This window comes from Seriola dumerili, unplaced genomic scaffold (genome assembly GCF_002260705.1).
Source record: "Seriola dumerili isolate Sdu_G_001 unplaced genomic scaffold, Sdu_1.0 BDQW01000230.1, whole genome shotgun sequence".
Lineage (NCBI taxonomy): Eukaryota > Metazoa > Chordata > Actinopteri > Carangiformes > Carangidae > Seriola > Seriola dumerili.
The window spans coordinates 3,644,256-3,787,211 of record NW_019174485.1 but is presented as its reverse complement, the minus strand read 5'-3'; the positions used below and the strand labels follow the sequence as shown (position 1 = coordinate 3,787,211).

At 39.4% G+C, this 142,956-nt stretch overlaps 10 protein-coding genes across 26 annotated transcripts in view; 9 read left to right on the top strand and 1 right to left on the bottom strand.

The window, feature by feature from the left end:
• Positions 1 to 9,547, top strand: part of micu3 (mitochondrial calcium uptake family member 3) — a 30,922-nt gene extending 21,375 nt beyond the window's left edge. For 4 of the 7 annotated variants that reach the window (XM_022755494.1, XM_022755496.1, XM_022755495.1 and 1 more), the window contains 6 exons: positions 4,226 to 4,320; positions 4,450 to 4,621; positions 5,105 to 5,113; positions 5,937 to 6,045; positions 6,193 to 6,350; positions 7,953 to 9,547. In XM_022755494.1, the coding sequence (XP_022611215.1) occupies positions 4,226 to 4,320; positions 4,450 to 4,621; positions 5,105 to 5,113; positions 5,937 to 6,045; positions 6,193 to 6,350; positions 7,953 to 8,051 (642 nt within the window). In that variant the 3' untranslated portion in view covers positions 8,052 to 9,547. Of the gene's footprint in view, positions 1 to 4,225; positions 4,321 to 4,449; positions 4,622 to 5,104; positions 5,114 to 5,936; positions 6,046 to 6,192; positions 6,351 to 6,985; positions 7,051 to 7,949 lie in introns of all 7 variants that reach the window. The other 3 variants (XM_022755493.1, XM_022755491.1, XM_022755492.1) reach the window with 3 other exon arrangements.
• Positions 9,548 to 13,021: 3,474 nt separating this feature from the next.
• Positions 13,022 to 20,485, top strand: vps37a (VPS37A, ESCRT-I subunit). 2 transcript variants are annotated; one of them, XM_022755522.1, is made up of 12 exons: positions 13,022 to 13,149; positions 14,327 to 14,401; positions 15,177 to 15,294; positions 16,381 to 16,484; positions 16,804 to 16,954; positions 17,420 to 17,490; positions 17,642 to 17,769; positions 17,868 to 17,926; positions 18,054 to 18,122; positions 18,414 to 18,557; positions 18,661 to 18,749; positions 18,989 to 20,485. In XM_022755522.1, exons 1-11 carry the CDS (start codon positions 13,043 to 13,045, stop codon positions 18,739 to 18,741), a joined length of 1,107 nt encoding a protein of 368 aa, XP_022611243.1. In that variant the 5' UTR covers positions 13,022 to 13,042; the 3' UTR covers positions 18,742 to 18,749; positions 18,989 to 20,485. The 2 variants fall into 2 exon arrangements, with proteins under 2 accessions (XP_022611243.1, XP_022611242.1); XM_022755521.1 differs by having other exon boundaries at positions 16,729 to 16,954.
• A 1,050-nt stretch (positions 20,486 to 21,535) lies between these two features.
• Positions 21,536 to 26,261, top strand: nsmce1 (NSE1 homolog, SMC5-SMC6 complex component). 8 transcript variants are annotated; one of them, XM_022755663.1, is made up of 8 exons: positions 21,536 to 21,562; positions 22,109 to 22,235; positions 22,707 to 22,823; positions 23,156 to 23,233; positions 24,059 to 24,205; positions 24,849 to 24,965; positions 25,537 to 25,663; positions 26,042 to 26,261. In XM_022755663.1, the coding sequence occupies exons 2-8, from the start codon at positions 22,173 to 22,175 to the stop codon at positions 26,074 to 26,076; spliced, it is 684 nt and encodes a 227-aa protein (XP_022611384.1). In that variant the 5' UTR covers positions 21,536 to 21,562; positions 22,109 to 22,172; the 3' UTR covers positions 26,077 to 26,261. The 8 variants fall into 8 exon arrangements, with proteins under 8 accessions (XP_022611384.1, XP_022611383.1, XP_022611381.1 ...); XM_022755662.1 differs by having other exon boundaries at positions 22,104 to 22,235; XM_022755660.1 differs by having other exon boundaries at positions 22,702 to 22,823; positions 26,042 to 26,259.
• A 736-nt stretch (positions 26,262 to 26,997) lies between these two features.
• Positions 26,998 to 27,993, bottom strand: LOC111229395 (trace amine-associated receptor 13c-like). The gene has a single exon (XM_022755711.1). It carries the CDS (start codon positions 27,991 to 27,993, stop codon positions 26,998 to 27,000), a length of 996 nt encoding a protein of 331 aa, XP_022611432.1.
• Positions 27,994 to 36,298: 8,305 nt separating this feature from the next.
• LOC111229318 (neuron-specific protein family member 1-like) lies at positions 36,299 to 44,124 on the top strand. The gene is made up of 5 exons (XM_022755600.1): positions 36,299 to 36,435; positions 39,545 to 39,707; positions 40,312 to 40,428; positions 41,048 to 41,161; positions 43,563 to 44,124. Exons 2-5 carry the CDS (start codon positions 39,579 to 39,581, stop codon positions 43,809 to 43,811), a joined length of 609 nt encoding a protein of 202 aa, XP_022611321.1. The 5' UTR covers positions 36,299 to 36,435; positions 39,545 to 39,578; the 3' UTR covers positions 43,812 to 44,124.
• A 36,866-nt stretch (positions 44,125 to 80,990) lies between these two features.
• Positions 80,991 to 82,466, top strand: LOC111229468 (homeobox protein MSH-C-like). The gene is made up of 2 exons (XM_022755800.1): positions 80,991 to 81,387; positions 82,054 to 82,466. The coding sequence occupies exons 1-2, from the start codon at positions 80,991 to 80,993 to the stop codon at positions 82,464 to 82,466; spliced, it is 810 nt and encodes a 269-aa protein (XP_022611521.1).
• A 2,250-nt stretch (positions 82,467 to 84,716) lies between these two features.
• On the top strand, positions 84,717 to 88,326 carry LOC111229260 (ATP synthase subunit d, mitochondrial-like). 2 transcript variants are annotated; one of them, XM_022755512.1, is made up of 6 exons: positions 84,717 to 84,803; positions 86,139 to 86,289; positions 86,993 to 87,089; positions 87,544 to 87,615; positions 87,886 to 87,948; positions 88,066 to 88,326. In XM_022755512.1, exons 2-6 carry the CDS (start codon positions 86,168 to 86,170, stop codon positions 88,195 to 88,197), a joined length of 486 nt encoding a protein of 161 aa, XP_022611233.1. In that variant the 5' UTR covers positions 84,717 to 84,803; positions 86,139 to 86,167; the 3' UTR covers positions 88,198 to 88,326. The 2 variants fall into 2 exon arrangements, with proteins under 2 accessions (XP_022611233.1, XP_022611234.1); XM_022755513.1 differs by having other exon boundaries at positions 84,753 to 84,803; positions 86,151 to 86,289.
• Positions 88,327 to 88,985: 659 nt separating this feature from the next.
• On the top strand, positions 88,986 to 119,134 carry pnpla6 (patatin like phospholipase domain containing 6). Of its 2 annotated transcripts, none has more exons than XM_022755571.1 (36): positions 88,986 to 89,014; positions 93,286 to 93,374; positions 96,014 to 96,067; positions 96,396 to 96,483; positions 96,579 to 96,661; positions 96,826 to 96,917; positions 97,037 to 97,177; positions 97,425 to 97,584; positions 98,359 to 98,439; positions 98,879 to 99,007; positions 99,163 to 99,243; positions 99,522 to 99,657; positions 99,777 to 99,851; positions 100,715 to 100,815; positions 101,222 to 101,401; positions 102,508 to 102,585; positions 103,035 to 103,240; positions 103,541 to 103,672; positions 103,813 to 103,936; positions 104,381 to 104,494; positions 104,583 to 104,658; positions 104,774 to 104,923; positions 105,150 to 105,213; positions 105,448 to 105,616; positions 105,762 to 105,944; positions 106,136 to 106,254; positions 106,678 to 106,834; positions 107,004 to 107,120; positions 107,250 to 107,319; positions 112,046 to 112,162; positions 114,149 to 114,297; positions 114,522 to 114,674; positions 115,543 to 115,659; positions 115,778 to 115,865; positions 116,547 to 116,689; positions 117,074 to 119,134. In XM_022755571.1, the coding sequence occupies exons 2-36, from the start codon at positions 93,327 to 93,329 to the stop codon at positions 117,146 to 117,148; spliced, it is 4,050 nt and encodes a 1,349-aa protein (XP_022611292.1). In that variant the 5' UTR covers positions 88,986 to 89,014; positions 93,286 to 93,326; the 3' UTR covers positions 117,149 to 119,134. The 2 variants fall into 2 exon arrangements, with proteins under 2 accessions (XP_022611292.1, XP_022611291.1); XM_022755570.1 differs by having other exon boundaries at positions 116,544 to 116,689.
• Positions 119,135 to 122,569: 3,435 nt separating this feature from the next.
• LOC111229365 (ependymin-like) lies at positions 122,570 to 126,514 on the top strand. The gene is made up of 6 exons (XM_022755669.1): positions 122,570 to 122,679; positions 122,961 to 122,995; positions 123,115 to 123,249; positions 124,568 to 124,751; positions 125,202 to 125,289; positions 125,802 to 126,514. The coding sequence occupies exons 1-6, from the start codon at positions 122,604 to 122,606 to the stop codon at positions 125,950 to 125,952; spliced, it is 669 nt and encodes a 222-aa protein (XP_022611390.1). The 5' UTR covers positions 122,570 to 122,603; the 3' UTR covers positions 125,953 to 126,514.
• Positions 126,515 to 127,410: 896 nt separating this feature from the next.
• Positions 127,411 to 131,325, top strand: LOC111229396 (ependymin-like). Its single transcript, XM_022755713.1, has 6 exons — positions 127,411 to 127,518; positions 128,100 to 128,134; positions 128,254 to 128,388; positions 129,498 to 129,681; positions 130,170 to 130,257; positions 130,876 to 131,325. The coding sequence occupies exons 1-6, from the start codon at positions 127,443 to 127,445 to the stop codon at positions 131,024 to 131,026; spliced, it is 669 nt and encodes a 222-aa protein (XP_022611434.1). The 5' UTR covers positions 127,411 to 127,442; the 3' UTR covers positions 131,027 to 131,325.
• Positions 131,326 to 142,956: the final 11,631 nt, after the last annotated feature.

Genomic DNA, 142,956 nt, shown 5'->3' with positions numbered 1-142,956 from the left:
GTTTACTCAACAGATTAGTCACCATTATACCTCTTTGCTTTTGTCTGGAGAGGGAGGGACTGACTGACAGGCAGAGCAGGAGGGAGGGAGGGAGGGAATGAAAGAGCAAATCACCTCTATGTTTGTCAAGTGAAGAGGGTACTGACGTGTTGTATGAGGAGAAAGGAAATCAGAGTAATCAGATCAGGGGCAGGGTGAGAGGGGAAAGAAGTGATAAGAGAGGGGGAAAAAAAGAAACAGAGAGAGAGAAGGTGGGAGATAAAGATAGGAGGGAGGTGCAGGGAGAAAGAAGACCATGGGAAGGGAAAGGAAGGTGAGCTGTTTTTACCCTGGAAGGTGGGACTGACTGAAAAACTGACTGACTAGACTAAAGATCAGCAATGAGCTCTTCCTCCGAGGTATTACTCACAGATACAGAGGATGAGGAAGACTGTTCAGTGTTTACATCAGTAATGACTGTTTTTATCTTTGACTTTGTGATCAAAGTCTGTTGAAGCTCTCACACACACACACACACACACACACACACACACATACACGTAGATGGACAAATGCGTACACCAGCTGTTGGCTCGTGCCTTGTGGGCGTGGTAACCATCACGTCTTCATGGGGGTGATGAGCTCACACCTGTGCTACCACACTTCCAGGAACGATAAGCTTGTTATGATCAGTTTGGCATCACGTCTAACCACGGTAACACTGATGTGGGCTCTTGAAAGGCCAATATTAATACCAATATTTTTTACTGAACCTGCTTAAACTCTGAGAGCTTCACTATCAGTTAGCTTAGGGAGCTAAAGTAGAAAAAAGTTAAATTTGCACCGGCATTTTAAAGTGTGCAGCAGCACCACCAGAGCTTTCCTCTGGTTAGACATCCTAATGAAAATAACTAACTGATGTTTTGATAACAATGTCTAGCTCTAATAAGTCTAACATCATGTTAGAGTGCTGTACAACAACCAATGTCAAGCAGTTGTCAGATGCCAGTCTAATAAGGATATAATAGATACAGTATCTTATTACTTGCATTCATTATGAAATGATTAATCATTAAAGCTTCACTAATCAATATTTTTTATATTAACAATGGATTTCCCTCAGGTCAACAAAGTATTTTAGCATCATTCAGCTCATTGTTTTGTTTTTTTTTACAATTCTCATCTTTACTGTTTTGATCTCATCAACCATTTTTCCAGCAGCTGTAGCTGGAGAACATGAAGCATTTAGCAGCTAAAGAGCCAAATATACACCCCAGGTGTTGATGGAGACCAAAGCAGAGCTAAAACATTTTTTAATATTGTGACTGAATATTGTGAATATTGGACTTAGATTTGCCTGGAGGCCAGAAACATACAGTAACTCCAGATGTGCAGTATGTTAACACATTCACTAGAACAACTTTATAAGGTAAAAATATGTCATTGTCAGATTTACAGCTTGTTCTGCTACTGACAAAAAAGTAAAAAGTCAATTAATGCATCACCTCTACCAAGTGTTTTTTCATTCAGTATATATATATATATATATATTTTTTTTTTACATGTGGACCAATCCCATAGTAATTCCAATAGGAATTATAATTAGCAGAAAGCATTAAACTTCCTGGAACAACCGATAAGTCAAGCGATCAGATTCATTGAGAATCTCTTAATTGCATGTACACATTTTATCAAAGATAAACAAAAATGATTTTCTTGTTTGAAGATAAACAGTTTTAGACAGACTGGGAAAACCAGAGGGAAATCCAAATAGGAGGCAAGAGAGGCAAAGACACACCACCTGGCTGCTGTCTACAACAGCTCATGTGTCATAAAGGCATAAGTTATGAGTCATTTAAAGGACAAAGAAATAAAAACCGTTTTGTCCTGTTTGGCCATAATCAGAGACTTAATTAAAAGACCCTCAAATAAGTGAGACAAAGAAAAACAAGACACTGAAATGATAAGTGTGTAATTGTTTCAGTTTGTCTGTGTTTGTATGAAGGAAATCTTCCTTCCATCCCTAATCAAAGACTGAAAGACCAGACCGCAAAGTGAATCAGAAACAGACAGAACGTTGGGAGTCATACTGATGTTGATCGTCAGACAACAGGGTTTACTTTTAATATAATATAAATATTTTTATCTTGTGAGTTACCAAACCGCATCCATTACAGCAAGGTCTACTAGAGGGAATTTTATTCGGCATTTGGTTAGTGCCATAATCTCCTACATCTCACTGTAGAGAATATTACTAATGCTCATGCAAGTACCCAAAACTGAGATCCATAATCTGATTTGGCTAACTGCCTTGAATGCTTACACAGGGACTTTTGCCAGTGGAGTTTTTAGTTGACTGATCATCTGTCCCAGTGGTTCCCAACTGGGGAAAGTATGTTCAACAAGTTCTATCTAAAAAATATTCAAATTCAATAATCTGTGAAGATAAATATCACCACTGATTGATCAGGTTTTGACATCTTAATGTAGCCATTATCTTTTGATATCTTTTCCTCCATTATAATAAAGAAAGTCCCACAAGATTGTAACTTACAGTATCTTTGTAACGTAACTTGAACCTTACACAATGCTTACATCTCATTCAGATCAACATACAAAGTTTTCTCTCAATTATTATCCCTGCAGCTCTTTCATATTCATTTGCTCATTTCTGATAGAAATGACAGTGTGTTACACCAAACAAGTATAACAAAAACTGCAACGTCTTGACTTGAACACACTTTTTCTTTTTTTTTCCTTTTGTAAAACTTGTTATCTTGTTTGACATTTTCTTCTTGTCCCACATCGGATTTTAGGATTTTACTCTTGAGGTAGAACCACGAATGGCATCGTGGCAATGATGAAAATTATGATGATGCTGATGGAAATGGCATAAACGCTCTTCCCCCTTAGAAAGACATGAGATTTCTCCCAATCTGATGTCTGCATATTCCTCAGCATGGCCAAGGATTTGACGGGGTGGGAGGGTGTGGGGTGGGTGGGGCATGGCAGGGAGAGAGAAAAATGATGACCTTTAAACGTCCTCTCTTTCTGCCCTGGTGCTGGCTGACACCTTTTTTCTGAGATAGACATGTTAGCGAGCATGAACACAGGCAAATAGTGAAATACACACTTAAACTCAAAGGCTCATAAAAAGTACCCATGTCACCCTGTGTCAACAGATTATAGCGTGAGCAACTAGTATAAACAGGACAAAGCCTGTTGAATGGGTTTCAAATGACCAGGATAATTGAGTGAACACGTAATCGGAAAGACTGCAGGGAAGATAAAAGGATATGTAAGCACATAGTAAAGAATAAAGAAACAAACAGCACAAAAGTCTTAGAGTTGCACCCATGATTGTCATCGATTGACGGAAAAAGGTGGAATCGGCTCACATTATCTGCATTTGTGCTTAAGTGGGGTTTTTTTTTTTTTTTTTATTACTGCTGTTTGTGATTTGAGGCTCTGTTCAGGTGTGTCAATGTGGCATTGCCAGAGAAATGCATGGGATGTGGTGGCTTTAATGTGTCTGTGTATGTTTGCCAGCTTAGCGTTATGTATTTGTCTGTTTGGGCCTTAGTTGTTCTTCCAAACATCTTCTTTTCTTCGTTTCTCTTTCTTCCTGTTAAACACTTTGTCCTTCTTTCTACATTCCTGCTGATCTCCATCCCTGGCTCAGTGACTATAGGCATGACTCTGTTTTCCACTGTGTCTCCGTATCTTTATGTGCTGCTACCTGAGCACTTCTCGTGTATTCACCAGTCTAATGGTTTGTGTTTCATGCTGCTGCAGCAACACTCCTCGCCAGTCTAGGCCGCATGGAGAAAATTTCGCTCGATACCTTTCACTTGATTTCATTCAGAAGCCTTTGTCCACTTAACCTCGTTACCCCATTTCTGTTTTGCACATACTTCATTTCACTGAAATTGATACTTATCCAATTCAAGAGGTTGAACTTAAAGGTTGCTGCTGCCTAGACTGGTATGTTGATGTCGCAATGGCCGCTGACTGTTTGTCTGAGCTGATTCATTTGATTGATAGTTTGTTGTTGCTCATCCGGTGCACGTTCTGCACACGTGCCGCAGAAACCTGCTTCCTGCTAGCCTGGCACCACAGTCGCCATGTTGGATTGATGATGGACTTATCCCGCCCACTGCTTCTCCTCCAATCACAATGCTTTAAGAGTATTGATTAATCACTCATTGATCCTCTCTGTGATTCCTCCCTCTCTGATGATTCATAGCGAGCAGATGAGAGTGTTACGATCGACACCACCCTTCTGGTCCATTTCTTTGGGAAGAAAGGGAAGGCAGAGCTTACCTTTGATGACTTCTACAGGTACTGAAAATACTCACATAACACAAAATGAGTGCTGTGAACAGTCATAACCAAATCACAAAACAGAAACATGCTGAATCTTTGATTACAATCTAATTCTTCTCCATTCCCTTCTCATCTGTTCTTCAGGTTTATGGATAACCTGCAGACAGAAGTGTTGGAAATTGAGTTTCTGACCTACTCTAAAGGAATGACTACAATCAGTGAAGAAGACTTTGCCAAAATCCTGCTGCGCTTCACCAATGTGGAGAACATCAGCGCCTACCTGGAGAATGTCCGCCAGTGTATACCTGATGAGAAGGTACAGTACATGCACGCAGTTCTTTACAGAAGGAAGAGCACACTGATGTGATAAATGAAAATCAATTAACAGTAAGATTCATTGTTTTTTTTTCTTTAGATAACACAGGATACATTTCCTAGCCCTTTATCTATCTGTTCAATTACTTCTTCCTCCTCCTCTATGGGTTACCTCCACCTTCCAGCCATCTAGAGTGTCCGTAATTTCCCACCACAGTCTCTGCCTGAGGCTGTTGTGGCTCTCCACACTTCAGCGCTCCACTGCTTCACTTGACTACACACAAACACTCACACACACTTGACAGCACTTCCAGCCACATGTGAATTTGAATATCTATCTATCTATCTATCTATCTATCTATCTATCTATCTATCTATCTATCTATCTATCTATCTATCTTTCTATCTACACATTGACCTGTAGTCCTTATGCAACCCAACTCTATTTCTGTCCCTCCCTTCTTTCCTTTTCATGCTGTGGAAGAAGCAGGAGGTTGGTCTCTGCCTCGTACAACACAAAACCTGCCGTTACAATCTGTCAGTCTTTCTTTCTGTTTCTTAGGTCACCACCTCTTTTTGTTTCTCCACATAAAGGATGGCTAGGTTAAGATACACGGCTGGCTAGTTACTTTTTATTTATATGTGTATTTTACCTTAATCTGCATCCGTTCATGTATACCTTATTTGTTTTATTAATGGATTTTTTTTTTTTTTATTAATCTAGCCGTCAATATAATTGGTTTAGAATAATCTTGATTCATAGCAAAGAGCATGTGGCACTTTTGCACAGTCATTTTGTTGAAAGCACAATATCTTTATATGAAATCATTCACAGCTACACTGTCACATCTACAATATACAATCACATGTTGTCTGAACAGCCAGCTACATGTTGAATGGCTTCAGCTTATTGCTGTATGCAGCTACTTCCGGGTCATGACACACTGCAAGAAGACTGCTGTTTGGTAAATTTTCCATATCATGCACTCACACAGTCCTGTCATTAATGACTTCTTGTGTCATTAATAGGTCTATTTCATGGAATTTCTTGGTTCTGAGTGTGTTTGTTTTTTTAATTTAATTTTGTTTTTTTATTTTGGTTAGTTTGGTTAGTAATTTCTGATCTTAGAGCTGATGTGCCTCAAGGAATGTAATAATGCACGTGTGTCAAGGTGACTTTGGATGGCAGTCTGCTCTGAAACAGTCATTATCATATTCAAGAGAACAACATTTTTGTCAGCACGTCTCTCTTTAGTCAGTTTCTGGGCTGGTTAGAGTTTTATTGCTTCACATGTGTTTTTTTTCTGTTGTTTCAGGGAATCACCTTTGATGAGTTCAGATCCTTCTTCCAGTTTCTCAACAATCTTGAGGACTTTGCGATTGCCATGCAGATGTATAATTTTGCATCTCGCTCCATTGGACAAGGTAGGAAGAGAGCGGAGGGAGCAAGTACTACAGACACTGAGGGTCTCTACTTACACTGACATACACAGATGTAGTGTTTTTTCCTTTCAGCTTGGTGTGCAGTAAGTGGCCAGACCTGCAAAATGACTTTACTTTCTCTCCTACCAGATGAGTTTGCAAGAGCAGTGTATGTAGCCACTGGGCTGAAGCTGACACGTCACCTTGTACACACCATCTTCAAGATTTTTGATGTAGATCACGACGATCAGCTGTCCTATAAGGAGTTCATCGGCATCATGAAGGACCGGCTGCACAGGGGAGCCAGGGTGAGGAACTGTGTGTGACAGATACAGAGATTAATGCTAGGGGATGCAGGGATGTAAAATGTCTTCAATGGCACAATATTGAAAAGGTATGGAGCATTTCATCGGGTCAAATCTATGTATGTGCCATGTAGAGGGACAGATTTTAGGAAGAACCTGGTAACAACTTCAGTGACTTACATGAAGTGATGTCATGGTGTTGTTCCAAAGGAGGGACACTGCCCTCTAGTGGTGTATTTTCATGCACCACTACAAATTAGAGGCTTATTTTCTACAGAGGTGAAACATGACATGACATGTCAGGTAGTTACAAGCTTATAATTTGCCTGAAATGCTGGAAAAATCAGTAATATTGCAAAATAGTAAAGCTACAAGCTGTTGTATGGTCTTCTCTGGATGTTGTCTTGGCGTCACAGTCTTGGCTTCGTAACAATGTTTTCTTTTTCCATCTCTCTCTGTCTCTCCCTTTCTCCTTGTTATACTTGCATCCTCAATCTCCTCTCTTTTTGCCACACTCATCTGTGCTGCCAACACCCATACCTTTCTCTCCACTCCCACCCCCCACCCCCCTTCCTTTCTCTCTCCTGCACCTTCCCTGTGTTTTCCTCTGTCGTGACGTTTATCTACTGACCTCTCAGGGCTATAAAGCTGTGGCGCGTGCTACCTCTTTTAGGTCCTGTCTGAAGAGGGAGCTGGCAAGCAGATAAGTATCACTGCCAACCAAGAATGACAACAGAAAAAAGATTAGATTAAGTTCATGGAGTTAATTCTTTTCTATTTTATTCTTGTACTTAATCTCTACAGTTTGATTATGTGAAAGTAATAACAGCAGTAGCCACATTAATACGCCTCACCTTTCCTCCCTCATTTCTCTTTTTTAACTATTTGACTTTGATTAAATGATCTTTAAATTCCCATCATTAAATGTAACATATGATTTTTTACCTTATATTAGGAAAGTACGACAACGCCACTAATCTCAAACCTAATAAAACTGCAGTGTCTTCTGGAAATATTAAAATACAAGGGGCAATATGACTTCAAACTTCTCTGGCATCTCTCACTTAGCTGTCCTAATTTAATCATACTAGTCTAGACTCGAGTGCAGTGCATCAACAGCATGGGTAAATGTGAATTAGGTCATGTGGTAACCACATTATTACAGCGGAAGTACTTTTCCACTTACCTGAGTGTCTCTTTCAGAATATACACTCCCTTAAGAGAAACATGCCACAAACATCAACATCATCATTTACAGTAACTTGTACTTGCTTGCTTGTACTTTTTTCAACATAGTGTACCAGTAGGTGTACAGAGTTTCAACAGTGGATTCCTGGATGTCTTCATTTTGGAGAAACCCAGAATGTGAGAAAGCTCAAAATTACATTAGCACTATTTTTGAGCTCTTAAAAACTTTTTTTCCCTCACTTCAACACTTTCATCCAGAAACAGGATAACATAAAGAAAAAGCACCCCTGAAATGATATTAACTAGTGACTGAAATGTTGCTTGTTATCACTGTAGCTATAATGTAAATCACAGTTAAAAGGAACTGACTTCTTGCTCCCAACATAACTTTGCATCCCTTTGCTCTGTGTTCACCAGGTGAAGGGCCAACGCTACACCTCCTTCTCCAGCTGTGTTCGCTCTGGGGCCAGAAGACAAGTGCATCAGCTCTGGAGGAGGTACAGGGAGAAGTCGTAGACAAGGACAACGACAGAAGGCAGAAAAAAAAATTTGGAAGATGATTTAAAAAAAAACAAGCCAGATGATGGAATGAATCAGATTGAGCTTTAACTTTGAAGTCAGTGGCCCGAGTTAGAAACAGTTTGTTTTCAAGGGCAGATCTCCAAAGCAGAAAATAACTCTAAAAGCATGACTGCACACAGCTGACTGATGCTCTCTATTCTGATGATAAGTGACATGACTGTTTTAGGGTTGCTGTTTTTCCAGTCATCTTGATCTGATACTAGTCATTCAAGTATGATTTACAGTGTACTATAAAACAAAACAGAATTAAACTTTATTCTCCAATTATGGCACCTTCACAACAGTTAGTGGAACTGCACCTAATAATTATTTTTTACCTTGGATAAATGTAAATCTTCTTTTCTTTGTTTTTTGCATTAAGCTGTAAAACATGTTTTAATCATCTCACTTATTCTGACCAGCCTAAAATGCAAAGTCATTTTACAACAATATTATATACATATAACAAAGCAAGTTGTACCATTTTACAACAAATTCTACAAACTGAAAGGTATTTTTACTTAATAATTGATGTGATCAGTTACTTATCAAAGCTATAATAATATATGCTTTTTTAAGGAACAATAATTTACTGAACTGCTGCACTACAAACTATAACAACTGAAAGAGCACAACAACAATTAAATAATAAAATCAATATCATTGTGATCCTGTTATCCATATAGAATTAATTACACCAATATAAAATGATATAGTAACATACTGCAGAACATTATATTGCAGAATTAAATGACCATATTTTGAAAATGTTTTGTCTTCAGCTGATTTTAATCACCTCAATCTTTCTTATTTTTTGATTTTGTTTAATCTCAAATAGCAAGTATAGTTTTGTGTTATATTGCACCAAGAGTATATGAACACTATTGCTATAGTTAGGAATGATATATTGTTCTAATATTACAACTTGGGATGTTTTTGACCTGGAAGTGACAACCTACAACATGAAAGCCAAGGAAAAAGATTTTTTTAAATGTAATTTCAATATTTTACCCGACAGAATCCTTATTGTCTTGACTTATTGTTTTGTGTCTTAGAATGTTAGTTGCATGTATGACATAGATTTCCATATAGGTGCCTTCTGTCCATCCCCTTTGTCACCTGAAAAATGTCACATAGAATTACAGATTTCCAGCAATTATTTCATCACTGTGTAGCTTTTAACAGCAAGAGAACCACAAAACGTGCAATAATTATACAATTAATAATCATTACTATGTGTGATTCAAATCAGTCTTTAATGTTGTAATATATTAATTAATTGTAGAATGATTTCTGGATGTGTTGGTGTGAAATATGAAATATAATTTGAATATGCTGAAATGAAGAAAGGGGTCTAGATGTGTTAGGGATGTTGGGCCTGTGCCAAGTTATTCAACATAATGTTAATTGTTCTCATTATGTTTGCAATAAATCGTGTATTTGTCACGTCAGTGGACCTGCTGAATGATTTTTCATGCATGAATAAACTATTTTAGAAAGACGTGCGAAATCCGTTTATTTACTGCGCATGCGCAGCGAAACCATTTACACAACCACTTGTTAATTGACGAAGTCGACTCCTGACGAAGCGTGACTCCTGAATTATTACACGAAAACTAAATATTCCTGCAAGAAAAAACAAAGGTGCTGCAGTCCCACGCCTGCTATATGGGTAAGTTGTGTATGCAAATGCTGACACGAATGTCATGTGATATAAAGTTAGTTGACACGAAGAAGACGGAGATGCATTTGGAGGACAAAATGCTAACTAGCTTTAATGTGTTAGCAGTGTTTTTCTTGTAGCATTCTTGTCGTTCAATTTATTGTCATAAGTGTTTGCGTTGTAGTTAGTTTAGTTTATATGTGTTTGTGTGCAGTGTACCAAACAACATAGGTGGAAAAGTTAGCACAATCTCACCTGGCCTCATTAGTTACCCACGCCTCGTTAGTTACCCTGTTAAACTGTCAGCTGTCGAAATGCTGCCCTCGTGTGTTGTACCAAACCAACCACCGGTAAAAACCAAATCTTGTGTTTAAAAAAAACTGGTTGGACGGCTTTCGACGTGATGTGGCGACCATAGACCACTTCGTTCATGTATATGTTATGACCAAAATATGTAGATTTTGTCAATATATATCGATTTGATTTGTATTACTAACCGCCACTGAAAGCCCTCAAAACGAGGCGGCCTGGCGTTAGTTGTAAACGGAACTACACTTCTTTGCGAAATTTCAGTCAGGAACATTATAAACGACGTACCGCTAAGTGTGTATTTTGCATGGATGTAGCGTAAAGCCTAACTTAAATACTTTCAATACTTAAAGCGTCGTACCTGTTTGTCTCGTTTTGAATTGTTCAAACAATCTGGTCAGCGATGAGGGTTTTGGCTCGTACAGTTTTTTAAAAAAAAACGATTAAAATTATTAAACTCATACACGTATGTGACGCAATTCGCAAAGTATTGTGGGTATGATGGAACAGAACTCCCTCATAAAATCAACAGCTTTAACAGCGCTTTATACTAAAGTGGTGTTAACAAGGTTTTGGAAAGGTTACACTTTTTTTTTTTCTTTTTTACGATTCATTAACTGGTAGTTTTAGTACTGGTAGGAGGAAACCCTGAGTGAGAATGGTTGTCGTGTGAATGGCTTCCTGTTTTCACCCTCATTCAAACTAAGACTATACTTTCAGGGATCATTTCTATAGTTTCTGACTTGAGAAATGTGTTTCTAAAGTGATTGGTCTCGCTAACCACGATGATGAGTTGCGATATTCCCTTCTGAGCGTGAAGCGGATAGAGAAAAATGATTCACTTCATAAGTTCTCTGTCATTGATGACCGTTCTTTGCTTCCTTGTGGAGTATTGAGGGAGGGAATATGATCAGAGTGGTAGTATATTGATGTGGAAAAATAATGATATATGATATTACATAACTGAAATATGTTTATCCACCCACATATGCATTAGCAGCATAGATTACATCAGATATGCTTGTCTAAGGGCACAATTTAAAACTTAGTAAATAGTTTACTGATATAGTTAAAAAAAAAAAAATCTACTCAGATAATTGGTATTATTTTATGTAACAATGGTAATCATTCTGTGTCCAGTTTCTGGGAAACCTGCAATGGGCATTTCTCAGTACATCATTTCATACACTAAATGATTAGGGAATATGATCAGAGTGGTTGTAGTCCATAGTGGAAAAACTAACAATTAAGATAAGCAAGAAATCATATTAAAGTGATTGTAAAAGGGTTGTACTGATCTGAAATTGGATGTAAAACAGAAACTTCTTATTTTAACTCATCATTCTCAAAGCATTTAGAAATTTGGTGGGTCAGGGGGTGGTCAACGTTATTTGAGGGGGTACGAACCACAAGAATGAGCAGTGCCATTCTTCAGACTGTAATGTTGTGTATGTTTTTCTAAAATTACAGAAAATAAGAATGAAATTAAAAAGAGAAAGAAATGCACTACACTAAATATTTAATATGGCTATATTATTAAATATTATACAGATAATAATCTGTATAGTAATTCAACACTTTAATAGTGTGTAGCAGCCTTGCAAGTTATTGAATTCTATGAATTATTTTTCATAGAATTATGATGTAGCAACACAAAGCTATGCTAACTGTCAATCTATTTCGCATCTAACATATGAATTAACCAACTACTTAGGTTATATGTGACCTAGACTGACTGTCTTGTATTGTGCTGTCCACTTACTACATGCCACACAAACAAAAAACCTTTAAATTCACAGGTACTGTGTTTTCAAACAAAATTAATCACAAATTTGAGTGATGATGACAGCAGATTTGTGTGATAATAGACTTGCAGACTCTTTGACTAGTCATAGTATAAACACAGGTGTTTGTACTAACATTAACAATGGCTCTATTCTATTCAAGTGTCACAGTAAGTCGTGACACTGTGAAAGTGAGCCAGCATTAACAATAACAGCAAGTACCTAAACTAAAGCAGCTAAATGTAAATCAGCCATCATTAGTTTGATCAATTACACTTGTACTCTTTGTAATATTACATGTTAGAATGTCTTCTGTGAAAAAAGTGTTTGAAAGCCTCTCCCTACATGTTGTTACACAGGTGTTTCACTTGACTCGTCAGACTCAGGACTGTGTGGGCATGTGCAGATGTTACTTTATTGACAATGATTTATGTGTTTTTTTTCCCCACACATTATTCAGTTGTGGTGATTGAAACAGTGGCAAAAGCAGATTCAGCCATCCTATGGTCTCTGAATGAATTCTCGAGTTGCTCCGCTGCTTTTATCAACATCATTGACTCCTGCCTTGTGCTGTCAGGTCCGCATGTTTTGCAGGGTTGAGGATCTCCCATTCAACTTAACAGTCCTCTACATTGCAATTACATTACAACATAAACATTTTTTTAAGTTGTTTTAATGTTAGTTTTAATGTTCATTTTGTTCTGAATCGATCATATACAGTGTATTTCAAATTCGATGTCTATTTAAAAATAAATCACATTTTTATATTTACAGTTTTTATCATGCTGAAAACAGGAAGTTGCGCTTGACGTAAATTGCTGTTTGACGTATTACGTAAATAAGTTGATCAAGCTTTTACCCGCAAGGTTGTTGTCTTCCTAGAGCAGTAATTATTTCTCGCTTCGTCAATGTTAATGACAGTGCTACAATTACACAAACCCGTGGAGATAAAACGGAATTGTTGTTTTATCCGACACATGCGGATATGCTATCTGACTTTGTAACGTAACTACAAAGTAAGCCTCGTGTGGACAACAAACCGTGTCGTTAGTCAGCTAACAGGGGTTAGCACCAGAAATCTCTACACCGTACGCTCTTCATGCTCACTTTCCCTTCCATTTCGTTGTCGTCTGTTGTCGGCCTTTAGCCTCTGTCACCAAGTTCAGTCCGTGGTTGGTCGCCAGGAGAGGATGAACTGGTTTTTCCCCCTGTCCAAAGGCTCCGGACCTCTCCCTCTGAACAGCCTACAACAACAAAGACAGCGGCAGATCGAGTCACTCAAAGCCGCTCATCCCAGGTAATGTGCGCGCCGACCGATAACCTAAAACCAGACCCTGGTGCTGCTCGTTAGCTTGTTAACATAAACGTTATCTTTTCAAGCTGAGAAATGGCCAACACGATGTTTCATGGCCACTAACTAACATTAATTAGTGGACCATGTTCGTACACAGCTGATGTTTACTTGTAGCTAGCCACTTTGATCACAGTGAAGTCAGAAGAAACACGTCAGGCTAACAAATAGACCACAGCCTCGTGTTCGATCACATTTGTCCCTGCTTTTCTTTTAATATATCAAAACAATACCACTGCTTTGACATCCCTCAGTGTGTGTGTGTTGAACGGGTGGTGATTACCAACCTTTCCTTATAGCTAACGAGCTAGATGTGGTTTCCCAGGGCGCCGTGCTAGCTGGCTAGCTAGTCAAGTCAAGTGACATTTACAGCTTCTATTTTTAGGGTTTGTGATACAAGCTATGACCGGCTGATCATGTTCTGTGATCATTCCGGTGTTTGTCGACTGAACTTGTCACGCATGTAGTTTTAGAAGGAGGCTTCTAATTAGACGTGGGGATTAAAGTATTAGCCTTTGTTTACTAAGGAGCCCTGTCATCTCAGTGACATATTTGTTTTTTCTTTCTACTGAGTTAGACATAAACTGGCGGCATGGACAGACTATTCTAACATCTCTTGTTAGCCAGATGCCTTAAATCATAGTCACCCTCCTGATGTAATGTATGTGTGTGACAGAAATTGGATTACACATGTTTGCGATGGTACTATTTGTTTCCTGTGGAAGTGCAGTTCATGGGATTGTAGAGACCACATGGCTAATGTGCTGTGAGGAATGCTAATCATGGCATGGCAATGATGTTAAGGAGTAAGTGGATGGGAAAAGAGAATTCAAAGACTACGTACAGGACAGGGTGTAAGGCCAGGGCTTCTTGACATGCAGCTTTCAACAGACCATATCTGACTTCTGTAGGAATAAATGACTTATTATGCCATCTCACTTTGTCATGTTGTCATGCTAAGAGATAAAAGTTCCTCAGTGATGATAGGCTTTAAAGGTCTCTTCTTTTAATGAATCTCTCTCTCTTTCCAAACGAGCAGAATTCTGATAAACATTTGTGCCAACTATGACTACAAATTCAACATTACATATCCTGGCATTCCTGTGTTTCTCTTTCTCAACAGCCTTGCAGAGATCCAGAAGGATGTGGAATATAGAATACCATTCACAGTCAACAACTCCACCATTAGTGTTAACATGTGAGTACGTCTTTGCACAAACAACCTCAGTGTGAGAGTATCAAAAGCAGGAGGTACTTCACAGTCACTTTGTACATCAGCCACTGATGTGGTTGGATTTCTGACTATGGTTGAAAAACTAATTAACATCAGGTCAGGTCATTGAATTTGTTCTCTATTTATAACTAACATACTTGTAGTGTTTTAATTATTATTAAGAAACATTAATATAAGGTCAAGCAGCTATTGTAGATGGTTTTAACTTGTTTTAATTTTGTTATTTATTTTATTTTCAAACAAAATTATAGATATCAGGGATCAATCAAAAGCAAAATGCATTAGAGCACAAGGATTTAAGTATGTTTTATCAGCAACTCACAAATTATGCCAGTGAGGAGTGTAAGAAGAGGATGTGAACCCAGTGTTTTGTTCATGAAACTAAATCCAAAGGACTACAAGCATTATACCAGAAGCTAGATTCAAATTGTCATATCTTCACTAGACCGTTTGATAGGAAGAACTACGAAAGTAAGAAAAGCCAGTTAGCAACTTCAACAGTGGCACTGGCTTTAGTCCCCACAGCATGAGCTATTCAAATTCTTTATGCTGTTAAGAGCTGTTAGTGAAAACCTTTACCAGATTTCTTCCAGTGATGCTGAGGCTTCCAATTTTATCACATGTGAAGTCTCAGACAATATAGGGCTATGCTATAGGGACAAATACATGTTACACTGCCATAATACCATATTACAATATTAATATAAATTGGCATACTTTGCTGTTTTCTTTCTTTCAGTCTGCTACCTCCTCAGTTCCCTCAGGAGAAGCCGGTGGTTAGTGTCTACCCCCCTGTTGGTCATCATTTAGTTGACAGCAATAATGGCACCATGATCACTAGTCCCCTCATCACTAATGTAAGTAGTCGTCTAGGTTTTTGATTTTGATGGGTTTGATTAAGTTGGTGGTTTCCAATTTGTTTTTTGAGGAGATTCCAGGAATGGTGAAGGGAAGGAGATCAATGGGTGTATTTATTTTAGATCTACGATATGAAACATTCAAGAAAGCCACTATTCTCACTGCCTTTTTGTTGGCTGGGTAGATGGCCATGGTGTAAGGTAATGTGCACACTAAAACAGATTTTTTACAGTTATTCTTGTGCTGATCAAAGTCAGTAGTAGTACTATGATTTTGTGATACAATTAAAACAGTGGTAGAGGTGAGCTGACATAATTTTGACTATTGTCACTCAGTAACAACTTTTCTTTCAATGTTGTTAACTATAACCTCAACTTGTGAACATGATTTTCATACTTTCACTATGTGTAAAGCATCAAGAGAAACTGAAAATAAAACTCAGCACAGGGTCATTATGGCTGACAGGGGCTGGGTTGAAAGGAAAGATCATTACTTATAGTTTTATCCCAAATAATTAAATCACATCTGACTCAAACTGAAACTGAAGTAAGGTGGTTTCCACAGCTGAACAAAGGGTCTTTACAAGACCTCGAATAGTAAAGAAAAACTGTCTTAATGCGGCCTCAGTCATAATGCTCTGACTATTTGACAAGGAGATAAAGTGTTCTGGATATTATGTTTACAAGAAACATACAGTGTAGTTTGGTTTTCCATCTCCTCTATTCATGATTACAACATCCCAGCATTATATATCATTTGTGAACCAAAGCCAAAGGGCTTACTTAGGTTTCTGAAGCTAAGATGTGTTGTTTACTTGCACAAATGAATAAACCTCATATTTCAAAACCCTGATCACAACAGAGATGACAGTGTGGAGATGAGAGGGGGTCTGATTGCTGGGTTTTACAGTAATCAAGTAAAACTGTAGTGTTACTCAGCTGTAGAAACATCAGTTGGTTTTTTCCTGGTTGTTTCTCATTTTCTGTTTTCTCCATTAAGAAAATCCACTTATTTAATTTTTGTTAGTTATTGCCTTATAGTACTTTTCTCCAAGTATTAAGTTTGTCTTGTTGTGTACATTGTAGTTTGGGATGCACTCAGATCTGGGTAAGGTCGTACAGAGTCTGCTGGACGAGTTCTGGAAAAGTCCTCCTGCCTTGATGTCTTCTGGTCCTGCTGGCTTTCCATAGTGAGTTTAAACTGCATTCATGGAGAATATTAGACACTCTTGTCTCACTATATCCTCATTAGAACAGAAAACTCATGTGTTTGGCAACCTGGGACTTATTTAGGTATTTTGGATAGTAATTAAAATAATGGTGAATGAAATGAATAAAATAATAACCCAGCTTGTTAAAAAAAGAATATTTCTTGCTCTTATTTTCTCCAAAAGATACATTTGATCTTGTTTCCGCCCCCTTGTATCGCAACAGTATGTACAAGCCATCAGGCATCGCTCCCTACCCCACTCAAGCTTACCACTATGGTTCTCGTCATGTGGGACCCAGCCAGACACCGCCTCCTGGGCAAGGCCCAGGTCCATCTCCAGCTCCCATGCCTCACCCAGGGGTCGATAGTGCCCACGGGCCTCCTCGTGCTCCAGCTCCATATGGACTGATATCTGAACTGCCGCTGCCTGTACCCACTGGAGACTCACAGGTACACTGATGATGGATAATGTACACAAGTGGGGTGGTACCATCCAGACTACGCACGCACGCACGCACGCACGCACGCACGCACGCACGCACGCACGCACGCACGCACGCACATACTGGGGACCATCAAGGTACTTTTGAAGTAGTTACATATTTATTTGTATTGTAAACATGGAACACACCCCCTAGCTGCAGTGTTTTGAAAAGTAAATGCAAAGTCAAGCTTTTGGCAGTTTCAAAGATTAAGGTTCTCCAAGACTGATAAAGAAAATATATGATAAAAACAAGCAGTAGAGCCTGAAATTATCCAGCTTTGGTTGAGCCCATTCAAGGGAAGAGGCTGGACTTTGCAGTTTAGATATCTTTTCCTGAAACTGATCTGTTGGGTTTGACAAATCTAGTGTCTACATAGAAACCAGGTTCATTAAAGAATGTGACTTGCTTACAATACTTGTGTCTCTCTCAGGCTGGATTGAACGGACATATGTACAAGATGCCTGAAATTCCTGAGTCTTTTCCTGAACTCTGTGACATGAAGTAAAGTATTCCAAAATATTGTCAACTTAAAATATCTTGATCATTGTTGAAGCAGGTTATAATGTGTGTTTGAGATAAGGGAAACATTCTTTTGTGTCCATCATTGATGTCTTTGTTCTCTTGTTCTGTTACCCACTGCATCCCACACCAGTCTGACCCAGTTGTCAGATATGTCTGAAAACGAGGATGTGCTGCTGGAGTTCTTTGTGACTTTGCCACAGCTCAAGCAGGTCACCAGCGATAAAGAAGAGCTGGTCACCAGCATAGTGGACATTGCTAGTAAGCTCCTCCCCTGCTTCATAGGCCAGTCATGAAAGAGAAGTTTTAATGAAGTTGAGCTTTACAAAGACCTGTACATTTCTTTTTGTCATTTACAGAGAGAAATCTTCAGATGGAACCACAGTTGGAAGGGAAAAGACAAGAAATGCTCTACAAGGTTCGCTCTTATATCGTCTCCTTTTAAATGCACACACACACACACACACACACACACACACAACAAACATATTCATGTCATTGTCTAGGAGCTTAATGAACAGGGGGTCTGTCTGCTGTGTTGACAGTACGAACAGCTGACTCAGATGAAGATGGCCTTTGAGACAAAGATGCAGAGACAGCATGAACTCAGTGAGGTAAGAGGCTACACTCGTCACACGTCAGATAGACATTATTGGGTGGAAGCTTCTGATCACCTCTTGAAAGAACTGCTTTCAATTTTATGTTTAACATTTATCTTTAGTTTTTGATTTTGAGAAATCGTTGTAGTATTTTTTAATTGTATTGTTACCTTGTCAAATGAAAGAAGCCTACAGAGAAAATATTAACAAGTTGAAGAGCCCAATCCAAACATGTTTGAACATGTCTTTAAACTGAAAATTTCTGTTGCTCCATTTCTTACTTTAGTGTCTTTTATTCCCTGCTAGAGTTGCAGTCTTAGTACTTTACAGGCTCGGTTAAAAGTTGCAGCCCACCAGGCAGAGGAGGAGTCGGAGGAGACGGCTGAAAACTTTCTGGAGGGGCGCACAGACATAGACGAATTCCTGACCAGCTTCATGGAGAAGAGAACGGTGAGAGGCCTGAAGTGCAGTATTTGTGAGAAGATAGTCATAATATATTGTTTTTAATGAGTCTGAATGTTATCAGATTGATGCCTCTTGTGTTATTCAACAGCTTTGCCACAGCAGAAGGGCCAAAGAGGAGAAGTTGCAACAGTCCATCAACACACATGGACAATTTCCTACCAGCCACTAGAACACAAGGTACAACACACACACACAATTAACAAGATCAACCGACAAGCAAAACACAAGATTGTAACATTCAGACAGTCAGAGGGAAACTGCTGGGTCTCAGCTGTCAGTTTCACAACAGGCAGCCCTCATGGCTTTTTTTTTACAGCTAAACATCCCCTCCATTTTTATCAAGAAAAAACAATTTGTCATCATCACATGTTCATTCTACTTCTTACTTACGTCTGCTTCTTACATAATGTCTACAGGTTTGGAGTTTTCTCAGCCAACTGCTGCCAACTAAAGGATAAAGACATTTGAGAAAACGAAAAGCACACTGAGTCAACAGAGGGCACTTTGGAGAAATATGAAGATGGTGATGGCAATGGTGGGCTTAAAAAAAGGAGCCCGTTTGGGCTCAGATTTGGGTTACAAAAAACAAAAAACAGCTGAAGTTGGATTGTGTGAGAGCAAAATGGAGAAGCTATTAAGTCACCACAGGAGGCCAAAATTGGAAGAATGACTGACACATGCCTAGCTGTTCAACCATATCACTAAGGATTGATCACATTGTGGATAATTTTTATTTCACATTCTGTTTGTTCAGTTTTGACTCGACAGTGATGACAAAGAGATTTGTTTCTGTCAAGGATTCATGCAGTGCAACTGATCAGAGTGGTTGGTGATGTGAACACATTTTACAGAAAGTACAAATTGCAAATAGGACAGTATTCCCAATCTTACATTTTTCCATGCTGTGATTGAGTTCACTATAAATGAACTGTTGAAATGCTAATGCCGGTGTCTGTATTTCCAGTTTCTGAGATCATTGCCCTGTCCTTGCTTTATTTGACCATAAAGGCCCTATTCCTACTGGACAGACAAAAGGAGCAACTTTCGCACATTAAATCTCCTGTTTACATTGGAAATGTTGCTCTGTCCATTTACATAAACTCATCACTGGGGTGTCATTGTCAATCTGTCCGAGGCAATCCTGTTTGTAATTTAACAAATTTTGGATTTACCAACGAAAGAAAAGAAGCAAGGACGCAGCAGTGTTTTTAACTCGGGCTGTGCATTTTAACTGGGAAGTGGTTGTTTCTTTATTAAGTTCTTACATTTCCAGCTTTGGCGATTTCCTGAATGCATCCTTAATATCACTGTGTTTGCACAAACATGAATAATTCGATTGAAGACGTTAAGACAGTACTCTGATACACCCTGTTGATGTATCTACTGTATGTTCTTACAAATTATTTTCAAAGTCAACATAAACCAAATTACATATAACAGTTTTATGTTTTTTTAAGCTACTGTTAGTGGTTTTGGTTCATTTTATTAGTGCAGAAAACGGACATTAACTGCCACAGATTATTTCAGACATTGATTATATAAAGTCATTTTAAGGGGAAATCAGAGTACTGTAAACGGTTTAATCACACTATTACCTTAATTCCATTCTTTTTACAATAATCGAATTATTTGTGTGTATGTAAATACACTGATGATTATTTTTTGCTGATAAGCATCATTATGATAACCTGACTATTTTATGACACCTTTTGAACTTGAAATGTTTGAAGAGCCTCCGAAGGTTTGGGTCAAAGTTGAGGAACATTAGATTAAATGCTGCAGTAAAACTCGATGACATTGGATACTGTATTTAAATAATGTTAATAATAGGCTATATTGTAATCAAAGACTCAGACACCTTGTATTATATGTTCTTATTTAATTTGTTAGAGTAATAAAGCATTTAGAATAAATCTGTGTTGTTTTGTGTGCTGTTTAACAAGTCAGAACATGAAAGAAACTATTAACACTGGGACTGAACTGAACACGAAATCCAAAATCTATCCCACAAAGTATTTCAGTAACATTTTATAATACAGCAATACAGTGTAATTTTGTTGGATGAATCATGAATTGGGTACCAATAAAATACTTACTGGTTTCTACTGGCACCTACATGGAAGTACAGTGGGGGGACTATAAGGAAACAAGGGAGTAACAACTAGACATTTTAGAGGAAAGGGGAAATAAACCTGTGACTGTCCAGACTAACTTACATTTACATAGTCTCTACAGCAAGGTTTTTGGTCTAATGCTCCAGACTTCATGTTACCACTTCTATGTTACATCCATCCAATAACATGAAGTTGAAAATAGAAAATAGCATCTCGCAAAAGGAAGGAACAAAACAAAAAGAAATGAGAATATTTTATGCTGTATTTAGCGTTCTCATTGTGTTCTCATAGACAAATACACATACTCTCTTCTTTGATTTTTCTGTGAAGTACTGCTATTGAAATGAAGGTGAAAGGTGAAACCCCTAACCCATGACGAGTGACACCACAGAGGTCACAAATCAAAAAGGATAAGAAAACGTTTTTTGTTTTTTTTTAATCTTAAGAAATGTATTTGAATGAAAATTAACTATTAAGTAGTAAAAAGTAGACTATTTACGTCTAAAATGTAATGAAGTACATAAAATTGATATACTCAAGTACAAGTAACTTAAACTTGTACTTAAATATGATACCTGAGTCACTGTACTCAGTTACTCTCTACCACTGGAGAACTATCAAGAGAGGTTACATTTCTGGGAATATGAGCATGGGTACCAAAGTGCTGTTCTGTGATTTTAAAGAAATGTAGATACCTTTACTTTGCTTGGGATATCATCCACGTGGTATATACCCTCCCCATGATACAATAAACCCTCCACGTGATTATATACCCTCCACAGCCACAGGTGGCAGTAATTCGCCGTGCATCACAAACAACCGGAAATCTGCGAGGAGCAGGAGGGGGGGATAACAGGAAGGCGCGCACTGCCAAAGGTGAGCTGGTAAACTTGTGCATGACTTCTCTTACGTTAAGAGGCTCTTTTCTGCAAAGTATTCAAAATGCAAGTCACCGTAAAATCAAACAGCAGATAACCAAAGTCAACCGACGAGGTCTCTACGCTGCCTTCAACGGTTAATAGTTAACGGTTAGCTGAATTCAGTTGTAATGTAACTTGACGTTGACAATGTGGTTGACAGTTAAAAAGCCAGTTATCAGTGTTTTAAATTTCCAGTAATTGTTATTATATTGAAGTCGGTAGTACAAGCTATGGGACATTTGCAGCGTCAGTACTTTTAGCTTTATTTAGCCACTCGGGGGTTTGTCCTTTGTCTTGAGCATTTTAGCTTGTACAAAGGAAAAATGTCCTCTCTGTCCCAAGATCCAGGAAGATTCAACTTAAAACATGCTCAACTGTGCTTAACCTAACTGATCTTCTGAAGCCTCTGTAGAGATTCATGTGCTTTACTTTAAGAAACATTTCACCATCTACTGTTAGTTTAAGACCATCCACCCACCATTGCTCTATATGTGTAGTTCAGACCTGAGCCATGTCACGACAGATGGGAGACAGCCATCGAAGGTTTCTACAGACCATGATGGTCAATGGCATTGTTGATGAACAAGGAGCAAGGACACTTTATCAGCATTGCTGTGAAACACACAACAGTGAGTGATTTTATATATAATTAATTGCAAATAACTGGATTCAAAGTGCATCAGGAGACATGATTCATAGCAGGTCAAGGCCTGTGCAGTTTGCTGAATGATAAGCGTAGAAATACCAAAAGCAAACCCTCAGCAAGCTCATATTTATTCCTGAAGTTAAACTGAATATTTCATTTGTTTTTCTACATAAACTAAATAAACTGTGAATTCTTGTACACATACATCTCATGCAGAACTTTAATGCTGAAAATATGTATGTTTTTGGCCAATAATTTGCCTTACACATGATTCTGTAAATGTTAAATCCGACATCTGATTTTTTGCCCATATAACCATAGTTATATCTGAAATTAAAGTTGCCAGGAGTTGCCAGGTTTTTGGGTTTTCTGGTTGTTGAAATCTCTTCATTTGGACAAGTAAACTGTAAATATGAGGGTTACACATAATTTCTTTTCTATGTTTGCAGCACAGTACGCTCCCGACAAACTGGATGAGTTCATTGATACGATCAACTCAAAGCTGCAGCCCATGTTCATGCAGATAAGAAAAGGGATGTCTGAAGATAATGGTCAACAATACTACGCCTTGGTTAGTTTATTTAGTTCCTGTACTGGGCCTGTTTCATGATTTAAAGTCATAAGAATTTTGATTGGCTTGTAAAGATAGTGAGCATCTCAGGACAAGAACCTGTGTGATCACGGTGTACAGATTTAGGGATGTGAAGCACAACTACAGTAGGTCACAAAAGAAACTTCTTTTTCCCTGTCTGTCCTGAACAAACGGGAGGCTAAAGTTTTGAAATTCAGTGAGTTTATAGACTGCTTTATAAAGCCATACTGTAAGAAGACAGTTGTCTGCATTAAAGTACAATGAGCCACCTGAGGCATTATTAATCACAGTTTTACTCTAATCCTGTGCAGGTGAACATGGCTGAGACTGACGTCACCAGAATGTCATCAGATTATGCCGACAATGAGCTGGAGCTGTTCAGGAAAACGGTGAGTTGACTGAAGGAGACATTCATGCATAGCAACATTTTGTGAGTGACCTGAAAGAATAGAAATTCATGCACATAGTATTGCAATCCAGTGGAATAGTCTTATAATAAAATACTACCTTTGTCTTTATATTAGATCACATATTGCACATGTCACCAATCTTCTACCACCCAAAATATCACTTAACTGCAATAAGTAGTGACCAGGCAGAGCTGAGTGGCAGCTAATGTTTGAGTAAACTCTGGTTATATATACTGTATATCAAAATACAGAAAATAATCTGAAGAGGGCAGAATTTCGCATGGCATTGGAACAGGTGTCAGCAGTAATCAGTGTTGAGCTGCTTTAAAAAACGATTTCCCCACTAGAAAGTGTGTCATGACTAGGGTTGTCACAATATCAGATTTTCATTACTCAATTCTTGTGGTCAAAAGAATTCACAGTAACGATATTAATGCGATATCAATATAAATTTGAAATAAATAAATAATAGTAAGGCTATTAATCAAATTCATCTTTAACATTGTTTATTGTGTGTTTTGTCACTTTTTTGGCAAATAAATTAGAATCAAATACAAGTGTACGGAGGTGGAGAGAGAGTCTGTCACCATAACTGTACAAAAGCGTACAAAATGAACATTTACATTTGATGAACTGATGAAGATGAACTGATAAACAAAACATCCACAAGTCCTAACATTTGCCATCACTTTATTATCATATATCTATAATTAACACAATATCAATATTTAATTTTTTAAATATCACAATTATCGTCAATACAGGTATATCATGTCATGACTAACTTGAGCTGTTCCACCTCAGATGGACCTGATTGTGGGCTCTGAGAATGGCAAGGCGTCCTCCACCGACATCCTGAATAGCGCAGACACCATGACCAGCAAAAAGCTGAAGAAAAGTGAGACAGAGCACCTCCTGAACCGACTCGTGCATGACAAATGGCTCAGTGAGGTAAAATACTGTACATTGTCTCCACCAAATTTTCCAAATCAAATTTAAGTTGTATTCCCTCCGTATTTTCTACAAACTGTTTGCATGTTTTGTGTGGACAGAATTTAAATTTTAATTTAATTAAAACTTGTTGTTTAGTTAGCCAGCCTCACTAAGATAAATATTTGCAATGCTGGTATTCAGATGGCTGTGTATATATATATATGTACATATATACAATATATACATATACAGAGGATGAAACAGCTGATTCCCTTTTAAAAAATCAGGTCACTGAAAGCGGCAAAAGTTTTAGGATTCAGTGAGGCAAAAGATAAAGATTAGATGGAAATATTAGCAATAGAAATAAACCAACCGTACAATCTGAAACTCATATCTGTAGTTTTCGCAGATTTGTTCATATTCCCAAATCCAGACTTTGCTGTTCAAATAATGAACATGCAATATGTGAAATGTGTCAACACAAATAATCATACTACATTTGCTATCTGAATTTATTTTATTTACTAATAAATCATCTAGTAATCAGGTGAAAGTTGACTGGTGTTTTTGCTGTTGTGCCTAACCACTGCTCCGCAACATGTCCAAAAACACTTCATGTTGGTTCATTTGGTGTGTAATTGATTTCTGTTTATTAATTTAGAAACGGGGTGAATACACCTTGTCCACCAGGTGTATTATAGAAATGGAGCCATACATCCGCACAATGTATCAAGACCAGGTCAAAGTGTGCCAAATCTGTCACAACATCGCTTTCCAGGTAAATGTTGATAAATACCTGAAAGAAATTATAATCTATCCTCTCATTTATAAACTTCCTGTACTAATGTCATTAAATCACTACTATAAAGTATTCCTACTATTAAGCTGTGCCTTACTGAAGAGACAGTTTTTTCCTGTTTAAGCGAAGCTAGGCTACCATAGTTGTATGATTACATCCATAACTGATACTAAGAAGACAATCCTGACTAGCAGTTTTGTCATTGATATTAGCAGTTTTTTGGTTGTGGTTATAAATGGATAAATCCAGCCTTAAGAGCACATTTCAAAAGCATAGCTTCATATTTAGTCTGGAATCATATGTATATGTACTGTATACTATTTGAAGGAAACACATCTGAAGGATAAAAATAATTATTATTACAGGTTAAAGAAGGGAATTGCTTGCCACAAAGACAATAATCAACTATTGACTAATCAACACAGAAAGCTGTGTATATCATTTTTGTTTTACTCAACCTTGTACATAAAACCTAACCATACATTATTCTTTATGGGATTTCTAACTGGATTAATTAAATCTGATTTGTATCTTTTTTTTTTTTTTTTAGTGCCAAATCTGTGAAAATCCTACATGTGGCATAAAAATACACAACCCATGTGTGGCCAGGTACTTTAAAGGAAGATCAGAGCCACGATGTCCGGCTTGTGATGACTTTTGGCCACATGAAATCCCTGGTATTTATATTTATATTTGTGAAAGTTGTTTCCACATGTATTACTCCCACAGTAATAATTTATATCCGTTTTAAGTCCCACTTTTCATTATTATACAATTACTAAACAGCTGATCCTGAACCATTCTCAGGAGATTTCACTCATTTTTTATCAAGTGATTATAAGTTTGGAGTTTTTTTCCGTAATATTCTGATCTACTGCTTGAATTTTCTGAATTATTTATAGAAGATGAATTCATAAAAAGCACTGTCTCTCATCTACATTTCCTTTTGTGTTGTCTTTTATATTCATGAATTACAATGAATGGCAAGTAACATGAACAAGAAGACACACTCCCTGCTTGTATGTTTGACACATTATTTGTTCTGGTCATTACAGAAGTCAGACGGCCCAAGTCTCAGTCCAGGAGATGAGGACTCAAGCATCAAATGTGTTTTTTTGTTTGTTGAAATTGTTTAAAGTATTTTTAAAATAAGTTTTTTAATAAACCAAATTGTTATTGTAAATATCTTTATTTCTACAAATATAAATGAGAATGTGTTTCATTGAAATGTCTTTTTTTATATGTATATGTTTTCACACAATCATTAAAAAATAAAACCAATACAGTTATCCTGGGGTAATTTTATAAATGTCATGTCTGCACTTTTTTTGTCTGTGGTAAAACTAGCAACAGTCTAGTAGAAAAAATGTTCTTTAAAACAGTCTAGTAGACTGTTGCTAGAGGGGAGACATAACACAAAAAGTAAAAATAAATAGAGTCTGCTGTTAAACATTTTTTCTCACAAACTGATAATGGTTTGGACATTAGTTTTGCATTGCAAATGGAAGCTTAGATGCAAAATTCACGTTACCTTGAGAATCCTGTGTTAAATGGAATTGCTGACATAGCAATGAAATACATTTCCCAAAATCTTAATCAAACATTTTCTGTCCCCTAACGAAACACTTGAAACAGTGTAAGGTGATACCCAGAGGCAACTCTGCTCACAATTACAGTCATGTTTAAAACGGATTTTATTTTCTTCTGAGCAAATTATTGCATTTGAAGATTTGCTGATTAATTTCTGTTGATAGACTAAACAGCTGTTACACTTATGCTGAGTACTAAATCTGACAGACTGAGGTGCTAGTCAGCAAGGGGTGCAAATGAAATAAGACAATTATATTGATCTAAAAATATATAAGATATTAATGTAAAATGTCAGTGAAGTAAAACAAACATCACATCCTGCATTTGTGTTGTTTCACATAGGACCAACATCAGTTTAATATTGTTACACTCTCTCTTGCCAGATGATATGGGTCAAGAAAAAATGTTCTTTAAAAAATCTTTAAAGTATATTTGCCTGAGAGGAGTCCTGCTCTAGTATCTTGAGGGTGACAATGAGCTTGATAGCTTTTCTAAACCACCGATAGAAAAAAGCATATATGAGTGGGTTTAAACAAGAATTAAAATACAACAGCATAGACACAATGGGCCAAAATGAAGCACTGTTTGAGGTGTCCTGTCCTGCAAGAGAAGGGTAGTAATACGGACAGAATGCCATCAAAAACACTAATATGACAACACCCAGAGTCCTGGCTGCTTTTTTCTCTGATTTCTTTGCAGTGATTCTTACTGAACCGCCTGAAACAGCTGTAATATGAGACTGCAAGGCACGGGCCTGAGCCACCGCCACAACAAACACTCTAATGTAAAGAGTGACTATGACTGAGCAGGGGCTGATGAAAGTGAGCACAAGGTCAATGGCTCCGGGGATGTAGTTAATCACCACCAAACACTCCCCGTCGCAGGAGCTGTGTCTGTCTGGCTGGCTGAGATGGTCCTTTAAGATCAAGCCGTTGTAGAGCAGTGAGCAGGCCCAGCACAGACACACACACACCTCAACTCTGCTGCGAGTGATTTTGTTGGGGTACTGCAGAGGGTAACAAATAGCTACATATCGATCAATGGAAATGAGCACCATGTTCCCCACAGAGGCAGAGATGAGAGTGAAGCCGATAATGTAAGACAGAGCGCACATGAGATCACCCAGCAGCCAGCAGCTTTCTACGAATCTCACTGTTTCCACCGGCATCACCAGCAGCCCCACAAGGAGGTCTGAGGTGGCCAGGGAGAGCAGGAGCAGGTTGGTGGGGGTGTAGAGCTGTCTGAAGTGGGAGATGGAGATGATAACCAGCAGGTTGAGAGCTACAGTGAGCACAGTGATGGAGGAGAGCAGCATGTAGAGGAGGACGGCCTCAGAGCGAGGACGCAGTAAACCCCTGCAGGAGGAGTTGAGGAGCTGAGGGTAGCAGAGCTTAGCTCCCTTCAGACCGTCCATCATCCAGTACTGAGGAGAGGTGATGACCTGAACCTGCTGAGTAGCTCTCTGATCGTACCAGACACACAGTAGCTCATTTATCTCTGACAGCACTCCCTAGTCCTTCCTCCTCAACTCCCCAGTCATCCTCTTCATCTGTCTCCTCTACACTCCTTCTTCCTTTGCTCTCTCATGTCTATCTAATTTTCTTTTTCCCTCCTACTTCTCTCTCCTCCCTCTAATGCCAGCCTATTCATTGTCACTTACCTCTCTCCTCTTCTTCTTCACCTCTCCCTTGCTTTCCCCCTCTGCCCTCCTCCCTTTTCCTGCCCCCCTCTCACCACCCCTTTCCATGATGCAACATATGGGTTTCATAACAACTGATGGAAAACTTTTCTCTGAACTTTACAGCTTTGTTGTAGTTTTAAGATAGGTACAGGTTTAAGCAGACAACCTTGATCAATCTTTGATGTTATCAGTGAGAACTCGAGAACAGACAAAGCAAAGCTAAGAGTAATTCAGCAGCAACATGCAAACAAAACTTACTTTACATTAAGAACATCAACAATCCAAATCTGTGTGGATTTGCATCTGCAATTATTTAATCAATCAATCAGTCAGGACACATTTTAATTAACAATTTAATGAGATGATTGTTTCAGTTATCCATACCAAACATTTACTGGTTCCAGCCTCTCCCTTTTGTTGTGATTTGTTGCATTTCTCTGTTGTAAATCAGTGTAACGGTTTTGGCTTTTGGACTACCAATTTGTCAGCTTGGGGCTCTGGAAAACTGAAATGGGCATTTTCTTTTTTAATTTTCTGGCATTTTATAGGTTAAACAGTTGATTATTTAATCAAAATATTGGAACTTATTATTAATTTCAGCCCCAGATTTCACAGGTTATTGTCAATCTAAAACCTGCCTCTAGACTGCCATCTGATGCTAGATTCCCCTGTAGCCACACTTCACTTTATCCACAAACTACAACAAAAAGCCAATTCACCACACTATTATGGAGGCATAGCCAATTTTTACTACCTAACATACTGGGACCTGTGAATGTTTCTGCTTACTATGGTCACATCATTATTAAGACTGATAAATGGACAGAGCTTGTGTGGAGGTTGGCAGAGTTTGACAGACAGGACGTAGGGTCAATCTAGAAAACCTGTGTATTTTTGGTTGGTTGAGGTACAGTGTATGGTGTAGGGCTTGTAGGTGTTTCACCAAGAAAGGCCCAGCCGACCCCAAAACAGACAGGAGGTGGTTTTATAGTTCTGGCAAGCTTCTATCACCACTTTGTCCACTGGTCCCAGGTCCCTAACTTTTTCTCCGTTGTGTCTCAAACAAGGCAAAGGACACAGTCCTGAGAGTTTGGGGAGTTTACTGCTCCCTGTTCACTTCTCAGCAGTGATGTGGCTGCACTATTGAAGGACAGTTAGTCGCTTTAGGAGAGAAGCCACTGGCTTCCATGTGGCCCACAGCCCAAGCATAAGAACGTCAGTGTGGAATGACTGTCTGGATAGTGATGGCACAGTGCAGTTCAATAGTAGACTTCAGCCTGGGTGGTTTTTATTGAGAGCCATAGCCTTACAAACTGGGACCTGTAAATGTGTATGGATATTTGCCCATCAGCCTTGTGTTTGTGTGCTTCTACAGCTGTGCATATTGAGTTGATTTAATAGAGTTGGGATATTAAAATACTTTGGTACTCCACATGTACTGCACATTTGACAATTTAATATCCATCACTTAAACAATTCAGTTTTTATTATTTGTACCTTAGTGCTGGCGAGAAACAATGTGAATATAAATTATAGTCGTCCATCCTCTATATAACACTGAAAACATTAATTAATATCCTGTTATGAGCTCATATGAAACTAATGAATCTAATATCAACTGTATAATTTTGGATAAAGCAGAATTCTTTGTAGCTACGTTTGTCCCATTTTCATCGTACTTTTCACACACACAACAACATTGTTGTTGTCTGAGTCTGCTGTGGTCATGGCTCACATCTGCAAAGGGAATAGTGGTTGCATCATGTGTTGATGTGTTTACTGTGTTTATTAACACCTTTGACTGGAATTCACCTGTGGTTTAATGTGCTATCAGACATTATTACAAGGCGTTAACATGCCCCACCGGTACACAACAAAGCCGTCAACCTTAATGTTTGTTTTTCTCTATGTTGAAACTAATGTATTCTCTGAGGCACTGATGAGTTTGATGGCTTTATGAGTTTCGGTGCTAAATAATATCTTGGTTGGTTGTTGATGTTGGTAACCATTTAGTTTAACTTGGTTAAGATCTAAGGTCGTCTTTCCCCAGAGGTTTTAAAGAGTTTTTGGCCACAGACACAGGTAATGGACTGTGGCATTTGGGACTCTGTGTTGATTAAAAGTTGCAAAGTGACAGATTGTATGACTAGATTTACTTCACCACTTCTCAGAGGACAGTTTTGTATGTTTTTATGACACAACATTTACCTGATTGTTGTAATTACTGCTTGTTTTGTAGAATTATGTCATGCATCAAAATCAATCACTATCTTATGAAACATGATAAATAGTTACCAAACAAACTACATTACACCACATCAGTATTAAAATGATCACTGTTTAATGAAGGTTAATTGAACAGTCTGAAGTGTGACTGACTGCTCTTCAGACATCCTGACATTTAAGTGTATTTATTGCTGTATGCTCAAGCATAATTTAAGTACAGAAGCTGTATTCTTAATTTTAATCATATTGTTAACTAAGGTTTTTTACTGTTTTGCAGCATTTTTATTTATCAAATAGTGTACTCAGTGTTCATTCTCTTTATTTACACATTGATTGTATAGTTTCAGCTTACGCCACAAAATGTTACCCTAGTTCCAGACCTCTGAACTGCTGCTCACATCTCAGATTTGTTCAGCCATTCAATTACAATAGATACAAAGGAATGAGGTGAAACTAAATGTCAGATCAGGCTAACAAAATTCAGTAAGTCATACTGTATACCTATTTTGATGAACACAAACAAAACCAGATCAGAAGCATAGGCCAAGTTTGTGACCATGGGTTGGCTTTTAAACATGTCTGCATTTACTTAATTTCCTGTTTTCAAAAGTAAGGTTTTTCGTGGTTTTAAAAGATTAAACACCTGGCCCCTTTGAATGTTTTAAAGCCAAGTGAAAAGCTGCTCCATGATTTTAAGATTCTCAAAACTAAGACTGTGCTGTGCTCAGCTAGTGATGGAAAACAGCATTTTATAAAAGTCTGGGTTGAAAAACAGTGAACTCGTCCTTTAATGAAAAATTATTAGTTAATCATTAGCAGAGTTGACCCTTTCCAACTTTCTACATCTCCATGAAAACCTGGTGAACCATTCAGTCTGATTCTATGTGATTATTGGCAGAGCCAGATTATATATCTACACTTCATAATAATAATGATGAGTGTTTGTTAATTAGTCAATTCTGTCCTTAAAATTTATAGCAGATTGGTAAATCATACTAATATCATTGTCTTTGAGAGAAGAGTAACAAAGATATATTTTATAATACACTGCCATAGCTGTCCTGTAAAAACCACGTATCTCCAAAGCTTCAGCTTTTCATGTATCTCATGTATTTATAAATGGTTTTCTAAGAAGTGGGATAGTTCAATTAAACCATTAAAGGAAACTTAAAAGAGGAAAAATTCTAAATCATTAATTTTGGAGATATGTGTTTCCACTGGACAACTATGATATGTAAAAATTACAGTACATCATGAAAACAAACATACAATAATAAATACAACATTAAATAAGCTGGTCTGGGACCAGTCAGTGACAGTTGTGGGCATGCACTTGAGACCCATGTTGGATCATTCTTGGTGATTACTAACCACCTTCCACTAAGGCATCACACCGTGGAGCTGCTCACTGGTTGAACTGAAAGCTGAACCTGACTAGAACAACAGAAACTTGATCTGCCTGTTGGGCTTAGCCGCTGCTGGAGTTGTTATTTGGATAATCAGCCACTAGATGGCCCTGTTGGTAAAGCAGTTGACACTGATCTAATTAGCTTTGACAACTTCTTGCACTTTGCTCCAAGAAATCTATACTTAAAAAACACATTTTGTGAGCATGAAGTGCATGGAAAGGCATTTCTGCTATATGAACATAATATGTGGGATTTTTACAGTCATATCTTAGCTACTATCATCTTGTTTGATTAGTTTTAAGTTTGGATGCTTAATATTATTTTATGTGTAATTTTGACTCCCCTGCCTCAAGTTTCATTTGTGTGTCACCCAAACTGTCCAAGAAATGTACTGATACAAAGTACTCAGGATAATTGACTGAGTGGCCTGTCCTGACAAAATCAATAACTGATAATCACATTATGATGTCAATAGATCCTGCTCAGCAGACAGGAAGCATTGAGCAAATCAATGAGAACCATCAGTGTTGTTAAGCACCCGACTCCAGTTTTTATTTACCATGCATCTTATATTTCAGGCATTTAGCTCATTCATAAGTGTGTGCTGACTGCTACAAAATAAAATTCACCAATCTCCAAAAATAACCTAAAGCAGCCTGAAATAGGAAAAAGCAATTGGCCTTAGTGACCTTATAACACTGGTGTGACGAGAGAACGGGGAGTGAATACTGAGAGGAAGGCAGAATGAAGCCAGAGGAGAGAGCCAGATAGGATATTTTTAGAGAGCAAGGAGAGGTTAAATCGTTCTGTGGGAAGAGGGCGATGTTGTCTAGAAGATGAGTTTTCAGTCCAGGAGGGAAGACATGGATGGTTAGTGCTTTGTTGGGCCAGAGTGGAGAAGATTGAAGGGTGGATGACAGAGGAAAGCTGAGCGGACAGCAGCAGCTACAGTGTAGGACTCCATCTTGTACGCTTTGTGCATCCTGCTGATCCTGCCCCAGTGTCTTATGTAAACTGCTAAAATAGGCATCTTTATAGCTTAGGTTACCTCCATTTGCCAGTATACTTCACCATCATTTGTGGTCTGGAAATGAGGGTCTGAGTTTAATTATATTATTTGGTTTTCTTTGTTTGTTTTTCTCTGTGCAATCTCGAAGCTTTTCCTGTTACACTGAACGGTTGCTATATTCAAAACTCCATGAACACTGGGTGTTTTGATAACACTCAATAAATCAATGCATCACCTCTCACAGAAAATCTACAGTTATTTGTATATAAAATAAAAATCATCTCTACTGGAGCTGGAGACCCCAGGGTAACTTTTAGGTGAAATAAGTAAAACCACGACCAAAACTTCACCACAACCAAAATAACTTACCCTAACATCAAACTGAAGTAAAACATTTTAAACTGCAGTTATGTTTAAAAGGGGCTTGTCACTTTTGTATTATATGGAAAATTCTTTTCATACAAAATTAGCAGCTGTCAGAAAACTCTGGAGACACAAGGAAGCACTGTGCCTATATTATTTATGGTGAACACCAACGCCTGTTCTTCTTTCTCTCTTAACCACATCATCACCACTCTGCCTCAAATAAAACGACAACGGCTTTTAATCCACAGTTCAAGTGCTGCCTCTTCAGCGTGACAAAAGCACAGTACAAACAAGTCCATTCACTTCATTAAACTTATAAATTTGACATTTAAATTGAGTAAACGTACTGTATATGACTTTGGATACATTAACATTTTATGTCAAAAGATAAAGATATTATGTCAAAAGAGTACATTTTAATATTGTGATTATGCATCATTTGAGTGATTGAGTGATAGTATTTGAAATAATTTATTCTTATGTGTTTTAGAGACATAACTGTTCCTGATTATGGACTCTTTTTTAATTGTCAATAATCACTTTGCCATTTGAAGCCAGTTTAATACAAAATGACTGTGGAGCGATGGGGAACTGCAGGAACAGAATTCTTTTCACCAGTCCTTCCTAGGAAAACTTTTTTTCCTGCTTAAACTTGCTTGTAGAGGTTGCTAAAAGGTCCTTAAATTACAATTAATGAAACTGCTTTTCTATGTAATTTTAGATTGTAGCTTAATCTGCTCATTAGCACTTTACTCTATGTTCAGTTTGGATTATAAACAAGAATAAGATTATTTTTCATATAAACATACAAAATAATATTTCAAGATAATAAATGTATATTTAGGTTACTATCACACAATTTCACAAAGTGTGGATGCCTAATGTAAAACAGAAACAGAGCCAATTGTGTTTGGTCATGATCAAAAAACTCAATTTGCAATAAATAGAAATCATGTTTTTCTAAATGAATATGTGAAAATGTCTAATATATTCAAGAAAAAATAGATCATAAAAAATGACAAATAATCAGGATGTCAGAAACACACAGACACACACAAGTAAACGCATGCATGCACACCCACATTAACACGCCCGGTTTCACCCAGTTTTTCCTCCTTCCACTGCGGCCTAATTGATTCTCATTTTAATTATGTTGACCCAGACTCCGTCTCTCTTCTTCACTGACAACAAAACCAGCGCAGGCCAGCAGTCTGCCTCTCACACTGTGAGGATGACACCTCCGTCTTCTCACAGAGGAACAAGTCGAGGATTCACTTTGATGTCTCTCCCCCGCAAAGGAAAGGTCAAAATAATAAATGTAGGCCCAATTGATGGGTTGGCAGGGGGGCACGGGGGGTTCAGTGCTGATTTTTGGACGAGTGCTCCCCTAAAGGCATAATGAATTCATACAGTCAAGCACGGCCAAAGAGGAAAACAGCATGAGTCCTCTTTCCATGAAAAGGTTGATCTAAATCTGTAGACGAGCTTGGCTCCTTCTTCCCACTCCTTTTCCAACACATCCCTCTCTCCTTTCTCTCTCAAACACAGCCTTGTCTCACACTCATACACACAAACATCTCTGTCTTTCCCTTCTCTCTCTGACACACACCTCTGCATACATCTCACCTCCTCCTCACCTTCGCTGGATGAGGTGAAGCTGCTCCACCCAACTCTCCCTCACATTGACGCACTTTTGATTCAGGAGTAAATAACCCACAGTTACACAAATGCTTCAACGTGTCTTTGAAGATTCCTCAGGTCATCCGGGTCACGTGACATCTTTTACTAGGTCAAAGGCAACACTGAGCTACACCACTTCCACTGACCTTTGACCTGCTGTCTATCATTACCAACCCAAGTCCCAGAACATTAACTTATATTCTAGTAAAATGTGTTTAAAATAATACATAGAACAATATCTAGAATATTTCCTTTGAACCTGAAGGTATCACCATTAAAAATCACTACAGCTACAGCTTGTGAGTGTGAATATTTCAGTCAACTGAAGCCAGTGGTTGAAGAGTCTTTTATTGTGTAAAATTAGCACTACCTCAGAGTAAAAATACTCAATTACAATTGATAATTCTACTTTGGAAAAAGAACAGAGGTATTAGCAGCAAAATGTACTTGTATGTAAAGTTAAGGTCCCTTTTAGAGTTATATTATATTATTGGATTAATACTACAAACACATCCATACATAAGCAGAATTTTCATATTAATGTCAACTACTTATTACTTATACTGCTGGGACGTTTTATCTATTTAGCATTTATAAGCAGCAGGACATGTAATAAATGGTCAATAGAAATCTAAAATGTAGTTGTAATAAGAAATCAGTTTTTATTCATGTATTTATCAACAAATCCCTATAAAATAAAAATTAAAAAATAGTGGCGTAGAAGTAGAAAGCAAATGGAAATATTCAAGCAGAAGAACCTCAAAGCTGCATTTAAGTCCAGGACTTGCGTAAATGTCATTTAAGTTACTCTCCAACACTTTCCAGAGGTCAGCAGAAGCACACGTGATGCTGCACTGTAGTGTGGCAATTTAAGGGAAATGTTGAAAAAGGGTTAACTCAGTCTGGACTTTACAAACACTAACTTAATTGAGAACAAGGTTTAATATCCCAAACTAATTCTACATACGGAATACGTCGTTGCATGAGTCTGGGTTTTAAAAAATTCATTTGCATATTAAGATGTGGCCAACTATCTTATTGTAGCCTGCCATTTAATTCCGCCTTTGTCTTGCATTTTGTTGATCCGCGGAAACACACTTCAGTATAAAAGCAAATAAAGCTTAAATACTTTGCAGCTATTGAATAAATCTCTGGTTTGTAATTCAGACTCTTTTGAGTGTTTTCCATTCAAAGGGAAACCACGCTGTGTCGTACCACACTGATGACAAACACTCAGATATGATTATTTTCCACCAGACAAAACGCAATTTCCTGATCAGCCACAATCCCCGTGAGCCGCGTTGAGATGCGCATTCACACTGAGCTGCCAGTTTCCTCCGGAGGACGGAGCCGCTCCAGGCTGAATTACATGCGCAGTCCTGCCGTGAATCACACATCACCACGGCAACCGGCGCTCACACCGAGTCCCCGTCAGCATCAGCGAGGTCCGATCCCATCCACAGGCGACCGGAGAGCACAGAAACCACAGTAAGTTTATATTCTCTTCTCTTCAGTAATGTTTCTGTGACTGCAGTGGTGTCTCTGTGTATTGTAGAGACGTGTTTACGGGTAAAAAAAAAAAAAGAGCCCAAACATCTGCGGAATATTTCGCTATATATGAGAGATGTTTCTTCACATGATGCGTTTAAGGGCTTTAGTACAGGTAGTTCATGGTTTTTCATCTGCTTTATGGAATGAATGGACGAGCATCCCACCTTTATCTGGATGATGAGGCTATGTCTCTGTGACAGGCTGAATTGCGTTGTAATTTGCGCTGTACCTCCACATTATATAAGAAGCTACAATTATATAAGTATGTTTTGATTTATGGCTTTGGGCTGTTTTAATTAAGTCCTCAAAAGAAGCCCCCTAATGTAGAAAATGTACAGTGTGAGATTGAAGATCATCCAAGTAGCCTATATGCAAAGACTGGCCGATATAACACTTCATTTAGAGCCATAATTACATAGAAAATAGTTTTTTATCAGCAGTTTATATCTATTTCATGTGTGGCTGCTGTATATCTCGGCTCTCTGATTCCTCTGGTTACACAGCCTGTGTATCTTGTTGCAGCAGTCTTCAATGCAGCAAGTTCGGATATGCATGGCCAGTGAACCCTGAAGAACTTGAGAAGCACAGCCTGCAAACAGCCCGCTCTTACCTATTCCTAACACCATGTGTATTCACCTTCAGAAAGCTGTGTCTTCACTGCCCCGTTTGTTGATGAGTGTATGTGAAGGTACCCTGATGAATTAAACTATAATGTCGTGCCATCATTCAGATATCAGCAGCCTTTTTACAATGGATAAAATTTAATTAAAAAGTGGTGGCTGTGCGTGTAAAAAAGAAGTCATCTGTAGCTCTTTCAGTTGCTGGACTTGTTCCCTGTCAGATTGTGGGAGCACTGGGTGTTTGACAGCAACTCCAGCAACTCTCGCCTCATTTGTTAATCACAGATTCAGCATGATTCATTGTACCCACATTTCACTCCAACTGTGGGGAGGAAAAATGGTGGTCGAGCACAGATGACCACTTAACTGCCCACTCACCACACAAACCAAGGACAATTTAATCTTGAGTAATATACCAAATTCAATATCCATTTATTCAAACTGAAATCAAAATTTGAAAGAAATACATGAACAGATTCTGCAAAGGAAGATGCATCTTTGTCTTTTCCACAGTATACAATAGAGGTGATTATTTTGCACCTGTATTCTTGATTGATTGGTTTGTAGGTCTGGTGAAAAGTCCAACATATCAAATGTTCAGAATTAACACTGGTTTTTACATTCTGTTAGTGTTTAATGAAAGAATGCCGTATAGTTTCTAAACCAACAGAAAAGCCTGAAATTAAAACATAAAATCATCAGTGTTATCATACAGGATTTCCACTTCATGACAAGCTATAAACTGTATATACTTCTTTCTTTAGCAAATCACTCAGTTGATATGTCCCGTGGCCTTTGTTAATGATCCTGCATCTCCTTTATCAAAAACACATTTCCTGTGCACCGGGGATTTCTCCTGCAGCATAAAAACTGTAGCTCTTTGCCTCCTGGTGTGTGTATCATCACTGTGAGTCATTGGCGTCAGTGGGCCCGTGGGGTCCTTGGCTGGGGGAAGGTGTTGTGTTGCACTGTGTGAATGAGATAAGTGGCTCCTCACCTCTTCCCTCCACTTTTAGATGATCATTTGATCAAGGAGAGAAAATGGAGTATTATCGGAGCAGGGAGGCGTTCAGAGTCGTGCTGGTGCTGGATTTGGATTTACATGTTGATGACAAACATTAATAAGACGCTGGTGGAGGAGATGGGGCTGAGTTATACAAGATGAATCACACACAGTAGTTATGAAACATGTTTATTCTAGACTGATGGGTTTGATAAACAGGAAGACAACAGGCTTCTCTGTGAGTAGGGCCGCAAACACAGAAGTCTGTAGTTATTTAAATACGCCTCCACTTTAAACCACATAATTAGAATTCTGCTTACCATAACTTGATTGAATTAGTAACTAGGCAATTGTTAAAGGAATAGCTCAAAATATGCTTGTGTTTGTTTGCTGTCCTGCCAGGAGTTAGATGACACTCTTTTGTCTCTATGGTCAATAGGCTATGAGGGATGAAACCAGCAGCCACTTAGCTTAGCTTGGCATAAAGACTGAAAAAAGGGGAAAACAGCTCGCCTTGCTTTGCTCGCACATAAAAAAATTCCCCTCTCAGGACCTCTGAAGATCACAAATCAGTACACTCCATCTCGGTTGTTTAATCCATGCTAAAACTAAAGTGTAAAAACAATACAATGTGGTTATACGGGATGGATACAGTAGCCTATGTGTCTGGCTTTTTCTTGTTGCCAGGCAACCAGTGCGAGACTTCTCCCCAATGATTTTTATACTTCAGTTTTAGTAACAGATACAAATTAGTTACAAATATACTCAGAGTGTTTTTCTATTATGTAGAATGTATTGTTTGATTTAACAAGCTAACAAGACTAACAGCTTTACAGCCATGATAGCAGCTCAGTGATGCTGTGCATAGGCTTGCCTTGAGCTAAATACTAACATCAGCATGCTAACATGCTCAGAATGACAATGCTAAGATGCTGATATTTAGCAGGTGTAATGTTTATCATGTTCCCATCTCACTAGTATTTGCTAATTAGCACAAAACACAAAGTACAACTGAGGCTGATGGAGATGCCTCTACTTTTGCAGATATTTGGTCACAAACTAGTCTAGTGTACTAGATACATCTGAATTTTGACTTGTTCATGGTACCAGATAAAAAGTCAGTCCATGAAAGATATTTGTTGGACCAAAGTGGTGGACTAACCAACATTGCTATTTCTAGAGCCATTCTCCTAGCATGGCTGAAAACTGAATTTTGTTTTCAGAAATACTTTTTCTTATATTCTTCTTTTGGTGTGGTCTATATTACTCCTACCGTGTCCTGTTTTTACACATCACACTGTCATTTTCTCTGCCGTCCTCCATATCCTGGCAGGACCCTCAGTTCAAGCAGTGCTGTCACATTTGGTCACAGCACACACAGTCTGAGTCAGTCTGACTTGAGCTGTCCATCCCTGCTTTCCAGATCCATCCAGGCATTTTCAGGCAGCTGAGCAGCCATGGTGAAACTGGGCAGTAATCTGTCTGAGAAAATGGAGAAGCAGCCGTCTGCGGACGACGGCTTTGATAACATCCCCCTCATCACACCCCTGGAGGTCAACCAGCTCCAGCAGCCGTTCGCAGACAAGGTAAGTACAGCCTGTTAAGTGTGTGTTAATGTGCCTGCCCACTTACGTTTGTTTTTCTCTGAAACACTGTGTTTCTAAGTTGCACACCAACCACAACAAAACCATGCATTACAGCATTACAGAAATAGCCAACAAATTGCGCCTCGCTGCAGAACATGTCTGGACACACACCATTAAAATTAATGTAGGCGTACTTACCTTTCCAGCATAAGCCCCAACACTGAGACTGCTGTATTTACCTTCCCTTACTTGCTGTCCCGGGTTAAAACCATGGCATCAGCCCATGCGATGTAAGCACTTCATCGAATGTATAATGCACAAAGAAAGCTCTCACAATCATATTTTGGCTGGATGATGTACTCAGCAACACAGGATGTTCCACAGGCTGATTAGAAGGTGTTAACACATTAACATAAAAAACACTTTGTAGCTCCCAAATATGTGTTTAAGGCACCAATTTGAACTGGTTGCTTTTGCAAATGATGCACATGTATTTTTGGACATCCACAACAGTGTTTTCAGTGGATAAACAAATTGCTAATTAGGGAATCTGAGATTTTTTTTCCAGGAGAGTCACAGTGAGAGATCATTGTTTCTTCTTCAGATCATTGTGAAGACATCGACACAGTACCAGCTGCAGCAGAAGAAGAACAAGCTGTACATTCCGAACATAAAGAAACTGAATATCAACTTCTACAGTGATGTTTCAGAGAAAGCCAAGGTACAAGAACAACTTGACGACAGGAAATCTGCACAAATTCTTATTTTAGGATAAGTCTGGCATTATTTTAAGTTTTTTCCTTGTTAATACCACAAAAAGACTGAAACCATCAATGAATTGATCCTATTAACAAGTATTGTCTGGGTATCTCCTCTGTGCCGCACAGCTCCATAGTTGTTCAAAAACTATGGAAAACACATCAGTGTGGCTCACAGCATTGCACTGGGTGACATGGAGTCAGTCCCACATATGCCATACCAGAGCCTTAAATACTCACTGAAGCACCAAAGAGGTATAAGAGGTAATTTGCAGCTGAAAATTGCCCCCAACAGAATACTGTGTTCTCTGTATATAGAAGTATCCAACTGTTTTTATGAATGACATTTTATATTCATTGCCTGTTTTTGAATATTTACATCTTCCGTAGGGAAGCCCTGGGGTTGGGGTTATGGAAATCAGAAAGTATAGGTTTTGGTCTTTTCGTGGAATTTGACAGTAACCAAAATTATATTGCCAGCGTTTAAGTACTGATGATGTTTGTTGCTGAAGTGTAGTATATATACATATAGATATATATGTGTATATTATATATGTGTGTGTTCATGTGCATGTTGTCCAGATCACAGGTCTGATCCTCATCACTTTGGCCTTCTTGACCAGCCTGCTCCTCCTGCTTATGTACAAAGCCATGTGGTACGACCAACTAACCTGCCCAGAGGGTTTTATCCTTAGGGTAAGCACACACACGCATGCACACACACTTGTACACCCACACACACACACACAAAAAAAAGATAAGCTCACATACACAGGTCATTCATGTCATTTTGCAGTTTTGGTGAGTTTTTGGATGTCATGTTCACTATACCTGCTAAAACTGAGTGTAGAGCGGGTCTAGACGTGCTCTATTTGGAAAGTGCCTTGAGATAACGTATGTTGTGAACTGACGCTATACAAATAAAAATTGACTTGACACATGCACACAGATGCATAAACTTGTGGATTCACATGATCAAAGAAAAGATAAATATATTTCTGTCACATTGTCTTCCTGTAGTAAATCAGAGACTAACAAAAGCAGCTCACATCAGTGTCGTCCTTGGACATCAGCTTCTTATTACATTATTCAGGCTGAAGTAGGCTGTGCAACACCCACTCAAAGGGCACTCACACAGTCTACAATGCAACTCATCTGATGCCCTGTTTCTCAGCACACCCTCACATCAGTCACTTCTGGAGGATTCTCAGAAAACTGGAGATAGAAAAACCCAAACTCATTATCTCCAAATGACACCTTGGAGGCATCATGTACTGAGCCAGCGCTGCCACGCATGTTAGTTAAAGAGCCTGTCTCGCAAAGGAAAATGAGAGATCGGGAGAGACAGAGAAGAGGAGGAAGAAGGAGGGAGAGGGAGCGACACAGCTCGCTTTCTGGTCAGGCAGAGATTGGGACGCCTGCCTGTGAATCGGAGGGGTCTTTAATTAGGGCTGAGCGTGACTAAACTGTGATTAAAGGCTTAACAGTGAGGGGGGAAGCAAGGAAGGGGAAGGGGGGGGGGACCTTCCGGCAAGGCTTTTGAAGTTTTTGCCGGTTACAGTTGCTTTCAGCATTTTTTTTCTGTTAATGTGTTGTTGGAGACATAAAAAGAGGAGTGAGGATGGAGGGTGGCGTAGTCACTGCTGTGCTTTTGAGAAGTTCGGCTCCTCGCTGTGAGAGAGGGTCAGGTAGTGGATCCTCCGAGGGGAAACGCCTGTGAGGTCAGCATAACTCAGTGGGCTCTTTCCAAAATACAACATAAACAGGCTGGACATTGAGTTTGCTTTATTTAATTTACCCAAGTTGTCTCATGCTGCACAGCTTTCTCATGCTGCACAGCTTTCCACACTTCAAAATATCTTGGGATATCTTGCAAAGGATGCTTTCTCCTTAAGTGAAAACAGGGCTGAGCCTGGCAACTGTGGTGTATTGGTAGGCTACTGTGAGTCTTTAACTTCATCTGTGCACTGGGATGAAGAAAAACTCCTTTGTCAGAAGGCATTTTCACTCCTTTGATCTGACTTGTAGAAACATTTGTTGTGCAGATTATTAAAGAACAACTCATTTTGTCCATCACACAAACATTTGTTCTCACTTGTTTCCCACTGGTGGAGAGTTGCAACAGATAAAAATCTGTTTTTTTCCAGTGCATCTTTGACTTTGTAGTCATCAAGACTTTATGATACAGGTTTCTGTTGATGCAGTGGTTTGAACAGCATTTGTGCAACATTTTATACTGGTGAAAGTTGTTTAGACAAAAAACACCCATTGCCAGTTTTCCATCACAGGAACTTTAAAGCCTGTGATGTGAAACTTTAAAGAACCTGAACATTTAAGAACTTTCTTACTAACAAATCAGGACTTTTCGGAGACACAAGCCAGTTGGTCGCCCATAACAGCATCCACTGCCTCACATTTACTGTTGTTTCATATTTTGTCCCTCTCTGCATTTCAGTCCGTGATGTTTGATAATCATCTTTCCTTTTCTTAATACTGTGTTTCCTTGCATTGTTATGCATTTTTCAGACCTTTTAATATGAGCTTGAAACTTCCTTCTTGCCCTTGGAGATTGTTTGACAAAATAATCTTAAATTAAACTTTACTTTGTAGTTTTGGAGTCAAAAATGAGCTAAGTCCATGACGACTGACCAAACTCCATCCGCTGATGAAGACAATGAGATACAGTTGAAAGCTCAATAGCTCTATAGAGCAGCCAAACTCATAACTATTTGACATGTCCGCAAATAAAATGTGAACAAGGAGAACCATCCTGGAATCATTTTTGATTAATTTGCCATTTTGACCCTGAGACTTTTTTAAAGTTTTGACCTTGACATAAACTAAAACACAATATACTGTGGCTTTTCTGCAGACAGAGGCCTCTATGGAAACTGTTAATTTTTACATGCATCTTCAAACGACGATGATTTCACCTCTCTGTTCGCTAGAGCTTCATTTAACTTAGACAAGCTGTCAGATTTTGTCAAACAGAGCCCGTGTTGACCCTCTGCTGGAGACTTTCTTCTGTGCTGTTAATGTCGGCGCAGTCACCTCAGTAGAAACCAATGACAATATTCTTTTCTTCCTGTTGACACAGCAGAAGCACTGCACCCCGGCAGCTCTGGAGATGTACTACACAGAGCAGCAGCAGCAACAGCAGGAGCCAGGGGTCCATGGCGGCACCGACACCGGGCTGTACGCTGCTCTCAGCCACCTCAACCAGGTCAAGAGGACTGGACCTGAGCTGCCATCGCCATGGCTACCAGTCATCAGCGCTCTGAAGGAGGCTGAGGTGGCAAAACAAGGCAGCGAGCCGCCAAAAGGAGTGCTGGAGGGAGAGGAGTGAAGGGTCTGATGGGAATGCATATATCAGAGGAGGAAATGGTGATGGGCAGTAACGTAGGTTACTTTTTGTTTGTGTGAGAGTGTGTGTGTGGGTGTGTGTTCAGGATTTTTTTTTCCTCTCCCAGACCAGTCCATTGACTCTTTTGCCTATAGTGGTGCTCCTAAACCTTAAAAGTATTTGAATATCTGCCAAATGGTTGAATCAACAACGTAAACCACAAGTTCACTCAACTTCAATCCACTATATTCTGTTAATATTTAATATAAGCTAATACCCAACTGTGGTGGTGTGTGTGTGCGGATGTGTGCGGATGTGTGTGTGTGTGTGTGTGTGTGTGTGTGTGTGTGTGTGTGTGTGTGTGTGTGTGGCGAGTTGTTGTGGTTAGAGGCAGGAATGTTATTAAAGTGTTGGAGAATGTGCCTGACTTTTACAGTGTTACTGAGTCATGAGAAAATGCCGCCAACTGCATTCTGTGTGTGCGTGTGTGTGTGTGTGTGTAGTATACAATCGTGTAAATACACTGTAAATGCAAATTTACATTCATGTGCAGTGTGTGTGTGTGTGTTTGTGTGCATATACTGTAGGATTTGTGTACTTGTCTGAGAAAGTTGGGGGTGAGAGAAGCGAAGCGAGGTGAGACCTCAGAGCAAGAAGTGAAGATAACAAGTTTTTAATGAGATTACTGCAAGTTTCTCCTCATCACTCCATCTTGTTATCTCACCGTCTATTCATTTAGTCTTAGAGGGGAATGTATGAAATCAGCAGTGAATGTGCTCACTCTTCATCCATTAAGACAAGGAACTGTAATTGTCCATTTTAATATTTGATGGAATGAGTTGATTCCTGATCTTATTATCTCAAAACTGAAAATGACATTTCTGTAAAATTAAAGTCTGCTGAAAGTGTGTTTTTAAAGTCAACTCTTACACAGCAAGTGACTTGAGTTACACAACAACAAGCATTCTGTCTGTTTAAAACAGAGTCACACAGTGGCTTTGGAAAGTATCAAATGATCAGAAGTCTGTAAAACGTGTTTTTGTCTTGGGTTATTGTGTGTGGAGTTAATCACCAAAAAGTCAATTTAATCCATTTTAAATTAAATATAAAACACAATGAAGTGTGGAACAAGTAAAGCTGCCTGAATACTTTCCCAAGCCACTGAACAAGTCTTCATTTGAAGAATCTTGTCACGTTATATTCTCTGCGTGTGACTTGCTGTAATTATGGATGAGACTTGAGAAGTTAATGCATTATTACAAAACCTCTACATTTCCATAATGCTATATGTTCATGTGCGTAAGGTGACTGTAAAAACTAGCCAATTATCCTCCATCCAAATTTTGTCATTAATTTTGTTTTTGATTTACGTTGCTGTCAGTATTCTGTAAGAGCCTTGTAAATCAACATGTACACTGTAATAATCACAGGGTTAACTTGTCATGATCTTTATATGAATGTAGCTGCGTTAATCATGCAAGAGATGTAATTAGTGCTTAGAATGTACTACCTAAACAAGTCTATAGTCTTTACATTTTTCTATTTATTTCATTAACAGACTATTTATGTGTTTATTATTTGGTGTCTTTTGAATGGAAAACCCGTGGTTGCAAATTTTGAAGGTACTGTTACATACATTTATTTTAAAGAGAGGAAAAACAATCATGTGAAGTTCATCTCTCAAAAACAAGCTATTGTTGATTTTTAACAACCAGAAATGAGAAAATTACCTGACAAGTCTTGTAATTTGTCTGACTGATCGTTTCTCTTTGTCTTGCCATTATGGCGGAAATCTTATTTTGAAACAACAGTCTGCATGTGAGTAGGAGGAATGTGAGATCACAGCACAGCTTGTCCCCCGGGTTCAAGTGCCAAACATTTACATCAGACCCATCTGCTCTGATGTCACTGACTGCACAGGAATAAATGACTTAAGTGTTGAGCTCTCTCTCTCACCGTGAGCCTTGTTGATTTGGATTCATTGCCTCTAATGAGCAGAATTAATGATTCATCGAAACTGATGAAATATTGGTGGTTGGATTTAACAAAAAACATTCATGAGCTTTCCTTTTTTGTTTTAACCAAAACGCTGCAGGAACTTTACAACTTAGAGTATTATCAGTAGTTGAATGTAACTAAGTACATGAGTTCGTCACGTGTTTTGTAGGTGAAATCATTAAAGTATAGGTATCAGATAAATGCAGGGCCTGGAAATACTCATGTAGCTATTATACATATGTACACTTTGGGGTATTTGAACTCTTTATTTTATGCTACTCTCTATGTACACTTCAGAGGCAAACTTTTAATGTACTTTTTACTCCACCACATTTATCTGAAGTTGGTGGATGTACCTTAAGTAAAAGTAGCAAAACCACAAGTTGAAAATACTTCATTAAAAGTAAAAGTCCTGTGTTCAAAATTCAAAAAGCACTAACTATGTAAGTGTGCCCATTTGCATTTTAGTGTTGCAGTAAAGTACTGTTACTATAAAGCAATTTAAACAGAAATATATTTATTTAACAGGGTTACTTTACATATTAGATACAGAGCTTATAATATAAATATGACTTGTTGTAGATTCAATTACCTAACAACATAAAGAATGGTTTTATTCTCTCCACCTCAACCAGCTGAAAAAGTAAAATGCTGCTTATACATTAATGCGTCAATAGTGACGGTCAAACACAACAACATAACAGACACAGTTAACAATAAGGTACTATATTGATGAGTAATTTGAAAACACACCAGGATATACTATCTTAGTGCAAATTAAACACTGGTATCTGCTAATCTGGCTGGTGGAGTGACCTACTAAAAACCCTCCTCATGAGTCATTCCTCATCAACTCTGAATCAGCTGCTGAGCGGCACAAACTAATAATGACTAATTAATCACTAATTACCTCAATTAGTTACTTTCTTCTGCCCCTACAAGTAAAGTGATACATCATCCTGAGGAGTTACAAGTAAACCTTCATTACTTTTTGATTGTCTTATACCCTTTTTCTGCTGCCTCAGGTAAAATAAAGAATCATCCTATTAAACTAATACATAGCATTTTTTACTTATAATCCATAATTAGTTCCTTAATGACAAACCAGAGACAGGATGATTCATAATATGATAGTTCCCGATTTGTTCCTCACACGTTCTTTTCTTTACCGTATGGTTGAGTATTATATAACAAGGACAGAGGCTGTTCTGCTTAATGATCAGTTTTATTTTTTGATACTTGAAGCACAATTTCCTGTAAGTAAAGGATGTGAGTACTTATTCCACCTCTACTGCAGCTACAGGAGAGAGCGACGTCATGTTTTTGTAGATCGTTTTCTTTTTCGAAAAGAATATCTTATCCTAAATAACCAGCAGAAGAAAAATGTACAGTTCCTCTTACACTCTGTTGCTCAGAGATGATCAGTATGCATAGAATTCAGAATATGATTCCTTCCATCTCCTCAAACTTTAGTTTAGCAATTCAAAGCCAAGCCACATCCTCTTTCTCTCTCTCTCTCTCTGCTGGGTTCACTGCTGAGAGCCTGTCTGCATCTCATTTACACTCACATATTTTCACACCATTGCTCTAAACCCAGGGATGTGTGTGTGATGTTTTTGCGCGAGTGTGTGTTACCTTGTTAGAAGTGTGTGTATGACTATGAAATCATTAACCTACAGTCATGTGTGTGTTTGCTAAAGTTTGTGCATGTGTCTTTGTGTTTCAACACGTGCATCTTTGAGCTTCTGTGTCTGTTAGAGTGTGTGTTTATGCCTTGATGTGTGTGTGTATATGTGTGTGAGCCCATGCTTGGCTTGTTAATTAAATCTACATTACGCCCTGTTTAGCCTTTAGGGTTTTTTCTTCTCTCCACTGTTACTGAGTGACATACTTAAGATGCTGTTGGCCCAGGGCATGGAACTAAATAAAGTGCTAAAAAATCTTTATTAGGGCATTTACAGATCCCATGCTTGGTCAAGACATAGCATGTTGTGCCAAAAGGCTTGGATTCAGGGCCGGGGGAAAATCACGTAAAATCACCCGAGTAGTCACGTAAAGGCCGCCAAGCCCCATTTTCCTGCTTTATAGCATCAACAGATCTGAACAGTAAAATAGCAGGTTGGCTTTTTAATTTGTCCTGACCATTCGGAGTCCCCCCCTTCCCCAGCGCTCCCCCTGAAGACTGGGAAGGAGGGCCGAGTCAAGAGGCATTTAGTTGTTAACATCCCACCGCAATCAGATTCCTCTAAACCCTGATGTCACTCAAATGTTGGGGAGAAGGCGGGAGGATTCGTGGTGATGTAAGTACTGTTTTCCTCTTTTTCTTTTCCCTTTGTATCTGAAGCTGATCAGCCAGGAGGTGTTAAGATGCAGCTCCTTCTGAGGCGGTGTCGGTGTTTCCAAAAAAAAAAGGAAATTACAAAAGATGTGGATCAAAGGTTCAGGAAGGAGTAGAAAACAGGCAGAAAGGTGTGAGAGAGAGCAGGGCCTGTATTTATCCAACTGCCAAAACTAAAGTTTTTGACTTAGGTAAAGTAAAATAGTAAAAATTTAATGTTTCTTCATATTTGTTCACAAAATCAAAGAAATAGTTTCACATTTTTGGAAATACACTTATAGAGTTAGATGAGAGGATTGACACCACTCTTATGTCTGTACGATAAACATGAAGCTACAGCCAGCAGCCAATTAGCTTAGCATAAAGATGGGAATGTGGAAAAAGCTAGCTGGGGTATTTCATGGGGGTTGGGGGCTAATGCCAGGCAACCAGTGGAGATTTTAGCATAACTTCTGATAAATGACAGTTATTTGTGTTTACACTTTGTTTTCTGACAGTTTAAACAAACTAGATACAATGAGTTAATCAGTGAGCTTTAGAGATGGTGATATCTTGGTTTTGATGCCACTGGACAGAGCCATGCCTGCTAGTTGTTTCCCCTTGTTTCCACTCTTTGTGCTAAGCTAGGCTAAGTGGCTGCTTTCTTTGCCCTTAAATTTAACAGACAGATGTGAGAGTGACATCAATCATGCAAAATATTTGTTGGTCATTTGGAGCAATAAGTTTGCAGAAGCAACGTGTGGTGTATAACAGTGAGTATAGTTTTTGTCTATTATTTGCTTTTGATTTGAATATTCAAAGGGATGTTTAAACATTTTTTTTTTTTTTTATCACGTGTGAAAGATGCACAAGAATAAAGCTTATATTAATTTTGTTTTGGAATCACTTCCCATACATATTCATTATCTGCAAGATGGTTATCATATGAATTTTCTAATGTTCCTCCAGCACCAGAAATTCTTTCGCGTTCCAAACTGGTTTTGGTTTTGTTTCCAGTCAAGCCAATTTCCAATTATTTCATCCCTTTTGATCCAGTGATATATATGTATTATGAATAGGTTGTTGTTAAATCTACATGTTAATAGCTGGTGGCGATATAAAATATTTCACACAAATAAAATTAATGTTTTAAGGATTAAAATTATATATTTTTTGCAGAATAGAAGATGAAGGGTAAATCCTTGTCTCTGATTAGCTGTTGCTGTTTAATGCATACATGTGAATAATCATGTGATTACTTGGCAGTTAGTCTGACTTAACTCTAAGTATAAATGTGCCTTATTCTTTACTCTCAGCAAAGAACTTTTTTTTAAGTTGGCTCTTTATAGAATGGAATTTAGAGAAAGCGTAATTGTTTAAAAGTTTGATAAATAGGAGGTGAATGTGAGGAATAGAAAAAGAGACAGCAGAGAGACGGAGGGAGAAACAGAAGAAAAAGGATGAACAAGAGAGAAAGAGCAGATGAGAGGCGGCCAGGCCTGGGAAGTGAAGGCGGGGGGTGAGGGTTTGGGTAGAAGAAGAGGAGGCGGTGGAGGCCAAGAGGCATGGAGGAGGTGGTGGTGGTGGTGGAGGAGGAGAAGGAGGGTGAATCCAGGCTGACCCCAGTGTCTGTGTGTGTTGTTGTGTGTCTCAGTGGGTTTCCTCTGCCCTGGCGCCAGCTGGAAATGCCTCCACTAAGCAGAGGCAGTACACACATCATCCTCCATTCAGTCCCCTTTGATGGGAGTAACACTATACATGCCCAGCGTGCCTCACAGATCCTATCAAGCTGCTGTTTAAAGGGCAGCAGCAAGAGCCAGGGCAGCTGATCATAACTTATCGAGCGCTCGGGCGCACTGTCATCCAGTTTCGTTGCTGTGCGGAGCAAATAAAAGCTCGGACAATTGAGGAGGTTTTGTAATAGGAGTGATGTTGTTGTTACAGAGGTGGAGGTTTCATGAGGTTCGCTGCCACCTAGGGGTCATCTCCCGTGGTTGCAGAGAGGAATGTGGTCTCCTCTGCTTATTTTGAACCACTTGTTTGATAAACAGAATTTAAGCGGTTTACATTTTCTTAAAAGGATTTAAAGTCACAAGTTGTCTTAATATTGTTGTTTTTTCACTTTACAAGGAACTGACCATACCTTGAGTACCTGCAGTCGGATTAGTCACAGTTGCTCTTTAAAGTTGATCCTCATGATGGTCTTTTTAAAATGACTCAAAAGCCATGAAATTAGTTATTAGTTTGTTATCCTGCCGTGATGTTGCCCTCATGCAACAAAAACCTCGCCAGTAAACAATTATCTGACAGACACAGAGATGTAAAGGCCCAAAGCTGCAGCCCAGACATGCCGTGAGGAACAAAAACAACGGGATTTGCTTAGCTTAGCTTTAGTTTGCTTTGTTCTGGCCATTACAGAGCCGAAATATTGTCATTACTCATAGACCAAATCATTTTACGACATCCTGCAATTAAACTTTAAGCTAATAGGTTAATGGAGGCAAATGGAGTTTGAACACTGGAAGTTGGTTTCTATTAGTGATGGCATTGCAGGGAGAAGTGCACTCTTGCATGCCTTGCACACACACGCACGCACATGCACACACACACATTTTTCCTTTCTCTCTCTCTCCCTCTCTCTCTCTCTCTCTCTCTCTCACACACACACACACATGCAAACACAAACACAGAGGACAGACTGGTTTGATTTAGGTTTTGCGGTCCCCTCCCGATGCAGCCTCAGACAGGCAGAGAGGACCAGAGCACAGTGAACTGCAGTTCAGCCTGAGCCCGGCTGTCTCTGCTAAGCTTCAAGTTGAAACCCTCTAAATTGGGTTTAATCTGTGTTTTGCTTTGCCAATTATCGACCCGCAGAGCTGCATGGCAAATGGGGATGAATGAGCTTTAGATGGGCCTGGTTGAGAGGAAGGTCATGGTGTGATTAATGATGATCTGCTGAATCCATGACTCGGCCGGCTAAGACGTAGCAGGGGATGAGTTATCAACAAATGAACATCTGCAGGAAAAATGCAGAGCATGATGCAGCAGAAATGCAGTTTGAGTGATGGAAACTCTGAGTATAAAACAAACTCAACATCAAACTGTTACTTAAAACCAAAGTGGGTTTACCAAACAGTACATTTGTTTTTCAATCAGCATGGTTTCTAAACGTATTCAGACAAGAGGTCTGGTTTGTGTGTCGTAATACCAGATCTGTGGTATCAGTAGTTTTATAAAGATGAATATACTGTCTATGAGCATACCACCTATTATAATCATCACTGTTAATTACGTCGTGGTCACATCATAGTGGACCGTGTCAAAAAACCTAATGATATCTAATTTCTACAACTTTGAAGTATTCATATATTTAACTTGTTGGACAGGTCACATTCTGAATTTTGTTTAGCAAATTTGATTTCACCCATCATGACGAATACTGCGTAGCCTGTGAAAACAGTTGTGTGAGGTCTTCTGTGGCTCTGAAGTGAGCTTTCCAAAGTTTGAAAAAATAACGCCGATGAAAGATGCCATTGAGCTGCATTATGGGAAATGTAGGAGCTACTATTTTTGGAGCTTGACGTAATCTACAGATGAAAAGTAGGTGTCTCTCGACTTCTGCTGCTTTGATATCTCTCTTCTCTCGACTTCATGGGAGTCCTATACCGACCCACTGTGTGTAACTGCAGAAGACATGACTTGTTTATGTAGCTTATATCACTGTAATATATCTGCAACTAATGATTGTTGTCATTATAATGTGCAGATGAATTTGGTCTATAAAATGTCAGATCAGTGACAAATTGCTTGTTTTGTTTGTTAAACAGATTAGAACCCAAAGACATTCAGTTTATAAGACAAATAAATCCTCTCATTTGATAAACTGGAACAAGTTTTATTTTGAAGAATGACTTAAACAATTATCAAAATAGTATGATAAAATAGTATTTAAATTAATACTAAATTAAAACATTTTCTGACATTCAACTATTTGATTAATTGACTACTTTTTTCACCTCTGTCCATTTTATTAACGAGTTTTGCTTGGGGTCTGTCCTGATACATTATTGCTATTTGTGATGTCACCTACGTTAATATATCGACATGAAGAACACTTATTAGCTGTGTCAGAATCCAGGGGCCGGATCCTCTGGAGGACGCAGTCTACGAAGGTGTGGCCCTTCATAGCCGTCGTAGAGCGCCAAGGCAGAACCGAAATGAATATGGTCCGGCCTACGGAGGATTTTCGCTTTGCGTCACCAGCAGTGCCCGTCGTTACAGTCGTGTTGCAAAGCGCCACTTCTGTCACCTAGCAACCTTGACAAAATGTAACTTTTTTTTGCAAAAGCTTGAGGTTTTCAGGCCCATGGTTTTAACGGTTGTACTGTTAAAGCTGTTCTACTGAGCTGAAACCCAATACTTGCATTTAAAAGTGTAATCCTCGGGCTCTCTGTCGGTGTTGTTTGCTGCCATTTTATATTCATTACTGGCGCACAATGAATCTTGGGATAGGTTGGGCCTTCTTTTCCTGGGCAACGAAGGATCCACCCATTGGAGCCTTCTTTGCCCAGGAAAAGGTCAGATTTGTCAGTCGCATTTGAAGGAGCCTTTGAAATGGGACAGCCTAGTCGCTCCATTGTGACGTAATTGGTCTTCAAATGCAGCCTTCGATAGATGCGGCCTCTGAATTGAGACACAGCTATTGATGAAGTGTCTGTATCTTTCTCTTTATTCCAGGATGTCCTCTCTGACCTGTCTCTATCTCCCTCTGTGTTTCTTCATCTGTCTCTGTGTTGATGCACAAACCATATTTCAACTTCCATCGCTTGATTAAAGAAACACAATGTCTATATTGTTTTCACTGTACCAGACTACTCAAGTGTTAATTTCTCTTTTACATTCCATAATATAGAAAATATAGATACTGAAATCTCTCCCTATATGCTACATAATTCACTATTTACCTTCTGACATTTTATTTGTGTAAACTACTTGAAAATGCTGACAATGACACAATGCAATGCTCTGACTTTGGAATCTCAATTTATCTGTCACTATAGAGTATTGAGTTTTTAATGTTCAGAGAACATTTTCTCATGCTTCATCATCATGTTTTAACAGAACTGACTTTATTTTTCCAAACGTTATACTTCTGCTAACTTTCCCCAGCTCTGTTTTCACCAAGGTGCTTGATGTTCCTCTACATCACTCATCTCTGACTGAAAATACACAACAATCATGTAACTATAGCATCCCGTGTTAAATGATAATGATATATTTGTTTCCCTCCAAATATTGGTGCATGCTTAGTTATTGAGCTGGCTGCTTGTCAGCTCTGAATGCCCTTTACAGACTCACTCTGAAACCAACTCTGAGCCTGCATTAGCCAAACATTCCTGACAAAACTGAATTAGGACTCATCAGCATAATCTTCAAAATTAATCAAATCAGATTTCCCTTGCTTTTTCTCCATGACCATATATCCAAGAGCTGTTTTGAGGGATATGACAAGTTTGCCAGTTTCCAATGAGCAGGGTGGGGTGTGCATGGCTACAAATTCTGGGACCCCTGACAACATCTCACAACCCCCAACGAGTTTCTAATCATTGACATGTTCCAGGGACCCCGTCCAGGAACTGGGCTTCTCGAAAAAGGCGTCACAATCCAAGAATCATTGAAAACCATCACATATGCACCACAACCAAATGATCATTTATTTATTTAACATTTTTGTACATCACTGATAATTCTGGAGTAGCCACTAAGTGACATCTCTGCTCTTCATTAAAACTCACAAATGGTAAAAAGTTGAAAATGTCAAAGGGAGAAAATGCAGCTTCTGTAGCAGCTGTTGTTTAACTGACGCAGTTACATCCACCATTTTGTTAAATCTGTGACCAAGAAAAGCCACCTTTTATCTACTCCCCAGATGTCCTTGTTGAAGCATCATCTGCAGGTACAGTTATTATTACAGCTGTTCTGTGATTGGTTACTCAGTAGAATTTAGCTTTCCTATCATCAGTTTATTGCTAATCAAGTTAGCTAATATGCTGTCAGAAACTGATGTATTTTATTCTTCTTATTTTACTCTTGTGGACTGTGTATGTTCATCAGATTGCTTACTGCACTGTACTTCCTTATGTTGTACAGTGTTGTATGTCAGTTTCCTTTCATTTCAAAAAAAGTAAAAAATCATGTAAAAGCTTTTACGGTTGGCTGAGGTGGAGAAGTTGGAGAAGAAGCAAAATGCAATGTGCAATGGAAACAGACTTAGCGAATAAACCGTGAGATACATGAAGCACGAGACGTAAAGGTCCACTGAAGAGACCAAAAATAGGGATGAAAACATCACGTGAGGGGAGCGATGCTGAGACTGCCACAATCCTCAGATGAATACATGAAACAAATGTAAATAACATATTTCCACCATATTTTCTACATTGTTTTAACTGTGTGATGTTTGACTAACATTCTCAGTGCACCCTCGTTTTCTGCAATGGTTTTCTGGCACCCAACTGGAACTAACACCGCCAGCTGTTTATCTCAAAAAACCAAATCCTAGTGCTCACATAATAAAAGTGGATAGACACACACGTTAATTCGTATTTTCTTTTGCAAATTGTCTCGAAATTCAGTTGAAAGTTGCGTTACATTTGGATGTGAGTCTAACTATTGTAAATAAATGTAAAATGTTGTTGTAAAATGTAAATATTTGACAGCTTTAATTTTATGAATCCAGTTGCATTGTTACTTGTATTCATTTTTATAGTACCTTTGGTGTAATTGTTCTTTATCAAATCCCATCGTTTTCTGACTTGCAACGATCACTGAACTACTGTTTTCACATTTTCACGGTAACTTCCAGTAAAGACCTCAAAGGCAAATCTGCTGTCTTCAGCCTTTATTGGAAGTGTGTTTAAATCCCACATATCCTGTATGTAATTACCACAAGCAGCCTGACATGACGGTCTCTTCCAAAGCATTTCCACAATTAGCAGGTGGGTCCACTTCACTACACCCAGTTTCAGAGGTGGTTGCACTTTGCATACCTCAACACGCTGTTGGTTGCACTTCTGTTCTATATTGTCATTATCATGTAGAACATCAGTTAACAGGCAGCTAAGACGCAGATTTTTGCAGGATTAACTCTGCTTGCAGCTGCTGACAGATTCCCCGAAATCCCTCGGTGGGGTGACTCAGGGCCGCTTACACACCGAGCCGACAGTCGGCAAACCCCACTGAGATTCAGTTAAAGCTGACACAGAGCGGCTCAGCTGCAGCACTAACTCACACTGCACGGGACAGCAGTGGTTCTCTGGTTATTAGGCGACTACAGTTTCACCACTGGATCTTCTTATTGCAGATAATATATCATTTAAGTTATTCTCCTATGTAATGGGAATGAAAATGTCACTGTCGATATAAGGTGGTATTCCATGTTTCTGGTTCTGGTTACATGGTGTAGCAGGGAAGGCAAATGTGAGACAAGAAAGAAAACAAGAAATTCTTGTTCAAATGTTATTGAAATTCATAAGAGAATCTCTTGAACAAGATTCATTCTTACTATAAGAATCACCCTTAACCTCACTATAAAAAAAGATGTCATGTCATGTGCTCATTGCCTCACAGTGGCCTAATTCTTGACATGTTTTCACCCCTCACTTCATTTGACAGTGGTCAAACCAAAGAAATACTTTCAGGAGAACACAATAAATTTGGAAACAATGATGAACAACTGTCAACAAATAATGACAGTCGCTATTAAAAACCGAAGCGACCCTCTCGCCACAAACCTCTCTCGAGGGGGACAAGGGAAGCCAAGAATAAATTGCCTGTCTGTAGTCATTTGAATGCAACATTTAGCTGTGATTTATGTGAAGGCAGAAAAGCATTATGAGAAAACATTTTCCAAGTGCAACAGCTTGCAGCAATTTACATTATATGGGGGGAAAACCGCTGAAACAAATATTTGACTGGCCTCCATAATGAAATGGGTATATTTATACACATTGAATTGAGTCAAAGGCTCTGTAACGAACGCATGGCTTCACCAAAGACCTTTCTGCCTTCTTGTTGTAAACATTTTACTGATGCTACAGGGGCCTCGAATGAAAGTTATTAGAGCCATAATTCTCTCAGCGGGGCCAAGAGATACAAAGATAATCGTCATGAAGAGAGAGAAGATACGCTAGAGGGAAATCAACGCTGTGTTTGTATCTGAGACAGAAAGAGTTTCAGAGATCTAGAAATTCAATTTCAATTAGTTCCAGTTAAGAGAAGTAAGGCTGAAATAGATTTGCCTTTGCTATTCTAATTAGCGTGCCGACTGTGTTACACTTTAATCTCTGAAAAAGTCGACGAGGAAAAGGTAAATATATCTGCAGTATATTTCCCCAGAGTGACCCCGATAATTGAATACATATAAGAAGTTTCACTTTGAAACGTCCAGTATCCAACCATTTAGAGAAGAATTAAAATGTTCAAAAAACATGGCCACATCCTATTTTTTTTTCCTTTTTCTTTTTTTCTTTATGTTGTGTGTTTTGTCAACACTTTAAAACTTACAAATGACGGGTAATTTATATGCTGATTCCAATATTTTTTGTATGTTTAAAGCTGCACTCATCAATATCTTTATGTTAACATTGGAGCAAATGAGTGTGTGCAATGTGAGAGGTGTCACTTGCAGTGATGTACCCACTGAGAATGAATACACGGCTCTGAGTGTTGAGCATCTTTCAGCTCATTGTTTTGTTTTTACAAGCCACAACTTTACAGTTTTGGTGAAGTCTCATCGCTCTCATCAGTGTAGTTGAGAGCAACGAAACAGCTCTAAACCCCACTGTAAACAACCTGTTCTGCTCCAAGCATGTACACATAGTTTACAGAAAGTGAACTTAGTAAATAAAATATTTGAAATTCTAAACAAAGAAAATGTTAGACAGTGTGTTTTTTTTCATTTCTGATCAACATTTTCTAAAGGTCTTCTGTGGATGTACCTCTGTGTTTCTAAAATCCCAACCCTGCCCTGTTTGTTATAAGAAAGTTTATTGCAGTTACAGTTAAACTTCCAGTAAGAGCCATCGTAAGACATCCGAGTCTCCTTAACAAGGAATTACAGATGGCCGACAGAGGTGTAGAGCTGTCTTGTCCCTGTTCAGTTCGTAATTTTTGATGAAGCCACACACACACATACACACACACACACAAATGAACAAACAAAGACACACATTTGTTAGCAAGCATGCAGAACTTCAGCTCTCTTCATGCCCAGGCGAGAAGACACAAACGCAACACCCTAATTAATATGTCACAGAGAAAATATTTTAATGACTTACAAATGGGGGTGACTGCACACTGCCCTGTGCCATTTATTTACAGTGAGGCTGAGACTTACTGGCATGAGGCAGCACATACAGCAAATTCTTAGACATCTAAATTAGAGGGGGCCCGGAGTGTCGTGGCTTCAGATACATGTGTGTAACCCCTGTGGTCTCCAAGCCCCCTCCTTCAAATTTGCGTCTTTCCTAATCAGTGCCAAATGGAGATTTTTTTTTTTCCTCCCTCGCTCTCCTGCTTGATAAAGGCAGTGAGAGAGAGAGGAGGGAAGTATTCAATGAGAGCCTTCCATTTTTATTTTTTACAGCCGCGTCACATTCAGTGCCCCCCCTTCCCCTCCCCACCCTCCCACCCACCACATAAACGCAGCAACTCTTACAATTACCGACGCTTTCATGTGTCCCAGTCAGCGGTCGGAGGGGAAGGAGGGCCAATTGCTTATAATTAAGAGGTATTTGTTTGGGAACTGAGGGGTGCTAAATTCTTCATACACATGGCACTTTTTTGTCATATTAGCAACACTGTAGGACAAAAGCTCCAGTGCAAATGTAGTACTAAAACTGAGCTCAAGAGTTCGTCAAGAATACTGCAAGCTCTCCTTTTCTTAGGGATATTAACGTGATAATGTATTCTAAATGTAATTTGAAATCAAATTAAAGTTGTTACCAACATTTCTGCCTATTCCAAGAAAAACAAGGTGTCAGATGTGCTGTTTAAAGTGAACATGTTGGATGGAGGGTCTGCACAACCATTACTGCACTTTTAATCTCATTTGCACCTAATGCCACAGTAAAAGAATTCCACACTTCACCCAGCATATGCTAGTGATTATTAATTAGTGTTTTGCCTGCATTTTAGGTAATAATAGAGAGAACCAGTAAAATTGTGAGCCCTCATACCCAAGGCAAATGCCTACAATTAAAGTTTACTATGTGTTTGTTTTTCAATAGATTTTTAACGTTCAACTGATGCAACAACTTGGCAGACGCAGACTCGGAGCAGCGAGAGTTCCTCCTGCAAGACAAACAGAGCTGCAGCGAGTCTGAACGAAGGAGAATGAAGCAGAAGGACGGTGGCTCCACAAACATCTTTCTCACTGGTGTCTGTGAACTGGTCAAGGTGAGCAGGAGGAGGGAAGCACTGGGGAGAAAATGTCAGTTTATTGATGAAAATATCTCACCAAGTCAAAAGTAAAAACAAGGAGCTCGAGATGTAAAAAAATATACATAAAAAATATATATATTTTGAACCAGTTCTGTACATATACAAACAAATAAACGAGTTGTCTGGGATTTTAACCAAAAGTCAAATCTTAAATAAATCTGTGAAGAAGTATCGTCTATGTTGCATCCAAAAACTATTTGAGTGCCCATGAAATGAACATGAGCAGAATAGTTTACTTTCAGTCTCTCACATATAAACAGTTGTGCTGCTGTAAATACTAACTACAGCAACAACAAATGTGTATTAATACGCTTACCAGTGTTTGAGTATCATTTGCTAAAAACTACAGTGCCCGCTTGCTTTAGAAAACTTTTTTCGCTTATTAAAAAACATGAAAGTATGTCTTCATCTTCAATGGGAATGAATGGGTTTGAGGCTGAGAAATGGACTAACATAGATAATATTCCTTATACTCTAAACAAAGAAAATTAAAACTTAATGTACCCTGTTGATTCTGCTTCTCATCCATCAAAGCTTAAGCAGCACATGTGCATGTGCCATGTGTATATGGTTTTGAGGAGTATCCTGCTGCAAACGCTGAACGAGAGTATAAACAGAGGGTCACTTCTCTGCTCATCTCAGTCACTCAGCTGATCGACAGAGAGGACGTCTGATTCTCTGCTTGGTGGTATTGCGTATTAGTGTGTGTATGTGTGTGTGTGTGTGTGTGTGTGTGTGTGTGTGTGTGTGGGAGAGAGAGAGATAGTGTTAGGGGGTATTGCTACCATAGCACTGTCAATTGGTCCTGCTGACATGGCAGAAAACCGTCTGGGTCACAGAGTCAGCTGGCACCAGAGCTAATGGGCCTGGCCTCTGTGTGTGTGCGTGTGTGTGTGTGTCTGAATGTGGACACACTAATGGTTTTGTTGCATGCATGTCTATTCAAATTAATCAGTGAGTGTGCATGCAGATACACACTAAAGGTCTATGTGTGTGTGTGTGTGTGTGTGTGCGTGTGTGTGAGTCCCTCCCCGGGCCCCCCAGCTCTGCTCTCCATCCACAATGAGGCGCGCTCTGAAACGTGGAGCCGCGTGATGACAGGCTGATCGGCGGGGGACAATGCGCTGTAATTTGTGAGGGGCCTTGCCGCGAGAGGAATGATGGGTAATTAAGAGGAAGACACTGAGAGGCACGGCGGGGGCTCGGTGACAGGCGACAGGTCATTGGCTGTGTGTACCGACAAGCCAACAAACCCTTCTCTGGTTCTCTCATAACAGCCTGCTCCCCCGCACGGTTTCACACACAGACACACACACACACACACACACACACACACACACACATACCTGACCTGCTGCCCCAACTAACTACATACCACATACTGATACTGTGTTAGTAACTAACACACTATAGATATATATATCACCACACACTGTGTGAGTGTGCGGTGTTTTCTTAAATGCGAAGTCTACGTATTTTAATGATACTTGCAGTTCTGGCCATCATTTCTCTCAGTTCTGATTGGACGACAAACATTAGTATATTTGGAAAAAAAAACACATAAAATTACTAATGACTAATAATCCCTCTTTGCTCTGAAATAAATGTTGTGCATGTTCAACTACGGCAAGCATAGAAGGTCAAAGTTGAACAAGGACAGTGGTCTGCTTTTACTTGTTGAGTGCAATGTTATTATTACCAATAGTAACGATGGCCAATTCATGAAAATAAGAACCTTGATGGAATAAATTTTAAGAACTTCAACATGCCAATTTCTATGTTGCGTTGACAAACATATCTTGCTTACTTAAATACACTCAGTTGTCACTTTATTAGGTCCACAAAGCTAACACCAGTACAGACCAATTCAACACGCTTTCAATTAACACGACTGCTGCAAAGGTTTTTGTTTCAACTGTTTGAGAGAAGTGTTCATTCAGTGATCATTTTGGAGATGCTGCAGTTTGTGGTGCTGTTGAATTGTAATTCATTCATTATACTGACAGGTGTGTCTTGTTGTGTCCCCTGTGGCTGAGTGTCATTGATGTCAGTGGTGATGTAAGAAAATCTACCATCTCCAGGTATGACAGTAATGTGTGTGTGGAAGCTGCTGTATGCTCGATGGTAATGAGTAACACCTGTGAATGTGAGGAAATCCCATCTCTGGGAAATTTGCGTGTATATATTAATGCATGTTGGGATGTGAATACACAAAACATAAAAGTGTCATGCATATATCTGATCTTAAGGGGATAAAAGTACCAGCTGACACATCATCAATCTATAAGTATCCATCCAAAATGACCATGAATAAATTTTTTTTTTTTTGGAAATGCCAGGAAAAACTGAGTTTTGTTTGGATGAGGAAAAATAGTTGGCATGTGATAAAGGGAAGACATTTTTGAATAAAAGATGAAGAAATCTGCTTTTTCATCGGTTTTATTTCCAGGAGTGTTGACATCAGCAGGTGTGCCTCCACACTGCAACCAGACAGAAAAGAGACAAAATATAAAAAAAAAAAAATTAAAAAAAAAAATGCAGTAAAGATGTTCAATATTCAGGAGGAAAACTTTGTTTATTTTTTTAATTACATAATGTTGCAGCCTCTTCAGAGTATTCACATGAAAACAGTTGTTAAACACAAAGTAATTAACATTTCCTTTTGCCAAATATTTTGGAAATTTGGACAAAATTTGTGCAACATGTATTAAAACTCATCTCCTACATTTCCCAGAATTCTCAAAAAAAAAAAACTTCTGACAATGGGCCTGAGCATGTAGCTGTTCAGTGTAGTGATATACTCTGGACGTGTAAAGTTTACCTGATTAAAAAACTTGTACCACTTCAGTAAAGTACATGTCTTGTAGCTACATTGTGTGATCAGTTATTAATATCATCTTGTCTTCAATGATAATTTCTGCCTCTAAACAACAAAGAAGAAAAAGTTGTTTGTTTGTTTTTTGTTTTTTTTATTCTCGCCAAACATAATAGTTGTTAATAATAGTTTTAAATCAGTGTTTTTCTTCTTAAACTCTTGTAGCTACACTGGAAATATTTCCCTGTGACATTACATCATCTACTTTTGGCCAGTTAAGGAAAATCACAACAAACAGACAATAAAAAAATGGTCTATCATTCTTTTTTTTTAAAAAGTGAGGGTGATTTAAGTTGCTTTTTTTTTTTCTTTGAAAGCATAATACTAAATCAATATACAGTATTTATACCTTTACCCTCTGTTTTTTATCTTCAACATTTCCATAGTATATAACAAGAATGCAGCTCTTGCACAAAAAAAAAGGCTGCGGTTGAAATCCAATACATGTGAAAAGGGGCATTTAGCCTTCCAGAAAATCTCAAACATTTTCTTTTTCCTTTGCATTTCTTTTCTTCCTCTCCGAACCTTTTCATCTTATGGAGGTTTCACCACATTACTGCAGGGACCTTAAACCGCAGGACCAAATCCTCAAGGTACACAGTACATAGGCTCCGTTCCCACAGACGTGGAAAAAAAACCATATCAGCCCATGTCTGCACATCTCTCCCTTACATCTCCCTCGCAGCCTGTAAATCACCATAGCTCACTCTCGGCCCCATTAAATAAACGTGCTGGAGTCGCTGACTAATTGATAGCGTTACAATCTGAACTGGTTCATAGTGGTGCTAAATTGAAAACACCGGGGGAGGAAGACAGGGGGATGTTAGTAGTAAAGAGAGGGAGGAAAGGCCTGTGAGGAGGGAGAGGGAGCACAGGGGGGATGTTGGGAGGAGGCAGAGGGAGGGGGAGGAAGAGGTTTTGATGATAGAGGAGAAGGAGGAGGAGAGGAAAAGACAGGGTAAAGAGGATGCTGATAGGAGAAAAGGGAGGAAAGGCTGCTGAGGAGGAATTTCATGGAGAAACACAGAGAGAGAGAGAGAGAGAGAGAGTGAAAATAAAAGGAGGAGCAGTATCTGATCATATAGAGCAAGAGGAGGTTTGGACATGTCCAATATAGGTTACATGTGAAAACAACATCACTGATAATTGCAGATAGCTTCTTTTTTTTTTTTTTTTGAGATTTCTGTGACAGAAGAATCCCAAAACAATGGGAAAACAACTACATCTCTTATTTCATACTATACACTATGTCTGTTGCTGTTATTAGACAACTGGACAGCCAATAAAACGCTGTTTAGCCATGGCTCATACATGCAACCTGTAAACTAGACGAACCAACAAATCATTCAGACCAAATGACAAAACACATTATGGCCTTTACAATAATTATTTATATGACTGTTTTCTGATCTGCCTTCGCTGTGGGTTTGGTTAAGGCACAAAAATGACTTGGTTAAGAAAAGACTGTTGTCGGGGTTAAAAGAAAACAATGTCTCTACAACATTGTCATGCTATTTCTGCCTTCGTCTCTGACAGACAGACTAAGTTATGCTCGCTTGCAGACATGTTGTAGTTTTCATTTACACTCTCCTTGGAGGACATGTTCCATATATGTGCAGTAGATCGTCGTCTACGTATCATGCGTGCGTATACACATGCGCACTATGGTACCCAGTGGAGTGCATGCGCATTTGGTATCCTTGTAGCATAGTGGCCGTGCGGATGTAACAAATTGGAGAACATTGCCACACTCTCTGATGGGAAAAAGTTACGCTACGCAAACCTTTGCATTCTCATGGATGCAATGTCATAGCCATAGTACACAAAAGTCTAGGTTATACCAGTCATTTCAATAAACAGCATATGGTCTTTTTTTTCTTGTAAGGACAGAATGGTATTTCCAGTGCTGACACTGATCAACTACTGTATGATTGCAAAGGTAGCTGACATAATTAATATAAAATACAGGCTAATGACAACACCTGTATTGTCTGATCAGTTATTTTGGTGATAGCAATTTGTCCCCTTCACTTTACTGTTACACAACCCAAGAGCATATCAAAACAAATTTACAGCATGAGTTCTAAAACTTCAGGCTTGGGTTGCATCCATGGATGGATTACTAAATTGGCCCATCAGGCACAGGCCCAGGTCCCCAAGGGGTCAGGGGAGCCCTGTGCCAGAACCTCTGAAGTGACTGTCAACATTTACTGTTGGAGAGTAAATCAAATGACTACAAAGAGATGCAAAACAGCCACACTGATACAAAATGACCAAAAATGAGACAAAATTACTAAAATAGCCTTTTTACACCAAAATTAGTGCGTATAAGCAAGTTTTTTAAACATGAGTAAACTTCCTAAATAAGGTGATCGACTCCTTTTAAGACTCAAACGTTTGCTTTTCTGTTTGGAGATGGACACGCACACAAGAGAACGTGTTTCCATTTTTTTTTTTTTAGTTAGCGTGCTCACCCGGGTATTGTGTTTACATCAATGCCGATTGGAGCCAAAGCCAATAAACACCTGCGTCTACTGCAGAGTCATTTTACCCGGGACTGAATGCTGATTGTACCCTTTTCTGTTGCCGAAAAAAGCGACAATTTTTTGTTTTTTTTGACCAGTGTAAAAGGGGCTAAAGAGGCAGAAAACTACTAACTACAAATTGCCCGTACCCCATTATCTTTCAGCATCTTGCACATGTGTAGAGGGGGTTGGGGGCTATTTGTAAATCTATTACTAAATCTTTGTGTAAAGTCCTTCCTAATGATGTTTCAAACTGCAGATTTACTGAATCAAGTGACGCCATTAAACTTAAAATATCTTGGCTTGACCTTAGCAATGTGTAACTCGTTTGCTGGGAAAAATCTGTGGGACCATCCAATCAAAAGCACTTGGCTATGTAAACAGGAAGTCACCATAGAATTGTTACATAACTTGCAATAATAACAGCTTTAGGGTCGAAACAGGCTATAGCTTATAACTACATACAGTACATGGAGAAAATGTTTCAGTCTGTCTGTCTGTTTTTCATTTAGTTTATTGTTATTTGCATAATTTCTTAAAAACCATTTTAATAAATGCTTAATCCTCAAGTTGGAAAACCAGGAGCTTTGCGGACAGAAGGCCAGAAAGGAGAGAAAAAGATACATTTTCTTGTGTACATACACTCTTAGAGGGAGGGAGAGAAAGAGAGATAGAGCTGGATGGGGAGGAGGAGAGGGTGGAGGTTTGTCTTTGATCTCACTACATGTCTGCCATGCTGTTTTCCTTCAAGGCTTCCTGGTAAGTTTCAGTAGACACCAGTGGGTCCACTCTCGGGGATTGGACGCTAATGGATCAGTTAAAGGGCCTATTCTTTATGGCCGGGCTAAGTGTTATCATCTGGGGTTAAAGACACTGACCATGGAGCAAACTCCTGCCAGATAGCAGCTCCTCTGGGGGATTACAGTAGGGCCTTTGCCAAAGTAAGGAGCCAATTGAGGGAAAGTGGTTCTCATTCTTTGTTTTGTTTTGGTTCATTTATCTCACTTGGATCTCTCTCTTCTATCTAATTTTTTTCTCTTTCTCTCTCTCTCTCTCTCTCTTTGTTTCTTTCTCTTATTCTCTCTGCAGACACACATCAGGGAATACCTTTCTAAAGCTCCCTGAATGCTGTTTGAAACCATTTGTCAGTTGTGCAAGACAGAAAGCTGACGATGGATTCCAGAGGTTGAGGTGACCCCTTTCATACAGCGGTTTATCCGTGGGACCTGTCAGGGCCAACTGCTTCAAATGGTACACAGGGCCCGTCAGATAAGAATCACAAAGACAGAGACATGCCTCCTAAAGTGATCATTCTCTGCCTGTGTTTTTGTTTAACGAGCTGGATTGACAGCTCATGGACTCCCTCTAATTGAATGTGATAGATCCAGTCATTAAGTTAATTGGCAGCTGGTTTTGATCATGACCTGTCAAACTTACTCAGAGATTTTATGGCATAATTTTTGCAGTCAACTGGGAAAGCTCACTCTCACAGTGAGTACCAGGTCTGTGAGCAAGGACCTTTCAGATGTGACTTTTCACCATGTTATTTTAGCAGCATGTGATCTGTCAATGTGTTGCTGCTCAGGTAGGCCCTACAGGTCATTTACAGCCTCTGTTAATTTAATGTGTTAGGTTTGCAAATCTAGTCTATACCGCTTGTTTTTTTTTTAAGTAATATAAACTTTTGTACTATTTTTATTTTTTCACATAATATATAGAAAAAAAGAACAAAACCTACCAAAAGGTCATGTAGCAACATGGTTTTAAAAGGTAAATATTTCTTTTATTGTCAAGAAATACCATGAAATGAAAACCCCAACAATCAACTGATTTTACTAACTAACAAGCGGCATGTAGTCAAAGCATACTGTGTCACTGTCTTTAAACATTTGTCTTCAAAAAAGACTTGGACTTGAAACAATGGTCAGTAGCCCTGCTCAGGTGGAGAGGCTGTATCACTGCTACATCATTCAAAAAGCTGAACAAACAAAACATATTTTATGACTGAATTGTGATGTGTTTTAATTGAAACACAATAGTCCCTATTAAAACAGATGACAGTGAGTTCTGAGGATAATTCAGAGTAATGAGGACAATGTTTCAGGAAAGAGATTAAAGAATATTACTTTTACAGAACATTTTTATTTGCTGTGTCCACCATGATAGAAGTTCTTTTCACCTCCATTGTATTGGGGCCAAACACCTCGCCGGTATCCCAAAGCTTGGAGAAATAAAGCCTACATTTTTAGTTAAAACAAAACTTTTATTCTAAGGGACTTATTTGAATCTCATCTCATTAACTTTTTCTTCGAAGCAAAAGGGAACCAGTGTTCGTGAGTTTAATACCTTTGAGGTGGGGATGCTCAGGATTGGATTGGCTAATCCTTTTTTCTGTGTGTTGATTTACCTCCCATCCTCTATGGTTGTTCAACTTGACAAAGTTTTTATCACTGGTGATTTCAATATACATGTTGATGACTATGAAAAGTTTTTATAATTATGATATAAGACATATAGGATATTAAAGATTGCTTTCCTTTGACCCTGAGATTCACTGTCCAGCCCATATTTCCTTATTGAGCCAATTTAGCCTAATATCACTGGAAGACCTCACAGCCATCATCTCCAAAATGCACCTCTCGTCTAGCTCCCTGACATTGTTTCATTGTTTTTAGTTCATTAGGACCAAATTGAGTTTCTATTGTAAATAGTTCTCTTAGCACTGGTTGTGTGCATGATCAGCGTAAGCATGAGATTATTCAGCCACTTTTTAAAAAGCCAAGCTTTGACCCACTGCTTCCCAATAATTACCAACCCATATCCAAACTTCTGTTTATCTCAAAGGTTTTGGAAAAAGTAGCATGCAAACAACTTGTTCAACAACATGTACATGTCCTTGACAATAATGACAGCTTTGATCAATTCCAGTCTGGTTTTCATGTGAAGCACAGTACTGAAATTGCTCTGCTCCAGGTTTCTAATGACATCTTCATGCACACTTCCCCTAAGTGCAGCTTTCAAAAATCTTGAGTCGCTCCTCTGTCTCGGCTCCAGTTGGTCCAAAACTACATTGGTTACCCATAGAGCGCTGGATTAATTAAAGAATTCTTTTAATTACCTATAAAGCAGAATACGGACCAGCCCAACTTTATATTTCTGCATTACTGTGTCCACTGACCACTGTGAAATCTTGGTGAGAGGTCCATTGACCAGTGCCTTTTGGCTGTTTTTAGGTTTTAGATTTAGGTTTAAAACCAAAGGTGACCGTGTCTTTGCATCTGTAGCCCCCACCATCTTCCCTTAGTTACAAAAAATGTTGACTCAGTCGACAATTTAAAAAGTTGTTGAAAACTCACCTGTTTCGTATGTACTTTATCTGATAATGCATTCAACCCTATAATGTGTGATTGCCCTCTGTGTAACTTTTATTGTATTTCTTAGTATTTTTATAATGTTATTGTTTTTAATCTGTTTTTTAACTATGTATTTTTCTTTAATGTTTCCACTGTACAGCTCCTTGTAACCCTGGTTTTGAAGTTGATGTTTACTAAATTACATACTAAACTATTCTCCACAGCTAGATACAGTACTACTAGAGGTAAGGAAGAATATATACAGGTATGCATATATACTTTTTCATTTTGGTGAGCTGACACTTTACCCTCACAACAGGCAAAGTAATTAGTAGTTTTTGGAAATCTCTTTTTTTCCAGTGAAGAAATTATTCCTGATCCTTACACTGTGTTGACTCTTACCACCAGGTCTGTGCTTGTCAATCTGAAAGTGCAAACCTGAAAAGGTCTGCGTTACGCACCAAAAACATCTCAGTCAAGTAGATGACGGGACCTGTCGTAAAATAGCCAATAACACGTGTTTCAAATTGGCCATTGGTTATAGATTGGTTTACAAGGCTGGCTGGTTATCGGCCCAGTGGCATTTCCCTGTGTTGATAAAGCACCAGGGAGTTGTGGGTCAATTACTTTGCCACAGCAGAAATTCCTGCAGACAGCCAATTAAAGCTCTTGGCCTGTAGTCATGAAACGCGCTCTTCCTGTTGACGGCTCATGCAGTTATTCTGAGCCGCCGGCAGCTCCTCACTCTGCCGGTGTAAAACCTTATTCTAAGTCCTGTGTTATTATGAGAGCACTTTAGGAGGTCTCCATAGTTAGCTGAAATTACTTTGAAAAAAGTCAAAGCATGTGTATTTGTGAGCAGCTTGCACACGGGTTGTTCGGTGCAATGCAGTGATTGAGTTTCTTATCCTGAGCTTCTAAGTCACTGGAAAGCATATGCAAAAAGATAAACACAACATAAAGAGGAATAAACAAAATCAAAAAGGGTTAAAATGAGTTCATCTGTTCAAAGGAGCAGTCTGTGCAGGGATGATTGGGGTGTAGGCCAAAGTGGTGCCGAGTGTAGACAAAAGACGACAGGAGATGATTGCAGGGAATCAGTTTTCCATTCTGCTCTGCCTGCCTTGTCACAATGGCCTCCGAGAGCAAACCTATCTTCTGCAACGCGGAGGATAAACTTTTATCTTTTTCCCTGTGCTGTGAGTCAAAAAGAAAAAAAAAAAAAAAAAAAAAAAAAAGTACATGCTGTCACAAGCTTTTAATATGAAGTCTTTTGTTCACGTGCGGCTGCAAATTGTTGTTTTTGTGACGTGACGCAAACGGAGCATAACAGTAAACACTGGTCCATTGTGGGATGTCGACAGAGGTTTGGAGATCACCAGACTCTCTTTGTGAGGGGCAGGAGGAGCAGCAGCTGAGTCATAAGCTAACGTGTGTGTGTGCATGTGTGTATGTATGACAGTAAACTGCACAAGAAAGCACTAAGCTCTTGTTCTGTCATTTTTGCTTTAATTATAAAGCTTACAAATAACCCTCACACTCATTTAACTGTGTATTTCTTAATGTGAGGTCAACATTTTGATCAAAAATACAATCACCACCGCGATCATCTCGATCATCTATTGTGCAGAAAGCGTAACACTTTGGCGATGAACCTGCACTTAGTCACAACCATATAATTTGATCAGATTCAGTCACACTCCTACAAGGGGCCTGTCTGTGTCTGTCTGTGCGCCAGGGGCCCCAAATAAAAAGAGAGTTGGTTCCTGGGATCACTATCGTCCCCGCAGCTACGACTACATGCATAACCACTTATGATCACTTACAACAAGTCTAGAGACACTGCGGGCGTCAGCTGATCCATGCCGACAGGCACAAGAAGCAGCACCCCGGGAGAATCCCCCTTTAAAACCCAATTATCCCGTGGAGCCGGTGTCGTTTCAAAGGCCAACAGTAGAAGATGTTGGCCCCCGATAAGGGACACATGTGTTCCATCACAGTTAATTGAAGCAGGGTTTCCAGAAAAAAAAGCACAACCCTGGAGCAATATGACAAAACAAACAGTTTTAGGGACATAACAACTGTATTTGTCATAGGAACGTTTTTCATGGTGCATGGAAATTGCTTTTTGTGGGGCATATTTCTTTTTAAAAAAAGGAGCTTTTCTCATAGAGTAGCACTGCGTGGTGAATGTGTGTGAGGCTATTTCTTCCTTTTTTTTTTCTTTTTTTTTGTTACTGGACATCATTCTATCTTGGAGAGCGCACCATGACGATAGGTTTCCAAACCTTCCCAAATTTGATTACAGGTCTGCAAAAACCTCAAACAATGCCGTGGCAAGCATGTCACTTACGGTCACAAGCCAAAGTCCGTCTGTGTGTGTGTGTGTGTGTGTGTGTGCGTGTGTGTGTGTGTGTGTGTGTGTGTGTGTGGTGTGTTTTTTTTCCTTTTTCTTCTTTTTTTCATCCCTTATGGTCTGAAGTTAAGAATAAAGACATAAGTCATGTGTTTTAACAGGAAACACGCAGAACAAATTTACAGTAAAAAAAAAAACAAAACAACTGTGCTGCATGGAGGAAAAACATTGATCCTGAATTGTGTGTAATGTAAACAAAAAAGCAGAATATAGGGGCTTTAATTTCGGGTAGCGTTAGTGAAATCCCTACTCAGCAATTACGTCATCTTTCGTGTTTAGATACACATTTAAATGTTCAGATTTAGAAATCATTTGACGGAAAGAAAGTGAGAAAGGACTGAGAAATGTTGAGTCAATGCTGATTACAGTTAGCCTATTCTCTTAATTTTATGAAAAAAAATAACAGAAGCCTTCTGGATGTGGATTCAAAGAGCTGCTCCCAGTCTATTCCCATGATCTGAAGGATGTATTTAGCATTTACAATTTCTCATTTACGGGGATATTATTACCTCTCTGGCACCGAGCCCCGTTTTTGGAATCCCTCCCTTTAATGTTAAATCATGTGGACATTAAAGTCTTTCCTTGACTTACAAGACATGACATCTCTGGAAACATACAACCCAGGTCAAAGATGGAGCTCGTTAAAGGATTGCACACAACCACAAATTCACAGAGAGAAAAGGGGATAAAGAGAAAAAATGTTTAGTTAACTCAGACTTCAGTCGTCGCTTGGAAGCTCGGCTTTGTAACCGGCCGCTGGAGATGAGAGACAAAGACAGTTTTGTGCAGACTGCTCAATAAGGCTCTCCTGTCTTACTCAGTTTATCACAGGAAAATTGTGTTTGTTATCGACAATGGCTTTTAACAAGCACCACAAGCAACAAGGGGATATGACTGTAAGAAGATAAAACATCAGAATAACACACACTACTTTTCTCCCTCTGATGTTAAATTAAGACCACGTTTTTAAAAAGGTCAGATATGATTAAAAGCTGCTGCTGCTTTATGATCACAAACTGTTTTCCCCTGTTTTCAGTGGCACCAAACTGATGCAAGATTGGCTCTTCTCTCGTTTTTTAATCAAGCATGTCATCTCTTTTTTTCCTCATCGCTTAGGTATTCATAGTCCACCTCAATTATCATTAAACACAGTAATCTAAAACACACATAAAGCACATCAATCAGCCAGTGATTCTCACCTTCAGAGTACAAAGAAATCTCAAATTGAGTTGTTTAGTCTTCACAGCGTCCACGGCCAACAGTCAGCCAGGCATAACTACAGCTAACTATTTGTCTCATTAACTGCAGTTTGTATCTCATTAAACCAAGCCAGGGAGATACTTAATGACCCCACAGACGAGCAAATTACAGAGTTAATACTGCAATCTTTAATTAGACTTTACTAGCTGCCTTCAGATTTGGAAGAGTTATTTTAAAGTCTTATTTTTCCAAAGAAATCCAATAGACCTGGATGTAGCTCCATGAGACAAGTTTACACATCCCATAACTGGTCAATAATCCCATTCGCTTCATTTGGAGCGCCTTTTTTTCTCTCTCTCTGCTAAATTGCCCAACATCATGATGCAATTTGGGTTTTTTAATCACCGTTTTAGCAGTTACAGTGTGGCTGTCCGATTTCCTGCAACAAAAGTGTGTAGCGCCATTAGTGCGAGTAATTCCACACAGCAGGCCTCCAGTTGTGCATGTGATCAGATGAGAAGAAAACAACAAGCTTCACAATGGAAAACCTGAGCTAATGTCCTTGATCGTCCCACCTTGTTGTGGTTGTTTTCTGGGGCAATTACATTCTTTCGACGTTATGGGAGAGAAATGCCCGCAGATGGGATAAAATCCCTCGTCTCTGCTGCCCTGTGGAGTGTGTGTGTGTTTATGCAGGCTCACACAGAATTTCAGGTGTGTTTAGCGTTATAGCAGCTCATATGGAATACTGAAACGTGTGACAGTCCCTTAAGATTTCCTAAATGGGTCTGGAGGAGTGCTGGAAAGTTACTGCAAGGTCAGCGTTGAGTCACGGAGCTGATGGCAGCCCGCTGGGGAGCAGTGCTGGGATAGTTTGCTACTGTGTCATCGTTACATTAAGAGATGTCAAGGTTGAGCTTTTTAAGTGCTTCCACAAAGAATCGCCTATTCTCTCTGTGCTGGTGTGCACAAGTCATTTTGTGGACAACCACGCACCTATAGTAAAGTGTATTTTTACATGTACCCAGTGCCATATGCCTGACAACATGGAGGCTAACCTCACCGTTTTGGCCCGCTCCACATTTCAGTCCAGTGCAGAAGTCAAACAAGCAAAGCCACACAGCGGGTCAGATATTGAAAATGGTGCACTTATAGAGTGAAAAGCAAAACAGAGAGAATTCTTGTCCTGTTTTAAACTTTGTCTTATATAAACGTAGCCAGGGCCGGGGTGATATCTGATAAAATAGATCAAAATTACATTATTGGCTTTTATAGCCCACTGAAAACATAGCCCAAAGGTATGCTATTTGGCAGAGAGCAGCTCGTAATATGTCTAAGAATTGTTACCATCTGGCTTGACTGCAGGGAATGCTACTCTCTTAAAAACCTCAAAGTCAAAATGATACAAGTAAAACGCAGCATTCATAAGCAGGTTGGCTTTTTATGGACGCCTGTCCACATCGATTTGGCTCCACAGTGTCTTGAAGATAACTTGGGCTCTTTAGAAGTAATCTTTTTTCCTTCTAAAAGGTAGGTTTCACTAACTCGCTCTGACACTACAGCGTCCAAACACAGTGTTATATGTGTTCTTTGTGAAATTTGTTATTTTTGCTCTAAAACAACAATCCTTTTAGTTACCGAATACCATAGAGATGAGGTAGGAAGCAGAACTCCGGTATCATTTGTCCAGTTGGTTTCATCAATGCAACCTCCCAAAAACACAAACACACAATATGCAGTTCCCTCTGTCTGACAAGAAAATCTTATCCTCTGACATTTTAACCCCTTTTTTCTGAACTACACCCTTCTAATCGCACTCCTGTACACAGTTTCAGCCTCCATTACCTTATTATGAGATTACAATGCCAATGTGCTCAGAATTGTGACAATTACAGTAAGTGGTGGAGTGATTTTCAGCATTAAATGGGGTCTTTGTGTACAATGTTGCTGTATATTTCCATGGCCTGTCATAGGTTGAAAGAGGGAATTCTGGCAACAAGTCAAATACATTCTTGTGCGTACAATAAGATAAGCAGGTATACAGATACATGTGTATATAGTACACACATATACAGTGCTAACACACTGACAGAATGCCATGGAGCAGGGATCATCCCTGTGTGTGTGTGTGTGTGTGTGTGTGTGTGTGTGTGTGTGTGTGTGTGTGTGTGAGCACTGAGGCTGTGGCAATATATGGATGAAGACAATTGAGTCCTATGTCTTTTCAGCAGTGTGAACCGTGGGGGAGAGGGAACGGCGGCGGGGGAGCGGGAGGTTGGGAGCGCTCTGTTTCTCGAATTGCAGAGGAATCCTTTTGACCTGTCACTATATGCATGAATGTCGTATGTGTGTTGTGTGTGTTGTGTTGTGTGTGTGTGTGTGTGTGTGTGTGTGGATGAAAGTCGCGTGTGTGTGAGTGTTTGCATGTGCATGTGCATGTGAGTGTGTGAGAATCCAGCAGACATCTACAGGGGGACAGCCACCCCCTCCACCCCTGCTGCCGATATCCTCTCATGCCACCACCACCACCCCCCTCCCTCCCCACCTCTCTGCCTCCTCTCCTCCCCTCTCCTGGCGCCCTGGTATGAGAGAGAAAGCTGTTGTTAATAAAAAGTTTTCAAAGAATGGGATGAAAAGGGAGGTGAAATTGAGCGGCCCTGGCCATATTATTTCTTCTCCGTATGGGAGCTGGCCTCTCGCGGTCTCTCCGACGCTCTCGGACCAGGAGGGGGTCGCTGGCTCGGTGACCATTACTGCCCCGGGGCCAAAGCAAATGATTTGCCTCTCTGAGGCTTCAAAGGGGAGCAATTACACTTAAGTAACCAAATGAATAGATAGCCCAGCTTGGCAGCAGTTTGGGGGAAACAGTGGAGGCCTTTGAGGGAAGAGGCACCACACCTCAGAAGTAATATGTAACAGCTCGCATCACAGAGAAAAAAAAGAGAAGAAGAAAATAAACAAGAGAGTATTCTGCCACTGAGTTCAGAAGAAAAAAGGTGCTGAAACATGCCCAAACCAAAACAACAACATCATTTAGAGTGGTTTACCAATCCAGCCGATAGCTTTTAAAGTAACTGTGGCCTTTATAGAAATACAGACTCAACCACTGGATAGCGTATCATATAAACACATACTGTATACAACATTATATCATGGCAATTTTGAAAGAAATTAGATAAGAAACTTGTGTTGATTGTTCTTCAAATGTGTTACACTGTATTTCAGCAGATTTGTTCTTGTTCGTTGTTTATCTGCGATAAGCCTCAGAAAGGTCCAATCTCTGCCACAACAACAACACGTCTGTTTCTGTGATGCTTGTGTTTGTTTGTGGATGTTGCAGTTACTGTAGACACACATAATTTGTCTTTCAAAAAGACAAATTATGTGAACATCTTGCATCCAAACGAGCTGAAACAAGATATAAATCACCCTGATGTTGAATTCAACTGCATGTGTAACACAATGAATAACATTAATTGCAATCTTGAGGACCATGAATTGCACTTCTGTGAGTGGCACACATAAAGTCAGCCTCTCCCCACTGATAAAAGACTTGAGAAAGGCCCTATTGAGTGAAGTGGAGACTGGGAGTTTGGTAGGGGAGCTCACCTGTGGAGAGGAGTCTATAGCCGCATAGAAGGCCCAACAGCTGCCAGGGTTGTAAGTCTAGGCACCTAGCAGAGTCGCAGAATGGGAAATGCAAGGCGCTCTTTCAGTGCACTGCCACTTAGTAACAGAAGGCATGTGCCAAACTTGCAGAATGAGAATGAAAACTCCCCCTTCGGAGTTCACTAAATATCAGCAGCGACTCTCTTTTTATCCCCTCCCCTCTCCTGCCCCCTCCTCTCTTTCTCTTTTCTCCCTGTCCTTTAGTCTATTATAATTCCTCCATAAAAGAACAATGGTTGACTGAAAGACCCCCAAACCACAGAGATATACCAACAATCGGCAGGGAGAAGGAAAAAGGGGGGACTCGGCTGAAGTGTGGAAGCCATCAATTACTGAGGGCCTAAAGTTAACATCCCAGCAGGATATGTGCATTAGAATGCAGATATGGGCAGGCTATGGGCAGCAGATGCCTAGCGGAGCGGTCAAAAGAGCACCTCCAGCTCCTGAGAGGACATATGCAATGTGGGAGACTCTCGCCTCTGCTGCCTCGCCTTGGAACCAACAGAAGAATAGAAAATTAAATTGAATGATGATTGTAGTAGCGGCTCAAAAGAACCATTGTGTGGAACTGACTGAAATTATGGGTTTGAAATGTGACAAACAACTGACATCTCACATAATGGATGCCAGAACTCATGGCTGTGGTGCAGTCTCAATAAATCTCACACATCAGCAGTGAGATTGCCATGGATGTGGGCTTCGCCGCTGCAACAAGTGTCCCTGTCGGCTCCAGTCGGGTCGAAAATGCACCGTGATTCCTCCGCATGCACTGCCCTAACAGGATTTTCCCCTCTCCCCACACCTCTCTATTCTGGCCGCTCAGCAAGACTCAACCCTCTGGGCTTCCTTGCGCTGCTAATTTACACTAGCCTGCAGGCTACCTTCACAGTCAGAACACTGCAATTGTATTTTCAGGCTCATTAAGCAATAGCACAAAAAAGGGGAGCTCTTACCCCCCATCTACTTTCCCGTCCACGCTCTGTTCAGCAGGAGAGAAAGGCGAGCACAGAAGAGATAAAAGCTAGGATAAAGAAATGGAGCAAAGTGCTAAATTACAGTTGTGAGGCTCTATCAGGTTGTCTGTGTTTACTACATCAGTTTGTTTGGGAACCGGTGGAGGAGGAGGAGGAGAGCCTGCTCACTCCCTGCTCTCGATCTTCTGAGAACCAATCCGGCTGCTCGGTAGCAGCCCTATTCAGGATCAACCCATGCTTGTTTATTTGAAAGAGACCCCGCTTTTTTAACTTCCCACCCTCTCCATTGTTCGACTTCTCATGGGGAGGACTTTGAAATTGTAATCTCAGGACATTCAAACACGCACATTTGTTCTGACCTTTGATGCATGCAATAACATTATTACTATCAGACAAGCATTGCCAATTTGGATCTGTGGTGCTTTCATCCACTTACAACAGATTTATATGATGAGTTCGATGAAGAAATGAGGGCTGAAACTAATAATTAGAGGAAGTTATGGTCTGAGTAAATTTAAAAAATGCAAGTCCTGCAACAAATAACATGATTTAAATTTTATGAAAGAGTTGGTATTCAGAGCTTCAGAACTGGAACCAATTCTCTAAAGAAAACAATACTTACTGTGCCACATTTAGGCATGTGATATCAAGACTTCTCCTTGTAAAAAATATATTAAGTGGAACTTGTGCTTGTCATTATTGTGATAATGATTCTTGTTTTCATTTCTTTTCTGCAACAAAGGGTTACATCTGCAAATTATTAATTTTAAGGAATTTGACAATGTGAGTACTGTGAATTTCCCCGCATTCAACCATGAAGATCATCTCAGTTACAGTCTCATTAAATCTTATGATGAAATGAAACAAAATAAGAAAATTCCTTGCAACAAATTTTCTATTTTTCCTCACATAGTTTAAATACCAGCTAATATATTTTTATGACGTGAAAAAGACAAGATTTCATATAATGTGTACCAAATTGCTGTAATTTATACAATAGTTACTGGTTTTGGCCTCACTGCGATTTGAAGCCAGCAGTAAAAGAGAAAATTGATGCTGCTGCCTTGGTTTTTCTTTTTCTTTTTTTTTCTTTTTTTTTTTTCAAATACACTGCATCACAGTTTTGGCTGCTAAGAGCGTATGAGATTGTGGCGACATTCTTCGGTTTGTGAATGAGACCACAGAGTAGCCACACAGAGTTCCTCATCTCCAGTCCTCAACCTAACTCGCCCACTCGCATTGTCTCTAGACTTTCCTCAAGAATGTGGATTTCTATGGCCGACGGCAAGCCAGACGAAATTGCCAACTGCATTGTCACCTCTTGTGGTTTTTCTTCTGAACAATTTCTATTGGCAGCAGAGCTCAGGAGGAACCCTCTCAACGAAAACATCTGCTTTTGAAGACACCAGAAAGGGGAACAGCGTTAAAGATGTTATTTAAAAATGTAGCCATCAGTAGCAAACATTAATTTCAGCTTGAGTTCAAAATGCAAATTCCACCACCACAGACAAATGAAATAAACCCTGTTGTGTTTAGGTTTGAGTCAAAAACAGCAGCTATGACGCCGCAGGACACTCCATCCTTTGATTGCTTTTTTACAGTCCAAAAGAAAAGCCATGATGAAGGCAATTTGCTTCATTCGCTTCAGCATGGCAAGTATATTTCCCTCATTACCCGACATTCAAACACAGAGCACTCTGATGCCACAAGAGGAAGTGGCTTTGGCAGAAAATGTCAAACCAGCGTTTAAGTGCAGGCTTGAAGCCAGTCTGATGTGGATTGGATCAACTTGTTAAGTCAAATGAAAGGTCAAAGATATTTTTCCACAGCACTGAGCAACCCAAAGAGCTGCTATTTAAACTGCTGTTAAATGACGAGTGCCATGCTGGTCACCTTATGTGAGGGAAGCGAGCGAGTCAAGGTGTTGACAGAGACCAAATGAAAATAATACACGGTAAGATAGATCGTTAACTGCTCCTAAATTTTCCTGCAGATGTGTGTTAACGTCTTGAGCAACTTTTCCACAACGTTTGAGCCTCCTGCCGATTTCAGACAAAAAAAAAAAGAAAAAAAAAAAGTGAGGGCAAAGTGATGCCGGGATGTTGCTGAGAATAGTACACTCACTTGTCCCTATCTTCCCTGCACTCATGTCGTGTCAGCAAAGTGTCCTTCTCGTTGAGGCCTGTAGCTACAGGTCTTTGTGCCGCTGTCGACACGTCTCACAGGGATTGGGTTCCACAGCTCGCTCACTCCCCTAAATGATCTGTTTGTTTGTCAGTGAGCCTCACTACAGTGGAGAATTCACACATTGTTGATGGAGGATGGACACCAGCTCACCTGGACTCCCACAAAGTCTGAGTTCATCAACTGCTGCTCAGTCTCTACATCATTTAGAGATTGACTGGATCATCCTCAGGCCAGGGAAACAAATGTGTGACATGAGAATCAACTTAAAAGCATATTAAATTGTTTTCTCACGTAGCTTGTCGTGTCGCCACTTGGCCCGTGCACTTTTATGAACTGCCTAAGTGGTTTCATCGATGCATGAGAGTATTGGCCCCCGCACATACATGTGAAAAAGTTTTCATTTCTGGTGCCAGCTGACGGGAAAGTGCTTCCCATGGCGCTTGCACCGACCTTGAAAGGACAGATCTGCTTTCAAACTCACTAACACCTTCTGACACAGTTCACTCGCCTGCATGCTGTTACAGAAATGTCTTTTGGGGTAGGGGAGAGGGGGCCCGAAGCTAAATACACTGGACCAAACACCAGGGGAGGAGAGGTAACTGTACTTCTTGTGTAGATCTATCTCTGGGTGTACCTGTATCGGATGAATGTCCGTATGAGTCTGTGCACTCCACAGGGCCGACTCTCATCCCTTTTTTGCACGACACTATGGAGATGAGATAGAGGGAAGGGGTACACCATCGCTGGGATTTAAACCCAAACCAGCTGGGTGACGAGAGGCCCCCGCTGTGTGAGGAGACAGAGGGCTGGCTTTGTCAGATAGGAAATGAAGGAACAGACCCAACATCAGGATTTACTCAAACTAAATTATCAGGCAAAAGTCGTGCCTCTCACTTGATGAGGGGTAAATTATTCTTTGCACCTGAGGGCTGTCAAGAGGCCAACCATCAGTGATCTCAAATAAGTATTTCATCAGTCAAACAATTGTGTTTTTTTTTTTGTCGTTTAACTATCTCAGTTGCGTGACTGTCATGTGCTGAGTGATGGGGCTGTAAAACATAACCAATTACTTGTGGTTACTGAGCAAGGCAAGTCTGATTAGGTTAATTATTCATTGTTTCATCCAATAAAGCAAATAAGCACGAAGGGGGCTAATAAAGTCATTCGGTGGCATAAAAGAAGGTGGAAAAGTGGTGATCTTAGCTTCTTGGATTAACCGCTAACACTGGATAGAGTTGATGATTGTGGAGCTCTCAGTGGGGTCTTGTGTTGGGTTGGACTGATGAAGTCCAGGAGGCCGAACCTTGCTGCCCGAACACGTTGAAAGGGAAGAATTTAGATTATGAATCATGAAGTTTGGGGGAGTTTATGTCTCCCATTGCAAAGTGATAAGCCTCTCGGAGGGAAATAATTAATATGAAAAAAAGAAGTGGACTACAGACAGTGGTGGAAAAGTGCAAATTTCATTTTCTCAGTACAGTACAATTTTTAGGGTATTTTTCTTTTCTTGTATATTTCATTTTTATGTAACATTATACTTCAACTTCACTGCACCTGACAGGTAAGTATTGTACTTATTACTCCACTACATGGGTCTTAGTTACTGGGTGCTTTGCAGATTAAGTGCAAAACAGATTATTTACAAAACATGATCAGCTGCTAAAATATGATTATAGACTTAACAGTATATAGAGTAGGTAACATTAGTTTGAGGGCTAGGGGTCATAATAATTATGCATTAATGTAATAAATATGACAATGTAACACTGAACGTGGCCATTATACATAAAGAGCACTTTTACCTTTGATACTTTGAGTACATGTTGCTGAGGGGCATAGGCCTACTCCTCTACCTTTTACTATAGTGAAATTTTGAATGCAGGACTTTTCTCCGTAGTAGAATTTTACACTGTGGTTTTGATAAGTAATTATCATTGTAAGTGAGCTGTAGTAATTACGGCAGATGATATACTGTTAATGCTAATTGCTGAGCACAATAATAATAAAGAAAAAGACATCCCACTATTAATTCAAATAAATTCACATTTATCTCGACTGATTTATTTCCGGACTTATTTTTCTCCTGCTGCCATTGGACTGTGATGATGTTAGAAATATTAAATTATTGATCATTTTTTAATAAGATATGTCAAAATTAAATCAAACGGGCTGTCACCGACCTCAGACTAGACATGAAACAGTTAACTGTCAGCGCCTGCTTCCTAGCAGCTCCATGCAGTGGACTATGAAATATTTGGAGGACAATTGGTTAAGTGGAGTTAACCGTTGCCTTTTCTCCCCGAGGTATCTTCCTTTTTGATCCTGCCGAGCCTGGCGCCTTGCAAAACACAACTTGTCTGGCTTATTAAATAGTATGACCTGGAGAAAGAAAACGCCTGTTGCTTCTCAACTGAGGCCATTGTGAAGCGAGAAGAGCTCATGACAGGCCTTAAATTGCAGTAATGCTGTGTGACCAACACTCACGGGCTACCTAACCAATTTCTACCCTGGCTGCGCGTTTCCTTATTTGCGGTCATTTTCATTTTCATTATTTTACTCCTTTATTGGATGCACCCTGTTTATTTCCTAATGTAAATTCTAATGTTAGATTTTAATATGGGTTTGAAATATCTGAACGTTTTCTCTGTATCTTTTCTGTCTGCTTTGATAAAGGTATCACTTTGATATTGACATGACTCCTTAGTTCCTTCTCAGCTTTACAGTAGGAGAATAATTCCGCGGATAGTACCGATAGAGTGGCCGGTTATTGGATGTAAATGGTCAAGAGAGTCCTCCCCACTGGTTAATTGCGCTAAAATTGGTCTAAGCTACTTTGTGAGAGCCATCAATAGCCGCGCGCCGCATGGGGTCTGTATGATTAACTTCTCCTTCCTTTCAAAGGCCTCTTGATGTTCCCTTCAAAGGCAGCTGGCCAATCAAAACCGCACTCGCAGACGTCACGAGGCCAACTTCACGAGCTGATTGGTGGGAACGGGGAGGGGGGACAGCCCCTGTCCTTTTATAGACGACCCCGTCCAGCGCGTACAAGCTACTGGGCACCGCTGACACAGAGCACAGACGCATATTGGACACTGTACACCTCGGCAACTCCATTCCTCTGAACGGGCCACACGGAGGTGCATGGCCCCATCCCCTTGTATCGTGATGAATCCTGTGCAGGGGTCGCCGTCCCAAGACGCCAAACAGCTTCATCAAAAAGAGGAGACGGACACGGAGGGAGAGGAACTTCAGCCGAAAGACATGACCACTGAGAAAGGATACAAACTGCAGCGGAGCAGCCTCCCGTTTAGCGTTGAGTCGTTGATTTCCAAGAAGACCACCTGTCGGACTTCTTATTCCCCCTCAGATTTAGCTCTGGTGCTGCCCAAGCCCGTGGCGGGGCAGGGCGCGCAGTTCTCTCCAAGGACTTTTTACGCGGAGAGTAAGATCCCCGCGGAGAGCTCGCAGGGTGTTTCCAGTAGTTCCAGCGAGGACAGTCCGCAGTTTTGTGAGAAAGATCAGAGCACTTGGTTCCAGACGTCCTCCTTTTCTACTCCTCCTCGTAAGTCCGTCCCTCCGCTGTTACCGGAGTTTTGTGAGCTCCCAAACAAGGACACACTGCATTTATTCATCATTTTTACTGTCAATAATAGGGGCTGCAAGAATAGGCTACCTATATGGCATTTGGCTATGGTTACACAAAACTGTAATGTCCCTGATGTGTCACAGTAATGTTAATGTTGTCCTATCGCTCCAGAGACTGTGCGTCAGTTTTCTGTCTTGTCTTTTGGCCTTAATGTCTAGCAAACTGCAGATACAGTATGAGAGACTGCTGTGCCACTTTGCATGTGAAGCGCATATGTGGTTGCTACATTGTTTCTTTGCCAGATTTTTTTTGGTATTCTTAGCCTGTATAATTCTTGATACATTAAATATACAGTACCTACTTATGCGGGTAATATCCTATATGCAAGCAGATATTAAATCTGATGATGCTAATGTTTTTAAACCCTGAATCTCATGATGGCACGACTGAAAGTGATCAGTTTCTGGCACAGGTTGACAGAGCACCTTTTTAGTCAACTACAAAATATAATAAAGCCTATTTACTGCCGCGGCATCATGTTTGTCTTTATTCTTAAATGTTCATATGTTCTCCTGCTGTGATGATCAAGCTTCATTTTAATCTGACCTCAACTATTTTTCTTTGCATTTTTTTCTCTAACAGGCAGCTCCAGTCCAACTCAGTGTACTTTAAGGAAACACAAAAACAACAGGAAACCTCGCACACCCTTCACTACCTCTCAGCTGCTGGCACTGGAGCGCAAGTTTCGCCAGAAGCAGTACCTCTCCATCGCCGAGAGAGCCGAGTTCTCCAACTCTCTCAACCTGACGGAGACTCAGGTCAAAATCTGGTTCCAAAACAGGAGGGCCAAAGCCAAGAGACTGCAGGAGGCCGAGCTGGAAAAGTTTAAACTGGCCTCCAAGCCTGTCCTGCCCGCCTTCGCGCTGCCGTTCCCTATCGGAGCGCACATGGGCTCTCCAACATGGGGCCCGTCAAATGCCTTTCCGAGGCCCAGTCTGCCGGTCCCAGGACTGTTCAGTGGACCCGTTACTTATGGGATGTACTATTTGTCTTAGTAGTCCTGTGTTTAAGTGTGTGTGCGCGTGTGTGCGTGTGTGTGTGTGTGTGTGTGTGTGTCTGTGTGATTTTAAGAGAAAACAAAGATGTCTTCTGGTTGCAATACGCGAATGAGGATGGTGCGTCTTCATTTACATCCTGAAGAACCATTTTATATATTTCCAATTTGGAGTTTAGATAAAAAAAATTTCTAACCTCCAGAATTTATGACAAATAAAATTTCAGACACATTTTTGATAAACAACTGTGTGTGCGTAATCGGACTGAGTGCTTTCACTTACTGTCCTCATTTTGAGATCGTGTCCAGTGCTGTGGCTTGTGGATTCGCAGGCCTTTTTAGGCAACACTCCAAATGTAAATGTCAGGTTTTTAAACGACATGCCTTAAATATCTCTTTGCAGTCCATCCACCGTGCTCCGCAGTAGTTTGTGAAACTGGACGTTTAAAGAGTGTCCAGACATGGAGGCAATAATCTACTGAAGCGGAGGAAAAAATCCTTAAAAGCAACAGAAAAGTACTTAAACGGTGTCAGTGCCTTAAGACCAGTGTATCACTTGAAGTTTTTCTGCTCATTCAGCATTGACTGTTTTCTGTCATCATCGGGTAAAACTGCAGTTTTCCAGACTTGCTATTTGAATGTTTGTATTTCCTTACAGCGGTTCCTTTCACATTTTCTATATTTTGTAAACATGGAGCAAAATTATATTTTAGAAAACACATGTATTAGATTCTCTTTTACTCTCAACGTGGCCTTTGTGGGAGTGATAATAGATTTCCTTGGGGGATTTTGCTGTAAATGTAAATAAAATGTGTAGTGTTCATAAAGCCCTGCAGCCTTGCTTGAAGAGCAGCAGGAAAAGTGATATTTATTGAATATCTTTGTATCTGTACTGTGTACATACATCTCCCTTTCTAAATGTTCAGTTACTTGTAAAGACTGATTTTTAGTAAATAAACATTATACAACGTCTGAAAGTTTCACTGTTTTTCCTAGATAAATAATTACTTGTTTAGGTCTCATCAATGAGTCTGGGAGTCAGGAGTCTGGAGGTTTATATGGTGCTTCTCCAAGAAATATATAATACTTATATTGATATATTTAAAAAGGTAGCATATATAGGCTATGTTAGGATAGATTATTGTAATCTACAGATAACTGTTCATTTATTGGTTGTTGTTTGTGTATTTTTTTAAAGAAATATTTCCTTGGTAAGCATATCAAAACTCAACCACTGTTGCCAAAAACCTCTGGCATGCATTTGCTTAGGCCTAATTATTATTATATTATTTGAAAATGTCCAAAGAATCATGGAATTTCTTTCCGATGCTCTGTCATTGTCTTTGCCTGGGTTTAATTCAAAATAGCGTATGGAGTATAAATTACTTAGGCAGTAAATAATTCGGTAGCTTTTAGTCGAAAAGTAATGAGATAATTTCGGTAAACCACAATTGTGTGACACATTCTTCAGGTCTTCCTTGGGACAGTACACGTTTCTTTTACATTTCCACACAGCAGCTTGAGAATATTTTAATCCAACACACAGTAGGCTATCTTGCCATTTGACAGTTGTGTTGAAAACCAACGCAAAGAAACGGACGCTTGAGCCTACACATACATACCTACTCTCTAGTTAAAAAATGAAAACACTTCAAAACAATCAGCTTATTTCAACTAAGTCAGATATAACGCAAATATGGGCACTTATGGAACCTACCATGCCACACATAAAGTTTCAGAAATATCGTGAGATGAGTACACATTAACAGCTCAATAAAACCGGGGGAAATCATTTTTGATGGCCCTGACGATTTTAAAAGTAATGTATTTGATTGTGTCCGATTATTTGCCTACACTTGACACGCACTGCTGTGGACTACACTTTCACTCCGTATGTTAGGCTGTTAGTTTTTTATAGTAATTATATAAGCCAGTATTGGACAACATTATTATTTAAAATTATTGTTATTATTTTCCCATTTTTATTTCGCTGTCCTTATTCTGCCCCCACTTAGAGCAAACATGTGACTCCTTTCTAAATAAAATTCCACAAACGTGACTTGTAGTTAGTTTAAAGGGTATATTTGCATCACTATTTCCCATTAAAGCACTGTGTCAGATATAAGCCTACAGTGAAGCACACAGTGCAGATATAAGGTTAAGAAAGCTGCAGATGTAGCCTGTTGTAGCGTCAGACCTCTCTGACGCTACCGATCACTGCAGGCGCTCTGTCCGTCCTGCAGAGGGCGCTCTCGGCCTCGCTGCCGCTCCAGGGCCTGAAGAAGAAGAATTACTTCCGCTCTTCCGTCCTGTCACAGAAAGCTCTTGGAACAGCGAGGTGAGTACATTAGCGGAGCGGGCTATTGATAGACAGAACATATATTAATAAATAAACTTTGAATGACTATTTGCTCAGCCTACACATTTATTATTGTGCATGCGATGAAAATGTGAACTCTACGTTCTCTCCGTGTTATAAAACCCTGGCGTTACAGACAGATTTCTCTGACCTTGGCTAACCAGCTAACATTGCTAGCTACCATTAGCTGGCTTTGCAGCGGTCCTGAATTGAACAAATTGTCAAGGACTTGCTGTCATTGATCACTTTTAGCCAAATGTATGTTTTTACTCTCTATATTAAAACAGCTTTACCATATAGCTCCTGCGGTCGAATAGTGTTTATTGGCACTTATTTTAAAGTGACTGCGCTGCATTCATGTTTGGTTTAACAAAGATTTAATAGTGTCTCATCATGCGACAGTAATCCTGGAATCCATCATTAACGGTGAACTGAGTTAATGCATTATAAAATTACATCTCAAAGTGCATTAAATAGGAGGTGAACACATCTTCTGTTGTCTGTCTAGGCTAACTCTACGCGTCATATTTTTTTTTAAATAACATTTTCGTCAGGTCATGTATATGTTATCATTGTGTTAGCAACATGTAAATGTATTTCCATGTATATCACTACATAGTATAAATAACATGTAAATGCAGAGGTGGATCTCCATTATGACATCACACACTCATATATTGTCATTGAAATGCTGAAGTAACAGTGGTTACATATAACCTTGTTCACATACAGTCTGTTTGTGGTTTATTAGGTGTACCTAGTCAAAACTAATACAATTTAAATAATCTGTGCAATAAATCCTCCTTCATCAAGGTTATAATGTTCACTTTGTGATAAAACTTAGCTGTTGATTCAATCTAAGGGTTTGATGCTGTCAAATTGCAGTGCATTATACTGAGAGGTGTTTATAATATTTAGAAAACCCTCATTGATAGAAATGTTGTGGACAAAATAATAGAAAAAACTACAATACAATTCATCAACATCTACATCATCCAAAATCACTGTAAAGATGAACTAAGATCTATTGATCACTACAACGTTAAGTGTGAAAGTTCAGTCTTGACCTTTGAAACATTAGTTTGACAAGTGAACTCAAACAGCTAGGAAGTGGACCTTGAGTTTATTTCTTTCTTTTGGCAAACGTTCTTCCACAGTTTCAATCAAAACTGAACATTATTTAGACCATAAACCATGGAAAGAGTGTGTGTATAACCTGACAACATATTTATCCTTAGAAAAAAATAATTTTCAGCCAAATGTAAGCTGGATGATTGTGATGTTCTTCATTTTGGGTTTGTCTGGACTGAACAGAATTTTCCTCAGCCTCTCAGACAGTCAGGATGGCAGGTCGTCGTGTTGCCCTGAAGGCCATTGACTGGGTGGCTTTTGCCGAGCGGATTCCACCGAACCAGAGGGCCATGTTCAATGCACTGAAGACTCGCAGTGATGCCATCTCTGCCAAGTTAGTTATACACCATCTACAGGTTTTAGAAAGAAATGGTCAAGATAAATCAACTAATGTCTTTTAGCATGGGAATTTCACTTCCGCTTTCAGTAGTGCAATTAAATATCAGTAGTTTACTGATCATAAGTAAGACAACATTAACGTAAGAGGTCTCATGTGAAATTATCTTCCATGCAATGAGGATGGGACCTATCAGAGCTATGGAGCACAAGTGTCGCTCATCTGGCTGAGAGGCTTTGCTAGAAGTTGAAAGATAAATATAAGGCCATCTGCCCACTCGGATTTCTTTATTTGCAGGGTACAGTTCATTGTGTGTGGATGGTCTTTTTTCTTCTCATCAGGGCAATTGTCAGTGGTTAATTATGGATAGTTTGCTTGAACATTTTTAGGAAATAGTTTGACAGATTGATTAGGTGCGCTCGCCACAGTGGGGCATGCATGTGAGTGCCTGTTGGTTTATTCTTTGCTTCTTTCTTCACTGTATCTTATCAGGTTCTCACTATCAGTAAACTGAATGGGCTATTAAGTGGTCTCTTTGAAAGTTGATCATCTTTCTAGAGTATTAAGCTTGCACACACTTATTTTTTTATTTTTTTGGACACATTGGCTCAGTCTTGTTAACTTTTGGTATTCCTTTGACTCTTTCGTGGTGTTCATAGTTTTCTTACTACTCAAACTTCATCTTCTCTCCTAATATCAGACTAACCTCCCTGCCCGAAACTCCTGCAGCCATTGACTGGAGTTACTACAGGAGCGCAGTGGCCAAAGCCGGGATGGTTGATGAGTTTGAGAAGAAGGTGAGCTCAAACATTGTGGGAGCATTATGTATGCACCCGGCGAGGCATGGGTTTAGAAGCCCACTTCTGACACTGAATAATAACTTTTACTTAAACTGTTGGTATTTTGATTTTATAGCAGCATCCAGTTACTGTGAAACTTTTCCAAATAGTGTTAGAATGTTTCCAAATCCAAATAAATTGTAAATTCAGTGTGGAAAGAATCTTTTGGAGTCCATTGTCGAGGCAAGAATCTAACGAATCTAACAGACAAATCTTATCAGGTCATTTTGAACAACTTTGATGGTGTCAATACTAGGGAATAATTGTATGCAGCTTGATTTCCTTTGTATCAATCGGCAAGACATAGGATGCCCTCTGCAACAATAATCTTATTTAATAGACATTTCATGAGATAGTTTCAACATTTGTTGGTCTGCTTTTAACTGGTAACTCATGTTCCTCCTACACACAGTTCAAAGCCCTGCAGATCCCTGAGCCTGTTGACACACAGACAAACTCCATCAATGCACAGGAGGCTGAGGCTGTAAGTGACTACAACAAACAAATCCATTCATTGCATTAATTTCAGCTTTAACTTAATGAAAATTGTTGTCTTGAATTTTGTGAATGTCAAAAAAACCTGGTCATATTATATGTATATATTTGTAACTACTGCAAATGTGCACAAATTGTCAAAAGATCACAAAATTCAATGCTAAAACAGATATTGTAAATACACAGAAGAAAGATCCCACTGCCGGAATGCTGTTGTTTTGATTTTCCAGATATAATTATTTCACTTTTCTCTTAACAGAACAAAAATGCAGCAGCCTACATTGAAGGATCAAAGGCTCGCATTACTCAGTATGAGCAAGAGGTGAGACTGTAATTGCATTGGTTGCTAAATACCTCATGAACACCACAAGGGAATTTGCATTTAAAAATGGACTGTTCTTTCTTTCCCTAATTCTGTTCTGTTTTGTGTGTTTTTTAGTTGGATAAATTTAAGAACATGATCCCCTTCGATCAGATGACCATCGAGGACCTCAACGACACCTTCCCCGAGACAAAGTTGGACAAGGTCAAACATCCCTTCTGGCCCCACAAGCCCATTGCCGAACTGTAATCCTATTACTGGACTGTCACCTCACAATAAAAAATATGTATTTTAAAGAGAAATATTTGATGACTTCTTTATTTGATAAATACTTGAACAAAATGTATGTATCTGAATAATAAAATGAGTGATATTGTAGGTAGTGCCCACGAGGGGGCGGTGTTGCTGTAGTTTTAATTTGAAGGGTGCCCTCGGTAGTTGAAACTACTGTTTTCTTTAACATTTTGACATACATCATTGTTATTCTACTGTTTCTCAGGTGATATCTGTAACTACTGTAGAACGGAAGACAAGTGTTACCTGAGGATAATGTGATTCTGCGGGCACTCAATCGGTCGTAGTGAGACTGATTCAATCAGCGGCAGTTTTGAGATATCATTGAGCAGAGATGGGTTAAATGAAAGAGTTGACATTATCACCTTACTCACGGAGTTAATGATAAAGCTTGAATTACATACTAACATATTGTAGGTTGAATATTTACTCATCTCAACAGAAATGCAGCATCATATGTAGAAGTGCTCAACTATTCGTCTGCATTTACCGGTTAACGTAAAATGTCAATAATTACTGTTATCCAATAATAAATCGTCTGGCTGCATCCTTCAATCCTCATTGGTCGCCGAATATATATTTACATTAAAGTGGGTGGGATATCAGAGCCTCGATCCGTATTTGTGCTTTGATTGGCCCATCGTTACAGCGTCTCGGTTGCTGATTGGCCAGAGTTCTTGTAGAAGTAAAACAGGAGGGGCTTCATGAAAGATGATTTCCGTTGTATGTTATTTGACAGTCAGTGACGATTGACGGGAGACCATCAGCTCAGGTAAATGTCTCTTTTAAAAGCCTACGGATAATTTAGTGCCATGTTTCCAGTATGCTATGTTGTAGCTGGCGGGCGTGTGGTTTACCGAGGGTTTTCCCGTAGCGCTGGTGAGTAAACCGGTGTTGAAAACAGGAGCTATCCGCTGTAGTGTGTCAATAACCATAGAGCTTAGTCAGATTACTCTTGTGGAGGTCAAAAGGAGAAAACAAGAAATCATCACAAACCATTTTCGCCTCAGCATTCGTGATGCTTTGGAGTTGTTTCACTTTCTGGACGTGATGATGACCACAGTAAACCGCCATCGGCCGACTCGACAGCTAGCTAACATTATCAGTGACAGCGTTAGCCAGCAGCAGAGATTACGTTATGGATGGGACAGTCAGCCTGGTGCCCTCTGCCCTGGATGGCGGAGAGCTGTCTCATGTTGTTGTTTTCAACCGCACGAATTTAACCAAAGTCAACTATTATTATGACTCTAAACGCTTAATGTTTCTCCGAGTGGAAGGTAGTCATTTCACACTGGTCTGAGTATAAACAATAAGGCCTGACTAAATGTATTAGCCAGTCACCTATAGGCTTAATGTACCCGTTAGCTAACGGTACGCCTCTGCATCAAAACACCCTCTGCTGGTGTGAATTTGCTCAATTTTGTACCAGCTTGGGGTTAGTTGAAAGAAAACTCTACTTTTTAGTATTCTGGTCACGGCCCGGTGTGTTTACAACATAAGCGCTTCACGAGAGGTCAGTAAGGCAACACCTATGTGGGTGCAAAATATGCAAAACTATTTTGGCTGGAGGGAAATGTGAGCTGATGTCGTCCTCTGAGTTCACCTTGGTCAGTACTTTGCTGCCGTTTGTATTAGGGCTAATTTTATTTTATTTTCCTTTTTTAAACGTCTATTTTCCCAAACCATAAGAAGTGTTTCTGAATAGGTATAGTTTACAGTGAAATTGAACAGTTTGGCTTGACTTCCAAAGTCAAAGGTGACAGACCAACTCCAAACTAGTTGGCTTACGTTTTTGTTGAAAGTTGCACATTCATAAACAAAGACATGTTTCTTTGTAGCAGTCATCTTTCACAATCATTAAAAATATGTGTATGTTATGTTAATATGTGTACTCTGTGTCAAACAACTTCCAGCTACACATCATCTTAATGTTAATTCAAACATAGTCTGTATATAAAAACTGTATCATTATATACAGCCTATACTTAAAACACATTTCATGGACTAGTATTGTTATTGTGAATCTCATGGCCTAGAGTGTGTATTGCATCGGGTGAAAACAGACATGGTTGTGTTCGTAATCAGCCCAGGTCTGTCCCTGGACAGTGGAGTCAACACTAGCTTCATTGTTCACAGAGAACAATGGGAGTAGGCCTGCACTGAGGGAGGCACTGCTAGGAGACTAGAGGTTGGCTACTGTCTCATCTCTGGAGGATAGCAGGCCTGTGCTTTTCTTACAGCATTGTTACCACACACAAGGCGATGTAGAGAAAGATAGATGATCTGAGGCAAAGCGTCTTGTGTAGCAACAACTTGTGGTCAACTTTCGTATTTGGAATGATGAAAGTTCTGTTACAGAGGCTGCTGCACAAGATACGGGCTAAGAATGTTTTTTTACAGCACTAGGGACAACAGTAACAGTCACATACCCAAATCCACAAGCCAGCGTCAGGACTTGCAAATTATGGCTGGCTAATTTGCTAATATTAACTTGACAGACATGTAGCAGGTTAGGTGAACACACATTTCCATTAGTTGACTCCCTTTGTGATTTGCAGCATTATGATATTATTTACAAATGTATTTCACCATTGGTAATATATATGAATAAATATAGATAAAGGGGAATCAAGTCACATGATGAAATTTTAATAGACACACGATTTAATGTTATAACTGGGTGTTGAACAGAGAATCGTCATTATTAATGCTAAAGATTATATATTTTGGTTTTGAAACTGTGTGTCCCTTAGGGTTATTTCATGTAACATGACACCCCATCCTCAGCCTTTCACTGATTGCATTTCATCAATATAGCAGTTCAGCCACCCCCTCCCAGTCACTGATGTCATAGATTAAGAAGAAAATACATTAGACCCCAGATGCAGCTGATGCCAGTCTATGTGTTGTTAATTTATATGTAGCCAGGACAATATTAACACATTACTGGTATTACTGGCAGATATGTTGTGCAAATTGTAGAAGTCAACACAGTCAACACAACACATAGTTGTTTTTATTTGTAACCAAACCTCAGATAGATTAGAGCCAAAATAATTAGCTGATTAATTGATTAGCCAACAGAAAAATAATGAAAGTGTTTTGACATTTGAAGAGGTCAGCTTCGACTATTGGAAGTTGTGATGGTCATTGTTTTTGACATATTATGATCTTACATGACTAAATGATTAATTGATCTATATACATTAAATTACAAAGAAAACAATGCATCAGCGCTGCCATGAATTTTAAAGAAGCCTATTTACAGTCTATCCTTTGTTTGTGGTAATGCCTTTTCTCTAATGGTTGTGAAGTTTTATCTATTAGCCATGAGACGCTGGGTTGTTTATGTGCTTCTTCATGCTTGTGCTGTAGCCTACTTTGTATGCCCTCAGCAAACATAGAGTCTGTGTTGTTAGCCAGCTTGTTTTCCCTCCCTCCAGCTTGGCTTTCTGCTAGAGTCGTTAGATTTGGAGTTGGAAATCGGTGGACCTCAGCGAGCTAAGCTAGCATAGCTGTTTACTTGACCATAGACAGTGAATGATGCTTGTTATCCCAGCAAGAGCACATACGCCTGTGTCAGCTGAATCAGACTGTACTGGCAGATGTGGGCAGGGAGGTGGTATGCTGCTGGCCTGGGTGAACTTTAGGAATTACTACTTCAGTGCAGTAGCTTAGTGTGCAGCATCAGAGGATTGTGGTTATACTCGACTGCCCCCAGTAAGTGTTTAGAGGAGTAGTTGAAGGGAAGGAAGTTAAAATCAGACAAAAATACTATATTTTGTTAATGCAGCAGTTTGTTCAAGAGACTTGCAGTTCAGGGACTCTCAAAAACAAAACGTTCTGATCTTCCAAAGCTTTCCTTGTAAAGCCATCAAGTTGTATCCTGTTGAAAACAAACAAGTTCACACATAATAACAAACATACACACATTGAATTGACATGCTCACACATTAAAAAGGTTTTATGAAAAGTATTCCCACAAACCTTTTTTCCACTTTGGTTTCTTTTCATCATATTGTGTTGCCTTAAATGTTCTGTCTAAATCCCCAATACAAGTGGCTCCAATTTATTGGGACAATAAGAAGATCATCCCACAGGGAGGTGAACAGAGAGGGGTGGATGGATAAAAGAGGGGAAGAGGTTACCATCTTGATAGGTTTTTATCTGTTATCTCGAGAGCCTGCTGTGTTTGTGTGTATGTGACAGAGACAACAGCCTGGCCCAGTCTCCTCGGCAGTGTGCTACTGTAGGATGCTATAATTTGATCCTTCTCTGATTCTAGTATTCAGGCAAGCATTTTTAAGGAGAGAGCAGATGAGCATACACACAGTTTACAAAGGGACCTCTCTGCCCTAAGGCAAGGCTGTGTGTTAACAACTTCATATAGTCTCTTTCTCGTTTAACCACATGTGCTGGTTTCTGTTCAATAGTTTTGCAGTAGCTTGGAGCAGTTTATTGTTTGTTTGTGTGCATGCGTGTCCATAGTAACAATAAGACATTGTCTTAATAGTAAAAAGTTAGCTGAGGTAATTTTGTAGTTCACATGGAATGAGAAAGGCCTTGATAGCCAGATGTTGGGGGAAAAGCCACGCACAAACTCCTGAGTCCTGAGGTATGAGTGGATGTTTATTGATGTCAAGTTCATACAAGTAAGGTGGGCATCTTTCCACAGATGCTGCTGAAAAGTCAGGAACAAGATTTTGATCTCTGTATGTGTTTGTGCACGTGTGAACATAGGCATCCTTTCGCCTTTAAGAGGCTTTTTTCATAGCTGATATTTTGGGTTGTCATAGTAGAAAAAGAACCGGCATTGCTAATAACATTAACAATTGCCCTGCTCTATTTAAGTGTCCCAGTAAGCCATGACAGTGCGACAGTGAGCCAGCATGCACAATACCATAACCCTGAAACTGAAGCACCTAATTGGAATAAAATGAAATACTATACAGTCATCATTATTTTATTAATTATACCCGTGCTTTTCCTGCTGTGAAATGTTAAAATATCTGTCTGTTGAATATGCATCGTCTTTGTTTCCAGTGGCCGTTGATGGACCATCCCTATGAAGAAACAGGGTTACAATGGGACAGAGTACCTCGGAACAAGAGGTCCAAGGAGACACCCCCGAGGTTTGTCTGTTGACTGTATTTATTTGCATTATGATAAAACACAAGGAGTCAATCAAAACCTGGGTATACAAGTATATGTAAATGTAGGTACATGAGTATACCATCAGGAGTTGGTAAGTGGACTTACACAGAACAAGGCACAGTGACCCACCAGCAGCTTTTCATAGCCAGTAAGCCACTTCTCTTTGCTAATATGTTTAGTGATGATAACACTACACAAATTTCAGCCAAAGAGCAGCACACAGTGCAAGAGCAGCTCATAGTAACAAAGATGATAATTCGAACAGCCACAGTCATAGATCATGATATCCCAACAATGAAAAAGCCTTTTCTGAGTCATTTGGGATTTTGAGCTTCTCTTTGAAACAAAGTTATTAAATTATTATTTACATTATTTACTGCAGTAAACTTTCTCTTTGTTTCCAACCAAACATTGCTTCCCCTACTTTTAAAATAACAAAACTCAAACCAAAGCTGTAGATAACTAAACGTATGGAACAGAAAAACCAATACATTGTCTGGAACTGTCTGTGACAATATTGTAGCCATCGCCTTAAAGCTGTACACAACTGCACACATGAACACTTTCCCACTTACACTTCGATTTACAAACTCTGTTGCGTACCACTTGAAACCTTCAGCATAAGTATATTTCTGTGTGCACATGCTGCCTATGCACTCACCATCTTACAGCCCCATTTTCAATATCCCTAGTGTCCATCTTAGGCCTTTTACTGCCAAATAACCCTTGGCTCCTCAAACACTAATCAATAACCACTGATAACAGACATGTAGTCCCAGTGGCTGTCAGCCAGAACACTAAAACCCTGTTACTCTTGCTCTTACAATACTGTATCTGATGGCTAGCTAGCGGAACACACACACACACACGCACACACGCACACACGCAAGGTAACACAAAAACCCTTATCTTGGCCACAGGATGTTTCCACTCCCTGCACTGACAGTCTAGTTTTGATGAGTAAAGAAGTGCTTTGTTTGATGTTACTGAACTTGCGTGATAAAAGTCTCTTTAATCAAGCCAGAAGTAAAACTACTCTGCTAACTCTGAGTAGGTTCCTTTAATCTTCCTCTGTTTAGCGACTTGTTTTTGTGTGTACTGTGCATGGGCCAACGCTGTATCTGCCATTGCTCACTCTGTGACTGAGTGAGTGAGTTGTAGAGTTGAGTGAGCATAAACATTACGTGTAAACAGCGTAAAGTCCGCCATCTTGTACAGCTACTTTCAACCGTAGTTCGCTAGCCAGCAAATCATTGCATTATAAAGTGTAGTGGGTTTCATGTGAATAAGCAGGTGCTGGAGTCTAGACAGTAAACCAATCTAGACACATTTAAAGATTTTGTAGTGAATTATATGAAAGCACAGAACACCTTCTCCCAGTCTGGAGTTTATGGATTATTCACAGAGAAAGCACCATAAAAGTGCTCTCACTTCTATCACACTGTCGGTATGGTTGTTATTCAGCATCTTCCCGTGATGACTGGGGTTTTATGATGTGTTAGTGTGTCAGGATTACTCCAGCAGGTGAGCTCTGAAACTAACTAGGTGGCTAACTGAGGCTAGCCTGAGGGGAGGATTTAATTCTGGCATGTTAAATTAGCATTTAACCTTTTTTTTTCACAAATAACACCATGCAAACACCCAAACACAGTCCAGCCATATACTAAGTTTATACCTAGTCTTGTGAAGACAATGCACCAGGGCATTTCCTTCCTGATCTTAAATATGTGTATCCTTTTTTCTTTTATTTCGTGGTGTCTTTCATGCTTAGTCACATACTCCATACTTCCAGCTCCACCAGTTTTCTTTATATCTTCTTCTCAGTCTATGGACCTTGTCTATATATAGAGAAGTTTCATCCCCCCACAGCAGCAGATCATATTGTTTCTAACATACAGTATGTCTGTGATTGAAATGAATATAGCCACCCCGCACAGTGGTGGAAGTCAATTTCGATCCGGTCACCCTCTATGTTTTTATGCCTGTTCAGAGCCTGACTAGAGTAAGTCAGGAGTTAGGGGAGCTCTTTGTCCTGATATTCAGCACAGTGTGAACTGGAGACTGTGGCCTTTCTGGTGGACTCCAGAAGAGACCAGCCTGATGGGATTTTTATGCCTCTGTGCCATCGTGCCATCTGTCCCATTCATGTGATCTCGTGTTGCCTTTACAGCTTTACACCTGGAATACTGAGTCTATAAATAGTTGTATCTATGACAAGTTATTATAAATAGGGAACAGAGCAGCAAACCTCTGTGTGGTATACTGTTTATGACTGAGTGGAAAGTGGAAGTAAAGGCCTGGGAAACATAGTTGGAAGCCAAATGCATGGGCATGAACCTGGAGAAGGTCAGATAAGATGCTACATCTCCATTCTCTTCTCTTTTTGTTTCCCAAGCACTGATAGCCAGACATTCCTGCCTCCAGGGCAAAATCCCTTATTCCCACATTCCATTACACTTCAGTGGAATTGAAGCTTTCAGGCCCAACTTCACACAGCATTTTAGTCTGAAAATACTGAAGGAGGTATAGCAGCCATCGGACAAGTTTCTAAGCAGTTAGCATGCTTTTTTTCTCTTTCAGATTAGTAATGTGTCTCTGTATCTCTCTCTTACATTAGGACGGGTTTAATAACATCAAGACATTTGTGGAGGAGGAACTACAGACGAGCATGGTGAGTGTGCGATGAGGTTTCATCGAGATATTTTGGCTTTTCTCATTGCTTTCATTTAGCTCCTGTTGAGTCACTCCAGCAGGGAATTGTATCACTACCATACATGTTTCATCTTTGCTTAAGTTAGAAAATATGAAATTTAGTTTTGATCAATATTGTTCAGAGGGCACAAGCAAGCAGATGAAATAATGAATTATACTTTTTAAAACACTAAAGTAAATATAATTTTTGTGCTGCAGCCAGCACAGGCAATTACATTTTGTTGTTATGCAATCTTTGATCCTGTATACGCATCAAGTCTCCTCCTCTTTTGTTCTTTTCTCTTCAGATGGTGGGGATGGTGATTGGTGCAGGCATCGCCATAGTTCTCATCGCCATCCTCATCTTCTTTATCTTGCGGAGGATCCAGCTTCGAAGTCAGTAAATGCATTTCTCACCTTGTGCTGGGAACTTAAAATGATAGTCATGAAAAATGAGGACTTACTAATTTGTAATTTCTTATATTTCACAGACCTAGAAGCTCAGGAGGCACCCAAGTACCGCTTCCGCAAGAGGGACAAAGTCATGTTCTATGGGCGAAAGATCATGCGTAAAGTGAGTGTGTTTGCTGACATGAAATGGAAACATTTCAAAGGCCACTAATGATAGTTATGGCTCTGACTCAAAGTGAGTCATGGTTCATGTCTGCCTTTCCAGGATAATACGTAATGCAAGGATAATACCATGGGGATAGTTTAAACCAATGTATTTCCCAACAGGTCTCCCAGTCTACCTCTTCCCTGGTGGGTACATCCTCTTCCTCTCGACCACGCCTCAAGAAGAAGCAGAAGATGCTCAACATTGCCAAAAAGTACATCTAAAAAAACTCACTCTCATCAACTTCCATTACTGTCATGCGCAGCTAGTAGTTAGCACACTATCCTATCTCCTTATCTTATCCAACTATATCCATGTCTCTCACTTGTGTAGGATCCTGCGCTTTAAGAAGGAGGTGCCCACCCTTCAGGCTAAGGAGCCCCCTCCCTCAGTGCTGGAGGCGGACCTCACCGAATTTGATGTGGCCAACTCCCACCTCCCCTCTGAGGTGCTCTACATGCTCAAAAATGTTCGGTAAGTTCATCCTCTGTGTGATGTTTGTGTGATTGTGTTATTTGCACGAGTAATAAAATATGCTCCTACACACATGCGTGTTAGATGTGTGGTTCTGCTGTGAAGCGGTTGCCTAGAAGTGCGTATAATCGGATCTTAAAAAAACCTACATTTTTCAGTATGTATGTACAATGCTCATTTGTGCATCTGTTGGCTGCTGTGTGTTCACCTCCTAACCAACTAAACTCTCCTTTGTCCTTGACTGCAGTGTACTGGGTCACTTTGAGAAGCCTCTCTTCCTTGAGCTGTGTAAACACATGGTGTTTCTGCAGTTCCAACAAGGGGAGTACGTCTTCAGGCCTGGCCAGCCTGACAGCAGCATCTACGTGGTTCAGGATGGAAAACTAGAATTGTGCCTTACTGGAATGGTATGCAATCTTGTTTGTGCATGCATACCCATTGATACTGTTTACCTGAGATTTTTAATGAATATAACACTTGTTTTTATATTTTCGGATTATATGGTCTAAAATGTGTAATAGTGAAAACTTGATACAAACTAATGCACGCAAGGAAGAAAATCTATCAAACGGCTTAACTGTGGGATTTCAGGCTTTAACAGATCATTAGCATCTATTAACATTTGACTCAGATAATCTCATTAGGGGGGCTGCCTGTTAGCAAAGGTTACTCTCATAATGACAAATAAGTATCTTAAAGCCTGTTTCAAGGGGCTTTTAACAAGTCTCAATGAGGATATCAGAGGACATGTGATTGGATCTCACTTCCCCGCTCTATATGCAAATAACCACTTATGCGTTGTTGTTTTTAGCCAAACCGACTGTGACAGACAAGTCCGGGATGTCAGTTGTGTAGGCGGTCCTTTAATGTTCTCTTCAATGTTCAGTTTTTGTTTGTAAATAATACAGTGTCTAATTTGAGTGGTGAAAAGTTTCTTTCTGGTTGATTTTGTTCTGTTTTCACTCCTATTTTCGCTGACTATATATTGGCCTTTAGTGAGAGGGTTGCAGTTTTATGTAACGTTATGTAGAGAGGGTAGGTGAAATAAGCTATAGCTTCAGCCTACACCTTTTCGGCCAATATTAGTGTGTTTTATTTCTCAAGTTCTCAAGAAAAACATTTAGTGATAAAACAATTTCTGTTGCTTGATATGTAAACTGCTGCTTATTTCTGTCTTCTAGGATGGCAAAGAAAGTGTGGTGAAGGAGGTTTACCCTGGAGACAGCGTCCACAGCCTCCTCAGCATCCTGGATGTCATCACAGTAGGTCACACCCCTTGCCACACACACAAATCTGCACAGACGAGGTTGTCCACACAGGTTTCCCCAACAGACGGACATTCATATAATTCACACACCTTCAGGAATGAGGTGTGGATGTTGGGTCTATTCATTGCCTAACACGAATTCCTTGCTCCTCACATCATTCACATTCACCAGCTGACTCACCAAACCTTATCCACTGGCATACACATTACCCATACATTAATCTTTAGTTGTATTTGCATAAATTGGATGGAATCAGTATAACATCAAAGTGTGTCTTAAATGAGGAAGGTTGATATGATGTTAACAATGAAGATTTCTGATTTTGTCCACGAACAAATACAAATTTACAGTCTATAAAAACTCACTTCATAAAGAGACTGGGAAAATATAAAAATTTTCTGAAGTATCAAATCTGTTGTATCTTTGTGTGCAGGGCCACCAGAAGCCTTACAGAACGGTGTCAGCACGGGCTGCAGAGGTTTCCACTGTTCTCCGATTACCTGTAGAGGCCTTCCTCTCTATATTTGAGAAGTACCCTGAGAGCCTGGTGCGAGTCGTACAGGTGAGTTACATACAGTATATTTAGTTTTCCTCTACTATAGGCTTGAAACGTATGCACTCAAAAACCTGAAGTGGTTTCGATAAAGTCACCTGTCTGTTTGCATGTGATATGTCAAATGACTCTCTTCCTATTCTCTTCCTGTTGTATCTGTTCAGATTATCATGGTTCGTCTCCAAAGAGTAACAGTCCTAGCCCTGCACAACTATCTGGGACTCACCAATGAGCTCTTCAGCCATGTAAGATCACATGCACATGCACATGCACATGCACATGCACATGCTCATATGCACACACACATACAAAGAGTCCCATGCAAACATCTGTGGGTAATGTGGTTTGGCATTTATGTGGAATTCTGCATCATTAGCCCAGTACACACACTGTTTTTATTATGATTTATTTGAGTCACTAAATGCTAATGTTGTGTCTCTCTTTCCTCTCTCCCACCACACACACGAACATACTGTGTGCGTCACACAAATCACACTACATACCATTCGCATGTCTTCTATAGGAAATGCAGCCCTCGCGTCTGCCACCTCAGTCACCCCACCCAACTCGCACCAGTCCCATCCGCCATGGCAAGCGCTTTGGCAGCCTGACAGTGCCTGAGGAGCATCGGGAAGCTGCCATTAAGGGTGAAGCTACAGGTTGGCAAAAAATGATTAACTCCATTAAAGTTTATAAATATCTTGACTGTCCGTTTCCCACAAGTGTTACTTCTGTGTTTTGTTGCTCAATTAATGCTATACATTTGATTTATTTACAGGAGGAGAACAAGGGAAGGAGGGAGCAACAGTGCCAACTCTGAGTAGGACTATCTCCATGCCTGTGGACATTGCTGGTGAGGGACTTCTCTCCTGTTCACAGACATAATGGTTTCTTAATGTTCTATAGTTTTACCAATAAACAGGATACAGTACCATGTGGTGCTATTTTGAGAAAGCGGAAAAATGATTAGCTGAACCATGTGACTGTGACTCCACAGAAGGGTTCAGCACATGTGACCTAAAACCAAATGACTCAGCTCCTGTGATGTGATACCTGTCTACAATACACTGCACGTACCTAATCGTTGGACGTGTTCACACCAGTCATAATCAAAGCATTTTATTCAAGCTATGAAGCGCTTTAGTTTGCATCTTTTCAGCAGGTTTGAACAGTTATTCACTTCAGTGTAGCTGCTTGAAAAGACAGGTCTCTGTTCTCTTCCCAGTGAAGCACAGTGCAGTTAGATAGGCAGACAAAGCTACCTCAACCATCTGCAGGTAACAACACGTTAACACAGACAGATTCATGCTATGAAGATGCAAATGTTGTGAATGAAGTGTGGGCAAACTAAATCAAAGTTAGCTATCTTACTATTGTTCTTACTCTAAAAAGAGAATGCAAGTATGATCATGATAACAATTAAAATCATCAGATGATTTCTGACATTGTTGCTCTCAGAAATGCTTAAAGGATGATTGGCCTCTGACTTAAAGACAGATGTTTTAATCTTCACAGTATCGTTGTTTTTAGATGGAAAATTTGATGACAGTTTTAAAACGTGCTGCAGATTTTGCCTTTTTTTATTGATCAGGCAAAAAGTTATTCATTTGTTCTGTTCAAACATGAAAACCACCCAAAGTTAAGATGTATGTATTTACCTAAACAAGGCTGAATGTTTAAAGACTGAAGAGCGCTATCTAAATATTGTCTGTGCAGGTATACAGAAAGGTCTGAGATCAGACTTTGACATGGCGTATGAAAGGGGGCGGATCTCTGTCTCTGCAGAAGATGGCAACACTCCTCCCAACTTTACTCGGGTGAGTACACTGCAAATCAGATAAGGTTGACTTTATTGATTCCCTGACATAGATTTGGGTAATTGCAGCAGCAGCTAAAGTGGCATTTGAGAACACAGGGCACAGGGCATGAATATTAAAGTTGTCCAGTTTATTAAACACTACGAATATCTAAAATTAAGTGTTTCTCCAAAGCTACTAAAATGTTTTTGTTCTTTTCAACTATCAGTGATTATCTGTTAATAACTTTATCCTTTGAACAAGAAAGAACGTCCTCCAGCCTTGACTATTTGTTTGTTGCTCCCCTCTGTTGAAAGCAAAAGTCTTAGTTAATTGTGTCATCATGACAATTCATGGATGCAGGGGCAGATGTCCTTTTTTCAAAATAAGACTCATCAAATATTTTTTTATATGTACATTATTACAGTCCGTGTCCCAGGACCAGCGGGAGAGGAGGGTGACAGTAGATGAGGTTCCCTCAGGGATCTACCTGTATCCAGAAGAAGAGCCAGGAGTGGACAATATTTTTACACCTGTATCCAGTCGATCCAGTGCTGCGCTGTTCGAAGAAGCTCAGAAAGAGGTCCTCAAACTCATGAGGATTGAGGTTTGTTAAAAAAAAATGTGTTCACTAATAGTGTTTCAAACAAAGGAAAGCTTGTAGTTCAAACCTGTTTCCAAAATGCAGATATTTATACATTTTTGCATATAGGCACCATGTGGAATTAAATCCAGAGAGGATTGTTGAGTAAAAGCTAGTCCTTGTCAAGCATTTTTTTTTTTTTTAAACATGCATTTTGTAGAACTTATTACTGTTTACATCAGAAAAAAGTACATAAATTAAAATGTGTAATGGAATAGTACAAACATGAATTTTCAGTAATTTACATTTTCTCATCATTCCCCATTTTTAAAAATACAACTTAACAAATATGTCAGCCTAAATCATTACCCGCTGGCTGTGACCATGGTACTAGATGCATTCTACTGTGATAAATGTTTTTATCAAATCAGTTTCCATATAATCATATTTTTCAGCCACTTCAGCTGAAACAAAGTAAAGCAGGGTTAAAACGTACAGTCAGTGCAGTGCTCTCCTAGTGTGGGACCAAATTGTCATGGATTAAGAAATGATAATAATAGACTCTTCACATTGTTATTATTTATTTGCATGAATGAACACATTGTCGTAGAGTTCCCTGGAGCATCTGTTGACTGATTATGATGTCAAAAGGAGGTCAGTCAGTGGGCTCACTCTAGAGGAGCTGGGCTCAGTCTGTAAATGAGGAGGGAGAGAGGGCTGCAGTGTCAAGCCATGGTCTCTGAGGCTGAGACATGAGCTGCTCCTATCTGTTTGGAAATATATAAGAAAAAGGAGATAACAAAATATGCAATTATCTTACAAGCAAACTTCAAAATTCAGAAAAAAAAACATAATGACGATGTGTAGACATGTATTTGATGCAATATGTGGTTAAACCTCTCTGGGCTTCTCTTAGTAGGCATTGCAACATGTAATATTTCCAAACATCATGTTGGTGTAACTAGATCAAAGCATTATCAAGGAAATAAGTGTTGCAGAATTGGCTTTTTCTTTCATCCAACGGTGAACAAAGGAGAATGAAGACATTTCATCCATTTTGTTCCTCCACTTTGCCTGTACCATCTTACCTCTGCTGGACTTGTATCTGCTTCCTATCTCCTTAAACCCAGGACCCATCTTTGTTGAATGGGAGAGTGACTCTGCACCACGCCAAAGCTGGAGCTGTCTTAGCCAGACAGGGAGACCAGGTACTGTAAACAAGACATACAGGACCCCTTTGACCCTTTAATAACTGTCCCCCTTTAGCTATATACTGCCCTACAATGGCAGAGTGCAGTAACTACAGAAACAGTGAAGTTGAGAAAAAAGGGTTTAAAGTTTTCACTGTATAACAGATAGATGGTTTTAATTAGGGTTTTATGGCTTTTTAGGCTCATTGTTTTACCCACAGACATCCGTGCTATAGAATCTATGTAGTATACTTAATGCAGATACTGCACTCTGCTTTTGAGAGCGTAATAATTGAGGTAAGATATTACCAAGAAGTGTAGTTTCTGTGTATGCTTAGGTTTTTCTTAATAGTAAATTTTGTAATTCATTCACTTGAGCAAAATCTGAATGTGTCAGATAATACAACAAAGTTATTTTCCTCCTCTGTTTTTGCTTTCTCTATCTCTTCCCCTTTTAACTTCTCAAGGACGTGAGTCTGCACTTTGTCCTGTCTGGTTGTCTGCATGTCTACCAGCGGATGATCAACAAGCAGGAAGCTGTCTGCTTGTTTGTGACCCACCCAGGGGAGATGGTTGGCCAACTCGCTGTTCTTACTGGAGAACCCCTGATCTTCACCATCAAGGCCGTCCGAGACTGTACTTACCTCAAGATCTCAAAGTCGGATTTCTACGAGTAAGTCGATTGTCTTTAATGTGGACAAGCCAGACTGACAAGTATTTATATTTAAGCAGGCATACAACCGAGTCTAACATTACACATGAGCTCTCATCAAGAAAGCAACAAATATTCCACTGCGTGTCCTACAGTGCAATTACACATTCAAGCAATCTTTGACATTTGAATTTCCAGTTGATGCTTTCTGTACAGACTGATGGATCTTCCATTCAGTTTTGCAATAAAACATCTACTTATAAGTATTGCATATCCAGTATTTGTCATATCTGTGCCTGTGCTGTGTGTTGCCACCTGCAGGATCATGAGGGAACAGCCCAGTGTGGTGCTGAGTGCAGCCCACACAGTGGCCATCCGCATGTCCCCATTTGTCAGGCAGATGGATTTTGCTATTGACTGGATGGCTGTGGAGGCTGGCAGAGCCCTCTATAGGTACTCTACTTATGATTTTTTTTTTTAAAGATGTAGAGACATTTTGCTTCTTTTTGCAAATTATACTTGCCATCACAATATTGTTCATTTACAGTTAATTTGTAACAGTAGCTGTGATGTTTTTCCCTTCATATCTATAGACAGGACGATCAGTCAGACTGCACCTATATTGTTCTGAATGGACGTCTGCGTTCAGTCATCCGCAAGGCAAATGGCAAGAAAGAACTAGTTGGGGAATATGGCAGAGGAGACCTCATTGGTGTGGTGAGAACAGGGCCGTTTCCCTCTCTGTCCTAATCTCATTCTGACTGAGTGTAAAATAAACCTCAGCTATGAAAATGAAATGGAGATGAAAGTTATCGAGTTGCTATTGAGTGGCTTATAGTCTCAGAGCTTGATGAATTACTGTTGCAAGTAGTGCAGTCTTTGTTTCTAAATTGGTCATAATGCAATATGAGTGGGTTTTCTACATTTAGACAGTTTGGTTAAGGTTTAATTTCTTTAATACTAAATTAGTTGAAACAAATACATTTTGTATTTCATTATCTTTTGATATAATTGTGCATAGTTGTTAATAAAATGACACACTCAATCATCTTGCTTTAAATATTGATCACTATTCATCTTTATTGCCATTTCACACAAGAAGTAATGATTTTGCTATCTTTACTTTTTTGAGTTCTACAAACCCCTATATGTTGTGTGTAGGTGGAGGCTTTGACCAGGCAGCCAAGAGCCACCACTGTCCATGCTGTGAGAGACACAGAGCTGGTCAAACTGCCAGAGGGAACACTCAACAACATCAAAAGACGATACCCACAGGTCAATGATTTCATCAGTGAAACCCTTTAGTCTGGTTGAGGTGTCATGTTCAAATGAAATAATACGGATGCTTGTTTTCTCTGTTTAGGTGGTGACGAGGTTGATCCACTTGTTAGGCCAGAAGATTCTAGGCAACTTGCAGCAAGGTCGCGGACCATTCTCAGGTGAGGTGATGAGGAGGATCTCTTAATTTGCACACAAACGTCCCCATGTCTTTGTTAGTTCAGCCTAATGCCTTTCTCACTTACTCTATTTACACACTGTGCCCCTGTCTTCCAGGCTCAGCCCTGAGTCTGCCCAGTATGACAACTAGTGCTGATGTAACCAACCCTGCCAGCAACCTCTCCACTGTGGCTGTGCTGCCTGTATGTGATGAGGTGCCAATCAATGCGTTCAACTTGGAGCTCAGCCATGCCCTCAGTGCCATTGGTAGGCCCACAAATCTTTTATTTTGTCCAAAACAGCCCTCAGCCCTGGTTATAACAAAAGTATAACATTACATCAAACCTGATCTGTACCCCTGTATTGCAGGTTAAATGAAACACTCCTAGTATGTTAAAGTAAAACAGACTGCCATACACAAGTGTAACTTTTACATTCCTAACAGTTTTTTTGTATTCATATATTTTACACTGCCCCTGTTGGACACTTGCAGGGCCCACTCTGCTATTAACCAGTGACATAATCAGAGAGCGACTGGGTGCTTCTGCTTTGGACAGGTGAGTCTGACAATCAGAGAATCATCTCAGTTCTCATTCTTATCAAGCATCATCATAAAGGTTTCCCAGCTGTAACCATTATTTTTTCCCTTTTCAGTTTGTTTCTATTCATCATTATAATTTCCACTCAATCTATCTCTACCTCATCAACTTCTCAGTCACTGTGTTTGTATACTTTGGTGACTTAAAAGGCTATTCAGTACCCTCATCTCTGCTGTCCTCTCTATCCATCAGTATCCATGAGTACCGTCTGTCCGGCTGGCTGGCACAGCAGGAGGACATCAATCGGATTGTCCTGTATCAGACTGACAACAGCATGACCCCGTGGACTCAGCGCTGCATCCGCCAGGCTGACTGCATCCTCATTGTTGGCCTAGGGGACCAGGAACCTACCTTGGGAGAGGTGTGTGTGTGTATGTGTGTGTGTATAAGTGTGTGTATAAGGAATGTGAAAGGGAGGAACATGACAGTAACAACTGACCTTCAAGATACCAATACAGTACATTTACTGTCCTTGTCTCTCTTCTTATTCTTCTCTTGTCCTCTAGTTGGAGCAGATGCTGGAGAACACAGCAGTCCGGGCTCTGAAGCAGCTGGTCCTTCTGCACAGAGAGGATGGGCCAGGCCCCTCCAGGACGGTTGAGTGGCTCAACATGCGTAGTTGGTGCTCTGGGCATCTGCACCTCAAGTGTCCTCGCAGGGTCTTCTCTAGACGCAGTCCCAGCAAACTGGTATTAAGCAAACTCTACTGTCATTTGTAGCTGTTTTAAAACTAAGAGTGCAGTCATGAAAGAATGGTCTGGTAAATCAATGGCACTTCAACTTAAATACTGTGCAAGAACACTAGTCTTATGTTGATAGATGTTAATGGAAAGTTTATTCTCTTATGGTATTTTCATTTGTATTTTCTATGTTTCCACAGAGGGAGGTGTATGAAAAGGTGTTTGAGAAAACAGCAGACAGGCACAGTGATTTCTCTCGGCTGGCCCGAGTCCTGACTGGAAACAGCATCGCCCTGGTGCTGGGAGGAGGTGGAGCTAGGTGAGAACAGTTCACTAGAACTAGCCGTACAGTCATTTAGAGAAAAGTTTGTGTTTAGGGTTTAGCATTTTAAAATGTAGTATTAGCAATGCTTGCTAAACACCCATCATGAATATTATATAATTCCTCAGCAGCTCTAAACTCCCCTTCAGTTACCATTTTGAAAGATAATACAGGGGCAGATTTCTAATGTGTAAATACACCCGTCTCTTTACCCAAATATACAAAGTGAAGCTGCAATTGAAAAGCATGCCCATTTCAGTAACATAATTCAACTAAATAACATGAAAATGTAATCTTTCATACAAAAGGACCATCTTACATAATTCTTTTACCTCTCAGTACCACGTGCAGTTTGTGGCATATGAAGTCATCTATTGCACCTGCTTGGGAGTCTTAACATGTTTGTTTTCCCTCGTGCAGAGGCTGCTCCCATGTGGGTGTGATCAAAGCCATGGAGGAAGCGGGGATTCCTATTGACATAGTGGGTGGGACCTCAATTGGCTCATTCATTGGTGCACTGTACGCTGAGGAGAGGAGTGCTGTCAGAACCAAACAGAGAGCTAGAGAGTGGTCAAAGGTACAGCACACATCTCTAGCGATTGTTCATTGGTCATTTCAATCTTGCTCATATGTATAGGGTTCGTTCCTAAAATGAAAACAGTAACAACAAAACCCTTATGGTATGATTCAAAAAAAGAATTAGTAATAGGACTATTTCCCAATTTCTCTGTTTTTTTTATTATTAGGCCATGAACTCAGTTTTTAAAACAGTCCTGGACCTGACTTATCCCATCACCTCCATGTTCTCCGGCTCTGCCTTCAACACCAGCATCTATAAAGTGTTCCAGGACAAGCAAGCTGAGGTGAGAGGCTGTGCTACAAAATCATGTTTCAAGTTCACAAAGAATTTATTTACCAAAGGAGTAAGGCCTGTCAGAAGTCACTGTAAAAATAATAATGAGGTATGACACTGACATAATTTTTGTCCTCAGGACCTGTGGCTGCCATACTTCAACGTCACTACTGATATCACAGCCTCAGCCATGCGTGTTCATCAGGATGGTGAGTGACAGCTGAGCTGACTGCAGGGGCCGACACCCCTCTCTATGATAATACTATTTTGATAAAAAGCTTTAAACAAGCTCAAGTCAGTACTTTAATAGTACTTTTAGTACAGTACATTTGCCAAGATTATTTGACAGCTATAGCACACATACGTACATACACAATAAAGGGCATGAGTAATTGTTTAAGTCTTTCTCAACATTTAACACAACTCAATCCAATAATACTGCTCTGAATGACAGAGAACTAATGTGTGAAATTGGCATTATCATGAATACATGCTTCAAAGGTAGTTAAACAGTGAGTAATGCTTGCAGCAGTCAGTCAGAAGTAAAATGGCACAATGACTAAAACTGTTACCTATGTGAATATATTGGCATGTCATTGCATCAGCCCTCAGAAGTTTCTTGAGGCACTGTAATGTCTCTTATTCTTTATATAACAAGTCTATAAATATTGTATTGGTAGGCACTTGGGGCAATACACAAAAATGTAACTGGCTTTTGCATCGTCTAGAGTAGCTAGACTCCATGCCTTCAGATTTATGGTTTAAGGCTAAATTGAATGTGTTCTCAAACTGTTGTTGAATAGTTGAATAGTGTCCACACCAGCTGGAGAACCCTGTGAGTCGTGCTGGAAGTAAACAACTTGAAGTTCCACAAAAACAAGGAATAAAATTTTATGGATATACGCTTAAAACAAGAGACCGTTAATTGCAGCCATTCACGTGACATTACTGATGACTTGCAAACAAGAGTATGTCAGGGAACAGTCAAAAAGGACCAAAAAAACATTTGAATGGCCTGCCTGCATACATCGCAGCCATCAAGGCCAAACGCATTGCTTGACTTTACTCGCAGACCACCTATTTTAGCTTCACAAACATGCTTAGTATGCTGCAGCCTAGGGCTTAGAAGGACACTTCAATAGATAAGAAAACACTGTGTAGATGTTTCTGTGCTTGTGTCTGTATTTGCTGATGGTTAAATGTGTTCTGTTTGACCTGCATAAAAAATGCACCATCACTAACATTAGCTAAAGTAGCTCTGTGTAGTCTGAAATGACCCCCCATGAACCCCACAAATCTAGCGTGCCATTTTAAAAGCAATTTAACTTTATACCGTACTCAGTGTAATGCAACCATGTAATTTACAATGTTGTGCATCAAATTAAGACATTGCTAGTTTCATTGTAAAGTTTTCAATTATTATAATTCAGGGTGATTACTGGATTTGAGGGGTTTATGGGTTTGCAGGCCTGAGTCCTGAAGTTAAACACTGAATGCTTATGTTTGCATCTTGGCATGTGTATGAACTAACTGCAGGAGCAAAGCCTCTTTCTCTCTCAGTTTCATTGTTCCCATCATCTGCCTCTTTTACTTTTGCTGCACTTCTTTCTTTCTTTCTTTCTTTCTTTCTTTCTTGCAAAAGATCTTTCTGACTGTGTCTATATCTTGATTTTTCTCTCTCTCTCTCTCTTAAACTTCTTTTCTTCTTCTTCCATTTGACTTCTTCCTTTTCACATGCTAAATTAAGTTGAAGCTTATCCATTGTTTTTTTTTTTTTTCATCACATTTTTGTCTAAAACTCTCCCTAGATATATCTGTTACATCAGGTCTTTCTTCACATGGAGAGACATAGCATAGACAAAATAACCCGTGTAGTCACTGACCCCAAAATGCTGACTCCCCTCCCATGTCCATGTCAACATGTAGGATCCAGAACACTCCACCCTGCCTTTCCCCTCCTTGCTCTTTAATGACATCCCACGTTGCTTCCCTCACTCCTTCACCTCCACTCTGTGCTTTCTGTAGTTTTTCTGGTGTGATTTTTATCAAACATTGTTAGCGTGGTGCTACTCTGAGTATGTCATTTTGACTACAGCTATTGAAAGAAAAGCGTAATTGTATGCCATTTTGATGAGTGTACAGGTACACAGTGTCACAGGTTTGAATTACATCCTTTGGTTTTATCCACTGGGAAACACTACCAAGAGTGAGATCTGAGAAAACTGGTAGGAAACTAAACAGTAAGCGAAACTCTTTCCTGTAAATCCTTGTCCAGTTTCCCTTGCAGAATTTACTTAAAGACCCCACAGCACTTCTTAAAGTGAAGGTCTCTATCTCTCTCTACCTCTCTCTTTCTTCTTCTTTATCTCTTCCTCTCTCTGTCTCTGCTTGTCTTCCTCTGACCTTGCTTGTTGAGCCAGTCATCTAACAGCGCTAATACTATTTTTAATATTCTTAATCAACACATCAAATGAACCTTGCATCATTATTTTTAGGTTATAAAGCTAATTTACACACATCTGTTGTCATTCATTCAACATATTTGTTATTTATACCATGGATTGTTTTACTTAGCTTGAATTGTTTTAACACAGTCAGAAGATTATACTGCGTTGACATTTTTGTATCTTGCCATTACTCTGAACAAAGTTGTTTATAATTCCTTAATTAGCCTTCAAACAGTTGAATTTAATTGGCTGTGGAGTTGTGCCAGTCCTTTTAGAGCAAATTGGCCTCATACTAGAATTTACTCCATTGGTTAGAAACCATAGGCACAAGTAAGTAATTTTGTTGACATTGTATTCCTCTTCCTCTGTCTTGCTCTTGGCAGCTTCCTGCACTCTTCTTCTCTTTGTTGCGGGCATTTCTTCTCTCTCCCTCCTTTTTCCTCTCTTTCTCTTCGTTCTTCTCCATTTCTCTCTCTGTCATTCTCTCTTTTTCCATCTGTGACGTGGAGTCCGGCCCATATTTGATGTGTTCCTCCTTCTCCATCTCCATTTCCCGACAGGTTGTGTCTGGCGCTATGTTAGAGCCAGCGCCTCCTACACCCCCTATTTACCTCCCCTGTGCGACCCCAAGGATGGCCACTTGCTTGTGGATGGTTGCTATGTTAACAATGTCCCAGGTCAGATTTTAAACACCGGCTCACCAGAACCTCCTCCCCCATCCCTAAGTCGACAGTCAACCTCTTGGCTTCCCTCCTCCTCTTTCTTGTCCTCTCCCTCCCAATTTCTCACTCGTAACTAACCCCACCCTGACCAGGTGGACATTGGGAGCCCATGGTTTGGAAGGAAAGACTAATTCCAATATATATCTTTGGGCTGATGCATTCAGTACCTCATATTTTACCAAATAATGACCAATAGCACATCTTATTCTCTCTCCCACTGGATTTGTAATTCACATACACAACACATTTTCCCCAACTGGCTTATCGCCACCTCTGAATATGACTGCTGATCTTCATTTTCTTATTGGGTGTGAGGTTTTGCCCATGCATGTCAGGACATCTATGGGTCATAGAGAGGTGCATGATGGTCTGGCTTTTTAAGGCCCTCTGTGTTTGCTAAAAATTTCCCTTCTTGTTTATAAAGTTCTGGATGTGGCTTGTAAACACTGATGTCTTCATGCACCACTGTACTTGCTTATTGTGATACATCTTTACGAAAGGGCAGTTGGTTACTAACTTGCAGGTAGCTCAGCCAATCAGACTTGACCGGTTTGGATTTTCATTGTGAGATCAGGTATAGATTTGATAAGGTGCATATACTGTATGTTTTGGGTGATAGTTCTGCCTAACAGGAGAGAGTGAAGGGCTGCACCATGTCAACATCACATCACATCTGTCTTTTGTTGTTGTCGTGGATCATAGCGCGTTTCGGTGGGCCAAAATGTCTCTCTCCTTTGGACTGAACTGCAGCTTGTTTCCCATGTTCCCTTCTGTTTCATTTCAATCATCTCTACCTAAAGGAACATGTTCAGTCTCTCCTTTACAGCCCCTGTCCTCTTCCCTGGCTTTGCTTGCTTTTATGTGCATGCCAGTGTTAGACAGTGAGCCTATCTATATATTTCTCATAAATATATATTGATTGCATGTATTACCTTACTGATAACATTTTTTAAGTTATTTTTTGGGGGTATGTGTTCTGGATCCTGCCTGTTTTAGCCCCTTGCACAAACTGAAAGCCCTTAAGTTACATAAATATAGAGTACAGGAATGGAATGTGTAGGTGGTAGTAATTCCTCTAAAATCAGTAAGACAATTCTTCCTCAGCATTTACGTATACTCCACGCACAGTTGCACCCCTTGCTTTTCTCTGCGGTGCTCCTTATCCTTCCAACCCATGCAGTGCCCGGCCTGCTCCTGCCCCCTCCTGGCACTGAGCTTTACTGCAGGACTGAGCAGGCTTGGCGCTTCCCTGCCATGTTCACGGTGACATATCTCCAAACATTGTCACAACAAGCGCTGTTGAGCCTTCTCTTGACATATTGACATTATATTCTACAACTGAAGCTCTGTTTATAATGAGCAGTCTCAGCTTCAACATACAGTATCTGTGGATCTTGCAGAAACTTGAGAGAATTCTTTGGTTACGTGCTTCAAAATGCTATTGTTGGGACATAGTTTGGAGATTCAAACAGCCTTGGTGCTCTGTGATGGTTGCCATTTACTTTTTTACCTAATGCACAAGTCACACAGGGTCTCTGTGCGAGGTAATGAGGTTTGCAGTGGTGTACAACAGAGTCCAAAGGTGAGCAGAGCCACAGTCCTAGCCTTTGCAGGGATCAGCTACCTTCCTTCAGCCAGCGTCCCACTGGTGTTGGGATTGTGGTCTGTCAACACTAACTTGAAACGTTTAGCAAACAATATTGAGCTGTTATCCCCCTCCCCCCCTTCCTCCTCCCTCCTCCCTCCTTCCCTCCCTGGTGTGCCAGGCTCTCTGTGGCGCTATGTGCGGGCGAGCATGACCCTCTCAGGGTACCTGCCGCCACTCTGTGACCCCAAAGATGGCAACTTGCTAATGGACGGTGGCTACATCAACAACCTGCCAGGCAAGTAGAGGTGGTACCCTCCCCCCCCTCCACCAATTTACTGTAGAGTCCTTAATGTCCAACAAACTCCTGTCCCCAAAGGAGGGGGGAGGTGAAGTGAGGGATGTGGATGATTTTTAGGAGGGGTTTTCATCAAGAAAGCAATTTCTATAGGCCGTGTAAGTATATAGTTGTGAGCTCGTCCTAATGCTGGTGGAGGGAAGTCTGGTGTTGCTGAGTTTTCCCCGTCTGAATTTGGAGCTGGTTCAGACCATTAATTAATTCATCTGGTGAGACAAATTAAATTACTTAACCTGAATGGAAAAAAATAATGGTAAAAACTGAGTGAGCTCAGTGAAACCCTGAAATATTCTGTTTTATGAGATGGGGAAAAATCAGCATTCTGAACAAAGACAATATTGCAGTTTTGCAGGTGTATGAAAATGTTAAACATTAAAAGACGAAATACAACATTGAGTAGGGGAATGTGGTATTTGTCTGTCAAACAGCCTGGTGTCAGATAGGTATAGAATAAAAATTGGCAGGAGGGCTTTCTTCTAGTATCACATTTGAACTTTGACACTTCATCAATTTCATTTCATTTTTCAAGTCAAAAGTAGATTTTTAAGATCCCAAGAATTAAAAGCATTAAGTGTAATTCCTAAATTATTTTTGAGGCACAGGACACCAGTCTGCTTTGAGATTAAAGTCTGGTTCCCCTCATGTTGAAATGAGTACTTTTCTGTATGGCTGGGTGATGATTTGATATTAACATTTATCGACCTTCAGCAGAATTATATTTTGATAATATGATTGCATCATTTCTTCAAGTTTCTGCTGTCCAAAGTCATTCAAAAGCAAATTATAATATATGTCTTACCAAAATTAGTTATTGAAGACAAGTTTCATTTACTTGATTTTTGCATACATTTTCCACATTTTGATATATATTTGTGCATATTGGATAATATCCTAATTAATAGTGTGATAATGATTTCAGCCTTATTGCCCAGCCCTACATTTCTCTTTCTTGTGCTGAAATTTACTTTTGTAATCAGTATTTGCCTCCATTTCAACCAGAGGAAAAATTAGTGGAGAAAGAGGAGAGGGGAGCTGTTTTTTTTTTGTCTGTGGACTATTAAGTACATCCTCATTAACTTGAAAGTATTTGAAATTGCACCAGACCAAATTCACACATTCCTGTAATGTTCATACAAAGTTGTATAATAATAAACAATTTTTGGCTTTCATTATGGTGTGCAGACAAAAACTCCCCTGAGTCTGACTGTTTGTAGATAAAGTATTCTGTACTGATGAAACACAGCCATATTTCACAAAGCTCTGGACTGAGCTATTGTAATTCTCTCTTTGGGTTGGGAATCATGTCTCATTATCTACAGAGCGATACATGTTTCAGAAGTTTGTGAAATATGGTGCTTTCTGGGCCCAAAGATTGATCCAATTAAAGGGAGCCTTGTAAAATTAGCATCCTTCATTTCTGAAGTTTATTACTCTGCCTTCTCTTCGAAGAGTTTGTGCTCGATCAGCTGCATTTATAGTTGTTCTTGGCACGGTGGATCAGTGCTTTGGGCTTGTGGGATGTCGTCCCGTTTCTGTCTTTGAATAGGCTCAGCACCACAAAAATGTTCAATGCCCCAAGGCTCTTTTTAACACTTACCAAGTTCAGTGAGAAAGTTTATGACTTCAGGCCCTATGCTTGTTGGCAAAGTATACATCTTTCTTTTTTTTTAAATTGCAGTGCTCTCTGTCACTAATTTGCCATAAATGCTCTGGAATGTGTCTGACAAGTTAAAACACTGATATTTTTGTGGTGCAAGTCTGTTTGAACATTGTGGCTCCTTTTTAAATGAAGGTTTAAAGAAACAGAGATTATCCTGAAACAAGGACTCATTGTCTTACCATCTCTGCTGCTGGATTTTTTTCGTGCTGTGTTTGTACGTCTGTGCATGTGTGTGAATGTTGGTGGATACGTTACGCGTCCAACAGCGGACATTGCGAGGAACATGGGCGCCAGAACTGTCATTGCCATCGACGTTGGAAGCCAAGATGAGACTGACCTCTGTAACTACGGCGACTGCCTGTCTGGCTGGTGGTTGCTGTGGAAACGGATCAATCCTTGGGCAGAGAAAGTAAAGGTACAGAGTGGGTTGGCAGCACAATGCACTTGTAACTCCTGATGACTCAGCAACTTAAAGTATAGAGTGCCACCTTTGAGTCTTTAATGCCTCTGACCAACATGTAGCAGTGATGGTTCTGCTGTGCAATCAGCAGATTGAGCAATATTTCGTATGGTGTCCATTTTGGTCAATTCTGGTATCCTGTGGCCAAAATGTGATTCTCACTCCGCCCACTTCTGCAGGTGCCAGACATGGCAGAGATCCAGTCTCGGCTTGCATACGTGTCTTGTGTGCGGCAGTTAGAGGTGGTGAAGAAGAGTGCCTACTGCGAGTACATCAGACCACCAATCGATCGCTTCAAGACAATGGACTTTGGGAAGTTTGACGAGATCTATGTGAGTGGCCTCCTCAATATTGCCTGATTTTAATTATTTAGGAAAGTGGCGCATTTGCTGTGTGTGAAATCACACCTCACATATATAGTGAACAGTTAATTGAGATTAAGGACACTTTGTAATCATCATTATCTATTGAGGGCACTACATACTGCATAAAATTCCACACATTGATACAATTAGGGCACTCAATAAAAAGAGTCAGGGTAAATGTAGTGCACTATAATGCTCTGCAATTAAACAAAAAAGTATCAAAACTGACATTTAGAACCTCTCACAGACTTGGTAATATGGATAACATGAGCGTAAACACTGAGCATCAGGCTACATCCACACTAATAGTTTTTAGTTTTAAAAGGCGTCACTTTTGCCACGTTTACGCCTGCCGTCCACTACTCCACAGAGTTTTCAAGCACCTACATAAGAGACTTTTGGAAATGCTGCTGGACCAAATTTAGTTAGAAAACTGAGGGGTTGCGCTGTAGTCTGGACTTTTGGAAACTGACACAGACACCTGCCTCGCCCCCTGATTGGTCAGTGATTATTCACAACTACCAGACAGTGGTGAATGCAACATGGATAGCAACCAAAAGTACCACCACCAATTTGTTTAATCACTTGGAGCAAAATCACATTGCCGAATATGAAGAGTGCATGGCTCACAAAAAGAGAGACAGGTAAGCGCCGGAGTATTCGTTCATTAATCATAATCGAGGTAAAAATTTGAAATAGTTGTGATATTGATTGAAGTCATACTGCCCAGCCCTAGTGCACTATATAATAAGTATATACAGTATTTACTCAAAACATGTCTACCCACTCTATTTAAATACACTAATGTTTCTATTTAAACTACCTTGTATCTCAGGATGTGGGCTTCCAGCATGGCAAGTTGGTGTTTACTGGCTGGGCCCGAGGTGACATCATCGAGAACATGCTGAAGGACCACCGTTCAGCCGACTACAATGACAGCAAGAGAACTGACGTGAGAAGAGCACATATACAGACTTACACCATAAATGATGCGGCCGATGTATAACTACATAAATGTTCACCATCAAACTTAATAGCTCCATATATAATACTAATATCTTGCCTTACAGTCCTGCACGTGTCCAGGAGCTGATTTCACTGACCTCGCGGAGATTGTTTCCAGGATAGAGCCAGTCCAGACCTATGTAGCAGCAGATGGTGAGAGATCAGTTCTTTTTGTAGTGGTTAAAATGTTTCTTCTCATGATGTCAGACCGTACCGTACCGTTGTTACTGCTCTCTCCTCCACCTGATGCACAGATGCCCTTCAAGATCATGTTGGATTTAATCAGAGTAATAAATGAGGAGTCATAGTTTTCATCTGGTGTGTTTTATTATGCCTCCGCTCCGATGACAGCCGGGGCTATAGGCATTATTTTTTCAAGTTGTCTGTCTGTCTCGTAACGCCTTAAGGAAATTTCTTCTAATTAGGCGCAAACATTCACTTGGACCAAAGGATGAACTGATTAGATTTTGGTGGTCAAAGGTCAAATTCACAGTGACCTCACAAAACACAGTTTTGGCTTAACTGACACAATTTAACACAAATATCTAATAGGATCAAATGATGATATGATGACAATTTATATTCAAATGGTCAAAGGTGAACTTCACTATAATTATGTTCTGCTGAAACGCTGTAACTCAGGAAAGGAAGATTGAGACCATATTTCCTGCAACGTGGCTGGTTGGTGGAGGCCTACGACCACGAGGCGGTAATTCTAGTTGAAATACAGTAGCAGATGTCCCTGATATTTTATGGATGCTATAGAAACCTGGTGGGCCAGTCACTCTATAAATTTTCACTGTAATATCTCCTCTAAATCTTTCCACTCAGCAGAGGAGTCAGACTGTCTGACAGAGTATGAGGAAGATGGGATGGACACAGTGAGAGAGGAAGAGGGGGAGGAAGAGGAGGAAGAGGCCGAGGACCCTGACGACCACTCCCCTGGAGAGTGGGGGCAGAATGGAATCTTCCAGACTGTAAGCACTCACAATAACAAAACAAGCAAAAAAAAAACAAAAAAACATAAATAATCAGGACCTGCCGAAGAATATGTCCTCTTTATTCATTCAAATGAAAACACATACTGTACATGCCTAACCTTTTAAGCATAAGTCTGGTGATCCCATAGTTTTCTTATTGCCCACAAATCCCATGAAAAGGCCAACAACTAATGAATCCTACTAACAAGTATTGTACAGAGTAACTAAAGCCTGATATAAGCACTGAACGTACATATTAATGTGCTGTTGAAAATAGTCCCTAAAAAACACACTTTTTACTCCTGTTTGAGTAACATAAGTACAGTGGCAGCTGGAAATTCCTCAGCCTTTTAAAAATAAAAACTCTGTTTTGCTCTGCAGGATGAGGAGAAATCTGTGAGGCAACGGAGGAAACTCACGAGTGACTCCAACACCTCTGAAGTCTCCGACTGCTGACAGAGGGCCTCACTGAGAAGTAGAGGGAGTTTAAGCAAGAACAAGGGTCCAAAATTACAGGTCCATAAATTAGTCAAGGCTAGAGACGTGGACGTCATACTAAGCTCCTGCAATGTCTGAAACTCTGAAATACTGTTTTTGTTTTTTTCTGGAGGGGATTACAGTTCGTCCTCTAAACTGTTGAACCTTCCTTGCATCAAGTGGCTTCCTCCTCGCTCTCACACTGGCTTCATCTGTTGACATTCTGACATCACTGTCAAAAATGATTATGTGCGGCCCCAAATAAGAACGGTCTTCGAAGGTTTACGCCACTCAGTGTTTTTCTCATCACTTCTGCATCAGTCTGATTCGTTGCCAGAATACCTGCCTGCCAACTCCAAAACCTGCCAAAACCAGGTCTCCCCTAGCAACCAACACAACAAAACATGTAAACTGTAAACTTCCAATTCGCCAATTCAAATCACCTGCATCTGCATCTGCATGTACGTCTCTGTACGTACAGCTCTGTTGCACTCCATCACAGACATTTTGACACATTGCGGTCCATTCATTTCTTGCGTGGGCTTGTTTGCGCGAGTGTGTGTGTGTGTGTGTGTGTGTGTGTGTTTGTATTGCCTGTGTGACTGCACACACGTGCAAAGCTGTGATTTGTTGAAATAGTAGCAGTACACTGAAAAGAAAAGTAAGAAATACAGACAGTAGAACTGTAGTTAGTAGGTTAGCTAAGTTTAAAGTAGATGTGAAGTAGGGAAGCTATAGGAGGAACAGATGTTCATGTAGGCACCAAAGTAGAGTTTATGTTGAATGAACAGAGGCTGGACCAATGTCAGGAATCAGGAATAAGGATGTATTAATATTGAAAGAGGAAGACGTATTAATGAATACTGTGGTAAGTTTTGAAAAGTGGATTTAAGAAAATAAAGAGACAAGGTGTGTAGACAAGAAAAGAGATGGACCCATCAGCCAAGTGTTATTTTAGTTTGTTTAAAATTCACACAAAGTACAGTAGAGTGAGCTTGATGCGCTGTAGGTAGACTAAACTGAACGGGGGATTGAGAGGATGTGTAATGGAAATGAGGGATGAATGAGATGATTTTCAGTGAGTGGATGACATGGAGTCTGCGTTCTTGAAATTTTGTGTTTCAGCTGTTTTTTTTGAGATGATGCCAGATAAAGACGATGCCTTTTTCAACCAGTTTTCGATCCACTCACAGTAAACCGTGACTGTGGGGAAGAGAGTGATCATTCGACTGACACTACACAACAAACCTGTGTGTGCCCGTCTTCGTTTGCACAAGGTCACACACAGTACTCAGGGTTCCTGCGTATAACTCCACAAAAAAAGTTTTAAAAAGAAGTTGGTAGTAGACAATATTGTGTATATGACAGTGAGTCTCTGACTGAACAGATAAGAAATCTCCAAAACCAATGGCAACAAATTGTCATTTTGACATGGATAATACGCAGAAACCCTGAGTAAACCGAAACTCCAAATGGACAGAAATTCACCTCATGTAACTATTAACACTTAATTAATATGGACCTAATGTAGAAATTGTAACAAGATTATATTATAATACACACATTGTTGATATTCATATATGTATATGAGGTGGAAATTTGTAAGTTAATGCTTAGCTGCAGAACAAGGGAACCAACACCTGAACAAAAAAGGGTTTCCTCTCTTAAAATCCATTCTGTTTTTATGGATGGTCACCAGATTTGCTTTTTTGTTTTTATTTATACATGTTAACTACGGGCTTTTAAAAACTGTTTTGTTTTTTTTTTTTTAATTTGGGGGTGGGGTCTGTCTTATTTTACTAAACTTGGCTTTAGCTGTTTTGCACTGAAAAATTTGAAGTATTCCTTGCTCAGAAGATGTTTGGTTTAATAATTGCCATCCACCTTGATATGCCAAGGGAATCTAAATGAAAAGAGATGCTAATTTAATATGCATATTGGGAAATAAATATAATTTGCATCATGTCATGTAGCATTTGAGTTTTTTTCTCTCCTAAACTGTTTAATGCATGAGCTTATGAGTGTCACAGATTGATCAAAGGACCTTAAACTTTTGTCGTGATGCGCCAGTGGTTTGTTCTTAGCAGCAAAATCAATATTTGCTCAGCTGTTGCTTTTCCGTACAGGCATGGGAATTCCATATTTGCCTCACTACCAGCCGCAAAAGTGGGGCTGGTACTATTTTCACCTTGTGTGTGTGTGTGTGTGTGTGTGTGTGTGTGTGTGTGTGTGTGTGTCATAACAGCAAAATTAGGTCCTTGACTCACCTACTGTAGTAAACTAAAACAGAGGGGGATTTGAGTTTATCTGTCTGTCTGTGTACATGTTTTGTCACTGTCATAGCATCACAGCCGTGCAAGGTATAGTCATGAAACCGTACAGGTGTGTACTGCACATGGAAATAAAGGCTGAGTTCGAAGATATGTGTGGTGCGACTCGGTCCAAGTAGTGAGTAGTCATCTAATGATGTAGTGATAACTACTGAGTACTCATGGGTTGAAACGTCAACATGTTAACAGGTGTCGTGGCTGATGTGATCACCGTCACATGATGGTCTCTACTTTCATTTTGAATACTGAAGGCTGGTTTGAAGTCCCTCTTAATGTGACACCACAAGTACGAATTCACATGCCATTAGTGTTTTTGGAAATATTAACCAGTATCAGATTACCACATATTGTTCTAATTTTTATGGTGGCATTGGTTCCTGCTACAACCACATTTGGTAACATATAACACAGGTCACCGGTTTTCATTTGTCATAGAATATGGGCCTTACCTAATGGGCTTGCTAGGGATGCAAGAGGGGAAGAAGAAGAGGGGGAACTTTCAACAAAGAGAGGGAACTCTTCTTGGTCTGGTCTGTTGGTGTCTCGTAAACCTGAATGAAGTGAAACCAATCACTCAGTGCACAGTGGGGATGGACCAGAGCAGTTGACCAGACCACGCAGTTGAGTGAGACATGGCAGGAAGCTAGCTGAGCTCACCTGGGTTTCAGGTAAGACCTGAATGCTTTTTGTGCTGACAAGGCAATTGGTGTGTGTATGGCCTTTCAATAGCAGGTACAGCCTTAAAGGCTGTACACTGCCACACAGTTTAGTGCGTTAGTTTATCAACATATTAATTATCAATTAGCATTCAATTAGCAAAACTAATTGGAGTGAAGGGAATGCCATCATTTTACAGGTATTTAGTGAAACTAGTGAACAAATTTAAGTTTTGAGCTTGACGCTGGCGCTAAATGAAATGGGAACATATGAACCAAATTTCATGGCAATCCTTTAATGTGACATTTAAGTATGGACCAAAGTGGTAGACCAGCAGACTTACCATTTCCATAGAGCCGAGTCACTAAGCCAAGGTCCATGAACGGACCCAGACGCCGTTTTACCCGGACTTAACCAGTGCAGGAAGAGTGGGATTTAAGAGGGAAAGAAAGGGGGGAAAAAAGGAGGTGTTTTCCTTTTCACCTGTTCAGATGTGTTGAGATTGTTTGTTATAAAAAATGGCTGAGACTGTTCAGATGCGAACAAAAAGGACTAAAAGCGGAAACTCAAGACACACTTTTTATTAAATTTTTCCAAAATTAACCACTTTATTTTAAGATGCACAGTTTTCAAAAGCTCTCATATGTGTTCAATTATTACAGCCCTTATTTTCTTTGAAATGAAAAAACAACATTGGTCCTGTTGGGCCCCATCAGACCAATGTTCTGGACCTTTTCTTGAGTAAATTTTTATCAAACTGGACCCCTTTGAATTTTAATTTAATACCCCTGCCATAAAGTCATGCCATAAAAAAATATTTCTTTCGTTGGATCAATAAAATCATCAATTCAAACCTCTTCAGAGCCTCTGATGTGTAACCTACTGTAGATTATGTGTTGTTGATAAACTGCTGTCAGTCTTTAGATAAAGACCAAGCACCTGACTATGAGCTAACAGCTTTTACGATCATTATCAGTGTTCAGTGGTTGTTGTTTCCGTTAGAAAAGATCTAACCTGTGAACATCATGTGATGCAGGTTTATCTGTCAGACATTTTCCTCTTTCCTTTTACCTCATATGGAGTTTTAACTTTGCTCTGATGGGAATTAAACCCATCCATTACTGTAGATCAAGATAAATGCAAAGTATTAAAACACTTGATCCCAATTTAAATATTGGCATCAGCCTGTATGTTTAAAGGTGAGCTATAGATCTACTACCTGTCATGTTTAGTTTTAAACATTATACATTAATAAGATTTACCACAAATTTTCACAATTATGAAATAATAATAAATAAATGTAAGGTGTTTGAAATTTAAGTAATATCCAAACATAAACTGTAGGCTAATGAATGTAGTTTCAGGTTTGTCTAATGTGCTTCTTACGGATGTGGCTGTTGAATGCACTGATGATTTTTATGCTGAATCTTTAACCACCTTTTCCTTCAAAGCATATATTTTAGATAATTTGTGTAAATTGGTTTAATCTTTTTTTTTTCTTCTTTTTTTTTATGCTGTAATATTTTTGCAGGTCGTTCTACTTGAAACAAAAACAACCAAAAGTCTGTACATTCACTTTTTAAACAAAATATATTCAAGAGTTTTAAATAAGGGCTCTCTCCACTCTCAGAAACTGCCATTATTTATGCAAAGCTTTATTATTCACTAGTGAATTATACATTTCATTTGGTAGTGTCAAAAATCAAGGTTTTACCAGGAAGAGTCTGTATTAAACTGTAACCCCCCCCCCCCCCCCACACACACACACACACACACACATTGTTCATTTACACACCAAATGAATGGAATAGAACAATTCTACTTCACTTGCTTAATACTGATGATCTAAGCTTTCAGCTCATATTAAAAAGACTTGATAACTTAATTCAACTGAACAACAAAGCAATCAAGGAAAGACCAAAAGGTCTGTTTCAGTAAGGAGGCATGCACTATAACATTCAGAGGTACTTCAGATAAACACAGCCCTGCAGGCTGAGAAAAAAGCCAGTGGAATTCTTCTGTGCAACGTGGGATTATTTACACCTGCAGTCAAAACTGGAGCCGTCCAGTCCAAATGTCCAAATCCATTCTTGATCTACAGCTAATTGTCCTTTTGAGCAAGGCACTGAATCTTACAGTTAGTGTGAATGACACATGCAAGGCAAATCAATTAAATGTTCAGAAATCTTAAGATAATATACAATTACTCTGAATTGTTGGGTCTCTGTGAAGGTCTAGACCTGCTCTGTTTGGAAAGGGCCTTGAGATAGCGTTTGTTGTGAATTGGCTCTATACAAATAAAAAATGACTGGACTTGACATTTTTAATCATTTCATAAGCCAACCACGTGGGGTGAGCATGGCCAACTGTGAGCAGGTATATATGGAGGTGTGTGTCATTCCCTCAAACCAGAGCACTCACGGGTTCTCCTCATTCAGCTTCTCAACATGAACTTCATCAGTGTGCTGTCCTGCCTCAGCCTGCTGTTGGCAGCTGCTGTCGCCCAGGCACCAAAACCATGCGGTGAGTATCGACAACCCTGCTGGTGACCTTAGAAAAATATTTTGATGTCATTGTATTGTGTGTGTGAAACTGGATTTTAAGTGAATTTAGACAAAGATTTTAAATGAAGAAAGTTTAGAGTGTTGCTGCAGATGAGATGCAAATTGTACATGATGCAGAAATAAAAAGGAAGTCGTTATAAGAGCATCAAAAGAAAAAATCTGATTGTAAAATTAATAAAGCACGTGACATGTTTTAGATCACTAACAGAGCTAATTTCTTAAAAATTCCCTTTTCTTCAGTTTCTCCTGCACTGATGAGTGGAGGCCTCACTGTGGTGAGTCACTGACCTGTTTTACAGATAAACCTTCCTCACTTTATAATCTCTCTTGGATAGACCCATGTGAAGCGATCAGCATCTTTCTCTTCACTTTCTACTCCGTCTCTCTTTTTCAGATGGCTGGCAACGGACTCTTCATGTCGACAGGAACAATTACCTATGATGCTTTTGGACAGAGGATGCGGGTCAGAAACTATGGGTTTAGTGGCAATCAGACCTTTGGTGTGGATCAGTTGATGCTTTTCAATCAGGTATTTTTCCATGATTTAATTAATTCTGAAAATACTTTATATGATATGTTTTAACCCAGATATTTACTTACTTAGTGGGTTTTGTCACAGATGTTTTTTCTACCTTTGCTGTGAGACTGTAACTGCTACTGTAGCCCATGAATTGGTGAACTAGAAATCTGTTCCCTATATTTCCCTGCATTCCCTCTTTCTCTGTTTAGTATGTAATCGCTCTTCTGGCAATACAGTCAGTGTCCCTTGACCACCAATGACGGTCTCTAATCTCAGCTTCAACCAGGATTTACTCCTAACAATGAGGAGTATCAGATGTAGTGAAATGAATCTCATCCCACTTTATTGCCTTCAACAACTTTTCCTTAACACTCTGTAGGTTTACACAAACTTAAAAGCATTAAGCAGCATGTAGGTGTATGCAGAATGACGCAGATCTGGCATTTTGTGCAAAGTATGAAAATAATATTTGTGTATATGTATGAACAATAATGTTATCAATGAATCTGATGATCAGATTAACCAACATTGTTGTCAGTTTATTTTCTTCCTCGATTAATTAACCAGTTGTTTCAGAATTACACCAAAATATCACAAATAACATGTCCTTCCTTGCTCAAATGAAGTTAACATCCTCTCTCAATGCTGCTATGTCAGATATGTTTGGTCAGTTTATTATCATATTTCTTCAGCAGAACAGTAATTTTCTAACATGAGTCACAGTCACTTGCTCTCTTAAGGGCCGACTTTCATCATGGCCTCCTCCCTTACTTCTACTACAAGTTTCAAGTATGAGTTCCATGCTATCTGGCTAACATGCTAACATGACATATTCAAATGACATAAAAAGCAACACAGTTAATCTATAACACAATGAAACCAAATTACAGCAATGTATATCTAAGTATCCCTAGTTTACCTCCGAAGTATGAAAATAATACTTATATTAATAATAATATTCTCCACTGACACGTTTTTCCCTCCATGCATGCTGTCCACACAGTGATACTGCCACCTGCTGGTGATCTTCCTGTTACTACTTTCTATAGTAATGACATTAACAATTAAAAGAAATAGTCCTTTAAAATAAAGTCTGAAAATAAATGATAACGAATGAATGAAAACCCCCTAAACCACTTTCAGAAAGTTTTCTTCAGTGTTCAGCAAATTACCTAATAAAAACAAAGGGCAAAACATTCATAATGAGAACACAGTATATGTGGAAAACATATAAACGCAATACTACTCATTCACACTTTCAACATATTAAAAGACACAGACAATGATGTGAAAGGGGAGCATTCATTTTCTTTCTTCATCCTTTTAGAAAGTCTATTATGAGATCGACTGGAGCAAATTGTCTTGCAAGAAGAAGGCGCTCGACACCTCCTTCATTCCCATGCATGTCCCCTCTGATGCTAAACTGATGGGTCAGGTATTCCTGGGCTCCTCCTCCTCCTTTGGAATGGGTGTGCTAGTCAACACCTGGTATGGAGACCTGCCACACAACGGTAAGTGGGAACATTGTGCCAGAGACAAAGAAACCTGGCTTTATCTTGACAAAACGTGTAGGGATGATGCTCTTTGCTACACTGAACTGTCCTGTTAGTCTGCTGCTGCAGTTTTGATGAAAGGCCAAAACTTGAACTATGAAAGGTTGTGACTGTCGCTGACAACAAATCCAGCCTTCCATATTACTGGGCTGATGAGGGCACTAATCAAGGCTCTGATCAAAGCTTTGGATTGGGACAAAATGTGAAAAAAAATGTTGTAATTAGTGGATAACTTACTTTTCATGTATGTTTTCATGAAGCTTTTTTCGAACAGTACTTTTTCTTTGTGTAAAGCGCATACTTCCATTAAAAATAACCTTTGGCTGGATTCTGACGATTCTGTGCCGCTCAGTCAGTCTGTTTATCATTAGATAATCACATCATGTAACCTCTGCTCCATGTCTTCAGGCACATACACGACTGTCTTCTCTGAGATCGGCTGCATCCCGATGACTTACACCAGCTACACTCCAGAGTCTGGATGGATCACCATCAGGTGAGAACCTGGACTAACTAAAAACCACAGGAGAGCAGAAACAGAATTTTTTTTTTTGTACAGATGCAAGGTGAAAGCATTACACGCCACTCATGTAACGTACGTAACACACCTGCTGCGAGTGTGCAGAGATGATAATTACATACTGTAAGCGTCCAAAAACAGAGCAAAGCTGGAACAGGCGGACAAATAACTTGCTGAGCCACAGTGTCGAAAATAGAAGAAGAAGGTACAAATATGACAGCTTGCAGTAGTAGGATACAACTGTTTAATTTTATTTTCCATATGTTGTCATGTATGAAAACACCCAAAATGAACATTGTAATCTGACTACTTGATTACAACAATCAATATATTTTTACAGCATTTGTATAGGAATGATTCTGTGTCAAGATTTTTGATCCACATAAGTGGTTGATCACTGTATTTGACATGCTGTCTGCAACAGTATACATGCATGACCCAATATGAAGCCTGACATAAAAATAAAAAAAAATTTGTTTATATTTCAGCACCTTCAACTGGGTCCTGGGCAACACAAACCCCATGGACTACACCCCACCTTTCTTTTGTGCCAAGTCTAAACTGGAGGAGACAGAGACACCAGATACCGTCTTTACTGCCTTGAAGTCTCTGGCTGTGAAGACCAAGAACGAAGAGTAAACATCTGGAGTATCTCACTAAAATAATCACTAATACTGCTCTTGTTAGGGCCACTAAATTGAACCCAAATGATCCAGTAATCATGGATATCATGGGATATAAAGCCATTTAAATTAACATGATTTCCAAGGTTGTTTTAACCAGCTAAGCCACGATATAGCCCCCTGTTGAACAACAATCTCAGTGTTTGGTATTAAAGATTAAAGGAAATAGTACAAGAGAAGAGGAAAAGTCTTCAGACCCACCACTGAGTAGTCCCACAGGTCATTTATGGACATGCAGCCTGTAAGTTTTGCTTTAGTTTTTCTCCTGTACTGCTTGATATGCTTGATAACTATGAATGTAATTTAGGGCCAGGATGTTTGAAAGAAAAAAATGACAAACTGTGAATGTGAAATGAAACCCATAAACAATCAAATTAAACTATAAATGTAAAACCAAACCTGTGAACAAGAGAACAAATGGTAAATGAGACAAAAAATGTAAATGAGAAAACACAAACGTAAGAAAAAGCAAACAAAAAAAAACTGTATCACAAGAATAAAATCTAAAGTAGAAACAAGACTATTGAAATCAGTTGTCCTCTTTTGATTATTATCATTAGATCATTATTATTATTATTAAATATAAAAGTATCGAGGCAATGAGACAGGAAAGTATTGATAATATACACATACCCTGGTTTATTTCATGTCCATATGAAGTTATGGTTTGTATGTATATGTAGATGCATCATATGTATATTAATTGATGCTGATTATATCAGTAATATAATTTCCTTTATCGCTATTAACATTATTCTTGTTGTCATTGTAGTGATTCTGTCCGTTGTATCTATTTGTTAACCTGCAGATAAGGATGGTGCACCTGACTATGACTCAGGGCCATTTGTGACATTTGCACACAACTCTTCACAGATTGTTCATTAAGACTCCAAATGAATGTAATAGGACAATTCAACTTCACTTATTTAATACTTTGTTAGTTCGATGATTTAAGCTTTCAGCTCATATCAACAACAAAGGAAACCAGGAAAGAACAAATGTCTGTTTTAGAACCAGATGACATAACACAAAAATAAGGAGACATATGCTGTACATTCAGAGGTACTTCAGATAAACACAGCCCTGCAGGCTGAGAAAGAAGCAGGTGGATTTATTCTGTTCCGCGTGGGATTATTTACACCTGTGGTCATAATTGGAGCTATTTAAATCCATGAACTGAAATATCTGATGAGCTCAAACATAAAAAGAGAAATGTGATATGGTCATAAATCACACCAACTTTCACAAAGGAGGGTTGTTAATTATTCCCAATTTATAATCTAATCAGTTATTATTAATTACACTCATGGCAGCAGTCAAAAAAAAAATGCAGCAGGGGCCAACCATTGAGGTGAGCGTGGCCAACTGTGAGCAGGTATATATGGAGGTGTGTGTCATTCCCTCAAACCAGAGCACTCACGGGTTCTCCTCATTCAGCTTCTCAACATGAACTTCATCAGTGTGCTGTCCTGCCTCAGCCTGCTGTTGGCAGCTGCTGTCGCCCAGGCACCAAAACCATGCGGTGAGTATCGACAACCCTGCTGGTGACCTTAGAAAAATATTTTGATGTCATTGTATTGTGTGTGTGAAACTGGATTTTAAGTGAATTTAGACAAAGATTTTAAATGAAGAAAGTTTAGAGTGTTGCTGCAGATGAGATGCAAATTGTACATGATGTTATAAGAGCATCAAAAGAAAAAATCTGATTGTAAAATTAATAAAGCACGTGGATGGTTTCACTTCCATGCTCTTGAATTCTCTTACACAATTTTGTGATTGATTGCTTGTTTTTTTCTGTAAATGAACTGAAATTAGAAGGAAAAAAATCTATACTTTACTATCATTTGTATATTTAGTCGTGTTTATATCAGTTTATTTAGTTTGAAAAGACACTTTAATACTGATGCCTGTGACTGTGTTAATGGAATTATTTTACATGTATCAAAAGCTGGAATTTGATGTAGCCTAATTTGAAATGTATGGCACACTTTTGGCACATATAATTGTATTTACCGGCAAATACAAATTAGGCAGATAAATTTCAGTTATTTTAGAGCATTAACAAAACTGATTTCTTAATAATTTTGATCTCCTCTTCCACAGTCTCTCCACTGCAGATGAGTGGAGGCCTCACTGTGGTGAGTCACTGACCTGTTTTACAGATAAACCTTCCTCACTTTATAATCTCTCTTGGATAGACCCATGTGAAGCGATCAGCATCTTTCTCTTCACTTTCTACTCTGTCTCTCTTTTTCAGATGGCTGGCAACGGACTCTTCATGTCGACAGGAACAATTACCTATGATGCTTTTGGACAGAGGATGCGGGTCAGAAACTATGGGTTTAGTGGCAATCAGACCTTTGGTGTGGACCAGTTGATGCTTTTCAATCAGGTATTTTTCCATGATTTAATTGATTCTGAAAATACTTTATATGATATGTTTTAACCCAGATATTTACTTACTTAGTGGGTTTTGTCACAGATGTTTTTTCTACCTTTGCTGTGAGACTGTAACTGCTACTGTAGCCCATGAATTGGTGAACTAGAAATCTGTTTCCTATATTTCCCTGCATTCCCTCTTTCTCTGTTTAGTATGTAATCGCTCTTCTGGCAATACAGTCAGTGTCCCTTGACCACCAATGACGGTCTCTAATCTCAGCTTCAACCAGGATTCTTATTTTCTGGTTAAATCAAAGAAAACAACACCAAGATAGGGCTGCAATTAATGATAATATTTATTATCCATAAATCTGCTGAATATTTTTCTGATTAATTACTTAAAATTCTGCAGAAATTAAATATACCCCACATAATTTTATTATTCAAATTACTTGTTTTGTGTTTAGTGATAATCTAAAATCCAACAATATTCACTTTTTATTGATATGAAAGAAAAGCAGCATCCATATGTTTGGTCAATTTATCGTCATATTTCTTCAGTAGAACTGTAATTTTCTGACATCCAACTTTCATCATGGCCACTTCTACTACAAGTTTCAAGTATGAGCGCTGTGCTGTCTGGCTAACATGCTAACATAACATTTTCAAAACTCATAAAAGCAACATAGGTATAACACAAAGAAACAAATTTGCATTTGTCTAATGTACATCCCAAATATTAACAGTTTACCTCCAAAGTATGAAAACGATATGGATAATAATTATTTTGGCACTACACGCATGCTGTCCACACAGTGATACTGCCACCTGCTGGTGATTTTCGTCTTACTGTTGTCTGACAATGTCACCAATGAATAAAATCTCCCTCAACCACTAACAGATACTTTCAGAAAGTTTTGTTTAGTGTCCAGCAAATGATCTTTTACTGTGAGAAAAACAAAGGACAAAACATTCGTAATGACAAAACAGTACATGTGGAAAGCATGCAAAATACTACTCCTTCAAACTTTTAATATTTTGAAAGATAAAACAGGCCACAAAGATGGGACACAGACAATGATGTGAAAGGGGAGCATTCATTTTCTTTCTTCATCCTTTTAGAAAGTCTATTATGAGATCGACTGGAGCAAATTGTCTTGCAAGAAGAAGGCGCTCGACACCTCCTTCATTCCCATGCATGTCCCCTCTGATGCTAAACTGATGGGTCAGGTATTCCTGGGCTCCTCCTCCTCCTTTGGAATGGGTGTGCTAGTCAACACCTGGTATGGAGACCTGCCACACAACGGTAAGTGGGAACATTGTGCCAGAGACAAAGAAACCTGGCTTTATCTTGACAAAACGTGTAGGGATGATGCTCTTTGCTACACTGAACTGTCCTGTTAGTCTGCTGCTGCAGTTTTGATGAAAGGCCAAAACTTGAACTATGAAAGGTTGTGACTGTCGCTGACAACAAATCCAGCCTTCCATATTACTGGGCTGATGAGGGCACTACTAAAGGCTGTGAATTTGGATTGGGACAAAATATGGAAGCATGACACATCCTCTGGTATTTACACAAATACAAAGTACACATTTTTTCAGCTATGTGTGTTCAGTAAGACCCATGTTGCACCGTATTCTGTAGCTTGATCAGCGTTTGCCAACCTGAACTGGCTCCACACACCTTCCATCTCTGAACACAACCCAGATGATCCCTGGTGGCTAGCTAATCAAGTGCTTCACGTGGTCCCAGAGAAGTCTGTTTATTGTAGAGCCTCTGCTCCATGTCCTCAGGCACATACACAAGTGTCTTCACTGAGATCGGCTGCATCCCGATGACTTACACCAGCTACACTCCAGAGTCTGGATGGATCACCATCAGGTGAGAACCTGGACTAACTAAAAAGCACAAGAGAGCAGAAATGGTGCAGTGATCAACATCACCACTCAAAACAATGTTATAAACCATGATGTGTTAAGACTTGCGTAACCTTTGATATATACCCTAAAGCGGCATTAAAGGTATTTGTACGTTTTTGTACAAAGCCAATGTTAGCATTAACAGATGTCTAGAAGTCTAGAAGAAAAGTTCAGAATGAAACTTCATTCCTTTACTCCAGTGGTGGAAAGCAACCATTCTATTTAATCTAAGTAATTAATTAATTAATTTCTTTTCTTGTATTGAAGTTAGCTTGCTAACCAGCTAGCCCCAGCTCAGTCAGACTGTCTCGTCACTTTGCATTACCGAATCACTTTAGGGTCCGGGCTGCCCTGAACAGGTAGTGCTGCTCAGAGGGTGAATCATAACCTCTTGTCTTGTAAACGCAATGATGGATGAAGCTCTTGCAGTGACTGATAAGCAAACAGCTGTTAATGCTAATGTTGGCTATGTAGCAATAGCAAAACTTACCAATAGCTTCTTTAAGCTATGGAAATCATCTTATTAAAAACTGTCACTCAGTAATGAGTCTTAGAAAGTAAATTTTTGTTTATATTTCAGTACCTTCAACTGGGTTGTGCGCAAATCAAACCCCATAGACTACATCCCACCTTTCTTTTGTGCCAAGTCTAAACTGGAGGAGACAGAGACACCAGATACCGTCTTTACTGCCTTGAAGTCTTTGGCCGTGAAGACCAAGAAAGAGGCGTAAACATCTGGAGCCACGATATAGCCACCTATTCACTCATGTCATGTCACACAACAGTATTTGTAGTGTTGTAATTGGGCAAAACTTGCACACCTCAATGGTATTACAGGTTAAAGGAAATAGTAAGATGGTAAGACAGTAAGATCAAATCTAGACTATCGGAGGGAAATCAGAGACGGTGAGAACTAAGTGAGGGAGACATTTCAGTAACACCTAATGTAGCCTGGTCCCTACTTTCTATTGTATCTCTGTCATCCACTTCAACAAAACACCTCATGTAGCGGTGTTTGTATTGCTTCTCTGTCGTCCTCTTCAATAAAACAAAGCACAAAATAATGCTTATTTGGTGTTGGATGCTTGGTTTGATAAAGAAATAAGATAGCAGCAATAAAATGACAAAACAAATGCATATTGAACAGTACAAATTTGAAAGAGCATATAGTCCTTACCAAACATATATTTTCTATTAAGAAATTAAGCATACTGGTGGCTAATGAATCCCTGATGTTCATCACTCAATAATTAAACCTATCAAGTGCTGCATGCGTCAAATGAGTGCATGTTACATGGATGTTTATATAAATATAAATAAATAAATATAAATAAATATAATATGTTTTATTTTGAAATTAAAGTGTTGGTGAGAGCTTGCTGGAGTGTAATTTAAATGGTTGCTTCTGTCTGTTTAAATGCTCCTGTAGGAAAGTGCAGTACTTACTGTCCTACAGCAGATGGAGGCAGCACTGTTCTTATCTCATCAGTTCCTGCTTGTCCTTAAATCTAAATGTTTTTCTGATAACAGTTAAAACAATAAACTCGATAGTACAAAGTTACACTATTTAATCAGCCCCCACCCGCCTTTTTGCATTTATATGCAGTATTTAAATAATAAATATTGGTTTATAATACACTATAACTCACTATAATGTAGTTTTAAGCAGAGATAAGGACATTTTTTATTTAAATTTATGTATTTATAAACAACTTAATCTATGTAACAGATCTGTAAAACACAGGACATATTGTATTTTATTATATTATTCATTGTATTTATTAATGAACAATTGAAAGGCCATGAGCAGCTGAAAGCTCAGGGAGCATGAGTAGTTTTCTTTTTTTAAATCAATCTTCAAGCTCACTGTGAGTTCATGAATGGCTGATAACAGGACACACTCTAAGGATTGTTCTGATGTGACATCATTATGATTGCAGCTACATTATACTGTGTTATTAATCATTCAGCATACGCTCTCGCTGCTTCATAGCAGAAGTGTATTTGGTGACAAATACCTTAAGAAACACTTGGAAATGTGGAAAGTGGCACCCTTAAGGCGATATACGACCTGTACTTAGGATAAAATAACTAAACAGACAACAGACAGCAGCACAATAGCAGATGCTGCTGAGTCTGTGTCTTCTACCTGATGAAACATCAGTTTGCCTGCAGTTACAGTTCTCTGTTGTCAAATTAGACATTTTCTGCACGTAAAAAGAAATAACCATTTAAAAGTTTTTCTTTTTTGTTCCCTTTTTGAATCTATTTGAAAACTTCTTAAATGACCAAATCAGTCTTCTGTGTCTTCATACAGGAACGGCTGACTAACCCACTGAACATCAATAATATGAGCATCTCTTTTTATCATTAGAGGTTCTTAACACTTGTTTCTGCTTCAGGGATTTGTGAGTCATCTTCTAATAATGAACGTCAAGGTGTTTGGAGGTGGCTACCTTACCCCACTGTCAAAAATTACTCATCCGTCCTTTGTGATTAAAGAGTTGAGGGCCTGCTCTGGAAGCATCATCAGCAATAATAGCCTCACTAGTCTGTCCAATTATCAGTCTAACGGTTATATGAGCATGCTGGGACTCTGACGTAGGCAGACGCAGGAAGAGACGGGGCTGAGTGTAAATTCCCTGTTGTGATAAGAAAATTACATTGTTAAAGTCAGTTCTACCCTCCAATTTCACCAGATTTAACTGAGCCTAAATGTTAAAGTAGGAGACGCTGTACGGAGATTTGTTAATTTTGTGCCTGACTGCCAGTCAATGACAAAGTCAGCAGAAAGTCGAGGCAATTTCAAACCCTGTCGCCTTAAAAGTCTCAGCAGTGTCACATGAACATGCCTAAAATAAAACTCATTTAACAACTGCACACAAGATCATGAGTACAGAAGTGACAGTATTGATGGTGAATCAGTGTCAGTGCTAAACTGTGTTTTGCAATGAGACGTTGAAAACCACACAGAGAAATATAAAGTCTGACCACAATTGTCTTGAAATTTGCTGTGAATATACATGGTACAAAAGGATTAATCCTAATGCTGATGATGATGATCATCTACACCTTCCCTCTAGCGTCCTCTATATTACCTTTCCTCAAGCAACAACCATCTAGCCCTAGCCTAGCTAACACTGAACATCATCGCTTACTTAAAATCTTAGTTACTGGACAGGCTTTAAAAAACAGTAAAATCATCATTGTGTTCCTCATACAACACTTTTGTACGATGGAACAGAAAGACATGAGAAATCATGCAAATTCTTCAGACACCAGAGGAATTAACAGAGGCTTCTTTAATATATTTGTGGCCTTGTAATTCCAACATTAGTCTTAGTATTTTTTGGGGGGTTATGTTTTTTTTGTTTTGTTTTGTGTTTTCACTAATCTTAAGGTATTATTCAAATCAGTTATATTTCCAGTAGTGCTTTTAAAATATATTTTATTTTTTCATATTTCTGGCTTGAGGACAATTTTATACTTTTATTTATTAGTGTTTGTTAGTGTATGTTTCAAAGTCAGAGGGTAATCACTGTCATATGACTACCTTGTATAAATGATTTAATGAACAGTGCTTAATACAGTATATAATGCACAGTAGAGAGTGTTGCTGAGTGTTCAAATTCAGTATATACCAGATAAATCTTAAAGAGTGTAAATCTTAGAGCGTTAATGAGTTCAATCCCAAAGCGTTTGGTGCACATCAGGATGACTTAAGTCACTGCACTTGGTGCAATGTGATTGTAAATCCAAACAGTTCCAGTGATTATAGGGTTTCTGATCCACAACTGATGCCTCCTCAGAAATATCCATATGGAAATTAATGCACACTGTCATGTGGATCATTTTAGAGATTCACTGAGCAGCCGGTACTTTTCCTCGATTAGTGCTGGCCACAGTGTCTCTGTGAAAAGGAAAAAGTCAATACTGAGAGGGGTCGAGCTTTTGAGTTTATGTAGGTGGAATGTTGATGATAGTCAAGTAGGTTTTCCATTTGAGAATATTTGGTCATGCCATTATAGAAACCCTTTATCTTTCGGCTACATTGCCTGATGGATGATTCTCAAACACTGGTGTGAAACGGTGAATGCACAGACAAGCTTTTTGTTTGATGCCAACACCCAAAGTGTACATACAGAAATTTTCCCCTGACCTAATATCCACTCCTTGTTTGATCAGTCACCAAGGAAGAAAAGGCCCAGAAAGGCATGTGGCATTGCGATACCTGGTGGCTCTGTGGTTTCATTTGTTTTGAGCTTAAATGTGTCTCATGTTGATGTTCCTTTTAAGCAGCTGATTGCAGCACTATATATTTTAGTGTTTCAACCTCAAACATACAGATAATCCCTCAATATTACGGAACTCACATTTACCAGTCACTTTATATTAACTTTGATTAAAGAGAAACCTGTTATTTTACATGCTCTGACTGTTAACTTTCTGCTCTGTGCGGCATGTAGCAGGAAAGAAAAAACACATCAGTAAATGCATGCATGAACCCACTCATTCACCCACCACACACACAACAAACAGCTTGAAAACCTCTTTTATTACTGCTCAGTGTACTTATTGAGTACTTATTCAGCCTGATCAAAGAGCCCTAATTACACACATTAGTGAGTGATGATTCCAGTGAGTGGGTACTATAAGACTTTGTATACAAGGTTACAGGTTTTGATGTGTGTATGAGAATTTGCGTGTGTGTGTGTGTGTGTGTGTGAGAGAGAGAGTGTGAGTGGGTGTGTGTTTGTTTTTGAGGTTGGAGTGTGAACTGCAGTGTACATTGGAGCTTGTGTGTGCACGTGATGCAGCTGCTCCCAGTGCACAGGAACAGTGTTAGTCACTGTCACCCTGCTATTCAGCAGAGGATGATGGACGTCAGAGGGTCAGCCCCCAATTATCCTCTTTACACTGATGAGAGATGCTTGTCCTCCCCTCCATGCTTCTCAATCTCCACCCCTCTATCTTTCTCTTTCTTTGTCATGTTCTCTCTGTTTCTCACACTATATTTGTCTGTTAGGAAGAAATTTGTGGAGCAGATTTTTCTTTTTATACAACCACATAAATATATTTTGAATACGTTCACAGCAGCTTTAACTTGACTTATAGGAGTACAAGGTCATATTAGGTCATTGAAGAAAAAAATGTCTTATATTATTTTATAATTGTATAACTGTGTTAGCCACTGTCATCAGTACAACAATTTGCTTTTTTGGCCTTTTTGATCTTACCCCAACCCCACACCCCAGAGGAGCTCACATTAATGCCATAATGGTTTGTCTCAAAATGGATTATCATTTACAGAATACATTTACTCTTTTTCTGGTGGAGAGTTAGATGAGAAGATTAACCGACTGAGCAGAACTAGTTTGTCTGACGTCTTGTCCGACCATGTTGGAAATCTGATGTTAAAAGTTTTCCATGGGGTGAAAAGCTGGTCATCATAGAAAGAGGCTGGAGACGTGATTGTTTAAATATTCAGACCGTCTCTCCTGGAAGACATTCATGGTGTTGAACTCAGTTGCTCATTTGAAACGTGACAGAAATACCTGAGTAAAAACAAGTGAGTTGAGAGAGAAGTTCAAACCCATGACATGAAGAGGTTGTGGATGTTGGCTCAGTGGTTTTTAAAAAATCACTAATCTAATGTCGGAAAGGTGAAGGGGAAAGGGGTCTCTGAAGCAATTCGACTGTCTGGCAAGCAGTTTTGAGGGAGTATACTGGCCCCATAATCTGCCTACAAGCACACCTAAAACTCACTCAATAACATATTATATCTTTTGTGTTTCTTCTGTACAAATATTGAAGCACCCTGTTTTGCAAAGGATAGTGTGCTGGACTATTTCTTGGCTCTGAACTCTTGCTACAATCAATTAGTGTATTAGGCTGTGTATTTCGTTACATTTGGAACGAGCCCTGTGCTTCCTATCTTTATGCTAAACTAATCTTGCTGCTCGCTGTATCCACATATTGTGGATAAGCATATTATGTCCAAGTTTTGCTTTAACTGATAATAAGACAGTGGTTCTCAATCTTCTTGGCTTGTGACCTCTAACTAAAAACACATCAGTTTCTACTTGTGACAGCTCGTCGATGTTCTACTGGTTTCGACCGGTTCAAGCAATGAGTGATTAATTTTACTTGTTTTATTTTAATAAGTTTTAGAGGTATAATTATTGACTACTTTACAAAAAAGCAAAGATTAGAGATCTGAGAAAAAAATAGGGCTGCTAAAATTCTTTTTTTTTCTTCTTTCCTATGCAGTTTATCATCTTGTGACACCTTAGATTTATGTTGCAACCCCCAGGTTGGGAAGCAATCTTGTTATGTTCAAACACAATAAGTTCTTCACCTTATAATGACGAAATGTGCAGAGAGATTAACTGTGATAAGAAAAAACAACACTAAACTAGTTAAAATTCAGTATGTGTTCATAAGAATTAGCTTTTTTTATGGAAAGCACAAACACAAGACATCACATCATCACATTTATAAATTTCCACATTTGGGGGCCACAAGTGGCTGCAGGGCTACTGCTGGTTTGATCTGGTCTGGCTGTTAATGTGTGTTAATAGCAGTTGTTTTTTGAGTTTATGAAATGGATATATTTCCATATATTTATTACACATGTTGACAAAAGTGAATCTGGTTTCCGAACCGACAGGTGGAAGAATGAGCAGGAAAGGCCAGTTCTCTCCAGTGTCTTTCATAAACTGTTATACACAACTGCTCTGCGCTGTCAAATTTACATGGAACAAGAAAAGCAGAAGTTAATGGGCAATAAGAGACTTTATGACTTTGCTGAGTGGCTTGTTCTGTGACACATGCTTGTATAAATAGGCTCAAACATATTGGCATAGCATATGGCCATAATAATGTTTATGTACATATACATGCTGAATCACAGGCATACACACACCGACCTCAGATAGTATCTGCCATCTGTGAAAAAGAAAAAAAAAGGCTGTTATTATTCATCATTTGCATCGCATGAACTCTTATATAAGGAGCTGCTGAAACAGGTACATGATGTATTGGTTATACACGTATGCGTTGAGCGGATGTGGAAATGAGGTGTGAAAGCCATGGGTGAAGATTGGAGGGCACAAATAAAGGAAACCATCCCATTACTTTATTTTGATAGATGTTGCAGTTAATTAGCGTTGCTCTTACTGGCTGACAAGGGTAAAAAATGTCCACACAGCCCCCTGGAGAAAACATATTGTTCCTTTCTATGATTATCCAAGAAAATCTCCCCACATGGGTTCTCCATCTGAGCCTGTTACCTTCTCACAGAGGGTGACTTTTAGCAAAAAGTTAAACAGGATTAAAAACAGCTTTTCCTAAAGCATAAGATTAAATTAAGCCACAGGCAAAAGATGTTGACAGAGAGTGCTAATCTAATTACATGCCTGTTTTCAGGTCTGTCTCTCAATGTTCAAAGAGAAGATGATTAAGTATGCCAGGTATGCATACAGATATGAGGATATAGTAATATTGATGATATCATTGCAGAAGCCTAATTTAGCATTGCACACTAAAAAAAACTATGTCATTTTGTCTCCTCTTTTTTGTCAAATATAGAGTTTTGTTTTTATGTTTAAATTCAATTTTAGTTGCATCTTTTCCATCAACAATGCTGTATGGAGATTTAGCGATGTTTATTGTTTGATGATGTGTCTTCGTCATGGGAAAAAGGTTGTTGATGAGTAAATTCTGTCACAGTTTTTGTCAAGATAAACAATAGTTTAAACAAGGCTACAAGTCTACAGCCACACTGGCACCTGGCTGTACTTGAGCGAAGCAGTGTTATGAGCTAAATGCTAATGTCAGCATGCTAACGTGCCCACAATCAAAATGCTAAACTAATGATTTTAGAATATATACCAAGTTCATGTAGTGCGAAGGCTTGCATTTGCTAACTAGCACTAAACACTAAGTACAGCTGATGGGAATGCCAACCAAAACTTTGAACAAATTGAAATCTTGACCTGATGATGGCACTAGATGAAAAGCCATGTGATCAAACAGTTATGACAATTCATTGTGAGGGGGCATGAATGTCTGTACCAATTTTCATGGCATCCATCCAGTAAATTTCATGTCACTCAGAACTATACATGTCGACCTCATGGTTGCGCCAACGGCTTCAGGGTCCTCTGGGGCAATGAGTGTCTGCACAGACTTTCATGGCCTCTTCATAGTTGTGATATTTCACTCTGGTCTTGGGCTGACTGACATTTTAGAGCCATGCTTCTAAAAATGTTTGTTCAGCTGGTATTTCCAGATGATTCTCTTCTCATTTACCAAAGTATTTTTAAGTGCCTTTAGATGAGTCTGAAGTTCACAAGTTACCCACAAAGGGCTTACTGTCAGCATGGACCATCACTGAGTTAATAATAAAACCCTTCAATGACACTTTCTCCACATAAAGGATTTCACACAAATATTTGAGATTCACAGTGAGGGGACAGTTATTGAATCTGTTGAATCTGTAAGGCTTATCCTCATTGGCAGCCCAATTTTGCTTACACCACTTTATGGGCCCTTGGCCCTGACCTGTCCTCTTTAACAGACAGCAGCTCTTCAGCAGGCACAAGCAAGGCCCCAAAATGAATTGTCTGATTGATCTGTGTGGAAGTGGAGTCGGAGCAGAATGTGTCATCATCAGCTATAGGTACAATAGAGAAGCAAATGTGTAATTACTAAGGCACACTGCAGGTCAGGAGAGGTCCAGTCTACTTCTCTAATTACTTGTGTGTCGCTGTGTGTGTCCAATAAGGGCATAATAGCCATGGAAATGAAAAACACCCACTACACTGCTGACACTAATACATAGCCCCACATGCCATGTAATGCTTCAGAGCCTTTCAACTCCAGCAACCTGAACATTAGGAATTTAAGAGATTTTTTCAAACATCGAACACATTATTGCAGTCTTTTTTTTTCTTCCAGCTCCCATTTTAAAAGGTCACTCAGCCACAACAACATATGCAGAGTCATTTGAACTAAACTCACTCTTGATAGGCCATTAGAAGGGTTAGAGCAACATTTTGGGCAGGTTGAGCCATTAGGAAGGTAATAACATTTAAAATGGTAATGAAAGACTGTAGTTTGTAAAGTGTAGGTTACTTAAAAAAAGAGAGGAAACATTATCCACTTCCACCTCTCATATTGTTTCTGCTCCTGTTTCATTGCTTCCAGTTGACTGTCTTCAGAGTCTCTGCTTACAATAACAAGGACAGGAGAGACTCAGCTCAGTGTTTAATGTGGCACTCACCGTTGACTGCCCCTCAGAGGCTCCTGTTAGATAAATGAACACACTGCTCAGATGTTTGTGATCCTAGAAGCTGTGCTCCGCAGCTCGCCATTAACCTGTGTGATCACTGGCTCACACAGTATGCAGTTTCTGTTGATTTATGATCCTTTACTCAGCGGACAGTGGTATCACACAGTGGTGGCAAGAGATCCGGCTCGACATCCGTCAACCAAGTCCCATTACTCATTATGTGCGGGACTCCAGTTTGCGTGTTTGTGTGCCTGCGGTACTGGGTTTCTGTTTATATTTGCATTGAGAGAGGGAGTGTATTTGAGCATGAATGTTCTTGTTTGTTCATGTTGGAGGATTCTGTTTCTAATACTACCAGGGATTAGTGACAGACTTGCTGTGTGACCAGTAGTTGTGTGTACATTTTTCCCACTCTTACACTCTCCAGTCAGCCAGTGGAAAGTTTCCCATGAAATGTTTTGTTAATTAATTTGTTACATTTCAATAATGTAAAACTGTCACGGTGGCAGTCCTGACTGTGTCATGAAAAATTATATATATATTATAATTATATATTTATTTTTATTATAACATTTGCAGTTTCTTTGTTATATGACAGTGAACTAAACATATTTGGGTTTTTGACTGTTTGTCAAACAAAACCAATAGTTGGACATTTCCTTGATTGAAGATTAATAGATTGAATTAGAAAATAATGGACAGATTACTTAATAATGTAAATTATTATTAGTTGTAACCCTCTCAAAATGCTTCGTTAAGTCTTAACATGGACGAAAAATCATTTTTAATTGGGATGTGAAACTGTCATTTATTGCTATTTATTCTCATAAATACAGAAATATGTGGAAACCAATTGTAGTTGGAAGGTGTAAAAACACATTCAAAGGTCTGAAACTATGTGCATGCACTGGTATGGCCCTGTACAAGTGAAATGATACTCCAAAACTACAAAACAAAAATATTCACCTGAATCTTTCAGAATTTGTCAATTTTTTAAGCCTATTTCGGAGATTTCTGTTTATAAGATTGAAACAGGACAACAAAAACAACAAAAAAAGACAGGGTTTTATCTCAGACAGTACCTCGACCTATAGTAAAGGCCCCTGGTCCAAAACAAAAACACGCAGCATTTCCGAGATAGTTATACAAACACCCAACAACAGATGATGGAAGACATAATGGACCCAGTACATCTAAAACCCACCATTATCCACTCTTTACAGACCCTACATATCCGTTTTAAGTTCTGTTTTTGTGCGTATGTGTTTGTCCCCGTGAATGCAGCTGCTGAAATAGCCCACTGAGTGGACGTGTAATGGGGAGCCGAGGTTAAGAATGGGTGGCCTCCATTACCTACATTGCTTCTGCTCTCAACCGGTTTTGCTCAGATGTTCTCAGCTGATCTGACGTATTTTTCATGTACAGCCATTATGTGCCGCGTGGAAAGGAGGTGAGGGTTGAACCAGAGCCTATCAGCTGGTTTGCAGATGACCCCGTTCACTGCCTTCCTCAACCTGCTTCTAATTATGTTGCCAGGGTCACCTCACGTCCTTCATAAGTGTTTGTGAGATCCACGATGAGCTCGTTCATTGTATATGTGCATTAGTTTTTTCATGATTCATGCTTGAGTCATCACGGTAATCTCCTGGTGGAGCGCTGCAAAGTCATTACATGGGCCATGTCATCTGGATGAAATTTAGTCACAAAGGCAGATAGTGATAATAACATAATGACAGTTTCTATATCACATGCCTATAAAAATCATTAAAAAGGAAATACATTTTTTAAAATGTATATATTACCAAAGTTTACAGAAAAAGTACTCAGATCTTTATATTTAAAATTTTTGGCAACAAAATGTATTTTAAAAGCAGTCAATATGCAGAATGTGCTCCTTCACAGCCCTGTATTATTAAGTACAGTAAATAATAAAATAAAAATATTTTAATAATAATTATGCATTTTATTTTTGTAGCAGATGGTCGTGGAATTTAAACTCCTTTACATAGTGCTGGTAGTTTAGAAAAACAGTTCATATTTTGCAAAACATTCATTAAAACATACAGCACAAAATACAGTGTTTTCCTCTAATGCCTGTACAATAACCTTAAAGTTGTACTTCAGCACATGTTTTTAATGATATTTAGGAAGAGAGATGGGTATGACATACAACACAGGTCGTTGGCTGGAATCAAACGGTGGACATTGTGGTATATGTTGTCTGCATTAGGACACCCACATGGACTTGTCTTTGTATCAGTTTGCACCGCCAAATGCAAATTAACTTCTAATCACATCTTTCATTGACTTTGTATGCAGTCGCAACACCTCAAGAATTCACTTTGCTCTCTGTCTGAACAGGTTTAATTGTGCCAGAGCTTCCTCTTGAAATGGCACTGAAAAGCAGAGAGCAATAACACTGTGTGTAATCTCACCAGGTGTGATCATAATGACTCGTTGAGAAGAGAGGAAGGGTGATGCACCCTGAAAGAGTTTATGCGGTCAGAATAAAATTTGTCACCCATTTAGTTAAAGCACAGTACAAGCGGATCTCCTCCTAAGAATACAAATGTCGTTCACAAGTCCATCAGGAATTATAATACCATTCTCAAGCCCAAGCAAATCATGACTGCTCCACAAATAATCATTCTGAAAATCTCTCACACACACACACACACACACACACACACACACACACACACACACACACAGACACACACACACACACACACTACCTGACTCAGAGGGACAGCTGACACTCTACAGATGGTGTCCAGTCTTGCAGCAGAGCAACATACATATGCAGGTTATAACTCAGCCAAATCCTCTACACTGAGACCTGGCAGAGCTCTGAAGGTCTGGAGCCAACTGACTAACATTTACAGGGAAATCACCCACCTGCACTCACAATCCAGCCACAGATGGTGCTGAGTTTCTGCTCGGAGAGAGCAGAAAGGATGTGACCACCAATTCAGTCAGCAGCCGTGTGCTTGTTGACAGACATAAGGAAGAGACAGTCCGAGGTGACGGATGATTATAACGAGTGTGGAGGAAGGAGTGCTTTCTTCTCAGGGCCACCAAAGCTTTTTGAATTGGTAGCTGTCACTGTGTTTCAAGCGTATGATGGTGGCAGGCGGCCTTATAAATAAAAAAAAATAAAAAAATGGTCAATTTCAGTGAAACTAAAAAGTCGAGTGGTTACACTGCAGGTTGCATGAGCTAAATTCCCTAAAATGAAAATGAAAACTGTAATCAGAAAAAGAAGGACGAATAACAGTTGCCTTTAAATTAGTTTTCATGGCAAAAAAACTTTTCACCAATCAGGGACAGTGAGTAATGGATTCTGACTTTCACCAGCCAGTTTTA

Coding starts and splice junctions, on each gene's coding strand:
- vps37a (XM_022755521.1), top strand. CDS start 13,043: ATGAACTGGTTTTTCCCCCTGTCCAAAGGCTCCGGACCTCTCCCTCTG. Junction 17,770..17,867: donor CAGCATAGTGGACATTGCTA/GTAAGCTCCTCC, acceptor TGTCATTTACAG/AGAGAAATCTTCAGATGGAA. Junction 18,558..18,660: donor GCTTCATGGAGAAGAGAACG/GTGAGAGGCCTG, acceptor GTTATTCAACAG/CTTTGCCACAGCAGAAGGGC.
- nsmce1 (XM_022755660.1), top strand. CDS start 22,118: ATGTCACGACAGATGGGAGACAGCCATCGAAGGTTTCTACAGACCATG. Junction 22,236..22,701: donor TTGCTGTGAAACACACAACA/GTGAGTGATTTT, acceptor CTATGTTTGCAG/CACAGTACGCTCCCGACAAA. Junction 24,966..25,536: donor GTCACAACATCGCTTTCCAG/GTAAATGTTGAT, acceptor TTTTTTTTTTAG/TGCCAAATCTGTGAAAATCC.
- LOC111229395 (XM_022755711.1), bottom strand. CDS start 27,993: ATGATGGACGGTCTGAAGGGAGCTAAGCTCTGCTACCCTCAGCTCCTC.
- LOC111229318 (XM_022755600.1), top strand. CDS start 39,579: ATGGTGAAACTGGGCAGTAATCTGTCTGAGAAAATGGAGAAGCAGCCG. Junction 40,429..41,047: donor ATGTTTCAGAGAAAGCCAAG/GTACAAGAACAA, acceptor CATGTTGTCCAG/ATCACAGGTCTGATCCTCAT. Junction 41,162..43,562: donor CAGAGGGTTTTATCCTTAGG/GTAAGCACACAC, acceptor CTGTTGACACAG/CAGAAGCACTGCACCCCGGC.
- LOC111229468 (XM_022755800.1), top strand. CDS start 80,991: ATGAATCCTGTGCAGGGGTCGCCGTCCCAAGACGCCAAACAGCTTCAT. Junction 81,388..82,053: donor CTCCTTTTCTACTCCTCCTC/GTAAGTCCGTCC, acceptor TTTCTCTAACAG/GCAGCTCCAGTCCAACTCAG.
- LOC111229260 (XM_022755512.1), top strand. CDS start 86,168: ATGGCAGGTCGTCGTGTTGCCCTGAAGGCCATTGACTGGGTGGCTTTT. Junction 87,090..87,543: donor TTGATGAGTTTGAGAAGAAG/GTGAGCTCAAAC, acceptor TCCTACACACAG/TTCAAAGCCCTGCAGATCCC. Junction 87,616..87,885: donor ATGCACAGGAGGCTGAGGCT/GTAAGTGACTAC, acceptor TTCTCTTAACAG/AACAAAAATGCAGCAGCCTA.
- pnpla6 (XM_022755570.1), top strand. CDS start 93,327: ATGGGACAGAGTACCTCGGAACAAGAGGTCCAAGGAGACACCCCCGAG. Junction 106,835..107,003: donor GAGCTAGAGAGTGGTCAAAG/GTACAGCACACA, acceptor TTTTATTATTAG/GCCATGAACTCAGTTTTTAA. Junction 107,320..112,045: donor CATGCGTGTTCATCAGGATG/GTGAGTGACAGC, acceptor CTGGTGTGCCAG/GCTCTCTGTGGCGCTATGTG.
- LOC111229365 (XM_022755669.1), top strand. CDS start 122,604: ATGAACTTCATCAGTGTGCTGTCCTGCCTCAGCCTGCTGTTGGCAGCT. Junction 124,752..125,201: donor TGGAGACCTGCCACACAACG/GTAAGTGGGAAC, acceptor CCATGTCTTCAG/GCACATACACGACTGTCTTC. Junction 125,290..125,801: donor TCTGGATGGATCACCATCAG/GTGAGAACCTGG, acceptor TTTATATTTCAG/CACCTTCAACTGGGTCCTGG.
- LOC111229396 (XM_022755713.1), top strand. CDS start 127,443: ATGAACTTCATCAGTGTGCTGTCCTGCCTCAGCCTGCTGTTGGCAGCT. Junction 127,519..128,099: donor CCAGGCACCAAAACCATGCG/GTGAGTATCGAC, acceptor CCTCTTCCACAG/TCTCTCCACTGCAGATGAGT. Junction 130,258..130,875: donor TCTGGATGGATCACCATCAG/GTGAGAACCTGG, acceptor TTTATATTTCAG/TACCTTCAACTGGGTTGTGC.